This window comes from Talpa europaea (assembly GCF_964194135.1).
Source record: "Talpa europaea genome assembly, chromosome: 1".
Lineage (NCBI taxonomy): Eukaryota > Metazoa > Chordata > Mammalia > Eulipotyphla > Talpidae > Talpa > Talpa europaea.
The window spans coordinates 40,745,464-40,888,309 of NC_140073.1; the positions used below are offsets into that span (position 1 = coordinate 40,745,464).

At 48.4% G+C, this 142,846-nt stretch overlaps 5 protein-coding genes and 1 pseudogene across 6 annotated transcripts; 1 reads left to right on the forward strand and 5 right to left on the reverse strand.

Annotated features, from left to right (window-relative positions):
• Positions 1-298: 298 nt before the first annotated feature.
• TMEM86A (transmembrane protein 86A) lies at positions 299-4,649 on the forward strand (the record flags this gene model as incomplete). Its single annotated transcript, XM_084240626.1, has 5 exons — positions 299-306; positions 1,308-1,554; positions 2,385-2,468; positions 3,564-3,828; positions 4,213-4,649. 5 exons carry the CDS (start codon positions 299-301, stop codon positions 4,647-4,649), a joined length of 1,041 nt encoding a protein of 346 aa, XP_084096752.1.
• Positions 4,650-8,311: 3,662 nt separating this feature from the next.
• IGSF22 (immunoglobulin superfamily member 22) lies at positions 8,312-18,222 on the reverse strand (the record flags this gene model as incomplete). The annotated part of the gene is given in 29 exon segments (XM_084240752.1): positions 8,312-8,596; positions 8,599-8,650; positions 9,486-9,559; positions 9,563-9,783; positions 10,108-10,182; positions 10,377-10,463; positions 10,466-10,549; positions 11,319-11,501; positions 11,504-11,525; positions 11,528-11,622; positions 12,971-13,022; positions 13,026-13,075; positions 13,078-13,206; positions 13,209-13,265; positions 13,420-13,470; positions 13,473-13,524; positions 13,528-13,560; positions 13,638-13,666; positions 13,669-13,761; positions 14,537-14,718; positions 14,720-14,771; positions 14,845-14,895; positions 14,898-14,922; positions 14,926-14,949; positions 15,496-15,540; positions 15,544-15,609; positions 16,256-16,433; positions 16,642-16,681; positions 18,114-18,222. Coding segments are annotated over 29 exon segments (2,496 nt in total).
• Positions 18,223-24,574: 6,352 nt separating this feature from the next.
• On the reverse strand, positions 24,575-53,142 carry PTPN5 (protein tyrosine phosphatase non-receptor type 5; the record flags this gene model as incomplete). The annotated part of the gene is made up of 13 exons (XM_084255464.1): positions 24,575-24,668; positions 24,992-25,105; positions 25,197-25,357; positions 27,393-27,503; positions 28,029-28,166; positions 28,339-28,418; positions 31,876-31,960; positions 34,178-34,367; positions 35,386-35,627; positions 36,084-36,161; positions 36,377-36,484; positions 37,017-37,210; positions 53,118-53,142. 13 exons carry the CDS (start codon positions 53,140-53,142, stop codon positions 24,575-24,577), a joined length of 1,620 nt encoding a protein of 539 aa, XP_084111590.1.
• Positions 53,143-96,860: 43,718 nt separating this feature from the next.
• On the reverse strand, positions 96,861-102,730 carry LOC311175773 (mas-related G-protein coupled receptor member X2-like; annotated as a pseudogene). The gene is made up of 4 exons: positions 102,653-102,730; positions 101,440-101,519; positions 96,990-97,177; positions 96,861-96,869 (listed from the first exon to the last, which is right to left on the reverse strand). The product of its transcript is annotated as a mas-related G-protein coupled receptor member X2-like (transcript).
• Positions 102,731-106,907: 4,177 nt separating this feature from the next.
• On the reverse strand, positions 106,908-107,888 carry LOC311178588 (mas-related G-protein coupled receptor member X2-like; the record flags this gene model as incomplete). The annotated part of the gene is made up of 1 exon (XM_084245282.1): positions 106,908-107,888. The coding sequence occupies one exon, from the start codon at positions 107,886-107,888 to the stop codon at positions 106,908-106,910; it is 981 nt and encodes a 326-aa protein (XP_084101408.1).
• A 13,636-nt stretch (positions 107,889-121,524) lies between these two features.
• On the reverse strand, positions 121,525-122,202 carry LOC311175853 (mas-related G-protein coupled receptor member X2-like; the record flags this gene model as incomplete). The annotated part of the gene is made up of 1 exon (XM_084241010.1): positions 121,525-122,202. One exon carries the CDS (start codon positions 122,200-122,202, stop codon positions 121,525-121,527), a length of 678 nt encoding a protein of 225 aa, XP_084097136.1.
• Positions 122,203-142,846: the final 20,644 nt, after the last annotated feature.

Consider the following 142,846-nt stretch of genomic DNA (forward strand, 5'->3'; position numbering starts at 1 on the left):
TTTTTTTTTTAAATCAATGGGACTCGTGTGGAGACCCGCTATTTCTTTATTTATTTTTATTTATTTGTGGGACCCTCGCCGGCGGCCGGGGAACGAACCGGCGTCGCAGAGGCTGCGGCCAGCCTCGCAGCCCAGCGCTCAACCGCTGCGCCACCAGGGGAGGCCCTGACATATGTGTTCTTTTATTTTGAAAGCTGTGTCCACCTGTGGTTGTACATTTTGTGTGTATGTACTTGTTAGGTACCTACACAGCCACAGGGTGACTGATTCTGTACATCTTTGTGTATTTGTTAGGACTATGGGTCGGTGAGCTGCTAAGAACCTAGACATATGTCTCTTCCTGTTGCGGATTGTGCATTTGCTGACCACTGTGTATCCATTTTGGTCTGTGTTTGGACCTAGTACTGTTGTAGGTCTACCAGCGATTGTGTCTGTGTGGACTGCATGTTAAAAGGCTGTGGGGATAGAATGCAAACTGGTCCAACCACTATGGAAAGCTGTGTGGAGGTTCCTCAATCTGCTGAAAATGGAGCTTCCATATGATCCAGCAATTCCACTCTTAGGTATTTACCCAAAGGACACAGAAACATTAATTCAAGAGGGCACCCGCACCCCTATGTTTATAGCAGCACTATTTACAATAGCTAAGCTATGGAAACAACCCAATGCCCCAAAATAGATGACTGGATCATGAAGATGTGGTACCTATACACCATGGAATATTACTGAGCAATCAAAAAAGATAAACTCATGCAATTTGCAGCAACATGGATGGATCTGAAAGGGATCATGCTCAGTGAAATAAGCCAGAAAGAAAAAGAAAAATACCGGAAAGTCTCACTCATAGCAGGAATTTAGAAAACCTAAATAAGGGAGCAGGAAAAAGACTAATTATAACAAAGTAAAAATCAAAATCAACAAGCAACTGGAAACCAGAGACACACTGGGGTGGGGGGGAGAAGGGAGTAGAATCAAAACAAGGGGTGTGTGTGAATAGTATGGGGACTATAACCAAGATGAAAATGCATATATTGTGCAAAAATGAAAAATGATGTAAAAATATATATAAAATTAAAAAAAAAAAAAAGGCTGTGGGGTATAGGTTTTGGCTTCTTACCCCTGGGTTATGAGAAAATGTGTGTAGCCATGTGTCCAGGACAGGAATGCGGCTCTCTTTCAGCCAAACTCTGTCCTCACCCAGGAACTGGGGTCACGGTCACGTCCCGGGATGCCGGGGCCCAGAGACCCGGCGGGGCGTGGCCTCGGGGCCCCGCCCCCCCCCCTTGAAGCTTCTCTTCTCCCGGCAGAAGCCGGAGGTGCCTGGACGGCGAGGCCACCGAGGCCCCGCCCCCCGCCTCCCGCCCGCTCATTGGCCGAGTCCGCAGTGACGTCGTGGGGATCGCAGACAGAACCCCCGGAGCCGGGCGCGCGGGCCGCGTTGTCCGTCACTCCGGGCTTTGTCTGCTGCTCACCTGGCCGCGGGCGCGTCCTGGCCGCCCAGCCCGGAGCGGGGTGCCCGCCGTTGCAGCCGCCATGGTTTCCCCAGTCACCGTGGTGAGTGCGCGCGCGGCGAGCCCGCATCCGGCGCGGCCGGTCGGACCCCCCGGCCAGGGGACGGGGCTGCGGCAGGCCGGGCCGCGGGGGGCCGGGACCCGGCAGGGGGCCGTGTGCGGCCGGCCTCCCCCCACCCGGGCGGGAGGTGGGCGCTGTCAGGGTCCCGGCTCCCCAGACCCGCGGGGCTCCTCCTTCGCGCGCCCCCCGCCTCCCCGCGGGAGGGAGGGGAACAGTGGGCACGTGACTAGGAAGCGTGACTTTGTTGATCTCTGTCTGCGGCGGGTTGGCGGGGTCGGGCGGGGGAGCGGGGGGCGGCCGCGGGGTGCTGCGTGGGCAGACCGCAGGGAGGCGTGGGGGAGACGGGGGTGGGCCGCGGGGGTGGCTGGGTCCTCCTGGGAATCTTGTCCCAAATTTGTTTCTTCTCCTTCCTTTAGGAGGCTGGGGTGGGAGTGGGGGGGTGGGGGGTGGGGGACGCCCCTCGTCTAAGCGCATTGAAAAAGTATTGGCGGAAGAGAAGTCATTCTCTCTTGACACCTCCTCCTTTTCAGACTTTCTCAAGAACCGCTGTCTTTCCCCCGTGCTGCTGCTTGTAGTGCTGGGCTAGCGTCTCCCCAGCCACTAATGCCTTTTCTCCTTCTAGGAAATTTGGGATGAAGTAGATGTTGATGTTTCTGAGGGCTGGCAGGCGGATGCTGAGGAAACCTGGGGACTCTGGGACTTTGCATCTTCTCCAGTGTCCTCTGTCCAGGCCCCCGGCCTGACCCGCCGGGGGATGCAGGAATCTCCGTCCGAGGGAACTTAGTCGCCTGTTCTTCCTACTCTCACCCAAGGCAGTTGACAGGGCAGGCTTAGACCCAGGTTGCACCCATCTGGCTCTTCCCAGCCTCCCTCATCACAGTCTGATCATTCCCCGGGTATCTGGAGGTCTGGATGTCTGATTAGTCCCCCTGAGCCCCGTGCTTGACACCTCACCCACCACAGGCATTAGCACTCTGGGCAGAGACTGGGTGTACAGGGTACCCTGTACCAGAAACCCAAGGAAAGGAGCTTGGGGATCAGGAAGATGCCTGCTCTGACCTTTCTTTAACAGCCCCCCTCCCGAATCCAGCTGAGAACAAGTCAGCTGCTTGAACTTCTCTTTCTTAGTTCCCCATCTCCTCCCAGTCTGGCTTCAGATCAGAAGTTGGGAAGAGAACCCCTCCCCCTTTCCTGCTTCTCTCTCTGGTGTGCCTTGAAGTTGCCCTTGTTCTCTGGGAAACTAGACTAGCTGTTGCCTCGTGTTCCCCCCTCCCCGCCTTCCCTCCCTCCCCATCCTTGAAATCCCCTGTGTTTCAGGGACACTTTTCTTGCTTCCAACTCATGGGCCCATTTCTCTAGTCAGGATCCCCCCCCCCCACGTCCTTTATGGTGTCTTTAGGTACCTTTAGTGCTAGTTGAAGGGGAGGCTGAGGAGCAGATTGAAGGAGGTGGGAGCCTGTGGAGGCTGAGGTGTGGTTGGCAGTGCTTACCCACACACATTCCTGGCACTCACCTGGCGTTGCCAGGGCCCTAAGCCTGTGCCCTGGCCCCAGTGCAGAGGATCACGAGTTGCCAGTCATGGACTCTGTTGCTTCCCGCTGACTCCATTCTATTCCAGACAGCTGAGGGCAGATGCTGGAAGAGCTAAAGGGCCTTTGGGGAGGGGAAAAAGGGCAGGAAGGGAGAGGCATTGAGCTGCCTGAGGCTGCTCCATCCCAAGGTCTGTTTTCTGTCCCTGAGTGATGTTCTGGCCTGGGGAACAGTGGAGCCTTTCTCCTTCGTAATCAGTTATGCCTCAGGGTGGTGATAAGCTTGTTCACACCCTGCTGGCAAGTTGGAGTTGGCCAGACCTGGTTTCTCTATGTTCGTCCTCAGAGGAGTGGGGCCTGGCTCTGGGTTGGGTGTCTGGGCTGAGGATACTGGCCCTGAGTCCCCTAATCGGGTTCTAAGCTCCCAAGCACTGAGTGCTGCCCTTGTCCTGTGTCCTCCAGGTGAAGAGTGAGGGACCCAAGCTGGTGCCCTTCTTCAAGGCCACCTGCGTGTATTTTGTGCTCTGGCTGCCCTCGTCCAGCCCATCGTGGGTCAGCGCCCTCATCAAGTGCCTGCCCATTTTCTGCCTCTGGCTCTTCCTTCTGGCCCATGGCCTAGGATTCCTGCTCACCCACCCCAGTGCCACCCGCATCTTTGTGGGGCTCATCTTCTCTGCTGTAGGTGATGCCTTCCTCATCTGGCAGGACCAGGGCTACTTTGTGCACGGTTAGTGACCACTGTAGCTATCTGAGAGGGATCCTGAGGCTGGGGTCCAGAGGGGTCCTGGGTGGGGGACACAGATTTGGGAAAGGGACCTATCAATCATATGAGGGATCCGAGGGTTTCTGAGACCAAACACAATGAAACACTGGGGTCCCTCTTTGGGGTGATCTTGCAGGTGATCTGGTGATCAGTTCCGGAGTTCCCAGTGGTGGTGGTTGGGGGAGGGTGGTGGTTGGGGGAGATCTCTTTACCTTGGTGGAATTCTTCCCATTACTCCCCAAACAAAACTCCTGGGTTATCCCAAGCACTCCACTGATACCCCACCTCCCACACTTGTGTCTCACCTGAGCCTGCTTTCAACATCCCTTCCTCCCTTTTCACTCCCAGGTCTTCTGATGTTTGCAGTGACCCACATGCTCTACGCCTCAGCCTTTGGCATGCGGCCACTGGCTCTTCGGACAGGTCTGGTTATGGCAGTGCTGTCAGGCCTGTGCTATGCCCTCCTGTACCCCGGCCTCTCAGGTGCCTTCACCTACTTGGTGGGGATCTACGTGGCCCTTATCAGCTTCATGGGCTGGCGGGCTGTAGCAGGGCTAAGGCTGGTGGGGGCAGCCTGGCGTTGGACGGAGCTGGCGGCGGGAAGTGGTGCGCTGCTCTTTATCATCTCTGACCTGACCATCGCCCTCAACAAGTTCTGCTTCCCCGTGCCCTATTCACGGGCGCTCATCATGTCCACCTACTACGCTGCCCAGATGCTCATCGCCCTGTCAGCTGTTGAGAGCCGGGAGCCAGTGGAAGACTATAGACTGAGCAAGGCCAACTGAGGGGCCAGGATCTGGTCACTCCTCTCTCCTGGGGCTGGGGTCCCCTGAAACCTGGGAATCTGTAAGGGCTGGAGCAGGATGGCTATAGGGCATCCTAGGGCAGCAGGCTCTGTCTGGGAAATGAGTAAGTTCAAAGGGGTAAGCAGGATCTCCCCAGCAAGTCTAGGGTCCAAGACAATGCTGAGAGTTAAAAAGAGCCAGCTTAATACTCCTTGTTGGAGCAAGAAGTACACATCTCCCTACCCCTGCCCCATCAGGACTGTCCAAGCCCCTTTGAAGGGTGATGGTGCTCAGCCTGACCTCCCCCCACTTCTACTAAATGGAAGAGTCTGACTCACCCACTCCCACTCTTTCTGAGCTAAGCAGAGTTGAGGGAAGAGGGGAGAAATCTGTGTTGAGATGAGTCAGGTCTAAGGCTTGAAGCCCCTTTCACAGGCCCTTAGTTGGGAAGATTTGATGAGGGTGGAGTCTCCCTTTCCCTCATATCCTTGTTACTTGAACAATCTCAAATTCTCAGTGATGGGTGGGAAGGTGAAAGAGGGGTATCTTGTCCAGGTAGGTAAGAGAAGGGATTTCTTTGGCCTGGGAGCTTGGAGTACCAAGGATTCAAATTGGTCCCATCTCAAAGTCATCCCAGAGCTCAGGCCCCACACCACCACATCCTTAGACCCTATTGCCAGGGATAGGGTGAATTATGCCAAAGGAAGGGGCCAACTTGTGTGAGTGTGTGTGTGTACGTGTGTGTGTGTGTATGGTCTGTGTTCCAGCTTATCTATGTCTTTCTCTGCCATCTTGTCTCTGTCCTGCTGTTGTCAAAGTCTTATAGGGAGAGGGACTCAGGGAGCTGCTGAAGGGGGATGCTGAGCCTGGCTCAAGAGAGCTGTCCCCCCCACCTGCCCAGTGCTTTCCTCCCAGCCCCCTCCTGAACTGGGAGCAAGAGGAGGGAGCGCCAATGACACTCTAGGGTCATAAGACCCGAGGCACATTCAATGCAAGGGGATCCAGGATGGAACAACTCCATCCTCTACTTCTCATGAAAAAAAGAAATAAAAACTAAGGGCTATTGGTTGCCCCATTTGTCTGCCTGAGTAGCACGTGCCTGTTCTGGAGAGGAGAGGAGAGGGTGGGGGCACGGTGCCAGGGGCCCTGGATGTCCTCACAGTCTGGGTCACAGTCCTGGCCAGTGCATCTTGGCGCCAGGCTGGCTCCCTGGCTCTGGTGACGCTGTGCTGGTAGGAGTGGGTCTCACTTCCCCGGTCACGCGTGTGGGTAAGGATGTAGTTCTGGGTGAGGGATGGGGACCTTCTGAATTTGGTTCATACATTCCCTTATACTTGGGTACCCACCACCTTTGGTGATCTTAGCTACACAGTGTCCTCTCCTGATGCCCTCTCCCCACCCCCAATTCTGGGCTCAGTCTGGGATTGGCTGATTCATACTTCAGATGTGAAGCCCTGGCAGAATAAAGCCTCACCCCACTGCAGGGGCATTTGCATCTTAATGGGCAGTACTGTGATCCAGAAATATAAAGGGCAACCTTGGGTGGTGGTAAATATGCCCTTAGTAGCAGGGTTATTTACAGTTGTGGGACATGATAAGGGAGACTCGAGTCCCATGTGGATATCAGATAAATCAGAGATTTTCAAACTAGGATTTTTACAGCACTCCATGGTAAGAGATAGCTAATAAGTAGAGAAGGGAGGCTCAAAGACCCCTTATTCCTGTTTTAAGTCTAGTAGCTTCTTAAGACCTTTTTTAAAGGAAGGATGTCACTGCAAAACATTTAAGTTTGGAACCCAGTAAGCTGAATGACCAATCTTCCTAGCTCTGAGATGCTCTCATTCTCAAACAGTGGGACCCTTGGGTGCTAAAGAGGCAAGGTTCTGATCCCTCAAATCCTGGACTGTCAAGACAGACCAATCTGGGATGAAGAAATGGGAGGGAGAGGATGAAGTTGCAAAACTTATCCTCTATACCCGGATGGGAGGGGCACAGAGGGGAGGGAAAAGTGACTGCAGGGATGGGGAAGGGAAGTCCTGGACCAGTCAGAGGGGGCTGGGCACTTCCCATGTGGGTGGGTTTGAATTAGGCTCTAGGGGTCTGTGTTCTGCATCTCCCCATCCCATTCTTGCATCTATCTACTTGGTCCCTGCTGTACACCATCCTCAGGGACCAGCAAGGGTGAGCTCAGTCAGTTTATTGTCCCTCCAACCCTGATGTTTTATATCGACAAGCACCAGAGAGCAAACTGGGCTTCCCTCATTGGGGGCCATGCAGAGGACATTTCAAGAAGCCCCGTATCACAACATTTTCCTGATGCCTGGAGCTTGCATAAGGTACTTTGATTTTTTCTGCAGATTCTCAGTGACTGACACTAGAAATACTTACCATCTTTATCTGAAGGAACAAAATGTGTATTTGTTAGTGTTAATGGTGCTGGAGGCAGGTGAAACTCCAGATAACTGGACTTGTTACCGGGCAGAACCAGGGGTTCTGGCTGACACCCTCACCTTCTCCTCTGGGGTTAGACCCAATCTGTGTCCCAAGGTCTGTTGAGTGTAAGGGCGCAAAGCAGCCATTTATTCAGCACTTAATATTTGCCAGGCATTGTGCCAGGTACTTCCAAACATTCTCTCATTTAAGCCTTCACAATAGCCCTAGGAAGCAGAAAAAAAAGGCTTCAATGTGACTTGCCAAGGTCACAGGGCCTCAACCTCTTGTGCTCACAATTGGAGTTGTCAGAGTTCGCTCTAGCTGGGGAATGAAAGCTGGCTGTCTCTCACAGTGCCTGTCTTGGCCTAGTTCTGTTACACAGTTCAACAGTCACTCTGGAGGCATCATCTCAGTGCTAGACACTTTGAGCACTTGAGAGACAGAGCAACAGGACATGGTCCTTTCCCTAAGGGGAGGCATCTATAACAGGATGAAAGTGGTCTATAACCACGGAGACCATGGCAATGAAGTGTCATGGAGAGTTCAGGGAGTGGCAGAGGATAAAGCTGGATCAGGGCCGACTTTGGTTGGGACTTTATCAAGAGGATCATGGGAAATCTAGAAGGGAGTTTGAACAAGAGGGAGCAAAGCAGATCAGCTTTGCATTTGGAATTCATGCTGCTGTCAGTATAGCTATGAAGACAGAATTATAGAATAAGAAATAAAATTTCCCTCTTAAGTACACGAGCATAAAAGTGGTAGTGTGCAGAGGGAGGGCTTCTAGTAAGCTCCCTTCAGTTCTTCCATCTGCTTCATTCTAAACCAGCAGTTTTCAGTCTTGGCTGCACATCAGAATCATTTGCAAAATCTTGTAAACAGATTTCTTCTAGAGCCCTGCCAGAGAGGTTGTGATTGGTAAGTCTGGTTTAGGCCTGATCACCAGTATCTTTTTTTCCAGGAGGAATCTAAGCCCATCAAGGATTGCAAACTACAGTCTGCTGAAGGCTGGCAGACTCCCATGTCTGCAGGCACCAGGCACATAACAAATGATAACCAGAGGAAGGACAGTAGTGCAACTGTGACCATTTAAAGAATACTTCCATCTGATGGCAGATTAAATAAAAATGCAAAGAATGGATGGACTTACCCACGAGGCAGCCATTTTGCACTTCTGCCTCAGAGGGAACACAGCTGCACAGCCCCCACCTTAACCCCAGCCTGTGGCACTCTCACCTTAGACCATGAACTTGCAGTTGCTGCAGATCCTTGCCCAGCTCGTTCTCTGCCAGTACGCTGTAATGGCCACTGTCGTTGAGTGTGCAGGTGGGGATGACAATGGTGCACACACTGCTGGTGGAATTGTACCAGAACTTGGAGTTGGCCATGATGTCGATGTCACCTTTGTTGAGGGTCACCATGGGCCACGGGTTCCCAAGGAAGGCACAGGTCATGGTGCAGTCCTGGTTGCGCAGCACAGTGTGCGACTTGAGCAGTTTCACGAAGCGCAGTGGCGTGGGTGGCACCAGTCCTGTTGGTGCGGCTTCAATTTAGAGCTCAGGTCCTCGACTGTGAGGGACAGGACTCGGTGGCCGCGAGCGCTCCATGGCCCTGAACGCGCGGCCGCTGGCCCAGAGCCCTGAAGGCACCGGGGAGACCCTGGAGATCCTGGACACGCGGCCCAGAGGAGGACCTGGGCTAGATTTCCAGATGCAATCAAACTCTGGGGCCCGACTTTGTACTAAGTTCCTAAGATCCCACCCCCTTCCTCCCCTCCCTACTAACCCCTAGTTCCCCAACCCCCTACCTCTCCCACCCCCATGGCTCCAGGGTTCCAGGTCCTAAACCAGGGGTTTTTACGCTTTTGCAGACTGGTGAGTGCTCTACTTATTTATTTATTTTTTGACAGTATCTAGCTTCACGAACCCATAGCTGTTCCTCGGCTTTTAAGTCCCCACACAAGCTCTTCCCAATGTCACCCCAGTCTCTGCTCTCTCTGCTCTCGCCCATTTAGTCCTCATTTCAAGTTTTGCTAGGCTATTGCCACCTTTCACCCTGTCCCTCAGGCTTCCAGAGCTTTCTCCAAGCTTCCCTGTGTCCCTTCCATTCTCATCCTTGTCAGCCCCTCCCAGTCAGAGGGGGATGTCTCACTCTATCTCCCCCCATTCTCCTCCCCCCTCTTTTCTGGGCCCTCCACCATCATCCTGTTCCCAAGTGCATCTAACATATCTCCTCCCCTAGGCTTCAGTGACCACCACTTCCTTCCCCCAGGTCTCCAGCATTAACCTGTCCACTCTAGTGGGTCTCTGATTTTACCTCAAATCTTGGGTACACCTTGCAATCCTTATGTCATTCCCTCTATCACATATCCGGGACATAATCTGAACACCCAAGTCCTACTCGCACTTGTCCTTGTTGACCAGCCAGGTATCCTCGGAGTCTAGTGGGTCACTGTCACCAGTTTCATTCCGGGCCACCACTCAGAAGGAGTACTTCCTGCCAGGGAGCAAGCCGGTCACCTTGTACTTGTTGTTGAATACTTGGTGGGCGGCAGTGAACCAGGTGGCTGTGGTGGCTTCCCGCTTCATGATGACGCAGTGGGCCTCCCTGTCATTCTGCACATCAGGGCTGTGGTCCCAGATCAGAGTCACCGTAATTGGGACCTCCTCAAACACTTGTAGATTTGTGGGTGGCCAGCGAAAATCTAGAACAGTTGGAAGGCCCCTAAGCCACCCTGGGGCCCATAGTATTTGCCCTTACCCCAGCAACCTGGTGTGCCCTGTGGAGAATGGGATGGGGCACATCCTTTCATCCAGTCTCAGACAGCTAGTGTCTGAGAGTCAGAACAATGAATTCTGAAGTGAAACTTAGCCATTTACTAAGCTGGGGGCTGGGCAAGTTACTTATCTTTTCTGAGCTCCATTTCCTTGTTTGCAAATAAGGGCTAACAATAACTATCACCAGATGGTGGGGTAAAGTGCCTAACACATAGTAGCTGTTTAATAAAACAGTTATTTATGGCTAAAACCTGCCTTATTTATAGCTATTACTTGAAATTCATCTCCTGTGTCCAAAAGAAGACCATCCACGGTGCACTTGGTGTCTGAAATGGGAATTTGAGGGACCATGAGGCCAGGAGCTCCAAGGACAAGAGATCATAGACTAAAAGCACATGGAACAGGGAGTGCTATTAAAACCCATAAAGGAACTGTGGGAGGGAGTATGTTCAGAGGAGCAGGGGTAGATGAATCCACCCAGAAAACCCCCTTGGTCCATCCTGGGCCTCTGTCCATGAGAACTGGATGGGGTCCTTGTTGACTGGTACCCACAAGTTACTGCCTTTCTTCTTCCACTCCACCATGTAGCCGAGCACTGGGGCTCCCCATCCTGGCTGGGGGAATTCCATGTGATAGTCACATCCTCTTTCATCACATCAGTCACTTGAGGCTGGGAGGTAAGACAAGGGAGCTCTATGGGGATAAAGAGTGGGCAGAAGTTAGGAGGGGGAACATGGAGAGAGTTGTCCATGCTGACCTTTGGTTCCCCTCACAAAACCCTTAAACCAATGAATCTGAACTCTGGTTATATATTAACATCAAGTGGGGGGAAAAAAACAACCCAACAACAGTAGCTAATGTCTGGGTCCTACCTCCAGATATTCTAGTTTAATTGGATTGGGGTAGAGGTCAGGCATCAGCATTTTTTAAAGATCCCAAGTATAGCCAAGATTGACAATCACCAACTTAAAACTGCCAACCTGTGTTATCCCCAGTGCCATTTCTTAATGTACTGTCTTCACACATCAACACATGGAGATCAGTTGGGAGGTGCACAGCAAGTAACTAATTAGTTATCATCATTAAAATGGGATGTTAAGGTTTTTTCCTTTGAGAAAAGAAAAAAAAAAACTAGAATGGATTTAAAGTTATCCCTAAAGTGACATCACTTTCATTTGGATTTGGGATGAGTTCTAGAATAGGGAAACAAGAGGGGTCAGTTCCCTGGGGTCATGGATGGTTCTGGATATACATATCCAGGAGGGTGTTGTACATGTGATCTGAACGGGAAAAGTTGATAATTTCTGCCCCAAATGATGTTCTGCTCTTACGTTGGAATCCGTCTCCTGGGATAGCTAGAGAGATGACCCTGTGGAATTTCCCACACACCAGCTTTGCTCATTGGCTGACGGCCCCCTGCTGACCCCTGAGCTCCCCACTGATCACAGGCTATCTCACTGACCAATAAGATTTCCTGATAACACTTCATCTGTCTCCAATGGGTCGCTCACTCCTCCTGTATTGACTGACAGGATATGAAACTGGCAAGCTTTTCCTCCTTCTACCTTGTTGGTGGCGAATTGGGTGACTTTACTTTCCACCTCGCCTATCCTAACCCAAGATTTCTTGCCAGATGCCCTCGTGCCACTATGAACTGTGTGTCACAGGTCACTCACCATTGTCCTTTGGAGTCTTCCACTTCATGTGCACACAGCTACCCGAGAGCTCCAGGAATTCCACTTTGCCCTGCAGAGGCTTGGGATGATCTGGAGACACAAGATAGCTTCAGAATGGGGCGTTGGAGCCAAGATCACAAGGGTTTTAGCTCATTTGCTAGAGAGCCACTCAGACTGGGACACAGCTAGATCCCAAGTTTCTGGTTTCCTTGCTTTTCCCCCACTTGCCCAAAGAGCTTCATCCTGGCCCCAAGGGACTTTTGCCTGCCCATAAATGGGTAGACTGGAGATTTGAGAGACTCTACTGCTCCTGATCCCTACTAGTCACCTTCCAGACAAGATCTTTCCCTCTTCTGAGCTTCTAGAATGCCAATATGTACCAGTATTATAGTGGTGTACCTTATAATTACATGTCTACCTGTTTTCATCCCCTTGGGGTTGAAGGACTACAGGGAATACTTTGTCTCTGTATTCCCAGCTCTGAGAAAACAGAAGAGGGGCTCAGTAATGCTGCTGAATTGAATGGAAACCCAAAGCTCCTCACTGTGCAGCTTGATAGAGATACAGATGGAGGCGGTCATGATGGTGATGGTGTTGGGGGGGCATGCTGAATTAAGGCCAACTCCTCATCTCGTTTCTTATCTTATGTTCAGACCCGCCCCAAATCCCTTTCCCACCACAATACAACTTTTTCTCCGACCTCATTTTTTTTTTAAAGATTTATTTATTTATTTATACAAGCACTGGGTACAGTCAGAAGCGTGGAAGGGTGAGAGAATTCACCAGAGCCAGAATGGGAAACAAAACAAGCAGATGGACTGAAATACACTGCTGAGGGGAGCAGTGGGCGTGGCAGGAGAGGTCTGCGCGCCTTGTGGGACCCTCGCTGGTGGCCGGGGATGGAACCGGCGCTGCAGAGGCTGCGGGAAGCTTCGCAGCCCAGCGCTCAACCGCTGCGCCAGCAGGGGAGGCCCTCCAACCTCATTTTATCCTCAACCCTATCTCACCTCCCCTCACTTCATTTCTCTCCAATATCCATCCCAGCAAACCTCACTTCCATCCCACTTATATCCCACCACTCTTTCACCTTCCAACCAGTTCTCACCTCCCAGTTGATAACAAGACTGTAGGAACATCTGAAGGTTATTATGTGCTATATATTCTGCTATGTACTTTAAATTTGCTTGAAATAGATACTAATGAAACAAAACAAACACCTACCCTATTGCAGATGAGAAAATGAGATGTAGGAAGTTAATGGACTCGCCCAAGGCTAATTACTCAGGAAAGTAAGAGGTGGACTTCTGCTGCAAGACCAGAACTCCAGTCCCATTCTCACCTCCAACTCCATCCTTGGCCTCTTCCTCAGTCTGCCCCCCACCCTGACTGCTAGGCAGCAGGTGCCCGCATATTAGCCCATCCAGGGTCCTGCTCTCACCCAGCATGCTGAGATGCAGAGCGGCAATAGCTGAGCCATGGTCATTCTTGAGTTAGAGCAGGACAAGGCCATTGTCCTCATGCACACAGTTTGAAGTGGTGAGAGTGCCTGGTTTTCCCCTCGTTCTATGGACACGCGCTTCTCCTCTGTTGCCTCCACGCTGTCCTTGTACCGTGTCACTTTGGGCAGCGGCTTTGCCAGGAAAGGCACCTTGATGCTTGCTGTGTGGCCCACCTCACCATCACTGGATGCGCAGCTAGTGCCTTGAGTATGGAAGGATCAATAGCGGGAGGATCTGCAGGGAAGGCACCAGGGAAGGCGGTCCTTCCCAGATGGGAGAGGGGAGGGTGGGGATGGTGGGGGGGAGGGAGGAGCCTACAGGAATGGGCCGGAGCTGGGAGCATGTTAGGGGGCCAGGTCAGCTTTTTCTGTAGCGGGCAGGACCTTACCTGCAATGAATACCGATGCTTTACTCTCTGTGTCCTTGGCCCGGAAAGTGTCTTGCCCTTGTGCATGGGGCCCATTTTGGGAAAGATGAGCTTGTGCACCACACCCTACTTCACGATTTGCACCGCGGGTAAGTCTGTGATCTGGGGGATGGATGTGAATTCGAGTGTACCAGGTTGACCCCCCCTTCCTTTGTTCCCTTCCCAGCCCCGCCTCAGACCTCCTTACTGTCCTTCAGCCACAGGCCTCCACCGTCTTGTCATTCAGCACCATGCAGAACTCCGCTGGGTTCCTGGTGGCTGCGTGTACATCAGACATCCTGCTCTTCACAGTGGCCAGACGCTCTGGGTTAAAGGGGGTTGGGCTGGATCAGGGTGTCACCTGGGTTAAAATAGGGGGTTGGGCTGGATCAGGGTGTTACCATGACACCTTTGCCCTCAAGGGAAAAAGGCTGCTGGTGATGGCCTTGGGGAGAGGCAGGGCCCCACTGTATAGATCAAAATAATTTATGCAGGGGGGTTGGACAGGGTCAATGAGCCATAGGGGGAGTGCTGGTGGTAGGGGGAGGAGAGCCAGTAGGTTAGGGGCTGGTGAAGAGTCAGTTGTATTGGGAAATGGTGGCCAGGAAGACTGGGAGGTGGTTAATGGGGCCTGATCATTGAAGGGTGGTAGTCAGTGGGATTTAGAATACTCAGCTGAGGAAGGAACAGATGGTGGGCATGCAGTTGGTTAGTGGATGCTGGTCTGTGTTACTGTGATATGCCCAGAGTTAAGAGGAACTGAGGGTGGTCAGGGTTAGTGGAGAGTTGTGAGAGTTAGTGAGTAGGGCTGGGTCAGAATCAAGGATCACTGTCACTATCACAGGGTTTCTGCAGGGGTGAAATCAAGGGATTTCTGATAGCATTCCAGAGAAGGGGGATGATTTAGGTCCAGGAAATAGCGATGTTAGGGCCTGGGAAGTCATAGATGGTTAGAACTGGGGAGAAGGGGTGGTCAGAGTGGGGAGGTAGAAGTGGATCATGGTCTGAGCGAAGGTTGCAGTGAATAGGGGGAAGGTTGGTGATGGACTATTAGGGAGAGGGGGTGTGGTCAGAGGGGATTGATGGGGTGGGGCTGTACCTTCCACAGTGACCATGGCAGAACTGTAGTGTTCAGCGGGGTCCCCATCCTTCATGGCCACCACATGAAGTGGCTCGCCACTGTCACTTAGCTGAGCATCCTCAATGATGAGCTCTGCTCGCTTGCCCTTGTGGCTCATGCTATACTTGTTGCCACGTTCTAGCAGCCTCCCGCCCTTTCTAGCGCAGGGTCACATCCTTGGATGTCAGCTCACACTCCAGGCATGCACACTCCTCTCTTTCACACGAGATTGCTCACAAACTTGATGGGGATGCCTGTGGACAGAGAGAGAAACCAGGTGAAGGTGCCTGCATTGTGCATGTTCATGTTGGTAACAATCAGCATGTACTTGGTGCCAACTGCTTCACATTATACTTGCCCAGGGGTTACTGGATCCTCAGTGGCTCACCACCCTGCCTCGTGGAAAAGGTAGGAAAATTGACGAAGGAGTTTAGGAAGGAACCTTCAGAGGCCCCAATTCTCCAAGGCCATCCTGAGCTGGACAATGCCATGTCTACTTCTCTAGATCCCTCAAACACATCCAGAGGACCCTAACATCTCTCTAGCCTCATTATGTGGCTCAGTGGAATCCAGGGTCTCTGTTCTGTCCCAACCTCCACCCCCATGGATTGAACTCTTAATATATGTGAGTTTATTATATGCTTTCTCTTAGAGGCACAGATCTTCAGTGCCCTTCAGGACTACCAAATGCAGTCTTTTCCATTTAAAGATGGGTAGACTGAGACATAGTGAGAGGAAAATAACTGTGAACCCAAACAGTTAAGTGGCAGAATAGTTAAGAATAGAGTCTAGTTTCTAGCCAGTTTCAACATACTGGGAGGCATCCCTTTGATAAGGTCAAAGAGAGGCCGTGACTGATGGATAATGGACAGTCTATAAAGTGGGGGGGGTGTGTGAGGAGGAGAATTGATATTGCCAGGGTGGGTGCCCTCCATCACCTTGATCCATATCATCTTGATATTGGGGTCCTTCAGCTCCATGAATCAGTCAGAGGTCACTGTGGTGTCAATCTTGGTCTCTATGTCTTCCGGGGGCTTTAGAATCTGGATGGCCTGAGAGACTGTGATAACAAAAGGCAGGTGTCAGAGTCATCTGGAGCCTTCCCAGTCTTGTCCCCAATTCTGGAGGGGCCCCAACAGGTTGGGGAGAAATAAGTAGGTTGATTAGATAGCTGAGCTCCCCTGCTCCACACACAACACTGATATGGAAGATTTAGAGGGTGACAGATATGAGGGGGAATTAGAAATCACCACTTGAGGGACAGTCACTGTGGACCTGGGCCCATTATATATGTTCTCGAATTTCAGTATAGATGCTTACCAATGACAAGCAGGTCAAGTGAATGAATGAATGACAGTACTAATGTAAAACGAATGAAAGAGGAAAGCATAATTTTCATTTTGCAGATGAGGAAATTGAGGTTTGGTGTGACACCCAAGTTCACACAGCTAATAAAGCCATAGAGTTGAGATGTGAACCCAGGTCTGTCTGACTCCAAAGTCCATGAGGGATCGGTAAAGAGAAGAGAGATAGAAGGAAGGTTACCTGGGGTCCGGTCCCTTTCCTGCTCCTGTAGTAGAAAGGGTGCCTTTGAGTATGTGTGTGCAGGGAGACCTAGCTGCAGGGACACACACGCACTAGAACTTCTGATGAGGCCCAGCCTGGCCTGCACACCCCTGCCCCTTGATGGGCACGCACATCCATGTCCACTTTCTTCTTCATCTCTTTGAGACTTTTGAGTAGCCCTTGGAAGTCAGTGAAACCATATTCCATGCAGACCTTCTCGAAGTCCTTCTTGGGCACCTTGGACAGAATTTCCAGCATCTCTTTGTCATCTGTCACCTTTTGCTGCTGCTTCCTGAGAGCAGGGGGAGCCCTGGGAGGAAGAGGGTACCAAGCCTGCACTTACAGCTTCCTTCTGCAGACAGGAGGAGCCTTTCTTAGCTCTGAGATGCCCTTCCCCCCTTCATGGATAGTTGGAGCCTTGGCTATCAACTCAAGGCCCTGCTGAAGGGCTTTTGGGAACCTCTAACCTGGGTGGTGAAGGGAGAAACCCCATGGGCAGAGGAGACCCACAGCCTCACCTCTTCTTCAGCATCCTTTTGAAATCCATCTTATCTTGATCTGAGGACAGAGAGAGGGATCCATGCAGCACTTGCCTTGTGTCAGGAACTGTGCTAAGGACATTTCAGAGATTATTGTACCAGATTTTCACTACATCCCAATGAAGCAATTGCTTTTCTAATCCCCACCATTCAGAAGGACTGAGATGAGAAAAATGTGTTAGGAAGCCCTGTCCTGGCTTTTCGATAGTGACTAGAGGTCCCAACTAGAACTGTGCAGACTGCACAGGCCGGCAGATGTTTTATTTGACTTCTACAATGTTTAAACAAAAAGCAGTCCTGCATCTAACAGTTGAGAGTGATCACATGAAAATTCAGATTTTTGTATCCCAACATTGCACTGATATTCCCATATAACAGCTGTCATTGGGGGGATGAGGGGAGCAGCCACCCCTTTAGATAGAGCATGCCCTCTCCAGTTCAGCTCACTCTTTTTCCTGTATTTATGTTCCCTGCCTGGACCCTGTTGGCCAGTGGTTCTCAGTGCTGGCTGCACATTAGAATCCCTGGAGAGCAGTCAAAACAATAACCCAGCAGCACCTGATTTACCAGTCTGGGGTGAGACTCAGGCATCACTGTTTTTCACTCCCCTCCTGTCCCTTCCCTCCCTCCCCACCCACACATAATAAGAAGATTCCAATGTGTTGCAGGGCTGAAAATTACCACTATCATCACTTGAGTTTGCAACTTCTGGTTTTGAGCCCCAGGTGTTACACTTCCTCTGCTTTACTGAGTAGGAGGGATTGGGACAGAGTGTTTATCTGACCCTGACCTCTGTACAGAGGGAGGAACAATGATGGGAGGACTGGTATTCAACATCCTGGTCCCTGGCCATCTTTTAATCACTGTCCCCTAGAGACATGACCAAAACAATCTGCTCTGCTCTGAGACCATTTCTCAGCTTTCCCTAGGATCTGCCCTCCCTCCAAGTCTGCTCCCCAAGGACCCAAAGCCCTGAAGCTTAGGTCACTTGTTTACATCTTCATCCTCTCTCCCGCCACGGGCAGCTCATAGTCTCCCATTTCTTAAATGGAGCAAGGTCAGCATTACTCACATGTAGGTAAGGTCACGACCTCCCTAACTTCCAGGGGCCTGAATGGAGGAAGATATGTTCATTTGCCCATGACTGATCTCCTGAAGCAACCAAGAGTTCATCAGTACTCACACAGGTTCATGTGATTGATTTTTCCTAAGAAGTTTTCCTGGAGATGTGATCTGTGGGTGAACGAACATCTTGCCGGCTGAAGCTTTATCAAAGCACAGATTAGAGGCAGAGCTTAGGGGAGGGCTGATGTTACTTGGGCTCCTGAAGGGCCCAGTAGCAGCAAAGACTGAGGCCAAGCAAGTGGTAGCTGCAGAGGGAGAGAGGCTGCCCCTTCCTGATAATCTCCCTCCCCTTCCCCCCTCCCACCCTGCTCTCCCACTCTACTTGCCTCCCACGATCTTGGTTGTCTCGGAGAAGGTCTGCACGTGGGTGGCGGAGCTGGAAAACTCCATGGACATGTGCTCCTGCAACATCTGCTTGTGGTGAATGGTCGTCATGGTAACAGCAGGCGTGGGCTCTCACCTGGGAGGATCTGGGCGACAAAGAGGCCATGAAGAACAGAGAAGGGAGTAGAGGGGGGTTCAGTGTGTTCATGTGTGTGTGAGAGGGAGGGGCGGGACGAGGCAGGTGCACCCCAGGGAAGATGGTTGTGCACAGGAGAACCAGAGGCACAGGGGTGAGTTACCTTGCCTCTTCTCTCTGGCCTCCCTTTTCTTCCCTTCCTATCTCCCTTTCCCTGAACAGTTACCGGGACCAATGAGCCTGTCCCCCACTAAGAAACCCCAAACCATTCTGTTACTGGATTCTGGGTTCTTGAGTTCCCTGAGAAATAGAAATAATGGAGATTCCAGTCCTGCAGGTACCAAGCAAGATTTCTATTAAAGTTCATGCAATTCAGCGTAAGGAAGCCAGCATCAGGGACTGGGCCTGCAGGCTGCTCCCTGTGAAACAGGTGGAGGCTCCATTTAAGCAGTTTTAACCCAGCATAATTAAAGGAGAGAGTCCTTTTTCTGTTCTTCTTTCCATGAGATTATTCCATTTCATGATCTTCTTGTGCCTGTGACCTCTTCATGATGGAATCCATATCATTAGTCTAGAGGGTTGTTCGCCTAGAAGGTTTGTTGGTAAAATTTTTATTTCATTTAAAGTGTGCCTTGGGCCTCCCTGGTGGCGCAGCGGTTGAGCGCCGGGTTGCAAAGCTGCCCGCAGCCTCTGCAGGGCCGGTTTGATCCCCGGCTGCTCCCCGGCCACCGGCAGAGGGTCCCGCATGGCGCGCAGACCTCTCCTGCCGCCCGCTGCTCCCCTCAGCAGTGTCCTTCGGTCCTTCTGCCTGTTCTGCTCCCCGCTCTGGCTCTGGTGAATTCTCTCACCCTCCCGCGCTTCTGACTGTACCCAGTGCTTGTATGTATGTATGTATAAATCAATCAATCAATCAATCAATCAATCAATAAATCTTTAAAAAAAAAATGAAGTGTGCCTTGGGGCGGCATCCTTCTCAGAGACAGGCACAGTCACTATCAGAGAGAGGGTAGGTAGCCTTGCCCGAGTCTCCAGTGGAGAAATTTGGTTTTGTCATTAATTCAAAAGGGCACCTGCACCCCTATGTTTACAGCAGAACTATTTACAATAGCTAAGCTATGGATGCAACCCAAATGCCCAAAAATAGATGACTTGATCAAGAAGATGTCTGCTTGATAATGACTTGATTGGTCTCAGCCTGAGTTAATGTCCTGGAATTTCCTGAGACTGACAGGATCCTATTCACTGTCTAACACAATTCCAACTTCTTGGAGGGGGTAGATGTGGGGCTTAGAGTTACCCAGAGAAGCAAGGAGGGCCCTGAGGGAGTTGCTGGTACCTACGGATAGCTACTCGGGGCTAGGAAGGCAGTGCCGCCTGTTGCAGCAGGAGGGAATAAAGTCAGACCTAAGAAGGAACTTTCTGACTAAGCCATACTGCGACAGGCCTTAGAAGGAAGCCATGGGCCTTCTTCCTGGGCTCTGGAGACCCTGGCATGGGTGGAATGCCAAGACAGATGACAGCAGGTGGCTATAGCCCTGATTTTGTTTGTGACATGGTAAAGACAGAGGTTGAGTTTTTATTTCTTATATTTTTCTTTTCTTTTTTCTTTTTGAGTCAGTAACTCAAGCACACCATTAAAAAAAAAAAAAAGTAAAAATCTCTGAAGAGAGACTTCTGTTCCTGAACCCCTCCCTCTGTCTCCCAGAAGGAAACCAGTTGCTGTCTCTCAGTTCTTTCTGGAACTCCTTCATGCAAATAAAAATCTGGTTTTGTCATTAATTCAAAAGGGCACCTGCACCCCTACGTTTATAGCAGCACTATTTACAATAGCTAAGCTATGTAAACAACCCAAATGCCCAAAAATAGATGACTGGATCAAGAAGATGTGGTACATATACACCATGGAATATTACTCAGCAATCAAAAAGATAAACTCATGCAATTTGCAGCAACATGGATGGAGCTGGAAGGGATCATGCTCAGCGAAATAAGCCAGAAAGAAAAAGAAAAACACTGAATGGTCTCACTCATAGCAGGAATTTAGAAAACCTAAATAAGGGACAAGGAAAAAACCTAAATATAATAAAGTAAAAATCAAAATCAACAAACAGCTATAAACCAGAAACACACAGTAGGGGGGGAGTAGGGGGGAGGAGGGAGTAGGGTCAAAACAAGGGGGGGGTGGGGATTGTATGGGGACTATAACCAAGATGAAAATGCATACACTATGCAAAAATGAAAAATAATGTAAAAAATGTATAAAAGAAAAAAAAAGAAAACTTTTGTTAAAAAAATCTGGTTTTGTGCTCACCTCCTTTTTACATGTGAGGCAACCTAAGACACACTATTCGGTCTTCCTTTGTTTTTCACTGAATACATGTTGAAAATCTTTCCCTATCAATTCATAAAGAGTTTGAACTTTTTGGCTACCAGCTACACAGTATTTCTTTCTTTTTTTTTAAATAATAAATTTTATTTTTATATTCCCCATACAATTGCTACCCCCCAATTCTGACCCCAATCCCTCCCCTCCCGCCCCCCCACCCGCCAAAAAGTGTCTCTGGTTCATAGTTTTTTGTTGATTTTGATTTTCACTTTCTTATAGTTATTCATTTTCTTGGTCCCTTATTTAAGTTTTCTAGATTCCTGCTATGAGTGAGACCATCCGGTATTTTTCTTTTTCTTTCTGGCTTATTTCGCTGAGCATGATCCCTTCCAGCGCCATCCATGGTGCTGCAAATTGCATGTGTTTATCTTTTTTGAATGCTGAGTAATATTCCATGGTGCATATGTACCACATCTTCTTGATCCAGTCATCTATTTTTGGGCATTTGGGCTGTTTCCAAAGCTTAGCTATTGTAAATAATGCTGCTATAAACATAGGGGTGAAGGTGCTCTTTGGAATTGATGTTGCTGTGTCCTTTGGGTAAATACCTAGGAGTGGAATTGCTGGATCATATGGAAGCTCTATGTTTAGTAGGTCCAGAAATCTCCACACAGCTCTCCATAGTGGTTGGACCAGTTTGCACTCCCACCAACAGTGCAGAAGAGTTCCTTTTTCTCCACACCCTCGCCAACATTTGTTGTTGCTAGTTTTTTTAATATGTGCTATTCTCACTGGTGTGAGATGGTATCTCATGGTAGTTTTGATTTGCATTTCCCTGATTACAAGTGATGCTGAACATTTTTTCATATGCCTGTTGGCCATTTGCATTTCCTCTTCAGAGAAGTTTCTTTTTAGCTCTTCTGCCCATTTTTTGACTGGATTATTTTCTTTGTTGTTGTTGAGTCTCATCAGCTCTTTGCAGATTTTTGTGATCAGTCCTTTCCAGCTACACAGTATTTCAACGAATGGAAGTACCTGCCACTTCATATAACTAGCATGGCAGTTTGTGAACAAATTTGTATATGAGGAAACTGATGTCTGAGAGAAATAACCTGTCCAAGGTCACTCAGACTAGAATCCTGGGTTCATAATATCCAGGCCTGTACCCTTCAGGACACCCAAAAGCCTTGTTCTGATGCAGATGATTTGAGACCAAATTATCTCCCCTCATAGTTGCCTGGCCTGCTTTTACCTCTGGGATCTGAGACCACCCTTTACCCCAGTTCCTGCTCACCCCCTCTGGGTTCAGAAGATAGTAGACCCTGCGCCCTTTCTGAGGGGGGAGGGGAGCCTTACCTTGGGTGGTCAGTCCCTGGTAACCCTTGAACACTGCGTCTAGAGTTTTGGAGGAGCAGCTAGTGCCTGGACTGCAGACTGGCCAGTCTCCTTCCTTTGCTTCAGCAGAGGGGGCATGAGGAGTCACTAGTTCCTTAAATGTCTGGTCTCTGGGGGCTATCCCTTCCTCAGGCTCACAGCTGCCCAGCTAGATGGCACCCTGCCTTAGGGGGAGGGGAGCTGGGGGAAGGCGGAAGCGAGATTGGAGCCAGGGTTGGGGGAAATGCAAGCAATGTGGTGGGTAGGAGGCTGATGGTGGTGGTCCAGAGGTATTTCCCTGCTCTCTTGAGGCAGAGGTTTTGGTCTCACTGCTGGGTAGGAGCTCTCTGAGCTGAGGGGCTCAGGGTAGTGTGTGTGTGTGTGTGCGCGTGTACACGCGCCCACGTGCATGCATGTGCACATGTGCATGTATACACACGCACACATACATATGCACACACCATGCAACAAGGCTTAGGGAACAAAGCAACAGGTCTGTTTTCCCCTTGGAAGAGGGTAGGCTGGGAAGGTCACTGCACACACCCGGGGGGGCACCACTCATGTCTCAGGTGAGCTGAAAGTGTCTAGTGGATCTGCCATCTCATGTAAACCTGGGGGAACATTCATGTCCCTCTGTGTGTGGTGCCTGCACAGCCTGAGTGGCCTTGCAGGGCCACCCTGGGGGAGCAGAGGGAAATGTTAGCTCTCCTTCCCCTCCCCATGCCCATAGCCCAATCCCCCTAATCTGGGTAGGAAGACCATCCTCCTGGGGAGCCTGAGAGTGTGGCCCCCCTTTCCTGGGACCTTCATCCTGCTACACAAGCCATGCTCTATGCTTTCTTTACTGTCTACAGCACGTCTGCAGGCCAGGACCCTCGACAGCTCACCAAAGTTCTGGTATCAACCTGCTGCTTGGTCAGCAGCCCTTCCCTGGACCCCCTCCTGCCCTGGGGTGACCTCGCTTTCCAGCAGTGGCAACAGAGCTACTTTTGCTACATCCCTGAGGGCAGCGGTAAGAATAGAGCCAGAGTGTCGGGGATGGCTCGGAATCTGAGGCTATGGGCAGAGTCCCCAGTCCCCTTGGGAGGGACTACTCTCAGCCCAGGCCTTACAAGGGAAATTGCTGGGTTACAGCTGCCGTTGGGACGTGGGTTGGCTGACAGGGAGGGGCCTGAGTGTGGCCTGAATGTCCCCTTGTCCCAGGCTTGGTCTCTCTGACCCATCTGTGGGAATAGGTGACCTGCCAGCATTCTGCCTTCTCTGGAAGCCTCTCATACCTGTCTTTGGGGGTCCTGACTGGACTGGTGTGAAAGTGCGTGAGAATCCTGCCAAATGGACTTATTTTAATTTTTCAAATCTGGATTCATGCCATACCGACAATTGCCAATAGGGGGTGGTAGGGACCTTGAAGTGTGTGTGTGCTTGTGTGTATGTGTGTGTGTGTGTGTGTGTGTATACACACGTGTGTACAGGGAGGAGGGAGCGCAGGGGAGAGGCAAATCACACAGACTCAGGAGGCTTAGTTTTGCTCAAAATGCTCTGTTTATTGCTCTATTCAATGACCACGAGCAAATTATAAAAAGACACCCAATGTCTGTCTGCCGTGGAGTAAATATTTAAAGTCAGCAATAAAAACACGTGGCTCCAAGATTACACATGTTGCCAGAGTCATGCACGCCCTGCTCGTGGGCTTTCAACACACGCATGGACACAGGAACACGCAGAGCTACACGCAGCAGGACTTCGGGACGTTTTTTCCCACGGTGACGGATAAATGTTTCACACAGATCTGGGCCGAGTCCCTACCCCTCCCAGAGGCCCTCTCTCCCGCTCCCACAAGGGCCCAGGTCCTCTGGCTTCATCGCCCCATCTACCCCCTTCCTCCCCAGTGCCTCCCAGGCTGGCCCCTGCCTCCTGAGGGCCTCTGTACCCACAGGCCACCCCAGCTGTGATGCTCCAGTCATGCTTCTCCCACCCCCCACCCAGAAACACTCCCCCAGCTGAGTTCTCTCTGCCAACCCTTCAGGAGCTCCCCATGCTTGACCCTGGGTGCTCAGGCCCATCTCCCACCCTGGCTTGGATAACTGGGGGGAAATGCATCTGCCTGCTGGGAGAAGCAGGGTGAGGGCCGAGGCCAGCACCTCTGCCTGGAGGACTTAGGGGCTGGAGTTCATTACCCCTTTCCTGGGCTGAGGAGACACAGTGTCCGGTACAGACAGCAGAGATGGGTGGACAGACAGACAGAACACGCTGCAGCAGGACACTTGGGGTGCGGCACAGAAATGTTTGGATCAAGTAGCAACGGAACCATCATTAAAAACTGAGGCCTCAGGACTGCGTGATGTGGGTCAGGCCCCGGGGCCCCAGGCCTGGCCTGGCCCATCCTCCCCCCACCCTGCCCCACTCCCCAATATATACAGTAGGAAGAGCTATGTTGGGGGGCGGGGGAAGAGGCCAGGCCTAGGCTGACAGAGGAGGGAGGGAGCCGGCTGAAGAGAAGGAAGCAGGTGGGGTGGGGACAGGGTGCAGGCCGGGATGGAGCCAGGGCCAGGAATGGTGGCCCCAACTCCTGGGTGTGGTGGCCCAGCTGGGGGGGTTCCCCAGAGGACCTGGGGGTGGGACCACGGTCACTCCGGGGACTGGCGGGACAGCTGCTTCTCGTAGAGGCTCATAACATGGTGCACAAACTGATACTGCTCGCAGGTCTGGATCATGCCACCCCTGCCGGCAGAGGTGCACAGTCGGGATGGGGCCCAGCCCTCGGAGCACTGATTACCAGTCATTTGTGAGGCAGACTAGCGGCCTGTCTTTGTGCAGCTTGGGACAGGCAGTCCTTGCCAGCCACCCCTTCTGCCTCTTCTTGTCCCTCCCAGCTCTGGCAGAGACAGCAGGGACATATGTCCAGCTGCTCTCAGTCCTGTCCTTTGTCCACCAGCTCTATTTCTCTTCCCTCTTCATCAGTCACCATCCAGATCTGGAGCCCCCACCATCTTACTCCCTGTCCAACAGGCTCCCCATGTGCCCGCCCCCACCTGTGGGCTGACCTGTCCTGGCGGAGCTGGCACGTGGTCTTCAGGATGTCCACGATGCCCTCATGCTGCAGCTGCTGGCAGCAGATGCTGGTGGCAATGAAGCAGCCTGTCCTCCCGATCCCTGCACTGAGGGCCGATAGGAAGGGCGGGTGAGGGTATGGGCAGCCCAGGGCATGGGGAGGCTGCCTGACCCCTGCTGGTGGCTGGGAGGACGCACCTGCAGTGGACGATGATGGGGGCACAGTGGGGCCCCTCCTGCTGCGCTGCCTCCTCCACCTCCCGCACGAGATGCAGGAGTGGGGGGGCCCGGTCTGGGGTCTTCTGATCCGGCCAGGATGTGAACCAGTAATGCTTCAGGCCTCGCTCTTCGGTCCCGCTCTGTCCAGGAGACAGAGCCCCACCCCAGATACACGTGAACTCTGAGCCCACAGACCAGCCCAGAGACAGATGGGATGGGACGAGGAAGGCACGGAATGGCATGTCTGGCCTCTGCCCTCTATACCATATTGCCCAGAGGGGCCAGACAGACACCCCAAGCCAACTAGCACGGCATTGGTCTTCACGAGGTCTGCACCAGCAACTCCAGGATCATCCAAGATTGGCTGAGTCCTTTCTGCAATTCAATTCTGTCTCCCGGGGTCCTTATCTAAGCAAACTCTCCAGTCTGCCCTTAGTCACAGAAACGGAGTCCCTGGGACCTCTTGCCTCATTGTGCTTGATCAGCCCACCGGGAGTATCTCTGGCTTTCTCGCCTCTCCATGGCCCCTTCTCCAACTCCATTTTGGCCTTCAGGTCTGGACAGCGTGAGACCTCTCTCCTCCACCCCACCATTCCACAATTGACAACACAAATCGGAACATGCTGCTCTCTAGCTCAGAACCCTTCCATGGCTTTTGTTGCTCTCCAGATGAAACCCACTCTCTTTCAGCCAGGCAAGTGAAAAAGGCAGCACTAGGGCTACTCCACCAGGCCCATCTCCTGCCCCTGCATACCTGCATGTGATGCTCCCACACATGATTTACAGTCTCTCTCTCTCTCTCTCTCACACACACACACACACACACATACACACACCCTACCTTACTTTTTCTTTTTTCCTCTGGCTGTAATGTCCAACTCTTATTCACTCTTCAAAACCCCAATCAGCATCACCACTTCAAGGAGACCCTCCACGGGCAGCCTGACAGGCAGTGTCCTTCTGTGTTTTAAACTAACTTGGTACTTACTACGGGTGCTCCTTGAGGAGAGCGTTCAGGATTTGGATAGCTCTGTATTCCCAGTACCCACCCCAGAACCAGGGCCCAGGGCAAGTGCTTGTAAAGGTTTATGGATAGAAATACCCCTGAATCCCAAGCTGTCCTGATTCTTCCTTAACCACTCCTGTGGTGCAGAGATGAGGCAGGTCCATGTCAACCCAGCCTCTCTTTTTGGGGAAACTGGAAGATGGTCCTTTGGGTCCCAGGATTACCAGACTGTGAGAGCTACTACAGTCTCTATGGCTCCCCTCACCCCCACCTGCTGAACCTTTCTGCCTTCTAGCAAGGCCTGTATCTTGGAGCTGCTCAGGTGGGCACTGCTCTCTGGGGGCTGCCTGCTCCTTGACTCCCCATCTTGCACCCTCTCCCATGGGAGTGAGGCAACTCAGGACACATTCCAGGCCTTGAGCTGGTCGCTGTTGTTACAGCTTCAGTGGGCTTTTGGGTATTTCTGAACAGGGTGTCAGCTTCCTGGTGCCTGGCTCAGGGATTCCAGCTTTCGCGGTTATTACATGAGCTCTACCTTTCCCAAACATGGGTTTTATTCTCAAAAACACAACCCACAAATCCTTCTGGTTCCAAAGGAACAGTCTCCTCTATTATGCATATCCTGGAAGAAGAACAACTTCAGGGTAGGAGGATGCCCCCACTCTTCTGGGCTGTTTTGTATTGCTCATATTTTCTACATCTTCCTCCCCCCCACCCCCCCCCACCCGTTTTCTGTAACCACAACCGCCTTGTGCAATCCAAACCCAGTGAGGAGTGCCTGCTCTCTGGTGGACAGACTGAGCACTACAGGCTGTTTCTAGCGGCGATCCCAAAAGTCACAATGGACCTTCACGTATAAGGACAAGGCTGGAGCTTGCTGAAACTCCGTGTCCAGAGAGTCCTGGATTTGGGTGCATTTGAAGCAGATATGGAAGGCATTATGAATGACAGTGCGGACAGAGAGAGAACCCCACATGAAATAAAACTGAGGTTTGTTCCAGCTGATGGCCCCAAGTCCGTTCACTTGTTCCTATATCCCTGCTTATCACTAAATCCTGGAAATAACATAGGCCTTGATTTCAGCTATAGGGGACTCTGGGAACCCATTATCTCTGAAGTCCCCAATAAAGCTGCTCATCCTCCCAGCCCCACCGTGCCCCAGGTCTCACCCTGAGGGAGATGAGTCGCAGCCGGTAATCCTCAGTGTGGATGACTTTCTGCACAGTGATCTCCACGTCATCGTACACCACGTGCTCCTCCGGCCAGTACTCGGTGCACTTCTGTATGGACCCAGATCAGGCTGTGACCTACTCCCCATTCCCCAACCTTGATCTCTCCAACACCCCGCCAAGCCCGGTGGGGAGAGATATAAAATGACAACAGGTGCAGGGAATTCATATTGGGTTCAAACTTCAGCTTCATAACCTGTAAGTTCTTTCCCTTTTTGGAACCTCAGTTTCCTAACCTAGAAATGAGAGTGATATCTATTTTGAAGGGCTTTTTATAGGGATTCAATTTAGTGGGCCATTATGGGTATGGAAGTAGCAGCACCAGCCCGGGCAGGCTGGGAGGCAGCACAGCATCCTGTTTGAGATCATGGGCACTAGAGGGGTCCCTGACTACCTGTGTGGCTCTGAGTGAGTGAGCTGAGCTCCCTGAGCCTCACTTTGGCAGTGGAGAGAACATTACCAGCCTCCCAAAGTTGCAGCAAGGATTAACATGAAAACAAGATGCTTAGTGGAGGGGCACGGAGCAGTAGACACTGGATACCAGTGCAGGGGGATTGGGGGTTGCGGGGGCCCCACCTCGTTCATCTCCTCGATGTTGGTGATCATGACAATGATGGGCGTGCGCTCCTGCCACACCATGCGCCAGAAGTCGCCGACTGTGCTGACGATGGGTCCCTGAGTGGCGATGTACACCTTCTCTTCCCCACCATAGCCCTGTAGCCAGCCAAGTCCAGGCCGTCAGGGTCACACCAGTGCTCCCACGGCCCCAAGCCACACTCAGGTCTTCCTGGGGGGCCGCAGGAGCCATTCTGCTTAAGGACAAACCCAGAGGATGGATCCCAGCAGTTGGGCCTCCCTTTCAGGGACAGTCGATGGGGCTACATACCCGGATGTAGTTGGCGTTGATGTAGGAGCTCAGAGGGTCGTCAGGGTCTGGTGATGTCAGACACACTCTGCTGTGAGGGTCTGGGGTGGGGAGAGACAGGTGAGGCTGGGAGCTGTGGCCTCTGTGAAAGGCCCACTTCAGGGTACCCACATTTTTTTCTGGGACCCTTGAAATTGCCTCTTTCCTGGGTCCAGTAGAAAAACATGGACCAATCCCAGCAGCCCACGCTGGTGGTGAGGGCCTAGGTAAGAAGAGGGTAGAGAGAAAGGCCCTGGGTCTCTATCTCTGCAGGGCCAATGTCTGCCCCTTGCCTGTGTTCCTTCAGTCCCCATGGAAGCAAAGAGAGGAATTACCTACGGTGCATCCTGGATTGAAGGGGGACAAGAATTTGGAGCCTGCACTCAGCGATGTGTGTGTAGGCTTGTAAAACACATGGCCTTTCTAATCCCCTAAGGCCTTTCTAAGTTTCCTGTTTTGGTAAGATAAAAGAGAAAACTGTTGTGAAAGTGCCCTGTAGAGTGTAAAGAACTTTACAAAAACAGGGCTGTTAAGATTTAGGGGTTGAGGATGAGGGAGAATGCTGGGATGAAGGGGGGAGAGACATCCATGTGTGACCTTGGAAACACAGACACGTGTGCACCAAGTTGCTTTTCCTGCAATGTATTTACATGTCAAATCCCATAGTAACAGATCTCACAACATCTTGTTCTTCCTGGAGTAGAATCTGTTTTGTTCCAGCTGCTGCCTCCCTGCATTGCCTGCTCTGTCAGCTAGCAGAGGCTGGGCCTGAGACGAGAGGCTGGTGGGCCTGGAGCCCCTGTTCTGACCTAGCTTTGGGGCCAGCTCATTGTCTTGTCCCTGGGCCTCAGTTTCTCTCCTGCAGAAACTGAGAAATGGGCATTTCTAGCATGCACAGCGGGGGCCTCAGAGTCCCAGATCACCTGGGCAGCGCCTCCTCTGGCCAGATGCCAGGACCTTTGGTATTGAAGAACCTCCTTGGGGATTATGCTCAGTGAAATAAGTCAGAAGGAAAAAGAAAAATATCGGATGGTTTCACTTATAGGAGAAATACAGGGAAACTAAACAAAGGGTCAGAGAAAAAGACAAGACTTGCAGGCAAACTATAGATCTGAGGCATATAGCAGGGGAGGGGAGGGAGAGGGATCAAAACAGGGGAGGGAAGGGCACAAGGCACTGTGGTGATGGTTCACAGGTGATGTGGTGGTGAGAAAATTATGGGACTACACCTGAGGGGAGAAGTCAAATACTGTACAAAAATGAACAATTAAAAAAAAAAAAGCTCCTTGGAATGGAAACGGTTCCACTGACCCTCTGCACCTGTCCCTGTGCGGGGAGTAGGGGCTCCTCGGTAAACAAGGTTCCTGCCCCTGAGTGCTGGGCAGGCAGGCTGTGTGACCTGTGGGCACAGGGGCTGGGCGAGGGAACAGAGAGACCTGTGACTTGGCTGGGGCAGGGGAGGTGGCAATGGCTGGTTTGAGGGACTGGCAGGAGAAGGGGCAAGAAACCCTCTTTTGTGGGGTTCAAGTGCCCAAGGGAAGGTGGGTCTGGTGAGAGATGAGGCTGGAGGGCCACAGGTTCACAGAGGATCTTAGAAGCCATATTCTCAGAGCTGGGCCTAACCCTGAGGGTCACAGTGTGATGTCAGTGTCTAAGGGAGGAAAGTGACACCACTCGACTCTGTTCGGTATCATTTTGGGGGCAGTGATAGAAGGCCAGGGGGAGAGAACACAGAAGTCAGGATGTCAGATTGGAAGTGACTGCAGTGACCGCAGTAAGGAGGGCCACAGGCAGAGGGCCCCTGCCCCAGTGCCTGAGTGTTCAAACACGCCTCCAGGGCATCATGTCAGAGCAGCCTATATAAATGGTGGCCCCTGGAAATGAGCAACATGGAAGCCTTGACCCCGCCCCCCCCATCCTCCCAAATTGGATGAGGAGAGGGGGAGCAAGATTTGAGAGGTATTTACCCACCCACACAGGTGCACAATGTCTCCTGCGTGCCAGGTCGAGTTTTGGTGGTGGAGACAGGGTGGTGGAAAGGACAGAAACTGCTCCCCTGCCTCTTGTCCTCTGTGCTGTCTGCTGGGCTGCCACTCTCTGGCCATGAATATCCTCCCCCAGAGTGTGACTCTGTGTGGTCTGGGTCTCAGTCATGTCTGAATCCTCAGTCACTGGGGCAGAAGGGGCTCAGGAAATGTGCCGAAAGAACGAGAACAAGCCTCAGGGTGTCCTGGATCTGAGAGGGGGCAATCGCCAAGCCTGACCTGCCCTCCGCTCCCCTTGACCCTGAGGTCCATTCTTGCTGGACACAGTAGTCCTGTGTTGGGCTTGGGGAGGGAGGTGTGCTGGAGGCTCAGAGCCTGGTTGGAGGGGGCTCGAGGCCTCTGTGCCACTAGGAGAGATCAGGTGAGCAACGACCCCGTCACCCGCCCTTCCCCAGTGGCCATTCTGAGTGACCCACAAAGCCTTAGGTTCTGGGGTACCCAGTCTTCCTCCATGCGGGGCTGGAGGAGGGCTGAGATGAGGGACGAGGTGAGCAGCCCTGAATAATGCATCTTGGCCTTAAATGGTGCTTTGTTTAACCGGAACTACCTTGAGACTGTGTAACCATAGCAACCACAAGTCGATATTTTAAAAGTTAAAAATAAGTCATGACATCTTACATGTTGTTGGAGACGCTGATGGCAAAACTGCTCTTTGAAAGCCTTGTTACTCCATAAACTGAGCAAAGTAGGTTTGTGGGAATTTACTTTCAACCAGTCACCCCCAAGCTAGCCCTCAGGGGCTGAGGTCAGAACTTGCCAGGGGTGATAGCAGACAGGGGCTTAATGAAATTAAAGTGACACCCCAGTGCTGAAAGAGGAATATTAATTAGGCCACCTGATCTAAGCCACCTCCATAGGGGCGAGACCCCTATCAGATATGCTCATGCCTCCTTGCCTGATCCCCCTCCCCCGAGTGATGGGGTGCTTACTACCTGTCACGCAGCTCATTCCCTGGTGACTCTGCCTGAGAGAAGACTCACAATCTGATCAAACTGAACTCAAGAGAGACAAAAAACCAAATTCTGGGGTCACAGAGCTCAGGGTTGGAGACTCAGTTCTGTACTTCCTGGCTGAGTGACTGTGGGCGAGCCATTTAACCTCTTTGGGCCTGAAATTCCTTTCTTTCATATCTGCCCACTCTCAAGAGATAAAGACATGAAGAAGCTTTTCCATCACAATTCCGTGCATTTTCCAGGAGCTGCTGTTGTTGTCCTCTCTCTCTCTCTCTCTCTCTCTCCCTCCCCTGGAGCTTCCAGAGCCCAGTGCAACACCTGGCCAGGCTGGCGTCCCTGACCTGGGAGTGGCCTAGCTCTGCCCCCACTAGGGAGCTTCCCTGCACTGGGCACCCCCACCCCTTCTCCTTGTGATCCTGGAGCCCAGCTCTGGGTGAAAGTCTTCCTTGGGGTGAGGAGCCCTGGGGAGGGGAGTCTGCCTGCTCCCCCTCTCCCCCCTACCCCCAGCACTGAGTACTCACTGGGAAGGATGGTTTTGTATCGGTTCTTCCGCACCAGCCCAGGGATGTCATATTCTTTTGGATCCACAAAGTTCATGGGGATTTCCTGCAGGAGGGGGACAGCTGTGAGCTGGCCTTCATGAACATTCGAATCCAGGGACTGCTGTGTCCCCAACTTCTAGTGCAGGGGCTGGCTTGAGCGCATGCATTCATTCAACAGACACTATCAAGGAGTTAATGCACATAAAGAGCATTTGGGACAGTGCCTGGCACATGCTGAGTGCGTGATAAATATTATTTCTATTGTTTATACTGAGGGCTGGCCTGGCGTTGTAGTAGACACTCAATAAATGATGATGAGCAAAGAAGAATAAAGGAAAAGTGACCTGGCCAATCACTGCCTTTTTCACCCTACGCCTGCAACAGCCAGACTGGGTGGCTTTACTGACCAGAGTTCCAGCCCTGAGCATCCTCACTTCAGGACTTTGGTTTGTGCTGCCGGCTCATCCACCCCATCCTCATCTTCGTACATCCTTTTCATCTAAGATGTCACCTCCTCTGAGAAGCCTTCCCTGATTCACCAGCAGGAAAGGAGGCCCCTCCTGAGCTCCCAGGGCGGCATCTGCATCTCCTGACTACTTTCAAGACAGAATCTCTCTGCTTGGCATATAAGGTCTTCTAGGCTGCCTTTCTTTACTGCCAGCTGTTCTTAAGACACCCGCCTTCGAACTGTGCTGGTCTCTTTGCTGTGGCTAGTTTGCTCCACCTGCCTCCAGGCCTGAACTCCTGGCATTCTGCTCACAGCACTGCTGGTCTCACCTTTCTTCAGCCGTCCAAATAGTTTCCACCCTTGAAGTTTCACCTCGAGAGGGCCCTCCTATACCCTCTGGGATGATTCCCCAGTACCTCTGGCCTCTTGGCTCCCCTTCTGTCTATCCACGCAGTCTGGCCTGACTACATACCTTTTCATAGTGTTCACACACTAAGTATGAGCTTTGTCAAACAGGGTCGTAATACTCGCCTTCGAGGGTTGTGAGAATCAGAATGAGGCATGTGCACAAGCGACACAGAGTGGGGTGCAGGCTAGTTCCTTTCTCTAGGATTGGGTACAATCCACAACAATCTATTGCATAGACAATGACATTGAGGACAAGGGGAGGTGATGGCCTTGGGAACTCGGAGCTGAGGGGGCTTTTTAGAGGTATCCAGTGTGTGTGTGTGTGGGGGGGGTGATGTGAGTAAAGGCACAGGAAGGGGGGAGCTGGCCCAGCTTGAAGTGGACACTCCTTGCAAGGAGTGGGAGCAGAAGGCTGGAAAAGGAGACAGGGCTTCACGACTTGGGGGGCAGGGGATGATTGCTCACACATGTCAAGTTCTGTAGAATTTGGTGCAGGGGATAGAGGATGCTGGAGGTGTTCTCAGAGGGGAGAGATGTCTAGTCCAGGTGGGGGCAGGGCAGCCTGGGGTGAGAGGAGTTGTGAGGGAGGCACACTCCCCAAATCCTCATGGCTTCTCGCCCATTCCTGCCCACAGAGGTGGGAGGGTAACCTGACAAGTGAATTTGATTGGGGAACCAACCACTCTTTCTTCCTCCTCTTGAGGTCCTCTTGTCAAGAAAGAATTAGAGGGGTGCCCCCACAGGAGGGCCTATGATGTGCCAGCACTGCCTGGGGTGGGTGGAAAGTTTGTTAATTTGGGGAACTGGTATTGGGAAGCTGACTGTCACTACATACCAAAGTCACACTTCAAATCTATCCTTTATCCACCAAAACAAAGGTGATTTGGGGATCTCCATGTCCTAACTCGGTTCTAGTTGAGTGCTTAGGCATGTAGAATGGGGGTGCCATTTCTTAGGCCCCTTAAACACAGCTGTAGGCTGTTGCAGAAGTATAGGGAGGTGATTAGGACTCAAAGCTAGAGTCACAGGGGTAAAAAGGAGGTGACTGGAGAGATTGCAAAAGGGGACATATATGTGCATGGGATGTTGGGCAGGACGAGGGTGGGAAACAGCAGAATCAGCAAAGAAGGTTTTCCAAGCACAAGAAAGATTTGGAGATGCTGCGGTCCACCACTCACAGGGTGTGTGTGTGCGTGGGGTTCTTATCTATCTCTTTAATTCCTGGAACATCCCTATTACTTCCCCCCCCCCCCATTTTCCAAGTGAGGACATGGAAGCCCAGAGGGACAGCAGCTTGATAATGAAATGATGGTAGTCTGTTAGGGCTGGGTTCTGGGCACCCTGCTCCACCACCCTGCAGGGAGGACGATCTGTGTGCAGAGAAGGGTCCCCTCACCCTGGAGTTGTTGGCTCAGGGGGACTTACGAAGAATTCTGCCTGCAGCAGGAAGGGGTCCAGGGCCTTCTCGTGAAGCTCCTCAGCCTGGAGGACGCGGGAGGCGCTGAGCAGGTACTCGCGGGCCGACTCTTCCCGCGGGGACATGAGATAGCCGAAGCCCTCCTCGGTGCAGCCAGGGGTACACATGTCCAAGGTCAGGGAGACATTGGAGCCCCTCCTGGAAGGGCCAGGAGAGAGGGGGGGGGTTGAGTCTTGGGGCAAAGGGAGCATCAACTGGAGACCTTGGAGCAGGAAGATGAGGGAGGGTGAGCTCGGGGTGGGAATAAGGTGGGGTCTAGCAGGAGTCACCCCAGACTAGGAGAATGAGTCTTAGCCCCAGAACTGAGGGGTGTCTCCTACATCCTGCAGCAGAGTAGGTGAGTGGGGGCCTAGGGTCCCGGTTCCAAAGGTTGCATCCAGGGCAACCTCTGTGGTCCCCAGCGAATTCCCAGTGTGAGGGCATCGACCTAGAACAAAGCAGAGGGGCTTGCCCTTGGTGTCCTGGTCCTCGGCCTGGCAGTCTGGATTGTGCCTGCCAAAGAGGGGTACAGGGGTGGCATAGTGGTGGCAAGGATGTCTATCCTGGACAGAATCTAGTGTTTGGCTTTAAAGGTGCAGAACCAGAAGGGGCCTTGGTATACAGAAAGAGAAACTGAGTCCCTTGGGCCCTGGGAGTCAGAGCAGGGACAAGAATTGTCCAGCATCCACGTAAGGAAGTGTCAGAGCTGATTCCTCCTGCAGCCTTCCTGCATGACATCAGGTGGGTAACTCAAACCTGGCATGCTCTGGCTTCCCCAGCTAGGCTCTGAAAAGAGGGTGCTACCCCTCCCAGAGTGCTCTGTACAGTACTAAGAGACACTACAAAAGTAGGGTTCTGTGGTGAAGTGATTTTGAGGGATGCCACCTACTGCCCCCTTGTTATTTACAATGAACACAAGCTGTTAAAGGCCCTGACAAGTCCTGCAGTAGCCACCAACCCAAATGGACTTGAGCTCAAATGTGAGCATGCACATGTGCACAGCAGTACTGCTCAGCATTCACCTTGGGGCCTTCTGGCACCACATGTGTCTACACTGGCTAAGCTATGAGGCCAGCTCTGTCTTGGGCCCCGGGAGGCAGAGCCAGGCATCTGCCCTTCTGATGGCAGCTGAGAGCTCAAGGTCCCGCAGAGCCCGCCCCTCCTCTACCCTTCCCACCTCTCTTGCAGACCCATGGCTTTGACGGTCAGGGAGGTGGGGTCGGCCTCAGGCTTGATGTCCATCACGCAGTCAAACACAGGAGTCTCAGGGACGGGGTCCAGGTCCAGGAAGTCATCCTCGACCTTCTCCTCCATCCATTCTGAGTAGGTGAAGGAGGGCTGGCGGCTCACCGACTGGCGCCTGTCCTCAGGGGGTAGCGGAGTGGGTGGCTCCGGGGAAGCCCGCAGGAGGTGCCACACCTAGTTGGGGGTACACGGCATCACGGATCTGGAACCATGTTCCCTGGTGATGGGGGTGCCATGGGATTGGGTCCCCTGACCTTATTGTGTCTACAGCAGTCCCGCTTTCCTGGAACTGTCTGCTAGGCACAGCCCTACAGCCAGAGGGGAGGTGCCACCCCCGCCCTGTCCTCCCCCGACCCTCAGTTTCTTGTGGATTGAGGCCTGCTATGTGAGGCGTGGGGGTTCCTACACCAGTCTTCTCTCTTCCTCAGCCCCTTTCCCCTGCCTAGAACACTGCAGACTAGAAAAAGGGTGTCTCTCCCTCCAGGGAGGTCACACTGGTGGTGCAAGTTGCTGATCACCCATGCAGGCCCAATTCAGAAAGTCCAGCCTGCAGGTCAGATGGGAGCCTGTGAGGCCCAGGGCCTTGGGTAGAGGAGGAGAGCACTGAGGCTGGGTCAGGAGGTGCCTTACCAAGCTGGTAACGAGGACTACTGTCAGAGAGACCAGCAGCAGCTGGGAGACTTCCCAGGATCCCACGCCCAGCCAGGCCTGGGGACATCAGACAGACAGGTCAGGGCTTTGGTGGGGGCATGGTTCTCATCTGTTTCAACAGGGGTAGAACAGGTCTGGGGTGAGGAGCAGGCAGAGGAGCTTCAGGGGTATGGAAGTATCTACTGAATGCGAGAAGCCCCACCCAGGGGTTGGTGGGATGGGAAGCCCCCAGCCGCTCCCTCCTACCCTGGGGCTCCCTGGGGCTGACTTACCATGGGTCCCAGCTGTCTGGGGAGTGTAAGCAAGGAGGAGACGAGGTCTGTGGCATTCTGCGACCAGCTGGGGCCATAGCCGCTGAACCAGAGCACCCCGAAGGCAAGCTGGGGCAGCCAGGGGCAGGGACTGAGTTTGGAGTCTGGGCTCCTGGTTCCCATATTCCCCCTGTAGAGCTCACCTCCTACCTTGACCTGGTCCCCCAAGGTCAGAGTGCACAGCTGAGGGAAGGGCCCAGGTTCTGTGTGGCCAGACAAGGCCTCAGGACTCTCCCTGGAAAGAAGCTGACTGAAGGGAGCCAAGAGAAGGCCTTCCCAAAGGAGACCCCCATGTCCATACATAAAAAGGGAAGTCTCCTAGAAATGGCTTTACAGACAGGAACTTCTCAGAGAGACCCCTGCAGGGAGAGGGCGTTGGGGGACCCTGTGCTCTGTGCCTCATGTTAGGGAGGGCAGGGCATGAGAGGCTTAGCTATCCTTGCCCTCACACCAGTCTGAGGGGGTTAAGTCCCTGAGGGATGCCCAGGAGGACCCTCACACCTTTGTATCCCCTGGTGGCCATCTTGGGGAGGAAGTGGAGGGCTGTCCCTCAACCCACCCTCTCGCCAGGCCCTCGTGAGGCCCGTAATGATGTCCTTACCAGAAACTGAGAGGCAGCCAAGAGGCACAGGCTGCTCCTGACAGGGAGGGAGTGGCTCCTGGCGCCTTGAGGTGGTGGCTTCTGAGCTGGCTCTGAGGGCGGTGAAGGAGATGGGGGCAGTGGCATCTCTCTCTGAGAGTCCGCCTGCCCTTCAGCCTCATCCAGTGCCTCCATCACTACCGGCTGGGGGAGACCTGTGGAAGGCAGCACGAGGGCCGATGACGCGGGCCCTGCAGACCCACGGCCGCTGCTCCTTCTGGGGTTGCTGTGGCTTCCTCTCAATCCGGGACCAGTCAGCGTGGCTCCACTTCCAGCAGTCACCCTCGATTAGCAAAGCAATATTCACCTACCTTCGTCAGAAAGAGCTAAGTGTGGGTGGACAAATTATTTCTCTTTTATTTCTCCAGTAACAGAGTTAAAATGGCAGGAGGTTTTTCAGGGAGTTAACATCGTTGTGTTTACGCAGCTCCATTCTTTTCCATTTCTTAAGGAAACAAAAAATAACCACCTCAAACTCAATTAAAAGAGAGAGAGGGAAAAAAGGCATGGCATAACCAGGCCGTGACCCTGAGCAACCCACCCACGTCTGCCCCTCCAGATTTTTGTCTTTTGTACTCTGTATGCAGACAGGGGCTGGAGCCTGGACAAGATCAAAGCCACCTGCTTCCCCCCTACCTCAAGAGCCCACAGGAGCCACTCCCTCACTGGGCCTCAGTTTCCACACCTGGAAAATGGGAATTGGGCTCCACCCTTGGTTTTCTAACTGCTTTACAGAGCCCTAGCATTTTCTCAGGGGTAGCAGGTATTGCCAAGTGCTGGGTCCCTAAGCCTGCACCTCAACCTGGAAGCTCTTGGTTGTTCCCTTTCATATACTGGGTTTCCTTTAAGATTATTTCTTAAATAATTGATTCTATAATCCACAATCACAGGATTGTCTCCATTACAAAAAAGTGTCTGAACACCACACCACCGTTTAGACCCGAGTGCGGTCTTGGAGGTTGAGGAGTCTAGCAGCAGCCACCTGGAGTTCCCCATCCAAACCTGCAGGGCTCAGTCCAGTGCCAAGAAAAAAGAAGGCAGCAATGTGGACATGCAGAGCCTGACAGCGGTGATGGGGCTGTGCATGCATCACTGTGGATACCGGACAACGGCCTCCTTTTCTGGGTGGGTGACATGGGAACGAACACCCACAGTTAAGATCATGTTTGTCAACAGACTTGTCTACTTGCTGGCCATGCCCACATGACATTCCTGAGCATCTCCCATGGCCTGAGTCAACAGCGCTGCAGAGAGCCAGGTCTGGAGATAGCTGCACTTCTATGGCAGGCTCCTTCCCAGATGCTAACTGTGTTCTCCCTGCACCTCTCTCCCCTACCCCAGGTGCTCTGCACTTGCTATTCCCTCTGCTGGGAAGACCCCTCCAACACCCTGCTGTTCCCCTTGCCATTTTGCCAAGTTAACTCCTGTGCACCTTGCAGAACTCAATCAGAAGTCACCTGAAATAAGTTCTGCCTTGTTGCCTGGTACGAACCCCCTAACCTCTCCTTCATACCACCAGCAGCAACAGTACACCCGGAATATGCAAAGTCTGGTTTTGAGTGATTAACATATGTCAACTTATTCACTCTTCACAGTACCCCATGAAGTCGGCACTACTTGTTATTCTCATTTTACAGAAGAGGAAGGTGAGGTGCAGACAGATGAGGTGCCTACATCAGCTAGCTAGTAAGTGACTGAGGTGGGTTTGAACCCACCTGGGTGCTTGGCTGGGCTCTGGGCTCCATTACACTTAGTAGGGTTTGTAAAATTCCTTGTTGAATATCATCCCTCTCCCATGAGGCCAGGAGCAGTATCAGTTTGGTTCATCATAACTGTTCACGGCGTCTAGCACAAGCCCTGGCATGAGGTCTGCAATGAATATTTACTCAGCGAGTGAATGATGATGGGCAAGTGATAAACTTTCCCTCGTTTTCAGACAAATAGGGATAATCACACATACGTTGAAAAGCTGTGATTAAAGACTGTAGATACTACAGGTGAAATATCAGCATGGCGCCTGCATCTAGTAGGTGCTCAATAAATGCCAGATCATAATAATAACAACACATAACTGCCATCCTGATGGGGAAAACAGACCACGGATACCTGTTTACAAAACAGTGCAGCAAGTATAAAATCTAAGTGTGGCTGGAGTCTATGGGGGCGTGTGCCTTTGCCCACAGTACCAACCACAGGGGCAGAGCTCAGATCCCAGGCAGCGAGATAAGAAAGGAAAAGCTGCTGCTAAAGAGACAGACCATGCAGGAAGCTAAAAGCTTCCACTACCGAGAAGCAGAGGGCAAGGTCTCCACCTTCAACCTCAGAAAAAGCAGTTCCTGGGTGACGCGCGGGCCTGGAGTCTGCTGGCGTGGCTCTGCACTACACAAGCAGTGGGCCTCAGTTTCCTCATCTGTAAAAAGAGGGCCTTGAACTAGAGCTCAGTGTTTTTCAGATGTTTCTGCCACCCTCATTGCAGAGGGGACATGGGTCCCTGGGAAATAACAGCAAGCTCACACCATCTTGGATCTTGCTTTACAATTCCTAGGTGTGCTGTGTCTATGTGAAGGTGTATCTGTACTTATTTTGATATTAAATAATGGCTTTTTTTCCTCCCTCCTAAAGCTTCAAATCAAATTTATGCTTCAGGAAAATATGCTACATTTATCCCATGTCTTTGCCTTCAGGGGTACACCCACCCCAATCTGGGAAACATGGGACCTGCCTGCAATAGAACCACAGTGCTGCTGTTATGATTCTATAGATGAATATTTAATAACATGGAAAGAAATTTTGAATGTATGGCGTGAGAAAGGCAAGGTTACCAAACAATATGATCCCCTTGGCTTTAAAAACTAAGAAAGTGTAACTGTGTATATGAAACAGTGGGGAATACCTGATGTAGGATCAGAAGCTAACATGACATGGTAGTGTGAGTGTGCTGCATAGGGACTGCCAGGCACATAGTACGTGCTCAATAAATGCTTAGTACGTGGGAAGAATAGAATTCAGGTGACAACAACAGTTCTTTGGAGGAGGTGAGAGTGGAGGTAATTTTTTTCATTGTTTACCTATTCTGAATTTCCTCATTAAATGCATACATATGTATGTATGTACACCTGCGTATGTACACACACATACATGTAATTGTGGTGAGAAAAGTATTAAAAATAGAGATCACTTTTTTGTGTTTATATACTGTAAGATTTCGTTAATATTCTCTGGTTGAAGGCCCAACTCCCACCTGGCACAGCTACCTGGCACATCAAAAGGGAATGTGCAGGGCTGGGAGAGAACAGCCACCCAGCCCCCTGAAGAGGTGAATCGTCATTTTGTCTGAAAGACGCAGGCTGACCCACTTGCACTTTCTGGAGGTGGAAGAAAAAGAGCAGGCTGGTAGGGCCCTCCTTGTAAGCACATCTGAGAGACAAAGGTGGAGGCTGTCTTTTTTTAATTCATGGGGCACCTGTCACAGGGCATGTGGGGGAGGGTTGGTTAGGCACAAAGATGCAATTGACAGGCATTCCAGGAGCGACTGGTAGCTCTCTGCCCTTCACAGATCTTCTGGGCAGAAACTTAACATCCTTTACTTCAAACATACATTATATTTCACATCTAATTTTGGGGGGGATCCATGGACTTCAGATTAAGAGGGCCTAATTTTTGGAGTAGGGAGGTCTGTGATAAACGTGAACTTGGAGGTGGGGATGATGGGGCATTGGGCTGATCTGGGTCTCTGCTCATTCGTGTGTGATAGTCTAGCCCACATTTATTGAGCCCCAGGGATGTGATGTGCCTGGTGCCGGGCTAGGTTCTATGGGGACAGCAGTGAACATTGCCTGCCTGCACAGCCCACCATGGTCCTGCGCCCCTTTGTCCTTTGGCTGCCACAGCCCCCTCCTAGAGCTGATGTCGGCTCCTTGCCCTGCCCACCCTTCTGCTCACTCTCTTGTTCTAGGGCTGACAATGCCACCTCACTGGGCATGCTCTGCAAGGGTCCTCTGGCACTTCTGCACGCGCTCCCCTTGGCAGCCCTATGAGGTAGGGATTGTCATCATCAGCCTGTTTTGCCGGTGAGAGGCAGCTGCTTGTGTCAAAGGCTAGTTTCTCAATCGTTCACAGCAAGGTAGCTGCTCTGCCACGCATGAAACCCTGACTCACAGCAGCTTGCTGACAGGGATTTCACATCGGGCTCCTCACCAGCTTGCTTCTGGCGCAGGGTGAAGGGGATTTTCCAGGCCAGGAAATCCAAGCTGAGCCAGGTTAAGTGGCTTGCCCAAGTAAATGCAGACCTGAGATTTGAAGCCAGTCTTTGAGATTCCTAAAAGCCCTCTCCATTTTGCATATTGTTTCTCAGGAAAGGGTCACTGTAGCAATGGCAGGGAGATGGGGAGAGATGGGAAGAACTTGGGAAGGAGGAAGGAAGGGAGTCCCTGTGTATAGGGGAACCTTGAACCCTAAGCAGCACCTGGGGGTATTGGTGCAGCTTTTGTGCCTGATCTTTAGCTCTTGGCCCTTCAAAGGCTCTGTGGTATGCAGGGAAGGGAGGATAGTATACTGGAATGCAGGAGCCCAGTCCCCCAGGCCAAACCCGTAGGGACCCTGGGTAAGGCCTGCAGGCGAATGGCCTTCAGATTTTACCTAGAAACTCTGTGATCTCTCTCTTGTCATTAGCTCCCGAATCCCACCATTAAACTCTTCAGCTACCATGTGCCCTGGGGCGGATGCCTCCTGAGTTCCAGAACCCGTGGCTGCTCCTGTCAGTGACTCATCCTTGGAGCTCCCGGGCTGCCAGCCCACAGGAACTGGAGCGGAAGGCTGGCTCAGCCTGTTCCTGTTTATGAGAAGGGAGGTTCTGTCCCATTCAGCTTTTCTTCCCTTCCCTAAATGGCCAAGAGTGACCTCCCCATCATGCCCACACAGTCACAGGGGGCCCTGACTAATAGAACATCATTCGGCTGTTTGGGCTTCTAGAACTACTGGTTGTCAGAGCCTGATAGACCCTAAAGGGTATCTGTTCTAGACTGCTAATTTCCCAGATGGGAAAACTGAGGCACGAGAGGGGAAGCGGATTGCTGAGGGTCAGCAGTTAGCCATGGTGGAGACAGGACGGCAGCTGCCTCTGTGAGCACTATTAGCAAATATGCCAAGCACTATCCAATACCCACAGCCATGCTTGGGATGACACTGTCCACATTCTACAATCGAAGCCCCTTGCTAAGGGTCACACAGCCAGGAATTAGCAGAGATGGAATCTGAACTCAGGTCTGTGGGTCTCCACAATCCATAATCTTTCTGGTATTCCAAAGAAAGTTCTGGAAATGCACAAAGGGGTGGGGTGGTGCAGGCCAACCAGGCCTATGTTGAAATTTTGCTTGGTTAGGCCCTGAGTGCCGAACCAAGGGAGGTCTCCCAGTGGAAATGAGAAAGGTTAGAAGAGTCTAGAAGGAATAGATCCAACTGGCCTTTTCTGCCATCACAATCGTCATGTTCTCTGGCACTGCCCAGGACTCTTGAGAATGGGAGGCTGTCCTGGCTGCACATGGGCACCCTGAGGTCTCCATCCTCCCTGGAGAGGCCAGAGTGGTAGGCCCCATTTTCTGTTACCTTTAGTGGGTATGCAGCTGACAAACTAAAGGTAAGAGGGGATGTGTTGAGAGGAGAGATTTCCCAAACAGCATTTTTATTTGGCAAACATTTAGCAAGCACCTTTTCAATGCCCTTGGGCTGTATGTGCCTCAATCCTAATACTGACCAGCAGGTCTCCTCTGAAGAAAAAAATTCTAGCCTTTCTGGGCATCAGCAAACTGGTGGTAGGTATGGGGTTCTGGGAATGTGCACTGACATCCCCCTACCTGCAACTCATCAGTCCTGTTGATCAGGGAACAAGAAGACTGATAAATATAAGATGACAAGGACTTGGGCTGGTAGTGGTACATGCCTGCTTTCTGTTGGAGGGTAAGCAGGCCCAAGTCTTGTTCATCTCTGCATTTTGCAGGCAGGCAAGATAGTGTGGGAAAAGGAAAGCAATTTGCATAAGAGGATTCTGGCACCGAACATGGGCATTCACTTTTTTATGAGTTACATGGCTTGGACAAGCTGTTTAACCTCTCTGTAACCTAATTTCTGTGGTGGCCTTTCGGTGGTCTTCAAATGTGTTGTCTGTTACTTCTGCATTCTTTGCATCAATAGGTGGAGTCCATGCCTCCTCCCCTTGAACTGGCCAAATGCCTTAAAGATGGGGATGTGGGAGAAGGGATGTTTTATGACTGCTGAGGCTAGACTAGAAAAGTATGTGTGGCTTCTACTGGATCTCTCGGGACACTTGCTCGGGAAACCTTCAGGAACCAAATAAGTAACTTGGCCATACCAAGGCTGCTTTGTTGAGAGAGGACAGAGAGATGACGAGAGACAGAGAGAGACAGGAAGTGTAAGACTGAGCAAAAAGAGCAGAGAGAGGGGAGGGCTAAAGAGAAGAGAGCAAGGGTGAGCATTCCAACTCTTTACAACATCCAAGCTATGGAAACAATCTAAGTTCCAAATATCAGAGGAGTGGATGTTTAGTCCAGAGAGGCTGGGAGGGTGAGGGGCAGGAATGCCAAATACTGTTGGCTGGTGAAGGGGAGGTCAAGAAGCAAGAACAGGATTCTGTGTGGATGCTCTTGAAGGGCTGAGTTCCACATAACAGAACCTTCTCTAGGATCCTACAAGTCTGCCCTGCAACTCCGCTTGTCTGCACAAGGGCTCCCTTTCCAGGGAGGCAGCTTTTGGCCGTGGCCCCCAGCAGAATGTCTGGCATCACAGACTTAGGTTTGAAGCTTGACTTTGCCATCTTCTACCCATATGACCTTGGGGAGGTGACTTAATCTTTTCTCTGGACAATAGCGAAACTAGCTTGCCTCTTGGGTTCTGAGGAAACCAAAGGGTAAAACATGCAAAGTGCTTAGCCCATTGCCTGGCACATGATGACTGCTCAATGAGCAGCAGCAGAATTTAGAAAGGAGAGGAATGGGGGCCAGGGGAGAGGGGTGTGAGGGAGAGGCACTGGAAGGACTTGCCTTTCCTCTGCTAGCTGAGCTCCTGCCCCAGGATGGGCAATGGTGTTCTGCCCCTATGTGGGCAGGGCCTTTGAGGCTGTTGGCTCGCAACTGGGGTCGTGGATGGAGTGGGCATGGACTGGGGGTGGCGGAATTGGGGCAGCTTGGTCTCTGCCAGTTAATTAAATCCAGAATGCTAACAAGCTTTCAAAATAAAACGCAGCACAAGCACTCTTTGGATGGGCTATAATGAAATGGTATATGCAATGAACTTGCAAACAGCTTTGTTGCAGCAAACAAAGGCACAGTTCTCTGCCTCTTGGAGCAGAAGCCTAGGAGTACAAGGGTGAAAGGGGTTCATGAAACTCAGAGGGTGCAGCCCTCCCCACTTGCAGCTGCCCACGATGAGAACTAAAAGAACCCACAGCGAGACCCTGAGGTGATGGGTACAGAGGTCCCAAGGGCCTGAGACTTACACACAAATGCAAGAGTGAGGGACAGACTTGAAAGGGCATCTTGCTCCACCCTCCCATTTCATAGCTGAGGACATTGAGGTTTGGAGGGTAAGCACAGAGCCAGGATTGGTGCAGCTATTACCCCTCTGGTTTCTTTCTTGTTCAGCATGGAAGTTTCCTGTGGGTGGCTGAAGGGCTGAGACCTGAGTTCCCACGGCAGTGGAAGTTGGGTCCTAGCTTGGGTGTCTTTGATGGGTCTTGGTAAGTGTCCTCTGAGGTTAAGGGGAGCCCAGGTGCAGGGAAGGGAGCACCAGGGTAGTTATTCTGACAAGTCCCAAGCATGCAGAGACTGTCACTCCAGGATGGTCATGGATGGGGAGGCTCAACGGGGCAGCAAAGTGTTAAGAGGCCCAAGGGGCAGTGAGACCTTGGGCATCTCACTGCCTCTGTGGGCTCTGGAGACCTTCTGTAAATCCAAAGGGTGCAACCAGGGGTCTTGCAGGCCCACCCAGTGCTAAGGACCCACTACCACCTTTAAAATAACCTGAGGCCCTGCTTCAATTTAACGTGACAGCTTCCCGCTGCCCGCAGAACATGGCTACCTCTCCATGGCACTTGTTCCATGTGGTATGATGTCCCAAATTTAGAGATGTAAAGTGATTGTGCAAAAGTCCAAGGTCTACAGGAACAGAGCACACATTCATTCACATCCAGGGTTTCTGAATCCAACAATTAGAAACCAAAAAACCAAACCAAACCAAACCATGAATAAGACTTCATGAGAAGTCTTCTCATGAAGACTTATTCAAGCACCATGAGAAGACTGCGCTTCCTATTTTGCAGGTGAGATGTTCATGGGATCGTGCCCAGGGTAGGGGGCTGTAGGGCAGCAGAGAAGCATGGCCCAGCCCATCTATGAAAGGTGATGCCTAAGGCTGGACCCTTGAAACCCAATGCCCAGTACACGGGGCAATGCAGACACACTCAGTACTGTCCCCACACCCAGGGAACCCCTCCTCCCCACGGCTTCCCACTCTACAGAGGCCCTGACTCAGGCATTCTCCTCACAGGTGAGCGGTCCATGGAGCCAAAGGGACAGCTCCCTTTAGACCATGTACTGGGCACCCCAAATCCCACAATTCCCTGCCCAACTAGTCCTGAGCCTGGTTCCTGGATCTGTGTGGCCCTCTTTTCCTGACTGCTGTCTAGGGGTGTACTGAGTTGCTGTGCATATCCCATGGGCTGGCTGAGAAGGGACCCCAAGCAGATGCATTTGGAGCATGGATGCAGGCTCTAGGGTGCCCATCCATAAAAACGTGCATGAGGGCCCTTGTGAGGATGGTCAGAGCGGTGGGGGTCACGGAGCACAGACTGGCTTTCCTTAGGCTCCATGTTTTGAGAACTCTGATGACTAAGACTTCTAAATCTGAACCTCACTTTCAAACTCCTTACAAAGGAATGTTTGTCAAGGAAGAGGGACAGAATATATTTCATTTAAACATCTGATAGTTTGATTTCTACCTTTTAATTTTTTAGACACAGACAGTGTCTAACACATTTAGGTTCTACAACTGTTAGGGGTGGGCCTGCACACAGCTGTGCTCACTGAAGATTTAAACTACAAAGAGTGAGTAGCCAAAATCATGGAAAGTGAAGGGGTTGGGGAAGGAAGGGACATAGGTTAGAAGCCGAGGGAAGGAAGACTTAGGGGAAGCAGCAGCTAGTTTAGGAAGAATGTGACAACTTTTAAAAAGGATTTGGTAGAGTAGAGCTGACCACCCTTCTTGTACCCCTGCTATCAAAAAGTGGCATTTATTTTCCCATAAATCTTGGCTGATCCTGTGACTTGCTTTGAGCAATAAAATGTGATGTGGGTAAAGTGACACCACATAACCTCTAAGGCTATGACTTAAAAGACCTGAAACTTCCTTTTTTGCCTACTTGGAAATCTGTTGCTGTAAGTATTTTGGGCATCTCGAAACCAGATGTGGTGAGGAAGCCCAGTTTAGACCAGGCAAAGAAAGGCCAAATGGGGGAGCATCAAGGTGCCAGGCATATAAGAAAATCTTTCTTGATCTGCTATCCCAATCCAGCACCAGGCGAATACAACTGTGCCACAGGGAACAGAAGAACCATCCAGCTGAAGCCTGCATAACCCTTGGAATTACCAGCAAAATGGGAGTTGTTTTAGCCACTAAGTTTTGAGGTTGTTAGACAAAACAGAGACTGAGAATATAAAAAAAGGATGAAATTTTAAAAATTAAGTGGAAGGATAAGATTTTTATAATTTAGGGCCTTCCCGGTGGTGCAGCGGTTGAGCGCTGGGTTGCGAAGCTGCCCGCGGCCTCTGCGGCGCCGGTTCGATCCCCGGCTGCTCCCCGGCCACCGCAGGAGGGTCCCACATGGCGCGCAGACCTCTCCTGCCGCCCGCTGCTCCCCTCAGCAGTGTACTTCGGTCCTTCTGCCTGCTCTGCACCCCGCTCTGGCTCTGGTGAATTCTCTCACCCTCCCGCGCTTCTGACTGTACCCAGTGCATGTATAAACAAAACAAACAAACAAATAAATAAAAAACATGCCTCTATAAAAAAAATTAACTATGATGTAAAAATAATAAATAAAAATGAAAGATTAAAAAAAAAGATTTTTATAATTTAGGTATAAATAACTTTCTAAGCACTGGGGTGATGAGTGCCTGGGCCTGGTCAGAGAAAGATGACAGTAGCTGTCTCAGCATAGCTTAGGACTCCAGTGGATGCCTGTCTGTCTGAAAGGGTGGAGGCAGGGGACTGGACCAGTTGTAAAGCCTCTCTAGTCTCATCATATGTTCAGGTAGCTCCCAGAATGTTCGAGAACTGTTTCTACCCTGAAGGGAAATGGAGGATTGTCCTCTTGAGCAGCTTTCAGGTGCTGTGACTTATAGTGGGGCATGGGCACCAGAGATCAGCTGTTGCTACCTTATGGGCAATGGCCTATTCAGGCCTTTGGTGTCTACTCACAAGTTTGCATGGACCCAGGTAATCAGGAAGCCCCAGGGTGGTGGTGACTGGCATGAGTCCAGCCAGCTGCCAGCTGTAGGAGGGCTGTGCCAGCACTTGTTCCCAAGAGCAGTGTTATCCAAACACCGAGGCCCCGCACACCTGCTCCTCTGGCATGTCATTCCTCATGGGGCGAGAAGCACATGAGATCCAGAGGTGTGTCTGCACCCCCCTTACAGGCCATCCTATGGCTCCAGAGCTCTCAGGCCAAATGTTAAAGCCTGCACAGTATAGTACACCTTTCTGAGAGGGCACAGCCTCTGTTGGGGACCTCTAGGTTTGAGGGGTCGCCAGGGAGCAGCTATTAGGACAAACAGTGGACAGGACACAGACATGGAGTCTGATGTGCCCACGTGCGGCACACAGGGCTCCTGCAGTGCAGGACTGAGCAGGGGGGTGCAGTACCACCGGGGCCTTGCTTGCATTCTGGCCTTGGTCTCTGCAAATGCGAGGAGCAGGCCTGCTCCTTAGGGACACTGCGAGTAACATTTGGTGCTAGTGCATCTACTGGCACCTGCTTTTGCCTTATCTCCCTCCTTCCTCTGTCCTGTACCTGGAGGAAGCTGCTGGGCCCAGGCAGGCCTGCACCAGCAGTAGTTGGGGAAGTAGCGGGGGCCCCAGCGTCAGCAGGGTTGCCTGGTTTCTTGCAAATGTGAACACCTACACACCGAAGAGGCGGGAGTGTGAGGTTGAATGTATAAATGTGTTTGGGTGACTGTAAGCAAGTGAACGAGCAAGGGGAAAGGAGATAAGGGGGTGATGATGTGAAAAAGAGTGTGTGCATGAGGGAAAGAGAAAGTAAGTGTGCAAGTGCATGTGCAAGTGCATGTGCAGGTGCATGGAGTGCTGCAGCACCCGGTGCTGGCTCCAGTACCTGGGAACCAAGCCTGGGAATAGGCCAGGGAGGGGAGGAGTGTGCCTACCTGCGTGTGCGCGCGTGTGCGCGCATGTGTCACTTATGAGAAGGGGGCATGGTTTTGGAAAAGAAAGGAACCCAGAGCAGGCACAGAGAGCAGGCAGGTCTGTCTATCTTGAAGAAACATGTCTAGAGGGAGGGGTGGATGGAAGGAGCTAGGAGAGTCTGAGTACAAGAGGAAGATTTGTGGGCATGTGAGATTAAAGGTAGGTGTGTGCCCCGCAGGGCTGTGTGAGACAGACAGGGTGCGTGCCTGGATGACTGCATGTGGCTATGTGCACGTGTGTCCATGTGCAAGAGGCTATGACAAGTGAGACCACACACGTGTCAAGCACACGCATGGACAGCCTGGTGTGTGTGTGTGTTCTGTCCACAGGGCAGCTGTGGGCAGCCCGGGGGCGCTGGCAAAGCCAACACCTGCTGTATGACCTGCATGACCTGCTCAGTGCTGGCTGAGGTGACTGTGGTCTGGAGTATTGGTCTGGAGTGTGGAGGTGACTGAGTCACGGCTGGCCCTCACTCGGCTTGCCCCTCGTCTTGTCCGGGGGGAGATGGCTGGGAGGAGGAGAGGTTGCTGGAGGGCTGCAATCTCATTACGCAGTGTCTTTCAGTGCTCAGGAGCTCATTCCAAAGATCCAGCACCTCATTTCTCTTGGTCTGTATCCTTCCAACTCCTTTCACGTCCATGCTGCAGTTCAGGCCCGGGGTTTCACTGACAGATGTCTATACCTATTCAGGCTCTAGCATCGCCCTGTTTGTAATGTCACCTTCCTCCCTGATCTTTTCCCACTTCCCTCTTGGCTTTCATTTCCCCCAGAGCAGGCCAGTTCCTGCCATACTATATATCTTACTTGTGTATTTTGTTATTTTCTCTCTTTCCCTTAATAGCAATGCCTTATAGCACTTGCTACATGCAGGAACTGTTTTAAGGTCTTTCTCGATGAATCCATTCAATCCTCCAACAGCTCTACATGACCATGAATATTATTTTAACCACCATGTAAATAGGAGGCTCAGAGAGGTTAAGGAGTTTGCCCGGGATTGCCAATGATAAATGGAGTCCAAGCCTGGGTCCAGAGTCCCTGCTTTTCCCCAGTACATAATACTGGCCTGCGAAGGTGGGGGAGGAGCAACTTGTCTAATCTGGTTCCATGTTGAATCTCCAGTGCTCCCAAGAATCCCCAGCACATGTAGGAGTTCCATGAACAGCCAGTGATAAGATAGAGAGGTACTTGCTTTCCAAGAGCTCAGGGTCCCTCGGATGGGACAGGCAAAATAATTTTAATGCCATATCAGGGTGGCATCGAAAGTCTACAGGGCAGCTAACTTGCCTGGGCCCTGGCAGGCAGGGCTTTCCAGAGGAAGGACACAGAAGGGGACATGCACTGCGACATCGCCCAGATCCTTCAAACTCTTCCCTGGGGACAGACACATCTTAGCTCTTCCTGCCTCAGTGCACAGGGCAATGACGATGACTGCCTGGTGACAGTGGAGGCAGGGTTGGGTGGTGGCCAGGAGCACAGGCTGTGGAGGAAGGTTGCATGGAGTCCTTTTTCTACCAAACATGGGCTAAGTGGCCTTAGTCCCTAACCTTCCTGGGCCTCAGTCCTCTCCCCTATAAAACAGGGATAGCAAATGACAGGGACTTCCTGGGACAGTGGAGAGGATCACAGGAGATAAACGTGCAAAAGCACTTAGAGCAGGGCCTGACACAGGAGGGCAACGTGCCAGGTCCAGAGGCGATGTCCAGTGCTCCTCTTCCATTCTATGGGGGGTGGTTGACCTTTGGGGAGGAATGGGCTGGAGGGTGGAATTCAGCATATCAGGTTTATTTCTGTAACCTCTCTGCTGTGGCTTCATCCCATTTTCTAGAAGCAACTCAAAGCAGGGCAAGGACTATGTCTGTTACAGTCACCACTATATTTCTTGCTCTTAGCACAAAACTTGAAACATAGCAGGCACTCACTAAGTATTTGTTAAATGACTGCTTGCACGATTCTATTTGCTTAATCCATGTGAGGATAAATGTTCATATTGTTATGAGAATAACTATTCATATTGTTGTTTGTATTTACAAGTGAGGGCTAGAGGCCCAGCAAGGTTAAGTGATTTACCCATAAACACACAGCCAGTAAACAGAACAGCCAGACTCAAAGGTCAAACTCTGTGCTCTTTCTTCTATGCCACGCTACAATCTGGATTCCTATACATTATGTCCTATTTTCCACGGATATTTTCCTAGCCAGTGGTGCCATCCCTGGTTGTAGAATCATCTCTGAATTCTATGACTCATATCTGAATCACAGAACTGTTTAATAGTTGAAAGGGACTTTTGATGTCATCTCGACCTCCCACCATTGTGGAAATTTCCTCTCCAATGTCTGGCTAGACAATACTTGAATACCTCCAGTGATGGAACACTCATTTTCTTCCTCTTGAATGATAAACTTCTGACTGGACCACTTTTGCAGTTAGAAAGAAAGAAAGTTCTGCATCCTATAGGCCAACAAGTCTCTCCTTAGTTTCACTGGGTTTATGACATCCTCTTAAAAATACACATGGAATGAATCTGCTGCCCCTTCCGAAAGACAGCCCCCCAGATATTCATAGACAGCTGTCACACCCTTTTGGAGAATTCTTTCCTTCAAGTTAACTGTGTTGGGTGCCCACAAAGGTGTCTGTGAGATGACTTCCATCCCTGAGCTGCACAAGCCTTCCAGAGTCCTTTGGACAATGGCACCCCCTACTGGACAAGGCAGGAACTGCACCAATGGGCTCACCCCCTCACTGGGGGCCCAAGGTGCTTCATCTGGAGCCTGGGCACCTGCGCTTGGTGTGAATAAAATAAAGGCTATTTTAAAGAGTCATTTTGTTAGGGGGAAAGGATGTCCTGAGATAATCTCATACAGGCTTTGTGGACTCCACCCCCACTCCAGACTAAAGCCATCAGGACATTGGGAAAGACAAATCCCATCACCACCAAGGGGAGGGTGGCTGGGACCTGAGGGTGGAGTTGGGCAGCCAGGTTGGATATAAAAAACCAAACACGTGGGCCTTGCTCTCTCTCTGGCTCGCGATCGCTCGCCTCCTGGCTCCATCCTGCTTCTTTCCTCAGTCTCTTCTTCAGCTTCTCCTCTTCCTGCTCAGCTCCACCCTCCCTTGGGTGGGGCAGGGAACCTGGAACCTCCCCCTTTCCTGGGGACCACCCTGTTACAATTTCCTTAGCGTTATACCTAGTTGTTTTTTTATTTTGATGTTAATAGTGTCACTTAAGACTCTAAGACTCCTTAACAATCATGAGGTTTATGATAAACTACAGATTTGTAACTTCGTTAGAATTCTAAAGGCCCTTTTTTTTTTTTAAATAACAAAAAGGCTTGGAAGGAGAAATATAAAATGTATGCTGTATTGTAAGACTAGGGTGATTTTTCCTTTCTTTTTCTTTCACTTGTCTTTATTTTCTAACATTTCTGCAATGGGGTACTTGCTATAAGAAAGAATTAAAAACATTATAAAAAGAAGAAAATTAGGGTCTCCCTGGTGGCACAGCAGTTGAGCACTGGGTTGCAAAGTTGCCTGCAGCCTCTGCAGCACCGGTTGGATCCCCAGCCGCCAGTGAGGGTCCCACATGGCACGCAGACCTCTCCTGCCGCCTGCTGCTCCCCTCAGCAGTGTACTTCGGTCCTTCTGCCTGCTCTGCTCCCTGCTCTGGCTCTGGTGAATTCTCTCACCCTCCCGCGCTTCTGACTGTACCCAGTGCTTGTATAAATAAATAAATAAATCTTTAAAAAAAAAAGGTAGAAGAAAATTACTAAACACTTCTCCTCCCCTTTACTTCTTCCAATGCTGTATTTGATCTACACTGGGCATGCTGCCCCACTCCACAGGCAGCAGGGACATGGGCAGCAGGTGAGGTCTCTGTGGGGCCTGTGATGGCCGTGGTGCCCACAGCCAGGCTCCCGGGGGTGTGGTCAGCTGGACTCTGGCCTCTCACCAGGGAAGTAGGCAGCATCGCCTGCCCAGCCTAGGTTCATGCCACAGTCTAGTTTGTGTTTTTGGCAACACATTACTGCTCATGTCCCCACTGAGCTCAGACTCTTGAGGTTTTTATGTGTTTTTTTTTTTTTTTATTTGTAGAGGAGAACTGGGGTGAAGATGGTAGAGACAGTGGGGAGCAGAGCAGGAGGATTTACTGAAATACACTGCTTAGGAGAGCAGCGGGCAAGACAGAAGCAATCTGCTGTGCCATATGTGGGTTAGCTCCCTGGCCGGGGATCGAACTTAGGCTATAAGGATGACAGCGCTGAGAGTTAACCCCTATACCACCAGGGAGGCCCGACGCTCGAGTTCTTCACCCTTCTCTCTACCTTTCCTGCCCACCCTCGGCTGCCTGCTCTGCCCTCCATGTGAGCCGACAGCAGCTCTCACGATAGAAGGTCAGAAAGACCAGCAGGGGTTAGAAGAACTGTCCCTGTTTAAATGAGACCTGTAGATTAGCTGAGTCACTCCTCGCATGCGTGTTCACGGCTAGCTGGGCTTTACTCCAGCACCAGTGTCATTGGGGTTCTCTCCTATATTCGGAGCTCTGGGGCGGGGGGCACCTGGGTGCTGGGAAGACTCACCCGGCAGCCTCTCACTGCAGCACATGTCCAGGGCCCCTCCCTCGGCGTCATCAGCAGGGTGGTTCTCTCTCTCTCTCCTGCAGCAGGATGAAAAAGGGAGGTGATGCTGTTGAGCTGGGACTGAGACAAAACCCTGAGCAAAGATAAAAAGGCTTCATTTCTTGCACTATGTCCCTTTGCATAACTCCATCCCATCGGGGGACCTGAACAAAAAACCAACCTAGAGAGGGGTCAGGCTGCAGAAGCAGAAGCAGAATCCTGGAGGAGTCCTCCAGATAAAAGCAGCACCAGCAGCATGGCTACTGCCAGCATCGTCACCAGCACCGCTACTGTGGAAGGAAGGCTTGTTACATGCAAAGCACTTTACAAACTTTATCGCCCTGAGTCTTCACCATGGCCCTATGAATTAAAGCGGCTCAGAGAAGTTAAGTAACTTCCCCAAGGTCACAATTCATTAGGGAGGAGCTGGAGGTGAAATAAGAGTTTAGGATTCCAGGTTCATGCTCTCACCACTGTGCTGACTGGCCTCCTTGTTCCTGTCGTTTGAACCATGGGTGAACAAGAAGAGGGGGCCAGGTAACACACATTCTGTGTTCAGATCCTCCAAGGCCTGTAAGGGTCCTGTGCTTTGGGCAGTGGGAAATGGCGTGTAACACTCTCCTCCAGAAATAGCTAGAAAAAGTACACGTGCGTGCGCACACACACACACACACACACACACACACTTTAAATGTTCTATTTCCTTCTGAAGCCAGAATACCCTCTTTCTAGAGCATCAGGGCTCTTTCCAGGACTGCACTGGGGTCTAGCTCTTCTCCACCAGTAAACTGGAAAAAGGTTGCTAGAGATCAACCAGGCCCCCACGAGGTGTGTCCAGCTTCCACTCCTCTTGTCCCGCATTGGATACCCTCCAGGGTCAACTCCTATCCGACAAGAATCCAAATGGGGCCCTCATCAACTTCCTGGTCACTCTGAGCATATTGGAAGGCACTGCAGCTGACAGCAAAGCCAGCTGGGTGTTGCTATTGAGCTTTCAGAATGTCATGGATCTGGTCCTTGAGCCCATGACTTAACATTTCATCAGCTTCATGTAGTACAAACACCTCGATATACCTGGGAAACAGGTATTTCCATGAACATATTAAGCACATGACCAGGGGTATCAACTGCAGCTTTGGTATCTAAGCACAGGCACCTGTATACCCCCAATGCAGGTGAGGCAGGAGACACCTAGGTAATCTCCTACCACCATGACAACCTTCTCTATCAGCTGATCCAATTCCCTAGGGGGTGCCAGCACTGAGGCTTGGGCATCCTTTAGATCCAACTCAGTCTGCCGCAGAGCCTATATGGCAAAAGGGGCCCTTTTCCCAGTTCCATGTTGGGCTGAGTGATCACATCATAACCCTTGATATAATGGGAATGGCTCCCTGCTGGCTGGCAGAGGGCTTCTCAAAACTGCGGGTGTAGATGCCACGGAGGAGGGATTCTGAGAGATTCGCGTCATCAAAGCTGTCAACGATCTCATTCCAGTTACTCCTGATGATACCTCGGGCTCCCTTCCAGCAGGGCCACTGTCTCTGGATTTGGAATCCTAACTTGCAGACACGAGCCTTAGAAACTAGGCTGGGATGCCTACCTCTTGACCATTTATAAAGCTCCCTCTTCCTCTTGACCTTGCTTTCTTGCTGCACCGGACAGACTTTTGTTCATTGGGCTTTTGCTTGTGCTGTTCTCTCTGCCCAGAGAGCTCCCCCACCTCTACTTCTCAGAATTTTTACTCACAGCACTTGACACAGTTTGAAATTTCATTTTAATTTATGCCATTATTTGATTAACATCTATCTCAGTCATTAGCCTATCAGCTATAGGCAGGCAGGGACCACTATTTCTGCTTTATTTACTGTTGTAATTTCAAAGCCTCACACAGTATTTGGCTCATAGCAGGTGCTCAATAAATAAACTATTGGTGAATAAGTGATGTTGTCCCAACCTTGAAAAAACATCAGGAACCTCAAACATGACCATCACCTGAGCTGTGTTGGGGGCAGGTTTTTGTGAAGCCACTCAGAATCCTCCTCTACAGGTGGTTTCCAGAGCGCTCACAGAATCACAGATCCAGAAGGCCCCTCATTTTGCAGAGGAGGAAACTGAGGCACAGAATGGGGGTTCTGACTTGCCACAGGTGGTGAATTGTGGTCATGGGGACTGGGATTGGAACACATATCCCCAGCCTCTCAACCCTGAGTTTTCCTCTCTTTATCCTAAAGAGCAGCCCCACTGGAGGGCAGCCCATGAGGGCTGGTCCCTGGCTGGGTGCAGAAAGATAACCAAGGTATCCAGATAGCTCTAGAAGGGCACCCATGGGTGACTCACAGCTGCTTTCACACCTTAAGCCTCCCAGGCCCAAGCCATGTTCAGAATAGCTCAGTGCTGCATGAGTGCAGTGGACTCTATAAATAAGCTTCCTAGAAAATGACTAATTTCATAATCAGAAAAGCAGAAAGAGTAGCACCTCTCGTTTGTAGAGGAAAATGGAATAAGAGCCCACTGCTCGGCCCTGTAGTTGAAGGACTCTAGGCAACCTCAGCTAAAACCTGTGCATCTGTGCTCTTTTAATTAGATTTCCAAAGGGAAGAGATAGTCCATTCAGCCTGGATGAAGCCCAGTCTCTCTGGGCAGCGCCCTCCTGACTCCTGGCCAAGAGCAGAAATAGTTGCTTGCAGTTGATTGCTGCAGGCTCCTTCTTTCTCAGTCTCTGCTTCTGTTAGCTAGGCACCAGGAGCAGAAAACTGATATGGGATAACAGGTAGCAACCTGCTCATGTACATAAACACATGCACGTATGCACACACAAACACACAGGCACACACTCATGCACACACAGACATGCATACAGGCACGCAGCACAGAATCCCAGAGATCAAGGGACTTGAAGGTCACCAGTCTGCAAATGTCTGGGAGGGGAGAGAATCTTCCCAAAGCCATTGCCACATTCAATAAGCAATCTTCTCTGTGGGCAAGGCACCGGAGCTGCCCCAGAAACATAGTGACGAACAGGCCAGGTCCCCCCTCCCCCCACCCAGATACAGCTCCCAGAAGGCTTCCTGGGGGCACAGAAGCAAACCTGATTGCACCTATACCTGCTTTTATCAGTGTCTCCATGCAACACCTTGGGGAGCTCAGCTCAGTTTGTGGTGGAGGATGTCTGCAAGAGGAAGATAGCAGCTGGATCTTAAATGATGTTTCTAGGTGGGGGGGGGGGTCACAAGGAATGGACTTCCTGCCCTGTGCAGATAGCAAGAGCAAGGATCAAGAGGTAGGGAGCATCTGGAAGGGGAAGTGATGGGGCTAGGCCTCAGCCCAGGCACACGAGCAGGAAGCAGGCCTGGTCACCAGGAATCCTGCCCTCCTTGGCAATGGGGTTTCCCCTGTACCAAAAGGTGCTTCTAGTGTGGGGTGGGGACATCTGTCAGAAGGGGGCACAGTGACATGTGTCTGTGGAGTGGACTTCAGACCTTGCTGGTGGAGTCTGATCTGGTCCCAAACTGCTCTTTTTTTAATTATGGTAAAATTCATATAACATGAAATTTACTCTTTTAGCCATTTAAAAGGCAAAATTCACTGCATTGGTAGAGTCTCAGTGTTGTGTACCCACCGCCATTGTCTGGCCCCGCAGCATTTTCGTCATTCCCACGGGAACCCTGCACTTGTGAAGGAGCCACTGCCCAGGCCCCTGGCTGCCACCCATCTGCTTCCTACAGCTCTAGGTTTGCCAGTTTTGGCTATTTCACATGAAATAGGGTCTGGCTTCTTCCATTTGGCGGAATGTTTTCAAGGCTCACTCTGGTTGCAGCAGACACTGGTGCTTCACTTCCTTTGAAGGCGGGGCAGTATCTGATTGCACGGCCAGGCTAGTTTTGTCGATCTACTCATTGGGGATGGACACCTGACCGGATCCCAGGCAGACGAGCCCTCTACATTGGCCTTCACCCTCCTGGGTCTGCCAGGACCCTCTGGATACTCTTCACTGTAAACAGAGTTCTAACTACCCTCCCAAAGCTCCACCCCATCAAACATCAACACTCTCTCAAACTAGGCCTTTCTTAATACGGTTCCTATAGTTTGAACTGTTCTTTCCTCCTTGTGCCAAGTCTTACTCATTATTTTGATGCAACCTCTTCCATGGAGCACTCCCCAATCTCCCATGAAGAATTTAGCTCAGTGGGCTCTAATACACCCCTCCCCATCATCCCGACTCCGACTCACATTTCTTTCTGCCTCTTACTTTGCTCTGCTCTTACAGTTAGCTGCTTATACACCTAACCTCCCCCAAGGGGTTTCTGGTAACTCGGGAAGCAACCTCCCCACCCCCTGGCCACCTCCCCATCTCAGGTGTTCAGGGTCTAAGCCTGTCAATGTATATATGTGAAAGGTCAAATGGAGGGCATGACAGGTTTTGGGGATATTGGTTCTGGGGCCTTTGGGAAGGCGGAATCTTGCTAGGAGCTGTTCAACTTGGAGAAGGGCAGATCATGGCTGGAAAGGGGCCCATAATGCCATCCACATTTTCATCAGCACGGTCAGCATGTGGGGCAGCAGATATGCTGGTTCCAGGGAGCACAGGCTGATGACCTCATGGGAAGCACTCCTGTGGCCCAGAGCGCGCACATGGAGTGGGCATGCCCTTCTCAGTGGTGGGAGCCACAGGAGTGCACACACATACACACACACACTCCGTTATAATTCATTTGCAGGGTGTCTGCATGGGGAAAGGTACCATCTGGGGCCAGGGCAGGAAGTTTTCTCAGCAGCAATCACACTGAAGATGTGAATGAAAGAGGTCAGCTTTAGACTATCCAGATGGAGAAACTAAAGCACAGAGAGGTTAAGTGACTTGCCTCAGGTCACATAGTATGCAAACAGCTGTTTTCAGATAGTTAACCAAATCTGGAATCCTTTTGGGAGTTAGAACTCTCTTCCCTGGATGTTCTGCCTGTCCCTTGGCACAGAGAGGGTCCAAGACCAGAGGTCAGTTATATGGAACTCTATGTCATAACCCCAAGCCTTCTAACATGTGGCTTTTCTGCTTAAGTTCCTCAGAGTCAGTGTCTGTTGCTGGCAATCAAATCACCCAGACTGATGCATGAAGCAAACTCTGGAACAGACAGGCTCAAGCCCAGGACTCATTCACTGCTATTTCCATCCTGCTGGGCTGCCCACCCTCCCTGCCCAGCTGTCCACTGTCCAGCCATCTGTCTCCATGTCTGAGTAGACTGCAAACCTGGAGTGTTCTGGATCCCAACGCAGGGTCTGAGTGTTCTCTGTTTGGGATGTGCTGATCAATGATGACTACTACATCCTGTTCTATTGGTAGGAGCTGGAGGTGTGGCACGGCAGTGACCCAAGGGCAGGGAGATGGAAAGACACTGGAGGCGCCCAGCTTGTGGAGGGACTCTGGCTAGTTCCCCATCTTTCATGTGAGTCTGACTTAGGGAATGGACTATTCGCTTATTCAACTAGTGTTTACTAAACACCTACTGTGGGCAGGTCACAGTGGACTGGTAATGAATTCCAGGCTCTCGTGGCATGAAAGGGGAGTGCAGGCAAGCAAATGACAGCAGTAACACAGGTGGCACCTTTGGTGGGAGAAGTGCAGGCTGCACTGGGGGTGCTGTGGTGGTGCTGATCAGACCCCTAATGAGGCAGAAGGGCCAGGGAAAGATCCAGGAAGGATTTCTACGAGGAGCTATGAAGGAGTGGGGTCAGCAGCTATGGAATGGGAGAGCAGCGGGTGGGGTATTGCAGGCAGATGGAGGGCATGTGAAGGGGCCTGGAGTTACGAGAATGCATTCAAGGAACTGAAAGAAATTCAGTCTGACGAGAGAGATGTGAAAAGGGAGTAAGGCATGGGACAGGGTCAGGGTCATTTACCCAGATGCTCACTTGGGATTTCTTCATGTTTCCCTTCCCTCCCCTCGCCCCCCTCCCCTCCCCTCTCTTCCCTTTTCCTTCCCTTCTTTCCTGAGAGGTTAGACAGACGTCAATCCTTACAAGAGCCCTAGGAGGAACATCCTATCATTACTTGTGTTTTTTAGATGAGAAAATGGAGATTCAGAGAAGTGAAGCGCCCTGCCCCAGGTCACACAGCTAATGACGGCTGAACATCACCCCCTCCACCCCCACCCTGCCCACCTTCCTAAGCTCTACTCTCTTCTGGCTTTTAGCCTTTGTTGGAAACAATGCTCTGAAAATAGGAAGCAAGTTTACATTAAGTCAACAGATTGTAGCAGGTGCCATGTATATGTTCTTTAAAAAAATCTTCAACACAAACTTAAGGGGCAGTACCCCCAGTTTACAGATGAGGAAACCAGGGTGCAGTGAGTCTGCTAGGCTCACACACTGGGTTAGTGCAGGAGCCACAGAGACACCCAGTGCTTGTTCCCCTGCCCAGCGCCTGAAGGAGCTCACTATAAGTCATTAGCTTTGTGTGTCCTTCTCAGGAACAGAGCTTCCAGAAGGCCCACTCTGGACTATGACCTCAGGTTTCTACACCTGAGCAGCAGCCCAGGGAGCTCTCCTTGGGAGACTGGCTTGGGTGGTGAGCATGTATACGTGGCAGCTATGTTCCATTACTGGAGTGGCCAACGTACTCCCTGGTCAAGGATGCAGTGGCTCTAGTCCCAGGCGACTGGCTGAGCTAGGGCCAGTCATGTCCTTTAATTTCAGTCTCAGTAGCTTCAGATGAAAATCAAAGGGATTGAGTTGAATGACGTTTACATCATTACATTACTGTAACTCTAAGGAAGTGTCCTTCCTTAAGGACCAATTCCAGGGCTGTCAAGGTGGATGAGGTGGATGGTGAGAGTGGCTGGGTGCCAGCAGAGGGCGCTGCCAGCATCAGGGAAACAAGGCCTTGGTCCATAGAGCCTGGGCAAAGACTGTACAACCTTCAAGACTGGAGGGTGGATCCTGCTCCCACTTCCCCCCTCTCCCCAGTTACGGATGGTGGCCCTATTCAATGGACAGTTCTTCCTGTGTGGTGGACAGAAGCCCCAGCAGACATCAACTGAAGAGCAGGAATTCAGTTTTCAAAGGTCATCCGTTCTCTAAGTCTGAAAGCACATCATTTTCCTTTTTTCTGGCCCTTCCCCACCCCTGCAAGGTACACAGTTTAATTTACAAGGAGAAAACAGGCAATCACAATCGTGAAGGTGTGATCACACCTCAATGGGGGCGGGGGGGGGGTGGTGTCTGGTATTTCCGTTTAGTTAGAAGCTGTCTCCTACCTATAATGCCTTGGAACATACTCTTCCGTTCACTGGAAAGGCCCCATTTTCTCCTTTCTGCTTGGAAAAGTCTTATTTTCCATCTAAGATCCTGTTTGAATGTCACCTCCTTAGCAGAAACCTCCCTGACTCTCCTAGGAAGTCCTGGCTATCCCTCCTCAGTTCTCACCCCTCTGTTTGGCAATTATCGACTGAAGCCGGCATCCTCACCCCACACTGAGCCACCGGCACACAAACCTGTGGTTTTCTATCACCACAGGCTCCTTTTATTGAGGGCTTACTGTGTGCTGAATACTGTCCAAAAGCTTAAATGCATTACATCATTCATCTCTCACTGTAACTCTATGAGCTAAACACAGTTATCATCTCCCTCCTACACATGTGGAGATTAGGACTCAGACAGAATGAGTCATTGTTCAAGGTCATATACAGTTGGTAAGTGGCAGAACTAGGTTTCAGTTTGCCTCAAACCCAGGCCCAGGCTTTATTTAAACCACTAGCTTTAGAGTCTTGGAAACAGACTTCCCTGTTTTCCCATGCTTAGTACTCTGGCACCAGGCATAAATTCAAGGTAAAAATAAATGAAAAGTAGGTTAGGGTTTGAGCATGTATAATGGCTCCTTAAAAACACCACAAAGTACAGGCTTTGGAATTGGGTTGCCCGAGTGGTTTCTCCATAGACTGCCTGACCGCCTGAATTCAGATTTAATGAATATCAGCTGCTGACCTACTAGGTGCCATGGGCTTTCCTGCTCCTCATTTCATTGACCCTAAGACAACCTTGTGAAGATGTCACGAGCACACTTGGTACAGGAGCTTACAGGCACTCAGAGCAGCTCGAGCCTGGCATGTGAGCGGGAAAGTGGTCACTCTGGTCCTGCTCAGGGGGCCAGTGGAGAAGACAGGACGGAGCCCGGGATGGCTGATGCTCTCACTGCCATGGCCAGTGACCAGCTGGCAGCCAAGGCTGGTGGTCATCAGAGGTCCTCAGTCCTAGGTAGAATCTTTCACCTAAGACAGGCAACCATTCTGAGGGTGCACACCTTCAGGCAGCCACGGTCCTCTGGACAAAGACTGAACTTGGATGCAGAGGACCTGGCTGAAATGCTGCACTCTGCCACCTTCTCCCCGCGAGGCCCTGGGTCAGAGTCCAAAGCTTTCTGAGGTTCTGTTTCTCCCTCTGGGACAAAAAAATCAGCTGTCATAAGGCTGTGGTAAAGACCGAGGAAGTGACTGAAGTACAGAAAGTGCTAGGTGACCCGAGGCAGACAAGCTCCTTGTTACTGGTGCTGACCTGGCTCAAAGCTTCACTTCCCGGGTCCCTCTAAGTCAACCCAGCACCGGAGAGGCTCCTGCTCTTTGTACCAGGCAGTGCCATTAACTACAAAGCTCTGTTTCCTATTTCCTCGGGCTCTGCCAGGTGTTTCTGGAGCTAATGAGAGCAGTGTAGGGAAGCAGGTGGAGGATGAGGGGACCTCCTCTGCAGAACTGACTCCTCTCCCCTCTGGAGAGCCCCAGGCTGTTTCTAGGTCCCTGGAGTCAGACACGGTATCCTTGGGAAGGGTGGGCCAGAGAACTGGAAACCTACGTTTGTAGGATTCCCCAAAACCTCTCTGCCAAGAAAATTGCAACTCCTAGTCATGCCTCCTCTTAAGAGCATCTCAGCCTTTCTCGCTCCCATTTTCCTTGTTCCTAGACAGCCTTCCTGTTCCTCCCCTCCAAGCTGTGGCCTCCTGCCCTTTCAAGGCCTCCCTGGGCTCATGCCTCCTTTGGGCCCCTCTCCCCACAGGGAGTCAAGGGCATGCTGACCTCTCTTCTGGCTGAATGCTTCCCCAGCATCTTGATTTCTGACTTGGAACCTGGCCACGGACCACGCCCTACTCTTGCTCCCTTGCTCTCCCGTCCATGTCCTTGGCTTCTGTGAGCTGCCCGGGCTGAGAAGGGCAAGAGACACGTCTCCCTCTAGATACTCCATGACAGACAGCGAGTGCAGAGGAGGGATGGATGACAGGACAATGTGTATCCAGCTCCTTTCTGGACACCCAAGTTTGGAAGGAAAATACAGAGGAGAGACTAAGGTAGGGGAAAGAGAAGCAGAAAGACGTTGAAGAGAAGAGGAGGAGGAGGGAAGGGGGCAGCTGTGTGAGACTCAGGATGAGGGTCACAAGTGGACTGATCAGGTTGTCTTGGAAGCTTTAAGGCTTTTTATGGATTACTCCTGATTATGTCACTCAACAGAGTTCTTTTGAAAATCCTTGGAACTTGCCTCTTCCAGGCAGCCTTTCCTGATTTACTGTGATCTCTTCCCAGGGTCTCCTTGACTCTCTGACTACTCTGCACTTATAGATCACATTCCTCATGATGCCAGGACTTTGGGGAAGGGCTGGAGGTCTCTGCCTCACTGGGAGTGAGTTTCACTCCACATTTTGCATCTGTTGTCAGAGATTACACTGTCATTTTGGATCACCTTCTTTTATCAGTTTCAGAGGATGGTTTGGGATGTATTTTGCAGTTTTTAAAAATCCAGTTTATCTCCAAGACAACCTTGAGGCAAGGCCTACTATAATCTTACATCCCTTTCTTTCCTATCCTCGCGCATCTGGGGAATACACGGATGGCTAAGGCCGTGCTCCTGCCTTCAATCAGCTTCCAGTCTGTGAGCACAGACAGAAATGAGCTGAATGCCACCTGGGGTTGGCTCACAGGACTGCCCAGATGGGCGTAGCATGGTGAGGTGAGGCCCGAGCATCTCAAGGACAAGCCAGAGCTCAGCTGGCAAGGAGGGCAGAGGACTCGGCAGGGGCAAGGCTCAGAAAGTTGGAAGGTCCAGGTGTGCAGGAAGGAGGAGGGCACCTCAGGGTGGCTGGAGAGCAGGCCCAGGAGCTGACTCAGGTCTCCTGCAGGACTTTGTGCATCAGGCTAAGATGTGCTGACTTGAACTCACTGGCCATGGCTTCTCAAGGGCCCCAGGGCCCAGGGATGGACATTCTGGCTGCATTTAGAAAACTGTGTGCCAGGGACCTGGGGATGCAAGAGAACAACGGCTCTCAAAAAGGACGCCACCAAAGGCCTCATCCTGTAGGAATCCACTTATCAAAACTCATCTACAGTGACAGGAAAAATAGCAACCCTCTGAGGTGGGTACTGACTGGAAAGGAGAAAGAGAAAATCCTGGTGATGGTGAAAACTCACTGAACTGAACACTCACAGCTTGTACAAGTCCCTGTTTGTAAAATACACTTTGAAATGTGTGTGAGGGTTCTTGGTTATCACGATGGTTGAGGGGGCGCTGGTGGCAAATTATGAGGGGATGGGGCTCGGGATGCTTCCACAATAAAGAACTCTCCCCTCAGAGGACAAGAGGGTCACTGTTGCAAAACACTACTACAGGCTGCAGGGAGTTCCAGGGAGTTTAAAGAGCAGAAAGAAATGGCTGCACTGGGGTTAGGATAGGGCAGGGCTATGGCACTGATGGGAACCTACAAGTTGCAGGCATCTTGGGCAGCAAAGTCACACAGAAGGTGTACATATGACCTTCACTGCTGCCTCTGGGCTTGTATTTGGGCAACTCCAGAATGCTGGCCCACAGCTGCCCAGGCCCAGGAGGGGCCCTGGGATGTCCCTGTAAGGGGTTGGGAGCAGGCCTACAAGGGTAGTCAAGAGGCAGCAGCTGTGAGAGGGAACAGGAAACACCCACCTGACTTCCCTGCCTCACCACAAGCATCAGAGGATGAATAATCCTCATCCTCTGAACTGGGGTCTCCCTGAGGCAGGGAGCTTGGGGAGACTAGAGGGCTGGATGCTGCTACTGCTGCTACAGAAAACCATTTTCTGGAATCAGGGCCCACAGCAAAAACCCAGTAAACTGACACCATAGTGCTTGCGCGACCCCTTCCTCCAGGAAGACTTCATGAGCTCCATGCTGGGCAGAGGCCTTGGGTCTTCTTACAGCCTCAGCTCAGCACCACAGCACAGTTACTGCCTGAGTCTGAACTCTGCTACATACTTGCTGTGGGCTCTTGATGTGTTACTCAAGCTCTCTGAGTATGCTTCCTCACCAGGAAACTGAGCATAATAAAGACATCTGTATGGGACCTCCCTGGTGGTGCAAGGGGTTAAGTCTCAGCACTATGATGCAATCCACAGCCACTGCAGCATGAATTCAATCCCCAGCCAGGGAGCTGACCCACATGGTGCAGCAGACCTCTTCTGTCTCACCTGCTGCTCCCCTCAGCAGTGTATTTCAGTAGATCTACCTGTTCTGTTCCCCACTCGGTCTCTGCTGAATCCTCTCACCCTCCCCACACCTCTGGCCTTGTACACACTCCAGCTCTTGTATGCATAAATTAATAAACATTTTTTTTTAAAGACCCCTGTATGGACCTGTGATGAAGACTGGGTGAGAGCTTATAAGTTAGCTTATTATCATGGTAGTGTGTACCTGCAGCCAACAGACATAAGCCCCTTGTGGGCAGGCGCAGGGGTTGTGCTGATTTCCTGCACAGTACACACTTGCAGCATGAACGAATTCTATCCATTAAGATCTCTTTCAAGAGTTTCTTTTTTCAGCCCATGCTGCCTCTAAATCACAGTCACTTTTCAGAAATGGAGGCTGGATTCACTTGTATTCTGTTCCTCCAAGGCCAAGCAGAATCTATACAAAATTCACTTAAAAAATTAAGTTTTTTCCTGGACCCTCCAGTCGTAAGACTTTGTTCAGAGGCCTTTGTCATGCTGAGTACACAAAATACCATAAAAAAAGTTAAGTAAACACAATTACCATATGTGCTGGCAATTCCACTTCTAGGTATATACCCCAAATAATTGAAAGCAAGAGCTCAGATACTTTTATATCAATGTCCATAGCAGCATTATTCACAATAATCAAAAGACGGAAGTAACCCAATTTTCCACTGGTGGATGAGTGGATAAACAAAATGTGGCATGTACATGCATGGAATACTATTCAGCTTCAAAAAGGAAGAACATTCTGACACACACTTGACACATGCTAGATCATGCTAAGGATAAACCTTGAGAACATTACATGCAGTGAAATAAGTCAGACACAAAAGGGAAAATACTTAGAATGACTGAATTGATGAAGACAGAAAGTAGAATAGAAGTGGTCAGAGGCTGGTGGGGACAGGAGACAGAGGAATTATTATTCAGTTCTGCAAAGTGGAAAGAGTTCTGTGGATGATGGCTGTACAAGAGTGATTTAAATACAAAAGTACTTAATGCTACTAAACTGTGCCCTTAAAATAGTACATTGTATGAATTTCATCACTTTTTTTTTTTTTAAAAGCACCCAACCAAATGCACAAAAATGCTGGAAGGACTCTATCTGAAATCTGACAGAGTTGGGTGCCTCTCTGTCATACCCCCTGTGACTTTGGGCTCCTGGTTCAACTATTAAAAAACACACATCTAGAAAGAATAGGACAAGTATAATCCTGGTTCTCTTATATTTGTTAATGTACAGCTGCATTAATTTTACAATGTATGGTTGTATTATTTTCACAATGGAATTTATTTTTTGAAGGCTGGTGACCCTCTTAGGCAGATGATGAAATGCATAATCTTTGGAGGTGTCTCCAGACACCCACATGCCACTCACCAGTGAAGCCCATAAATTCCTCCTGAGATGCTGCCAGAGGGTTGGGGGAAGGGGAGAAGACAAGATGATGTTAGGGACGTATCTCTAATGGCTTCAACCAGTCACCTTGCTATGAAAAGGAAGGGTAATTCAGGGTCTTCTGCCATCACAGAAACCAGGAGATTTGGCCATGGGCAGTTCATCCTCAAGTTAGGAATTCTCACCAAGATGCTCACTCCCTGATCTAGCTCAAGGGATCCCTTTGCAACCTGACCCCGCACTGCAGGTATGGAGACTTGAGAGAAAGATGCTTCAAGAGCACAGGAAGGAGGGTCATTTTTGCTTCATGTGCTGCGGCTCAAGAGGGCAAAGCTTTCTTCCTTACAAGAGTCGGGGAATTTCCAAGTGTTGCTAGACACTGGTGCCAACGTGCTCTTTCCACATCTCATCAGACGCAGAGAAGATGGAGATGATGTGGCCAATTGGGGGAAAATCTTACTTTCCATGATGCCATAGTTTAAGGCAAAGAAGAGATTTTTTGGTGGTGACACTGCTTAAAAGCTAAGAGTTTTAGTTATTTGTTTTCTTAGGTTGACCTGAGTTTCCAGTTTCTAGAGGTGAGAAGACAAGCAGAAACAGATGGAATTTGGACCATGATGAGCCCCTGATTCTAGCACATCACCTTTCTCCCTCACAAGGTCCAGCCTAATATCTGGCTCTGTCTGCTGACCCATCCCACCCACCAAATCATCTTAGTGTCGCAGGGAGCCACACCCCAGTGTGTGACAATGATCACCGTCCTCCAGGAAGATAATGTTCATGGACCTACCAATATCAGAGTCACAGAGATGAAGCCTGCAGAGATGCTAGAAACCCAAACCCTACCTCCCAGAGCTGAGAGAGGAAAAGCATCTTGCTCCAGGTCACTTAATCACGAGGAAGCTTAGATCTGAACACTGGTAATTCCACCCAGACAGCTGTGCTGGTAAGAACACTGGCTCATCTATATTTCCTGGTGAGTTGGTTCAAGTCTTGGTAAAGGGTGCCATATATTTTGAAAGGTTTGCACATCCCCTGTGTCCCACTTAATGCAAACAAAAGCTTTAAATGATTAAGCCACCTTCTGGAGTTTATGCATCCCCACTTGCAGATCCATTTAAACAATTAATAGGGTGCTTGAAGAATTTATACTTCTATAAATAATTTCTCCCTCCCTACTACCCTCTCTGCCTTTTTGGAAATCTGTCAGTTTATGGAGAAGATAATCATTCCTTGTGCTGCAAATAAAGGCTTTTGTGCTAGAGATGAGCTTCTTTGAAATTTCAACCAGGAAAATGGCTGAGGGCACAAGGGAATCCCTGAAATGAAGCCAGAAGGCTGAGCATTTTATGCTGGAAGGGAGAAGAGGGAAGACCAGAAATGTAACCCATTTTAATTGTCTTACAGTCATTTCAGGTATGTTTTAGTATTTAGTCTTAGTCAATAGTCAATAGTGTTATAATAGCAAGCCATAGTGAATAAAATATGCAGATTTGACTCAAATATTCATACTCGAATGACAACACAGACATTCAAATCATCTGAGCTTTATCATTTCGATCATACTACAGCCTACTATGCCCTGACTATGCCATAATATCCTTACTGATAGGTTCATATAAGCCCAAGGTAGGAAGTTTTGTACATAAACGGTTGTTTTCTACATTCATTTAAGAACTATTTAGTGGGCCACTGCCGGATCTCAGCCTTGGTTTCCTAAACACAAAGAACACAAGCCTAGGATTCAGGTTTGCTTGGCCTCAACAGGGTGTGACTTGTTATTCCTCAGGCCTGTGAGCATCCACATGATCTGGCTCTAGTCCTCCCTCCTACTATTTTCCTTACCATTCTTCCTTGCCTAATTTTTACAGCCACACTTGCTGTTCCCTGAAAACACCAAGCTTATCCCAGGGCCTTTGCACTTGTGGTCTCTTTCCTAAAATGGTATCCCCCAGGTCTCCTCACTTCATTCAAGTCTTTATTCAAATGCCATTTCTTCAAAGAAAATTCTTTTAAAGGAAAAGCTCTTCTGCCACTCTTCCCTGCAGACACTCCTTACCCTGCTTCATTTTTCTCCAGAAAATGGCTCACCCCTTGACATGTTACATCTTTGCTTTTATGTTCTTTCCTGTGTCCCCTGGTAGAGCTTGGGTAAGTCTGTCTTTTACAGAAATGTATTCCACAGCCTAGAACAACCCTGTATGTTAACGGATACTTATATGTAATTGGAGAATGAATGGATGATGGATGGATGGATGGATTGGTGGATGGATGGATGGATGGCCGGCCAGACTGACTCTTGACAGTTTGGGCTGCTTTGTGAACAGCTTGCAGGAGTCATCATCATGGTTCCCTGTCAAATCCATGACTCCCACTCCTGAACCTCTCCACTTCCCCTCCTGTTGGGCTCTTTCTGTGAATGGCATCCTTGGCCACTCAAGTACAAAATCTTGCCATTGCTTCTCGTTCCTTCCTCCCTCCAGCGCCCACATCAATCAGCTGCCAATTTCTGTGACACTGTGGCCTCCCACATCAACTTCTTTCTCTCTTTATTTTTATATCCACCCGCAGTCCAGGCCTTCCTAATCTCTCACCGAGACCACACTGTCACTGTTTCCTCCTGGGGTGCCCTGGCAGCAAGGGCACCCTCCACGGGGCAGCCACGCAAGGTTCCTAATGGCCAGGTTTGATCATGTCTCTCTCCCACTCAAACACTAAAGACCAATCCCTTGACTTGGCATTCAGTGCCCCCGGGTACTGACTCCATCCTCCTACCCAGCATCTTTCTCAGCACTTTTCTTTCATCCTCTTCACTCCCTTTGGGATGAACTGCTTTCTAGTTGCTATACATGTCCTAGAAGTACCCACTCCCTGTTCTCTGCTCATGCTGTTTCCACTACTTGAAATATTTCCCCCTTTTCTTCTATGATACAAATCATTTAGGCAGCTCAACTGGGGCTACCGAGCTTCTAGCTACCTAGTTTCTCCCAGAAGTCATTTCTAATCTTCCAGAAGAATAAGGCCCTTCTCAGGGAGTTCTCTCTCTTGCTTTGAGGACATGTCTTGTAAAGGACCAGCAATGTGAGGCAGAAAAGTTCAGAATCTGGAGAGAAATGACGTCAGCGGCAAGCTCTCTGGTTCTGAGACTTTTAGGGTACACATCTTTAGATAAGTTCAGCTGTGAGTCTGAGCTTCCCCATCTGCGAAATGAGAATGATAGTCCTGACAAAGTGCAGGAAAAGCTTTGACACTATATAAATTATTAAATTCATTCATGCTTATGCAAAATAATGGATAAATAAAAGTATCAATTCTCGCAGGGAGGTTTCATGGATATCTTAGGCTGGTTGAGCCCTAATTCCATCAATCAGTAAGTGGGGGGGGGGGATATTTTGAGGTAGGGTCTTTGAAACTAAAATTCCTAGTCCTTGGGCAATTTGAAAGACGGTTTATTCATAAAGCTGGTGCCCTAATGGTATTAATAACTACCAATTCCTGAGTATTTTCTGTGCCCCAGGCACTGTGCTAAACACCCTACATAAATGATCTCATCTCATCTTGTTCCTTTACAGAGTAACAGAAGAGGAAAAGCAGGCCCACAGTTATATAAATAAATGCATCTCCCACCCCACCCCCCACAATAGTTCAGACCTGAAAGATATTCTGAAAATGTCCAGGCCAATGATCTTACTTTCTGGATGGAGAAACTGAGACCCAGAGCAGTTATAAGCATTTACTGAAACTGTTGAGCTGGTGAGGAGAAGACCAGGCATGGAACCCAGATCTTCAGACTCTCAGGGTGGGGTCACTGTTTTGTAAAAACCGAGCAAATGCCACTCATTATGAAGTCTGAAGCCCAGTGCCATTTATGCCAACAACAATGTGAATGGTGGCCCTGGAGTCATGGCATTTGGTCACCTTGGGCCACTCCATGCCAAGATGCTCATCTTACTCAAAAGGAAGCTCATAAGAGTCTCAGGCTCCTAGAGATTGAACATTGCCCCCCACCCCTGCCCCAGCTTGCCACTATCCCATGCAAGCAGTCTCCACAAAGGTGACTGACTTCATTCACTACGATCCAGCTTGCGCTCCTCTGACGTACCTCTCAGGCGCCTGCTCTGCTCCAGGCATCAGGCTCAGTTCTGGGGACACCCAGCTGCCCTTGAGGCAGCCCTGCCCTGAACCACCACCTGAGCCTTGTGTTGTCTGTAACTCAAGATTGCCCAGCAGCTTTGTCAGAGACAGCAAGAGGCCACGCTCATCGGACATCAAGGAGGAAGAGGTGGCCGGAAATGAAGGAGTGGGGACTTCTACAAAGGGTTGAAGAAAGGAGCCCAGCTGAACTAGAGGGCCTAGGCACACAAGGAGGAGGTGAGGGTGGCTAGGAGGGCAAGCAGTTTGGTCAGAGAGGGCAACAGTGAATGCCATGTCCCCTGGTCCAAAGGAGGATACAGGCTAGTAACTCTGGGGAACACCAGATGAAATCCCTGAAATCTATTTTCCTGCCTAGGGCTGCTTCAGTCTCCCAAACTAAATCTCAAACCTGGAATGCCTGCATAAGAGGGCTCTCCTTGGAGACCAAAAAGAGGTATATTGAAGGCCAACCTTCTTCCTCCTTTTGTTACAGTCAGGATTTGAGCAAAAGACTGGCACCTGCTGCTCCTGGAGGGGCATGGCTGGAAGCACAAAGACTTTCCTGGTACACTCAATGAATTTTTTGGGTTCTGGGGCTTCAATGGGAATAGGATCAAATTACATGTATAGGGAAATGAGTCTGGAAGCCTGGGATCCTAATTCTAATGCAGGCTTTGCCACGAACTCTCGGGTGACCTAGGTCAAGCCATCTCATTGAGCCTCAGTTTCTCCACCTGTAAAATGAGGGTGTTAAAGGAGTTCCCAAGGTTTATCTGGTCCTGACACTCTAAGCCACCTGATCCTTGGTAAGATAAGCCCCTCAGAGATCTGACCAGGGCAGTGTGGAGGTTTTGCAGGGGCCTGGGCCTCAGCTGGGGGGGGGGGGGGAAGGGGCTTGCAGAGGGAAGGGAACACGCTGGGTTTTTATTTGGGAGTTGGATGGGAAGCGGGTGGTTTAAGCTACACGCTAGGGGGTGGTGAAGCTAAGGGAAGGCTGGCAGTCTGGGCCAGCAGTCTGGAGGCCATCGCCAACCTCCCCGCGGGGCTTCAGCTCCCGAGAGGCGAGAGGCCACGGAATCCAGAGCCACGCACCAGTCTCGCCCGCAGGGGCTTGCACCGAGGCGACTCTCCCGACCCCTCCTCAGCCCCACTCGCGAGCTTCGTGGGGAGTGGCAGCGGCGGCCACCCAGCGCCGAGCCCACTGCCCTGCGAGAGGAACCCCTCCCCCAGCCCGGGGGCGCCGGCAGCCCCACGGGGGCGTGGCGGGGGCGGGCGCTGGCTTCTGGGCCCCGGGGGGCTGGAGGTCTCCGTGGCGGGGCTGCCCGGGAGGGACCCCGCGCCCTCGGCGTGCCGGCTCCCCACACAAAGGCGCGACGAGGCGCCCCACTTACCGGCCAGAGCGGGCTCCGGGCGCCGGCGAGCGGGCTGGCAGGCTGGCGGGAGGATGTGCGCGCGCGAGTCTGCGTGTGCCTGCGCGTGTGCCGGTGTGTGTCTGAGCGAGTGTGTGTGCGTGCGCGCCAGTGTGTGTGTGTGTGTGTGTGTGTGGCGGGGGCCGCGCCGAGCTCTGTGCGTCTGCGTGTGCGGGGGCGTCCGTCTGTCGGTCCGTCCGTCCCGCGCTCCGCGCGCGCCCCCCTCGCTCCACCAAATGTGCTTCAGCCGCGGAGTCGCGGGGGCGCCGTCGCCGGGTGGGTTCGGCCGCCCGGGCCCCGGCTCCGCCCCTCCCCCGGGCGCGCCCGTCCGCGGGCTGGGGCCGCTCCCCGGGGATTGCGCAGGGCCCGCGGGGCGGCAGGCGGGGCGCGGGGACCTCCGGCGGCGCCCAGCGTCCGAAAGGGGCCGGATCGCAGACCCGTGATCCCCGACCCTGATCTCAGGACCCCTCCTCCCCCGGCGGCTCGGCTCGGAGTCCCCCAGGCTCCCCCGCAGCGCAGAGGTTGCCTGCGCCGGGAGGGCGGGGGAGAGGGAGCTTCGCAACCGTTTCATTCATGATTTTCTTCTCCCCGGAGCCCCGAACCCGGGCTGCGCCTCTCTCGCGACCGCCAGAGGGACCCCGGAGGGCCCTCGCGCGCTGAGCCCGCTGGGGGGAAGGCCTGGCAGGCAGAAGGGGGTACAGCACGCGATGCAAAGGAGTCAGAGCTGGGGGCGAGGGTGAGAGTTGCATGGAGGGGGTGCTCTGGCGCTCCCCGCATGATGCCCGCCAGACGCCCACACCGCACAAGCGTAGTGGCCGCAAAGCCGGGTGCACACAGTGCCGCATGCTCCAGGGCTCTCGGAGGAGCAGATGCCTCCTTGCCTTTCCCCAGTTCAGTCTCTGGGGAGCAAGACCTCCTTCCGCCAGGTCTCACCCTCATGACGCATGTCGCAGGGAGCGCCCGGTCTGGGCTTTCTTGTGGGCACCAGGGACTGGACACCCACGCGCCACACAATCCCACACTCCCTAGGCTGGCCACTGGCTGGAGGTAACAGACATTCCATCCCCGTGGGGCTTTTTGAAGCGTTGCTCTGTACACGGGGCAGGTTTCCTAAACTCCATTTTTTTGGGGGGACCGAGGTACACCACCACACCTCGGTCTGGTTCCAGCCATCATACTCTTTCCTTGGATTTCTGCAATAGCCTTCTTACTGGTCTCTCTGCTTCCACCCTCTGCCCCCTGCAGTTGATTCTCTACACAGCACTCAGAGGGATCCTTTTAAAATGTAAGGCAGATCAGGCTGCTCCTGTCCTGGAAATCCTACAGTGGTTCTCCTTTTTATCCATCCAAGCACAAGCTAAATGGCCTATGAACCCTGCAAGATTATCATGGGCTGCCTGCCTTTGAACTCTCTAACCTCACCACCTACCACTCCAGTCATACTGGCCTTTCTTGTGAATTACCAAAATGGGGGCCACTCTGTGGCCTCAGGACCTTTGCACTGCTGATTTTGTTGTTGTTTTTGTTTGGAAATTCTTCCCCTAGGTAGTCACTTGGCCTATTTTTTCACCTCTTAAATATCTCCCCCTCAGAGGGGCCTTCTGTGCCATCCTATTGAAATAGGATTGTAGGCCCACTGTCCCCATTTTCTCTATTGCTGCTTTTATTTTGTGTTTCCTGACCATGATGCTCACTGAGCCTTCTCTGCCAGCTCTTACTTCTATCCTCTGGCATCTCAGTTCTACAGTCTCACCAGACCACTCTGTTCTGTAAACAAACTCTATTTCTCTACCTCTAGCCTTTTGTTTATGCCGTGATTTCAACTTGGAATTCTGGTCCTCCCCCTCCCCCCATCTTACCTAATTTAAATATATATATATATGTATGTATATATGTATGTCTGTGTGTGTGTCTCTCTCTATATACATATACATATATATGTTTTTACATCGTTGTTAATATTTTGTACAATGTTTGCTTTCTCCTTTCAGGGGTGCCCATAAAATTCCCACCTCCAAGTCACTGGTGAACCATGATTATAGTCTCTTGCAGGCTTCCCTACCCTGTTTTGACCCCTCTCCCTCTCTCTCCCCTGCTGAATGTCTCTGATTTATAGTTTGCCTGCTAGTTTGTATTTCCCCTCCCCCTGCCCCACCATCCCTTGTTTGGTTCTCCTATATTTCTCCTATGAGTGAAACCATCTGATTTTTTCTTTTTCCTTCTGACTTATTTCACTGAGCATGATCCCTTCCAGCTCCATCCATGTTGCTGCAAATGGCATGAGTTTATCTTTCTTTGATAGCTAAATACTCACCTAATTTTTAAAAAAGATTTATGTATTTATTTATACAACATTGATTGATTCATTGATTGATTTATACAAGCACTGGGTACAGTCAGAAGCGCAGGAGGGTGAGAGAATCCACCAGAGCCAGAGCGGGGAGCAGAGCAGGCAGAAGGACCGAAGTACACTGCTGAGGGGAACAGCGGGCGGCAGGAGAGGTCTGCACGCCATGCGGGACCCTCCTCCGGTGGCCGGGGAGCAGCCGGGGATCGAACCGGCGCCGCAGAGGCCGCGGGCAGCTTCGCAACCCAGCGCTCAACCTCTGCGCCACCGGGGAGGCCCTCACCTAATTTTTAAGGTCCAGCGCAAATACCTCCTTCACGGAGCCTTCCCTCATATTCCCAGGGACACTCCACCCTCTTTCTTTTCTCTCCACTGTGACATTGATTCCTTGTCCTTTTCCCCAAGGGCATAATGAATTCCTGGGCCAGGACGGGGTTTCTTCTCTCAGTTCCCAGCACAGAAGGGACTGTCAGTACATGTTTGTGGATGAAGGGCACTTATTTCAGGCCCTGCACTGGGCCTTGATTAGTCTTTTTTTTTTTTTTTTTTTTTCCTGCTTAGGAAGGACATAGAACCCAGCTAGGTCTTCTTGTATCACAAGTAGTTTCCTATGGGAAGAGGGGAAGGATCAAATGTAACCAAGCAGGCCATGATGCTTGGTCTGGATGGCCGCGGGGTAAACATGGCAGCCAGTGCTCCAGGCAGATTCTAACCAACACCTGACTCTGTGCACTGAACCAGCACCCCTCTCTCCTAACCCCAACCCCATGGAAATAGATCCCATTAATTTCTTTTCTCCTCATGTTGGGAAAGATGAGTTCTATGAGGCACATGACAATGAAGCAGCTGTGAGGTCGGGAGGACTTAAGCATACTGGGCCATTTGTGTGACTCATGTATCCTCTTGATGGAGGGAGGGAGGGTGGTTTGGGGAAGAGGAGGTGGGGGTGGTGAAAGATGATCTGAGGAAACAGAGTGTCTTGCTGGTGATTTTTGATAGATGGTTAGAGGTGAGAGTCAGTATTTCAATATTTCATGCTTTTGGCCTCACTTACACTTCCCTCTAATGAAATGTTTTGCTTCAGTGAAACTGTTTCCCATCCAGATTTTTATTTATTTATTTACTTATTTATAACCCACGCCAATCCACAGAGGATTTGAGGTAGCTTACCACAGGAACAGAAACCATAAAACAATGTTAAAATATCGATAAAAGTAGAGTATTAGGATGAAGGAAAATGTAAATAAACGTTGAGAGACAAGACCAAGGCTTAATAATTCAGCCAGGTTTTATTGAGTTCTTCCTGCAAATAAAGGAATTTGTGCACATTATGTCACCTGATCCTTAAAAGAAGCCCTTGAAGTAGGTGCCGTCATTCTTTTAATTTTGTGGTCTAGGGAACTGAGGCTCACAGAGACTAAATATGACGCCCAAAGTCACACAGCTATTAAGTGGCAGAGTCAGAATTTGATCTACCCGATTCTGGAACTCATGCCCATAACCACTGCCCTCTCCTGCCTCTTCAAGGACAGAGGCCACAGATTTGCAGACCATAGAGGCCTCTAGGGTACTGGACTTGTGCCTTAAATTTGGTTCTGATCTTTTTGAAGGCCAAGAGGAAGGGGAAATAGTCAATTACATAGAACTGATGCCCTCACATCCTCTGAGTCTTTGCGAGTGTCTCTTTCTTAGGGAGACCCAGTCTCACCTCTCTCTTTCATTAACCCTTTCATTAACCCTCTCTTTCATTAACTCTTCCCTCCCACTCTGCTGTCCCCATAATCTTTTCTTTTGTGAAGGCACATTTTACCTTCTGGTTAATACTGGCTAATTTATTTATGAATATATACTATATATAAGAAATTCCATACATTATATAATACAGAAGATAATCTATAATCTATTCTATATATTCTATACTTACACAATACATAAGATATATTCTATCTATTGATATATTGTTCTCTAACATGTATAGTATGTATGCTCTATAATAGTATATTCTGTATTTTATACAACATATAAGATTATTATAATATGTCCTATTGTAGATTATGACATAATCTATAATAAATTCTACATTAACAAATTTATGAATTATAAATTAGTAACTTAAGTGCTTAAAATTTTCACTATTTACGTGTCTGTCTTCTGCCATTAGAATATAAAGTCCACACAGGCAGATATCACTGTGTGGTTGGGTCACTGATATATCTCAAGTGTCATAATGCTTGGTCTATAGTAGGCACTCAATACATTTTTTTTTCACACTTCAATGATTATTTCAGTGAGAAAGAAACAGAACAATATATCTAAGGTGGCAATGCAGGTCGTTTTTTAAAAAAATGCTAGCTCAGGGGCCTTCCTGGTGGCACAAGGGGTTAAGTCTCAGCACTACGAAGCTGTCTGCAGCTACTGCGGCATGAGTTCAATCCCTGGCCAGGGAGCTGACCCACACAGCAAAGCAGACCTCTCCTGTCTCCCCTGCTGCTCCCCTCATCAATGTATTTCAGTCGATCTGCCTGTTCTGCTCCCCACTCTGTCTCTGGTGAATCCTCTCACCCCTCGCACCTCTGGCCTGTACCGTAGGTCTTGTATGCATAAATAAAGCTTTTAAAAAAATGTTGGCTCATCTTTTCTTTCCCTTCCCTCCTCTGTTCTCTTCTTTCAGCCCCTCTATCCTCCCCCACCCCCACTTCCATGAAGAATTCGAAGCCGGTCTAGCATTTAGCTCTCAGAACTAGCAGACCCTTAGGGTCCGTGTGACCAGAGACCTTAGTGTCATTGTTACAGCAGATGCAGAAATGGGATTCATGGAGCTGATTTTGGCAAGGTCTCTTAATGACATTTGAACATTACTCCCACATCTAAATCAGCACAGGCAATCCTTTCAGGGGCCTAGGAATAGTGCCCAAATACCATTCCTAAGGATTTAGGATTTGGAATATCTGATATTGAGATGGAGAAGGGAAAAATAAAAAGTAGAGCTTTTGTGTAAAACAATTGATTTAAAGAGAGAGCGCTCATCCTTTGTTCCTAAGAGCTCACCTCCAGTAGGTATTGTATTTCCTGGCTACAAGCCTGAAGAGTGAAAAGTCAAGGACATTAGCAAGGTTTGTCAGAGGAGAACCTAACCGGAGCTGAGAAGCTTGGGGTGTTTGCGGGTGTGATGTGATCTTCCTGTAGGAGCTGGCCACAAATCCGGCCCAACCCTCTGAGAGCCACAGACACCAGCCTGTTATCTCAAGGTGAAGGCCAAGGACACTGGCTGGCGATCCTAGGAAGAAACATCACAGACACTTGTCTCAGGAAGAGTGGGAATCGGAACTTTGTCTCTCTGGTGGTCACAGCGCTGGGCTCCTACAAAGCAGATTCATTCAACAAACATTTGATTGAGAGCATATTCTGAGAGAGACTCTGTTTCAGAAACTGGGTACATGTTAGAGAACAAGACAGCTTCCTGTGCACATGGGATTTGCATTCTGGTGGGGACACTGAATGAAGCAGGTTAAAATCATGACTAAAAGGATCATTCTCCACCATTTGCTAAGTGCAATGAAGAACAGAAGGGTGATGGAAAGTGAAGGTGGGGAGTGCCCACTTTCCGCTGGGCATTCATTAGAGGCATCAGAGGAGAGAGACAACATTTGAGCAGGCCCTTGAGATACAAGAAGGAATCAGCCAGGCAGAGTAGGGGAGAAACTGCCCAGGTAGAACCTTCTCTGCATACCGGGAAGCCAGCATGAGGAATGAGGTGGGAGATGGGGGGACAGCCAGACTGCAGGGGCCTTGAAGGCCATGGGGGGTGGGGGTGGGTGAGGTGGGGGGTGTGGGGGGTGGAAGCGCCGGGGGAGTCCGAGTTTAATTCTTTAGTGCTGGGCAAGCTCAGAGAGGTTTCTAAGGTTGGGGGTGGGTGAGACATGGACTTGAGCCTCAGGTGTCCTAGGAAGGAGTGGTGCCTAGAAGCACCCTATTACCCTTTTCTTCATTTTCTCCACTGGGTTTAGGATTGTAAGGGGAAGGGGATTGAGGGAAAGGGTTCTAGTCACTAGAACCATGGTGGAGGGTGAGGAAGCACGTGTAATGTCGAGGGGTGAAGCTGTTCCCCAAATGATATAGTTTTGGACACAAACAGCAAATCAATATGATTTGATTAAACATTGGAAGACTGGTTTTACAAAACTGGCCACGGAAGCAGAAATATATCATAGTTAATGAGGTTGTTTGGGTTTTCTCTATTGTATTTGTTACATATAAATATGGAAAAATCTATGGAAATTATATCAGAATAACTCTGACTGGAACATAGTTTCTTAATAGAATAAAATACAGATCATTCATAAGAAACAAAGTAAAACAAAAGTAAGGGCCTGGTGTCAAGGAGTGGGGACTTCATCTTGAGGGCAACTGCAGAAGAATGTTAAGTTGGGAACTTGTGTTTTATGAAGACAGTTGACTGCAGTGTGGTGAGTGGATTGGAGGGGCTAAGAATGAAGGCAGGGAGACAGGAGGCGAATGCAGCGATCCTGCTGAAAGATCCTGGTTGCTAGCATTAGGATGATGGTGTTGGAGATGGGAGGAAGTGAACGCAGTCCGGAGATAAGAAGTGGGATTGACCTGACTTTGTGGACTGGATGAGGGTGGAGGGAGCAGGATGAACTGAGGATAAGGGCAAGGCTTTTGACTGGGCAGCTAGGATGGTGCCACATGGTAGGGAAAGGCTAGCTGGGGAGCCATTTGTGTTGGGGAGATGATAAGGTGGGTTTTGGACATATGGGGTTCAAGGTTCAAGTGGGTGAGGGACCTGGAGAGAAGGAGGTATTTGCGGACCTTTTGCTTTCAGGTTCTGAGGTTTACCCACAATGCCTTGCTAATTTGGAGACTCCATGTGCAAGGAAAACTCAGAAACCCAGAGAATGTCAGATCACACCTTAGGATCCCTTCATCTTTTCATAAGTCAGAGGAGGAAACAGGCCATTGGAAAGTGGTTTATGGAAGCAAGTGGATGATTGAGTTAAAATCAGTGCACCAGGCAGCAGACCTCTCCTGTCTTGCCTGCTGCTACCCTTAGAAGTGTATTTTAGTACGTCCACCTGTTTTGCTCTTCACACTCTGTCTCTGTTGAGTCCTCTCCCCCACCACCTCTGGCCAACACCCCAGTTCTTCTATGCAAAAAAAGAGTTAACAAACAAATAAACAAACAAACAAACAAAAAAACAGAACACTAGGCTTCCTTGAAGGCCCTTCCCACCCACCCTATAGAACCTTGGTCCAGAGGATGCACAGCAAAAACTTGTGGAGGAGTCCAGATTCCAGTAGGGATCTGTTTGGCCTTCAACCAATTCAAATTATTTGCCATCATTAAAAATTAAGGCATGTCAAGTACAAATCCACATTTAAAAAAATGACAGATGATCTGGCAACTACAGACTCACATGCATTTGAAACAGTGGCCATTGGAGTCACCAGTGGCTCCTGGAGGCAGGGCATATCCAGTGTGTCATAGTCCCTACTTTTTTCCCACCACCCAGGGCCTGTGTTAGTGTCAAGTGTCAACAGTCTCCCTCTGTTGTTTTTCCTAAAGGGTAAAGCCATATATTTCCTGTAACACATCTCTGGCATCTCTTATCTGACCCTGGCTTGCTTCTTTCTCTGGCTTCCGTAAGCATTTGTGTTGGGATTGCCATCCCTCCCCTCCAGGAACGGCACATTCTTCATTTATAAAGACATTCCAAGGCTCCTTCTGGTTCTGGGTTCCAAGGCTCTCCATCTGCACCGGGAGATGAGTTGTGCCATTGACAATGCTTAATTGTTCTGCAGATGTTTTTTGCAGGATGCTCACCCTTGACTGTTTTGTCCTTGAATTATGATTTCTCTGAGCCCTTGGAAGGAAAATGCCTTTTGTTTTAGGAGCTTTTCCTTCATCTTTCGATTTTCAAAAAAATGAGTACTTCAAACAATGCAGCCTAGCTGCAGTTGCTAGGAAGGGAGAGCAGCAGCAGCCAGGCTGCAGACAAGGCCAGCTGTCAGGAAACTCCCCCCTCTCTCTTTGCCTCCCTCCCCCTGTCCCTCTTTCTTTTTTCTCTCTCATCCTACCTCCCCCCCTCTTCTCTCTCTCTCTTTTGAGCAAGCATAACACCAATCTATGAACTGTATCTATAATCCCTTCTAAAAAGACCAATCTTATTTTTTAAAATTGAGGAATCATTGACAGATTAGTTTCAGGTGCACAACACAATGATCCAGTATTTGCATGTATTACAAAATAATTACCACAGAAATCTAGTTAACAATCATCACCACACCACACATAAGTAAAAAATCTTTTTTCTTCTGATGAGGAGTTTTAAGATGGACTCAGTAACTTTCAAATACGCAACATGATATTAACTATAGTTTCCATGCTGTATACTATATAGCTCATGACTTATTTACTTTATCACTGGAAGTTTGTACCTTCTGGTTCATTTCCCTTCATCTCACCCCCACTTCTTGCAACCACTGATCGATGAACTATATCTATATAAGCTTTTTATTTTTTTAAGATTTATTTATTTATACAAGCACTGGGTACAGTCAGAAGCACGGGAGGGTAAGAGGATTCACCAGAGACAGAGCGGGGAGCAGAGCAGGCAGACTGATGAACTACACTGCTGAGGGGAGCAGCAGGCTGCAGGAGAGGTCTGCAGGCCATGTGGGACCCTTGCCTGGTGGCCGGGGATCGAACCGGCGCTGCAGAGGCTGCGGGCAGCTTCTCAACCCAGCGCTCAACCGCTGCGCCACTGGGGAGGCCCTAAGCTTTTCATTTTTTAAAGATCAATCCTAATTACCAATAGAGTTTAGGTTGTCCAAAATCCAAAGGGTTGTTTCTATTAGCCAAACAGTTAAATACTCACTTTCTGGGTTTTAATTCTGGCTCTTGTACTAGACAGTCATTTGGCCCTGGAAAAGAGAATAATTTTTCCCTGGGCCTCAGTTTCCATATCTGTAAAATAAAACAAGGGAGGAATATCTGGATGCTCTTATTGCCCCTTCTGACCCTAATATTTTAGGAGACAGCCATATATTTAGAGCATAAGGTAGCACTCACAGGTAACTTCTCTAAGACTCTCCCATGTCAGTGAGCCCTAGGAACCCCTCACCACGAAGCTGTAATATTTAGTCCTAGGTTTTTCATTTTCTCTCTTCTGGCTGTCTTTTGACTATTTAATCAGTGGTGAAGCAGTGTCAGCCTTGCTAGGTAAGTTTACTGTTAGCATTGTTCCTTTGTAAAAGGAAGGGCCAATACCTAAATGGCTCTGATTATTTGTTCTATTTTTTCCAGTAGTTTTTTTTTATTGAGGTAACAACGGCTTACAACACTATATATGATTCAGAGATATGTTACCATACCACACCCTGATTGTATATTCTTTTAAGTCCAGTGTCTCCCTCTGACTGCTGGTTCCCCGCTCCAGGGATGCTTGTGAGGATTTAAACAAGCGCGCCCTCTGGTGTTATTTGTGAAAATTGCAGAAAGGCTCAGCCTCTCGATGAATGCCGGACTCAAATCCTACCTTTTCCTAACTAACCCTCAGGGTAGGATCAAGAAAACAGGTACAAAAATATTGTAAAGTAAAACACTGCTTACAGAGTGGGAGGGGGGAAGGTCATTGTTTCTGAAGCTTGTATTCCCACTCTCAGTTCTTGCAGGGAGTTCTGAAGTGTAAATTGCAAGACAGTGTGTGTCCTACTTTGAGTCAAGAAACTAGACTTCTCTCCCATCTCCCCCCGCCCCCCCACACCCTCCTCACCTGGATTGGAGTAATAATGGGAACTGTGATGTGACTCCAATCGCCCATAGGAAACCTGAAGGACTAGAGAGTCCAGAGTGAAGCATCAGGAGGAAAGCAAAGGGGAAAAGAAGAGAGAACATGGGTTTACTAGAGGCAAGTGAGCAGAAACCACAGGAAGAAAACCTACCTCAAACCTTAAAGATGCTTTGAGGTTTATGTATCTGGTCATTAAATTTTACTCCATGCTTACAAGAGATGAAAATGGTGAAAACAATAAATTAAAGATATGATTCACATAGGATAAATAGTACAGGAGATTTAGTACAGGTCTGACTTAAAAATATATCATTTTATTTATTCATCATTAAACCTCCCCCCCCCCCATAAAACATTAAACTGGGGGATATTCTGAGATCTCAAAATTCAAAGGAAACTGATCTTTGGGGCTAGCTTGAACTTTACCCCTTTGCTTTTCATTGAGCCAGATTGTAAGAAAAGACAGTTAAATACTCACTTTCTGGGTTTTAATTTGTGGGAATCTCCCTGGCCAGCTGGGAATCGAACCCGTGCCACAAGGCTGCAGACAGCTTCACAGCGCTACACTCAACCCACTGCGCCTCCACCACCGGGGAGGCCCTCCAGAAAATTCTTTATGCCCATGCAAATAGCTAATGGTGCCCAGTCTGAGGACTCCAACCCAGGAGGGGTCAGTAGATACCTTGAGTGAGCACCTAGAAGTGCTCCACAGTTTAGGGAGAGGATTTAGGGTTTATGTGAATTTTTCAGTGTTTTGGAATAGAAGCGGGTAGGTTGGAAAAGGAGAGAGGAAGCAGTGGGGGAAGAGGCGTGGGCATTTATAAGGGATATTTGTGAGAGATTTGTCATGAGATATGTAGAATAGACCACCCATCCTCTCCGCCTCATGATTTGGCGGGTGATCTGCTGATGGCGCATTCGTGAAGGAGAATCTTTGGGAAAAGGGGTAGGAAATAGAAAAAGTGCCCATTTCTATGTTATGGAGACTGGGGGTGAAAAGAAAGATGTCCATTTGAATTCCAACTTGGGAAGGTGGACTGACTCTCATCTGGGTGAGCAAGGGCAGCTGGTCCAGGCTTTTCAGGTATAACCTCTTTTAATTCTCTTTAGAGCTCAACGAGGGAAGTACTTTTCTTCCCATTTACAGGGAAGGACAATGCAGCACCTAGAGGAGAGGACATGTGCCAGGTCTCATGCAAACAGGCGTGGAGCCTGGCTCTGGACCACAGGTCTGTGTGGGGGTCCTGGTCCTCAGCCAGCCCTGCAGCCCCACTGCCCGGGTGGAGAGTCAGCTGCTTACGCAGAGTGGGGAGAGAAGGCAGCCAGTCACGCTCCTACAAATCCCAAGAGGAACATCAAAACCATGAGACTTTATTCCAGGTGAAGCAAATTTTACCCAGCAAGGAAGACAAGACTAGCAAATCAGGAGAAAGGGGATAGGATTAGAAGTCAACCAGGAGAGGGGCTGCCCTGGTGCCTCAAGGGCTTAGGATGCAGCCTATGAAGCTGTCCGCAGCCTTTGCTGCATGAGTTTGATCCCTGGGCAGCCAGGGAGCAACCCACATGGAGCAGCAGACCTCTCCTGATTTGCCTGCTGCTCCCCTCAGTAGTGTTCCTCGGTGCATCTGCCTGTTCTGTTCCCCACTCTGTCTCTGGTGAATCCTCTCACCCCCTGCACCTCTGGCCTGTACCCCAGCTCTTGTATGCGTAAATAAATAGATCTTTAAAAAAGGAAAAAAGTCAACCAGGAGCAAGACTCAAAGCACAAGTCCTCCCTTTCCTGCTCAGAAAAGACAGTTGTCGCTCCAGACCACAGCAGACTCACATGGTAGGAGGCCTCCAAGTGTGAAGAGGACGTGTCCTCCCAGGGCAGAGAGGCAAGGGCAGTGTCATGTGTCACATGTGCTCTTAGTTCCTGCAGTCCTGGTGGCCTGGTGGCCACGGAGGAGAAGCACAGTCTCTGTTGCTCTGTGTGAGGGGATCTTGAACTTTTTATTCATGGAATGAACACACTTTGCAGCTCTAATCTTTGTTGTTTTTTTTTTTTTTTGGTCGTTGATTCTTTTGTTTCCCATATTTAATAGGAAGCTCAATATTACCTACACCTGCCTGTGCCTATTTGGTTCTTGCTGTTCAATAATATATGCTCAGAGACCATCTGTTCTAACATCCTCATTTAACACAGGAAGAGATTAGGCTTTAAGAGAACAAGAGGTTTTCTTGAGATCTTGCTGTGAAGAGCAGGCCCCATAATAGCCCTGGCTCCTGAAAGCCTGGCCAAGGTTTCCCAAGATTTTCTGCTGCATCATTGGTTGCGTGTGAGGAGGCTCCCAGAAAATCTTGACGTGAACACAGATTACAAGGGAGAACAAAGGGTGGTAGAGAACGTCAGTTCTCCCCAGCATCCATTCTCCTCTTCTCAAAATATAATGATTTTGGAAGTTTTGGGGTGGAAAATGGACCTCATTTTCCAGTCTCCCTTCATTCTGGTTGGCACCATTAAACTAGGCTGCACCAGTGGAGGTGAGCAGAGACGGGGCCCTGGCTCCTGTGACCTTCCTTTCTGCCTCTCTCTCTGGGCAGCCCATGCCTGAGGCACAGAGATGTCACCCCCGAGATTCAGGAGGATGGACATGATGCAGATGAGACCTGATATGCCAGGATATGCAAATGAGGATGCTGATATGTCAGGCCCCCACGTGGGAACACAAGATGAAGTCACCTCTCTGAAGTAGAGGATAGAAAGTTGGGAGTCCCTGGTGACTGATGTTTTGGGGTCACCAGTTTAGTCCTAGTAACTGCTCTCTTAAGTCACAGTTATAATGGATTTCTTTCTAGAGCCGCTGCCATCACAAAACACTTCTAAATACGTGTATCCCCCAGCTTAAAAAACGATATTCCATTCTCAAGGCATTTATAATAATGTGACTATTACTCCAAAGAGGTGACACTAGGGAGTGGTGAGAAAGAAGTGAAACAAACAAGCAGAATGAGAATGAGACAGAATAAGAAACTGACCCTATCACAAGGACAAAGTCCAGCAAATACCAACTATGAGAAGATTATAGGAAGACATGGACCTTCTCTATTTGCCCTCAGGCCTCATTTGCATCCCGTCCATCCTCCTGAATCTCTAGGGTGATATCTCTGTGCCTCAGGGATGGGCTCCTTCTCCCTCTGCCTCCTGGGTGCTCTCAGTGAAAGGGAGACACTGTTTTAACTTCCTGGCTCTCTCCCTGCCAGGCTGTGAGCCAGCAGTGACTGTGTTACTCTATCCAGCCCCTGTCTGAGGGGCCCCTCCTACAGCCACAGCTGCAACTACAACTACAATCACAGCCTTTCCTGAGTTCTGGTAACTTCTTCCCCTTATCTTTAAACCTATGATGCCGAAGCTTCATGCTATTACTATCTTCAGATTATTGGTCAATATGTCATGTAACATTCCCTGAACCTGTCCATGTTGGTAAATTTTCCTTAAGTAAACCCTTCCCAATTGTCCCATAAAAGGTTATTTATTTTGTTGCAATCCTAAGAGAAACAGAAATGAAAATAACTTTCAAAAGCCAGAAAAAGAGAGGAGGGGGTTATTTGCAGGAAGAATGTAGGTTCCTTTAGCCCTTTAACTTTGAGATACTTGTATGAATCCTATCTTTCTTCCTAAATGAACAAAGCAATACATTTCTCACAATGACAGCAAATTTGGTTACAATGCGGGGGTAAAGGAGACAGTTCCAATGAGGGGGAACAATATTGACTTACCAATTCAGAGCACCCACAGTTGAGGCTGCCAGCACCTAACATTGTAGGAGGGGCCTCATGTCTTTTCTCAAAGACATCCTCAAGGATTGCAATCAATTTCTTCCAAACTCCTATTAATGTCGATATTTTGATTTTCTCTCATGAGTCATGAACATTCTCAATGGCATTTAGAATAGTGTACCCAGCCCATAAGGTTTTCTATGTATTTTGCCCAAATGTATCAGAGGAATCATTATCTCTGGCAGCTTTATCTTGTGAAATGTATTCCTTAAATAATAAGACTTGATGTTGCAATGACATTTGATCCCTGGGTTACAGGAAGCATTTGTGTTGGCAAGTAGGGAAACAACATTAAACTCTTTGTACTCCACCATCAGCTCTTTCAGGTGAGTAGGTCCAGTGTGAGTGAAAAAGAAACTGTTTCTGAGCAGAAGGTCTCAAATATTCAATAGTTCAAATATTCAGCAGACCATGTTGTAAAACCACAATGTTCCACTTAAATAGCACAAGAAGAGTAGATTTCACATTATTCTTAAAAGGTTCTAGCATTTTCAGATAGTAAAAGAGCTTTAGCTTTAATTTAGTCACCATGCTTTGACCCTTAACAAATGGGTTAAGAGTTTGAAGCTTTGAAGCCAGGCTTTGAATTCTCTCTGGCTATGAAAGTTATAAATGACATCTTCTAATAGAAGGATGTTTTGTCTACATTGAAAAGTACTGTTTAATATGGCCATCTTTATCACTAATCTTAGTTAGATTTTTCTGGATAACTTACTGCAGTTTTTATATCAGCTTTTACTGCTTCCCCTTGCACTTTGCTGTTATGGTGACAGCTTCTTTGCTTAAACCTCATATACCACCTATGCTAGCTTCATACTTTTCTTTTGCAGCTTCCTTATATCTCTCAACCTTCATGGAATTGAAGAGAGTTGGGGCCTTTCTCTGGATTAGGCTTTGGCTTGAGGGACTATTTTTTTTAAAGATTTATTTATGCATACAAGAGCTGGGGTACAGGCCAGAAGTGTGGGGGGTGAGAGGATTCACCAGAGACAGAGTGGGGAACAGAACAGGCAGATTGACTGAAGTACACTGCTGAGGGGAGCAGCGGGTGAGACAGGAGAGGTCTGCTGCACCCTGTGGGTTGCTCCCTGGCTGGGGATCGAACTCGTGCTGCAGTGGCTACGGACAGCTTCATAGATTGCGCCTTAAACCCTTGTGCCACCAGGGAGTCCTTGAGGGACTATTGTGACTTGTTTGATTTTCTATCCAGATCACTAAACTTTCTCTATATCAGCCATGGGACTGTTTTTTTTTTTTTTCTTTCATATCACTCATGTATTCACTGGAATGGTATTTTTAATTTCCTTCATATCTTTTCCTTGGCTTTCATATCTTGCCTAATTGGTATGAGACCTAGCTTCTGGTTATCTTGGCTTTTGACATGACTTCCTCACAAAGCGTAATCATTTCTAGTTTTTGATTTAAACTGAGAGACATGCAGGTCTTCTTGACTTCAACACTTGGAGGCCATTGTAGGGTTATTAAATGGTCTAATTTCAATATTGTTGTGTGTCAAGGAATAGGGAGGCCTGAAGAGAGGGTGAGAGACATGAAACAAGTAGTGGAACACTCAGAGCACACACATTTATCTGTTAGGTTTCCCACTTTATAAGGACCCAATTCATGGCACCCCCAAATAATTACAATAACAACATCAGAGATTACTGATCACAGATCACTATGACAGATAAATAATAATAATGATAATAATTGACTTAATTGATTTCTTCTTTTGCTTATTTGCTATCAATTCCATTGATTTAATAATAATAATAATGGAAGAGTTTGAAATGTGAGAATGACCAAATGTAACACAGAGTCATGAAGTCAGTAAATCCAATAAAGAGAGACTTAGAAACCTCCTCTACTCTCTACCCGCAGGTCCAATAACATCAGAGCCCCTGGCCAGCACCTTCTTTCTTGCTACCTGTGATCTTAGTATGGCCCAAGTGTGTTGTATAATTTCCAGCTTCTTGTCAGTAACACACCTCTACTCTTTTAAAGTCTTCTGATGGCTACTGCTGAAGGGCATCAAAATAAAGCATGCCATGGACCAGTTCAGTTGTAATATCAGCTAAAAGGGAAAATGCCTATGGGATTCTCATCAGGACCCAGGCCTTTCTAGGTAATAACATTATTATCAATAGGCTGGGCCAATACAAACCCTCCCTATTGGTTGTGCTATATCATCCTTTTTATTAATGCTAATTTGTTTATAAGGATTTTTGTACCACTTTTCACAAGGGTCTTCATTCATGATGTTGGTAAGTTGTGTCTTATTTTTCTATGATCATCTAATTGTTTCTTTACCAATTGTATTGATCTTTTTAAAGAAACCATTTTTGACTTAGTTCATTTTTTATGATTGCTTCGTTGCTTTCATTTCCATTGATTTAAATCTCTCTCTGAGTGTGACAATTGTGGACAGAGTGAAGATACTGGGCTTGCCTTCTCTAGACATTCACAACTAGGTTGCAGTAAAACAAAGTCAAAAATCCCCTGAGGGAAAAATGAAGGACCACAGCACACACTGGGAGCAATGGTTTGGCAGAAAGGGGTAGGGAAAACTCTAGGTGAACTCTGTCTATAGTGATAATGGGGCTGCATAGCCCACAAAAGACAGATTCAGCTGCTGCACAGAATCCCCTATAGCTGTTGACCTAGGCACCAGCCAGCCAACAATAGGGACTCCTGAGACCCAGCACTACACTGGGTAAGGGGGTGGGGGAGGTGTATGAATTGGTACCCAGGAGAAAGGTGCAATATTGGAGAGCCAATATCCAGCCAAACAGGGGTGCAGAGTGAGGTGACTGGCTGGAGCCTAAACCTTTTAATATAGAACAGTTGGAGTCTGAATTGGCAGGTAGAAACAGGTGAGAACACCTGAGTATTCTCATGGAAGAGGCTACTACTTAAAGCCCAAGACTGAGATAATGAAAACAACTGCTACCCCGCTGCCCCAGGGCTAAAACCAAAACAAAGGCAGACTTGAACAGTCTAGCGCTTAAGCACCTGTGAATACCAAGAAACAAAGATTCCAGAATAAAGCTCCCTGCTAGAAAAGAAAACACATTTGTGACAACCTAGATGGACCTGGAGGGAGTTATGACAAGTGACATAAGTCAGGAGAAAGACAAATACCAGATGATTTCACTCATATATGGAATACAGAGAAACAAAGTAACTGACAAAACTAAACCAAAACAACCCCTAGAAAGGTGAGACCAGAATTGAGGCTGCTAGGGGGGAAGGTGTGTTGGGATGGGAACCAAGGATGGAGGGGCCCAATGGCCCAGGGTAAGGACTATGTATGTTTTTGTTGCAGGGCACCCCAGAACTCCCAAACCTCCTGCTCTAGATAGGTTCTGCTATCCACCACATCAAGACAAAACATATTCTAATGTGTAAGACCTTTAATGGAAAGGAACTTTAATACAATTAATGTGCAACTAAGGGAAGACAAACAATCTTTTCCAAATCAAGCACCCAAAGTTACCCATCCCCTTGTGGGTAAATGTCCAGCCAGACAGGGTTGGCCCAAAGCTGGGCCACTGATGCCCAAAAGCCTGCCACAAATCTAAAGCACTTCCTGGTAGGGACCCATAGTAAAGGGTCAGAAACAGCTAAGCAAGTCTGGAAGGAAAAAAGCAAAATCAAAATAAATGCTGCCATTGCTAACCTCCTCACAGTTCTCTCACCCACGTCTGTTTCAACGAGTTCAGGACCAAGAATCAAGCACAGCTTCTTCATATGTCTCTCTCTGCTCCATGTGCCTCCTCCAGGTCTCCTGGTTGCTCCCCATCTTCAATCCTTCTCCAGTCTCCTCTCCAGCTTCTCCTCCTCCCTGCTCAGCTCCACCCTTTCTTGGGTGGGGCAGGGAACCTGGAAACTCCCCCTTCCCTGGGGGAGTGGTGTGTTTGTTAGGGGGAAAGGATGTCCTAAAGCTACTTCCATACAGGCTTTGTGGACTCCACCCCCACTCCAGATCAAAGCCATCAGGACTTTGGGAAAGACAAATCCCATCACCACTACAGGGAAGGTTGCTAGAATCTGAGGGTGAGGTTAAGCAGCCAGGTTTGAGGTTTGGTATAAAACCAGACACGTGGGCTTTGGGATTTTGCCCTTTTTTGGCTCTCTGCCAGCTCTCGGGGTGCCTTTGGGTTTCCAGGTGTTGGATCGGGTAGGATGCATTAAAGACTTTATTTCCCTATTTTCTCCCTGAGTTGTACATTTCCTCATTTCCCTTTCCCTTGTAAATAAACCTTTTATTAACCTTTTGTGTGTGCCTGTAGTGGAGTATAAATAAGTCCCTTTTAAGCGTGCGGGTGAGGACCCACAGCCAGGAACCCGTTTTTATATTGGGGCTGCTCTGTAACTTGTTGACATACATCTGAGGGGTGTGAAAACTATTGGCCTAAACCTAAATCACCTACAGTGTTGCAAATCAATGTTACCCCAATTCAAACAAACAAACAACAAAAAGAAAAGAGAACAATTCCTGGCCTGTGACCCCATGTAAATACAGCCAATGCTCAGTGCTGCATCTGGTGCTTACAAGTAGCCTAGAGTGGAAGTGGACACTAGATTACAAAAGACACTGAGACCCAGGAGCTGACCCAGAGGAAGGGATCCCCGTGAATCCCCACCACACAACTCTGATACCCACAGCACTGTAGGAAGCTTGAGCTCCTGGGATTACTAGAGGTGATCCTCAGTGCCCCACTGCCCTGCTCCTCTTTCATACCCACTACCCGTCACCAGTACCAGTTCTCAGATTACTTCAACAGCTGCGAAGGCAATGTTGCAGAAATAAATTCTAGGCTTTTCCTAAGCAAGGGAAGAACAAGCGGTACTTCAGGAATGGTGAGGTCAGGAGAATTTTTATTACTCATGCATGAGGTCTCAGACCTGGGTAGGGTCTGAGCACCAGTCTAGGGACAAAGGGTTTCTTTTATACATAACCATCTTATATTGATAACATCGGTCAGTAAGCACAAAAGTTTGTGACAAAAGACAGATATTCAAAGATGTCCTGGGAGATCAATCAACCTGATGACTGTATGGCCTTGTTAAAATATAACAAGGCCTCAGGTAATCTCATCTAGATAGGCTTTAGAGAAGCAAAACTTGTTGTTTACATTTACTTTGCATTAAGTTTACATTTACTTTACTGCACCAGACTCTTTTAGCAGAAACAGGAAAGATTTCATTTGCTTAGCGGTTCCCTTTCAGCAACAGTATAAAACCTATCCCTATTGCAAACCATAAAAAATTAAAAATGGGGCCTCCCCGGTGGTGCAGTGGTTGAGCGCTGGGTTGCGAAGCTGCCCGTAGCCTTTGCAGCACCGGTTCGGTCCCCAGCTGCTCCCTGGCCACCAGAGGAGGGTCCCACATGGTGTGCAGACCTCTCCTGCTGCCCGCTGCTCCCCTCAGCAGTGTACTTTGGTCCTTCTGCCTGCTCTGCTCCCCGCTTTGGCTCTGGTGAATTCTCTCACCCTCCCGCGCTTCTGACTGTACCCAGTGCTTGTATAAATAAATAAATAAATCTTTAAAAAAAATTAAAAATGAGGAGACAAAGGAACACATCATAGATGTCAGAATAAGAACACCTTGAGCAGAGCCCCAATCAGGCAGAAATGCAGAAGGTGGCAGGAGTTCAAGTAACAGTTCTAACCGAGCTTATGGAACTAACAACAAGAACAATAAAACCCCCCAAAACAAAGGAGGATCTAAAACAACAACAGAATATAGATTAAGAAAATATGAGGCAGCTATAATTAAAAATAAGGGAGTTAAGAAACACTATAGGTGATTTTAAAAATGCAATTGAGGCCTCAACTACAGAAAAGCAGAAGCAAACTTCAAACTTTACTATAAAGCAACAGTACTGAAAACATTTGTTATTGGCATGAAAATGGATACATGGATTAATGGAATAGCAGTGAAAGCTCAGAAATAAATCCAGCATCTAATCTTAGTAGAAAAAAAAAAGATAAACATCGCACTAAGCACGTCTTTTTCTGGATACAATTTTGATGAATGGTTTTCATTTTCATCTAGTTCAATATATTCTCTAATTTCCTTAGTTTTGCTTCTTTGATGATGGCTTATTTAGAACCATGTTATTTAAAACCATGTTTCTGGGAGTATTTTCCAATTTTTTTGGTTATTGATCTTTAATTATTTTCTCTTCAATCCCTTTAAATTGGTTGGGATTTTAAGTAACATGGACCTGAATATGGTCTAGGAATGAAAACTATAAACAGTGATTCCTTCTGGGGAACAGGAAGAGGAACATTCATATTTATTTATGCATTTCTGGCTATTTGAAGAAAATATTTAAAAACTGTGTTATTACTTCTATGATTAAAGAGAGAACATTAAAAACAAAACAAAATGAACTAAACAAAAAAATGTTGGGGGCCTCCCTGGTGGCGCAGCGGTTGAGCGCTGGGTTGCGAAGCTGCCCGCAGCCTCTGCAGCGCCGGTTCGATCCCCGGCTGCTCCCCGGCCACCAGAGGAGGGTCCCACATTGTGCGCAGACCTCTCCTACCGCCCGCTGCTCCCCTCAGCAGTGTACTTTGGTCCTTCTGCCTGCTCTGCTCCCCGCTCTGGCTCTGGTGAATTCTTTCACCCTCCCGCGCTTCTGACTGTACCCAGTGCTTGTATGTATAAATATATAAATAAATCTTTAAAAAAAAAAATGTTGGGCCAGGTTACAAAGGGTCTCAAATGTCAAGCAATGGAGGATATATTTTCCAGAGCCTCTAGGTGCAGCCTCTGTTGCTATGAAGTACTGCCCAGACTACCCACTGCCTGTGAAGGTTCTAGAACAGTGATCCTCTATAAGAAGGGCACTGGATGGGTGGGGATAAGTAGAGGTTGTGGCTGATTAATATCTACTGAGGTTTTGTGTGTCCAACGAATCTGTGGCTAGAGGGGCCCTGGGAAGGAAGTCACAGGACCTGTCCCTCATCTTGATAAGACTTCCTGCAGCTCCTGTGCAAACTCCCCAGAAAACAAAGAGATAAGCTGGCTTCTGCCAACCTCAGAGCAGTTCTTTCTCTTGAGCAAGATCTGCTCACCTATTTAGTAAAAGAAATAGAGGGAAGGTAATGATTTGCCTAAAAATGAACTTGCAAAGCCAATGATAATTTTTCCAATTAGTTCAGACTTCTCTGGCTCCATTTGTATAGTTAGCTAGTGGGTGGGGTATATGTGGGACCTGGTGCACCTCACAAAGAGGCAGGAGATGGGAAGCTTCTTTCCAACAGCTTTCAGTGCTGAACCTCGACTATGTGAGATCTTTTAGGGTAACGGCAACATTACTCTCTCCATGGTCAGCCTTTCTGCATTGGAGGGAACATTGCTGTACTCCCTCCAAAAAGCCAGTCTGTGAAATAATGATGGACATTGTTTTATATAGCATATGGAACCACAAAAGTAATTCTGAGAAATAAAAAGGAGTGAAATGAAGGTATCACAGTACCTGACTTCAAGCTTTACTTTAAAGCAAAAACAGTACCAAAAAAAAAACCAGTATTGGCATTAAGATAGATACATGGATCAATGGAATAGAAGTGAAATTGAAAGTTCAGAAACAAATTCACATACATACCATCACCTAATCTATCATAAATCATCCATGACCATAAAGTGGGGAAAGGAAAATTTCTTTAAATAATGGTGCTGGAAAAATTGGAAAGTCACACATTAAAGAATGAAGTTATATCCCATACAAAAATAAACTCCAAATGGATTAAAGATTTACATATAAGACCTATAAGAATATAATACATAGAAGAAAACATTGTTGCTATGTACCATTATATCAATTATAAAGATATTTTTGGTGACAACAACTCTGGCAAGGGAATTAAAAACAAAAATAAACAATTGGGATTACCTCAAGTTAAAAATTTTTTATGCAATGAAAGAAAATGCAAGATGATTACAAGGACACCTTTTTGAATGAGAGAAAATATCTATACAATATATAGCTAATAAGAGATTAATATCCAAGATTTATAAAAATTCATACAAGACACAAGAGGATGAAAGGGATAGTGTGGATGAAAAAAAAGAATTATCTCTGTAAAGCACAGAGATAATTTTTTCATGCGAAAAAATTACAACATTGTCAAGTTTATGTATGTACTTACAGATCTAGTGGTTTAAGCTGTATAGTTAGCTATTGACTTTTATTTAAATATTCAGTAACCTTTAACCAACTAAAAGTCATGTAAAAAAATATTTGAAACGCACCCAGTAGGAGGTTAATCAAGGCAATATAATCGGACAGTTGGCAAGTTATTCTGACCCTCTCTAATTTTTCCTTTCACAGCTTCATAATGTCCTCTGATTAGAAAAGGGTAAGATAGAAACCTCAAATCTTTCCTTCGCTCTTTTACCCAACATGTATTTAGTGTTTGCATGTGTGCAACTCCAAAATAGGTGTTGGGTACAGGTAGGAGGTGAAAAATGAATAAAACAATTCTCCAAGTTATGGAAACAACCTAAGGTGCTCAGGTGGCAGGTGTGAGTGGCAATATACATCTGAGGAGGTATGGACTTATTCCCCTAAAAATCATACATAGTGTTATAAATCAATGTGACCTAAAAAAAAAGGCCTCAGTTTATAATAATGTATTCATTCATCAATTTTAATAACTGTGCTATGCTAATAAAGGAGGTTAGTAATAGGAGAAGCTATTTGCAGGAATGAGGCTGAGGAGGGAACTTTTGTATGTTCTGTACAATTTTTTTTATGAATCAAAAAGTGCTTTAAAATATAAAATCTGTTAAATTGAATAGATAAAGCACAACTGGATTAATATTTATAATACATATAACTGACAGTAGACTCATGTTCAGCATATGTGCTATCTCCTACAAAGAAATAATAAAAAATGGAAACATAATAAATATGGGCAAAACTCAAGACACTGATAAATTGGTGAAAAAATACAAGTAGTCAATAAGCACATGAAAGGATGAACAATTTCCTAAGTTGTTTGAACATGCTAAATGAAAGGACAATGATATTAACTAGAGCTATTGCGAGCCTCGTGCAATGTATACAAATACCAGACCATTGTGAACCTGAACTTGTATGCTATATATCAATCTGACCTCATATATAAGTAAATAAAAGGGGAAAATCAATGATATCCCACTTCATGTTCATTACATTGACTGGTATATGCCATGCAAAATGACATGGGGAAATCCTTAAAGTATTATGCTCATGATTGGAAGTAGCAACAGAAAAGTACAGTATGATCCTAAACATACGAACTGAAAAACTCAGGTAAAACTAATCTTTGGTGACAGATATGGGAAAAATACTTTCCTCTGGGGCAGGAAGAATGACTGGGAGGGAAATGCGGAAACTTCCAGAGGTGATGAAAATGCTTTTATATATATATATATATATATATATATATATATATATATATATATATATATTTAAAGATTTATTTATTTCTTTATACAAGCACTGGGTACAGTCAGAAGCGCAGGAGGGTGAGAGAATTCACCAGAGCCAGAGCGTGGAGCAGAACAGGCAGACTGACGAAGTGCACTGCTGAGGGGAGCAGCGGGCAGCAGGAGAGGTCTGCGCGCCATGTGGGACCCTCGACTGGTGGCCGGGGATCAAACCGGCGCTGCAGAGGCTGCTGGCAGCTTCGCAACCCAGCACTCTACCGCTGCGCCACCGGGAAGGCCCGGTGATGAAAATGCTTTACGTCTTCATGGACATTTGAGTTACATGGTTATATTCTTGCCCAGACTCACCAACTGTATGATCTGTGCATATAATCTTAATTACAACTCAAATGAGTCATCAAACATTATCAGAGATGTAGCACTTAAATTTAGTATTTAGAGTATATGTAAATTAATATATTTTGTGTAATTAGATTAATGAAATAAATGTTGAGAGCTCTTTGGAATACACGATCTGTCTGGTGAAAATTCTGTTTTCAAAGATGTTGACCAAGACCACCGGAAACGTGCCACAAAGGATTAGACAGCACAGAGTGAAGAATCAAGACAAAAGCGAAGGGACAGAGAAGGTGCACAGGGAATTCACTAGAGGCAAGTGAGTGGAAACGAAAGGACCAACATCTTATCTGACCTTAAATATGCTTTGAGGTTGATTGAGGCGGTCATAAAACTATTTCATGCTTGCAAAAGATAAAAATAGTGCAAGCAATGAACTGAAAAAATCATCTGATTTACATCAACTAAATAACAATTTGGGCCTCCCCTGGTGGCGCAGGTGGCTGAGCGCTGCTTTGTGAGGCTGCCCACAGCCTCTGCAGCGCCGGTTCCATCCCCGGTGGCCGTCGAGGGTACCACATGGCGCGGCAGACTTCTCCTGTCACGCTTGCTGCTCCCCTCAGCAGTGTATTTCGTCAGTCTGCCTGTTCTGTTCCCTGCTCTGTCTCTGGTGAATCCTCTCACTCTCCAGCGAATCTGGCCTGTACCCTGGTTCTTGTATAAACAAACAAACAAACAAACAAATAAATAAATAAATAAATCTTAACAATTAAAAAAAATAAATAAACAACAATTTACTCAGGCTTTACATAAAATTCACCAATTTATTCATTCGTTAAGTCATTCATTCAATGCAAATTTAGTGAGCTAAGGAGATATTCCAAGTCCTTCCCAAATCAAAGAAGAGTGCTCTAGGCCTACATTCAGTTTTAATCCTTTTAATTTTATTGAAACAGGTTGTAGGAAAATGACAAGAAAACTTGTCAAATATGTAAGTTGTCTAAGTTCCTATCAAGGGCAGTGATCTCAGAAATTTAGAATTTTTTTTTTCAGCCTCTGCTGAAGGAAGATTCTTCACAAGTGGGAACAGTCTGGGGCCCAGAGGGGACAAAGCTCAGCAGGGGATGCAGTGCAGGGGTCTTCACTGTTTTCTTGACAGACTATCTCAGTATTTGTTTAACAGTTACTGTCTCACTCCATCCTCATCAAGAGCAGGACTGTCTTATCTGTGTTAAGATAATGGGACCTGAGGCTGAGACAAGGTAAGAAAACCTCCCAAACTGAGGGACAAGTTGACTCTCAAAGCCACATCTGTGTGACCTAAGCCTTGCTCTGAATCAGGACACCTGACTGGCTCCAGACGCCACCAGGGTCTCCTGAGGAAGGCGACCTTCTCTTCACCCAGCTGAGGAACGTCTTGCAAAGCCCCCTGGAGAACCAGCCTGAGGGCCTTCCGCTGCAGCCCCGCCCCCTCCACCACCTAAAGGATATGACGAAGAAATAAATGAAGGGGCTAGTGAAGCTATTGACACAGGACAGGAAAATTGCAGCCTGTGGTCGGCGTACATATCAAAATCCTCCTGAATCCAGATTAAGAGGAACCAATGGATGCTATAGGGCAGGCCAGCACTGTGAACCCCACCGTCACACTCAACCTGGTCAGCTGTATCTGCTGGGAGCCACACAACAATCTGGTCAGCACGGCCAGGCTGGACGCAGAATGAAGCACACATGAAAATCAGCCACCCCGCAGTGATGAAATCAAATGCCTGGCACCAAACATGGTCAAAATCCCCAAACAGCAAGGCACAGAACTTCCCCTCTGGGAGGCTCAGCAGCAGGGACAAGGCCCAGAATGTTATAGGACAGGGAGAGGGGCAGCCCAAACCCCGCAAACCTGCCCATTCTAAATGGGTTCTGCCATCCGCCGCATCAACACAAAACACATGAGACTTTAATGGGAAGGAACTTTAATAAAACTAGGAAACAATACAGGTAAGGCAAAGAGTCTAGTTTCTAAATGAAGCACCCAAAGTTACCTGTCCTCTCGTGGGTAAAACTCCATCCATATGGGATCGGCCCAGAACAAGGCCCCAAAGCCTGCTACAAGTCTAAAGCATCTTCCAGTGGGGACCCACAGAAAAGGGTCACAAACAACCGGACAAGCCCGGAAGGAAAAGAGCAAAATCAACATCAAGATAAAAGCTGCCATTGTCACCTCCCCACGGGTCTCACCCACATCTGTGTCACCCAGTCCGACCAAAAGACAAGCGCAGTTTCTTCACATGTTTCTAGGCTCCATGCGCCTCCTCCAGGTCTCCTGGCTCCATCCTGCTTCCTTCCTCAGTCTCTTCTGCAGCTTCAACTCTTCCTGTTCAGCTCCACCCTCCCTTGGGTGGGGCAGGGAACCTCCCCTTTTCCTGGGGACCACCCTGTTACAATCCCCCCTTTTAATTTTTATTCCACCATATCTATGGTGGCACAGATCTCATGGTGTAATCTTAGGAGACAGTCTTTTTTTTTTTAGGGTTACAATGTGTGTAAGAGAAGCAACAATTAGTCAGCAGCATTGTCCATGAATGTCCAGTATGAGTTTCATTACTTAAAAATAGTCCATTATCCAAGCCAAAAGAAAAAAAATTTGGAGCATTGGCTAAAACAAGATAGCAAATATATCAAAATCACAGGGAAAAAATGTTAAAATGGTTTAACTTATGAAAAAACGAATTCTCTCAACCTTGATCCCAAACTTTTTTACAGCATAGCAAAAGTTTGCAAACTAAATCTACTTTTAAACCATTTTTCCTATCTTTGCATAAAATCACAGGGTAGAAATAACTAACAGCAATTTTAGCTGGCTTTGTTGAAATATTCCATACAGGATCAGAGCGAACCGGTGGCATCCAGTCGATGTATGCTTCAGGTATAAAGTTGGTCTCATCAGACTCCACCTGGGCTTTCCTCTTCTCGAGGGTACCAGGGCATTTTCGTTGGCCGGGTTGTCCAGTCCTGCCAATGGAGGCAAGCTTCCTCACCTTCTTTGGAGGTCTCTGGAACCCTACAAACAAGGCAAACAGGTTCTCCTCTTCTTGGTTCAGCTCTTTTTCAACTTTTTGGAAGAACTCCACACAAAGCCACACAATCAAACTCACGTCCAATTTTTGTTAAAACCGACAAAATCCCTATGGAAGTTATGCAAAAACAGATTCTGAAATCAGTAGCAAAAATTTACTACCACTATTTGTATGCTGTGTTGGTATCAAGGGGAGAGAAAATGTGACAAGTTAGTTTTGCTGGAAAAAAAAATTACAACCTTTCTGCAGATCCTGGTTACTCAAAACAAAACAAAACAAAACAAAAACTTTGTGGATTCAGGACACAATGCATAAAAAATTTCCAGTATTATGTCAAAGAAACCTTAGTAAATGTCAGGTGTATTTCCAGGTCTATTCAGTCCTTTGTAGGAAAGTTTTACTCTCAACAGTTCCATCAATAGGAATCTTTTGAGACCTTTTCTCCCTATATTTTCAGAAACAATTCCTGTAGATATGAAACAATTGAATTATACAATATTACAAGGTGACAATCATCATTGACAATTTACATACATACCAGATACTGAGGTTTTTTTCATACACATTATAGAAAACTACTGTTAACATTTTGTACATACCAAAGTTTTACCATTTTCCCAAGTGGCAATGCTTCCCTTCCAGTTTTACTTCATTAGGTAAAAGCCAAATAGAACAAATTCATGTAATGCTTTCCCAGGAGGAAAAGGAGAAACTTCGTGGAGTGTCTCAGGAGCTCTACTGAGGTTCCACAAAATTTCCTTGCATCAGTCAAATGACAGGTCACCAAATTTGTACTTGAATTTAGATTTCTGGGAAGCTTTGCCATAAATATCAGAAAAGTAACAGAAACAACAATATTCAATCTCTATGAAGGCACCGGCTTAGTTCAGTAGCACAATGTTGACAATCAAACCATAACTTTTAGTTTTTCTCATAACTGGAGACTTTTTTTTTTTTCAATGTCTATGGGCACCATGTATACCAATTTGTCAATCACTGGAGGTCAAGACAGTTAGACACAAGGACATACAGACATACAACATATAGACAAAAACAGATTTTTTTTTTTAGTTATGCCACGTAGAATGTTATATAACTGCAGTTTTACTCCATAGGCTCAGAAAAAAATATGTCAAAGTCCAAAAAAAATGTGGAGTATTGCTGGCAGAAAAATTTCCAGTTGTCATCCTACAAACCTAAGACTTTGGAAATAGGAAGGAAAAGTTTTATTAATCACAAGAGTTACATGACCTTGTTTATCACCTTAGGGTTTTCAGTGTTGAAGACTTTTTATTAGAAGTCAATCCTGGGGTGTTCTGTACAGCAACTGAAAGAATAAAAGTTAACTTTTAAGCAAAAGGAGTCATCTCTTGTTAGCCACCAAGCAGGCTCTCCTTGGGTTTCCTGGAATAGAACCTGAAAAAGCAAAATCAAAATACCAGTAATTAACTTTCAATTAAAAGGAGTCATCTCCTTACTTCTGTTAGCCACTCTGGGACAGAAGCTGAAAGAGCAGATTAAACATCTAAGCACAAATTACACCTCCCCCACACTAGGGAGGGACAACAACAACACAGGTATGAAAACCTGGTACAGTTATATGATGCACCCTAAAGAGTGCTTTCCATAACAGACCTTCCTCAGTAGGAAGCAGAAACTTAGAATCTTGTCTTACACCAGCAATTGAACAAATCCAGGATTCAAAATGGCAAACATGCCCAAAACAAATTGTGTAGACAAAATTCACAGTAGCAAATCCTTTCAGACTCAGACAAAATCTTGTTAATTTTTCTGATCCAGACTTTGCAAAAATTCAAGTTATCTCCAAGAATCCATCAAGGATACCAGCGATTACCAGTTACTGCTTAAGGCTACTCTTTCCTTAACACCCAGGCATACATTTGCTAATTAAAACACCACTGCTCCACAGTTGGCTTGCAAAACCCGTCAGGCAAGAGAGCAGGAAGTAGCCAAAGACAAAGCTACATACCACTGAAGAACCATTATTGCCTTTAGAAATGCTAATGAGACAGCAGAGATTACAAAAAGAAAGAAAAAAAAGTTCCAAAGTCCTAGCAACAAGAAACTCTGAATTTTACAAGAGCACTCCAAGTGGCCTCAGACGCCATCTTTGATCTGGCCACATGGTCCAATGTACTGCCTAATCTTTTGAGTAAAACTGGCGCAGAACAATTTCCACAAATTAAAATCTCTTAGCAAGTCACTACAAACAAATTACACACAAACACACAGAATCTTCACAAAGCCCAAGCCAGTTTTTCAACAGCAAATCGACATATGAAACAAACACACTAGAGAAACCAAAAATCACATTTGCGCTTATGGTAGCCAGTGCCATAGGGAAGCCCAATTTCCCCATGGGGCTGACTAACCACGGATGGCTCTGTCCTAAATCACGTTGGGCGCCAAATCTGTTATAGGACAGGGAGAGGGGCAGCCCAAACCCCACAAACCTGCCCATTCTAAATGGGTTCTGCCATCCGCCGCATCAACACAAAACACATGAGACTTTAATGGGAAGGAACTTTAATAAAACTAGGAAACAATACAGGTAAGGCAAAGAGTCTAGTTTCTAAATGAAGCACCCAAAGTTACCTGTCCTCTCGTGGGTAAAACTCCATCCATATGGGATCGGCCCAGAACAAGGCCCCAAAGCCTGCTACAAGTCTAAAGCATCTTCCAGTGGGGACCCACAGAAAAGGGTCACAAACAACCGGACAAGCCCGGAAGGAAAAGAGCAAAATCAACATCAAGATAAAAGCTGCCATTGTCACCTCCCCACGGGTCTCACCCACATCTGTGTCACCCAGTCCACGACCAAAAGACAAGCGCAGTTTCTTCACATGTTTCTAGGCTCCATGCGCCTCCTCCAGGTCTCCTGGCTCCATCCTGCTTCCTTCCTCAGTCTCTTCTGCAGCTTCTCCTCTTCCTGCTCAGCTCCACCCTCCCTTGGGTGGGGCAGGGAACCTCCCCCTTTCCTGGGGACCACCCTGTTACAAGAACAGGGCACACATGACAGCTGACATGTATCTTGGGTGGTGGCAGTGGTACCAAATGGGACACAAGACAGACAGGTACTGGCAGGCCAGGGAGCAACCCACATGGTGCAGCAGACCTCTCCTGCCTCTCCCGATGCTCAGTCAATCTGTCTGTTCTGCTTCCCACTCTGTCTCTGGTGAATCCTCTCATCCCCCACACCTCTGGCCTGTACCCCAGTTTAAATAGGGGCACCTCACACCTGCTCTAGTCTGTTATTTCTATGACTAAAGAAAGAACAGCCAGAAACAAACAAAACAAACAAGGATAGGCCAGGCCACTGAGCACTTACAACACCCAGCAAAAGAGGATGTACTTTATTCTTTAGCTCTAGGACCTCCAGGTGCAGAATACATTACTATACAGTGCTGCCCAGACTATTTGCCTCTGAAGGTTCTAGAACAATGATTCTCTATAAGAAGAACACTGGCTGGGTGAGGGTAGGCAGAGGTTGTGGTTGATCATCTTGTGAGTTTTTGTGTATTTAGTGAATCTGGCCTCTAGTGATTATCAGGTCATTGGGAAGGAAGTCTCAGGACTATACAACATCTTGATAAGCCTTCCTCAGACACCAGTCTCCCCTGAAACTCATGCAGCCCCGCCTCCACCAACAAGACAAAGAGTTAAACTCTTGCCTGTGTCACTTTGGAAGACATTCTTTTCTATCAGCCTGGGCTGCTTACCAACTCTGGTAAAAAATAATAGAGGAAAGATAGGGATATGCTAAAGAATTACTTTCTTTCAAAGTCAGTGGTAGTTTTTTCAATTAGCCCAGGTCTACATGGCACCATCTGTGGGTAGGGAATGTGAGGGACCTGGTGTACCCTCAGGAAGAGGCAGGAGACAGGAAGTTTCCTCCTGACAGCTTTCGTCACTGGAACATTGACTGTGGAAGATCTGATTAGGATAAAGAACCTTTTACTTTTTTGATATGCCTTTCTGTTGTGCTTCATTTCCTTCAAGTAGTCACATCTGTGAAATGGGAAGAATCATGGACACTAATTCACATAGCAGATGACCATTGTTTGTGCTCACAGGGACATCAGAATATTTCGAACATGCATACAGTCCTCTCAGGTCAGATTATTGAAGTCGAAGTACGGAGGTCAGTGAGCAGGCCAGTCCTCCAGGCATGACTCTAGCTCCTAATTTTAGACCTTCTGGGGACCATCACCATTGCCTGGGTGGGCTGCTGGTCTCTGCGATCATCCTCTGGTTCTGGGTTTCTACATGTGGAGAACATCTTCTCCATCTACGTCCTCAACTTGGCCAAGGTCAGTAACCTCCTAATTTGCATGATTATGCATTTGATACTGCCATAAATGCACCTTTTCTTATTATGATGACGGCAATTTTAGCTTCCTGACTCCTGTGAAGTTCTTTTCCTGCACCATTGAATCCACTCAACACCATAAGCTCTGAGTACTGCCTGTCTATCCTTGATCCATCTGATATTGTTGCCACCAACTGAGTTCACAGTGGTCATCATGTATGCCTAGCTGGGTGTTCTTGAAGGAATGAATATATTGTGTCTCACCATTTATCAAAGGTGACTTTGAACTGTGTCAATGTCTTGACTTTATCAATATCCCACAACTGGTTCTTCTGTTTGTGTTTCTATGTGGGTCCATTTTGTCCTTGTTTGTCATGGTCCAGGTGTCTTATGGCAGAAATGGTTTTCCAGGCTGTGTGTATGGTCATCCTCCTCAGGTCCTAATTTTTCTTTTCTGCTTCCTGCCACTTGGCATCCTTATTCATATGACTCTGGAGAGAGGACAACACATCTTGCCTTGTTTGGCTGGGCATTTACCCATGAGGGGATGGGTAATTTTAGGTGCTTGATTTGGAAACTATATTCTTTCTCTTCTCTTTATTGCACACTAATTGTATGAAAGTTTTTTCTATTGAAGGTCTTACACACTAGAGTATGTTTTGTCTTGATATGGTGGATGGCAGAAACTATTTAAAGCATACAGGCTTAGGGGTTCCTGGAGTGACATTCACCCTGCCCTGTAACATGTGTACTATGCATGGAGAGTGGTGGAGGATGGAAGCAAGTAACTCTCAGAGATATCTGAAATGCTCATTCACGTGTGGATTTTATTAACGAGGATAGTTTTATTCACTAGAATGGCATGGAACTGAAGCCCATCAAATCTGGAACAAAGAACACAATTCAGGACAGACCAAAGCCAAAAGGTCACTTCTTGAAAAGGTCCAATCACTCCAGATCACAGGGTTCACACAGGGCAGGAATGTCAGAGGTGGAGGCAGACAGGACCACAGCGTAGTGAGTTAGCTGCGAGGACTGAATTACCCCTACATATTCTCCTCATTCCTGCAGTCCCGGTGTACCTGTTGAGGCTGAAGAAAAGCACAGACTGTTTTTTTCTACTAGGGTAACTTGTGCTTTTTATTCATGAAACCGAATAGTTCGAAGCTCTGTTTTTTAGGTGCATGTCTTTTTTGGTTGTCTTGTCTCACTTATTAAACCCAAAGCTTAATAATGCCTAGACTTGTCTGGTTTTTGTTGTTGTTGCTCACTATTGTGTACTCAGCATCTAGTGCAAGTCCCGTAGAGACATGACTATTGGAATATCCCATAGAGACATGACTACTGGAGACATGACTATTGGAATATCCTCACGTAACACAGGCAGAAGCTGAGGCTTGAAGAGTCAAAAGGATTTTCCTGAGATCACATCACCAGTACCAGCCCTGGCTCCGGAAACCTGCTGAGACCTCCCCACTGCTCTTGCCACATCTCCCATTATGGGAGGAACTCCCATGAAAAGTCTTCATGTGTACACAGGTAGTGAGAGAGATTCAGGGTAACAGAACCTGCTAGTTGCTCCACATATATATTTCCTTCCTCTCTTCCATAATAATTCTGATCCCAGGCTCTCTTCATGCTGGATATCACCTGTGACTAGATGCTGGGTAATGGGAGGTGAGCAGAATGATTACTAGCTCTTAAGCTGGACCTTCCCTGGATTCTTTTCCTTTCAATGGAATGTTGATGTACTGGGGAGCCGGGTAGGACCCTCCCTCCCCAAGATGAAGTCACCTCTCTGTGGAAGGGTAACAGCAAGTTCGAACTTCCTTGATGTCTGATTCTTGGACTCACCAGTTCAGTCCCAGGAACTTCTCTCTTGTTTAAGTTACTGTGATAAAGAATTTCATTCCAGAGCATCCCAAATCATGAAATTTGAGTATATATAAATACCTGTGTATTCTTTCCTTTAAATATACACTCCATATTCAAGACATTGGTGATAATTGTGAGGGATTGGCCAAAGAGGTGGCACTCGATAGAGGAGTAGAAACAAATAAAAGTGAAATTGAGGAGATACAAAGAGAAATTGATCCATCACATGGAGATAGAAAAAGTCCCAGGAAATATCAACTGAGAGCAGGTTATAAGATGTGATGGATCTTCTCTGTTTGGCTTCAGATCTCCTCTCCATTTTCTCCATACTTTTGTATTCTGGGAGGAGACATTTCTGTGCTTCCCACATGGGGCTCCCTCTTCCTCTGGTTCCTGGTGCTTTCACTGAAAGGGAGACAATGACAGCAAGTGGAGGCAGGAGAAAGGGGACTTGGAGTCCTTGCTTCCTGGTTCTCTGCTGGTCAGGCTATGAGTTGGCAGGGGCTGAAGACACAGTCCTTGTCTGGTGGTCTTCCTCTATAGCTGCAGCTACAACTACAACTACAGCCACAATATCCTTCCCTTTGTCTTTCGAGCTCAGTAATGTTAAGCCTCCCTGCTATTACTTTCCTTAGAGGACAGTAGCCACCACCCCATGTGACGTTTCTTCAAACCTGGTCATTTTGGTAAATTGTCCCTTAATTAAACTCTTCTCATCAATCACTCTTTTAGAAGTCTTTTGTTTATTGCTGGGATCCTGAGATATAGAAATGAAGAGAACTTCCAAAAAGCAAATAAAACAGATGACTGCGTAATTTATAGCACTTTAATACTGTTATACACACGTAACTTATCTTGCCCCCAAATCAGGAAATCAACATATTAGTAATGATGGCAGCAAATTTGAATGCTCGAGATTGAAGACAACTAGGGAAAAGGTCCAATAAAGAGGAACAATTTCTTTACTGGAGTGAAGGAGTTTTCCTTTATTCTTTCAGATCTCCATGGATGAGGCTGCCAACCTCCAAAGCACCAAGAGGAAACATCCTTTTTTTTCAGACTTTCTCTGTTGGAGCTCCTGTCCCAGTGGAGTGAATGTGGATGTGTGCTGAGAGGATAAACTCAACTGTGGCTTTGGAAATAAATAATTGATAAATATGCTTTTCATCTATTCTTCCTGTTGAAGGTGACAGGCTTATCTGTATTGAAGGGAAGAAGCTTCTGGGATTTACAGTCATTTGGGACATCTTGTGCCCTGGAGAGGAACCTGCAGGAGCAGGAGTAGATCTGGTGCTGGAGGGAGGCTGGAGGTCAGCTCCTGTGATTTTCATACTGGGGCCTGCTGTAAGTGAACCTGTGCAGTTTTTAGTCATGAGCCCTCTCGTGATGTTTCTAATATTAGATTTGATTCTTTTATTTCTTAATTTGCCCATGCCCACCCTGTCTGGCATACTTCCTACAAGTTGTAGAGTCTTTTACTGTCAATTTAGTGTATGGGCAGTAATACCAAGCAATATGAACCTTTTGCCCTCCAATGGGAGGTTTTTTAACTAAGAATAAAGCGAGTCATTTTTGCTGGTCATTCACTCCCTCCATTTCTGGCCCAATTGTTTTCTTTTTGTGTAGTATAGCATGCAGGTTAGTTTCTTTCCATGTGACACAGAAGTATATTATGTAAATGGCAAAAGACTTTCTGGATCCTATTCTCCAGAGCAGCAACTTATTTTAATTCTTCTAAATTTTTTTTAACTTATGATTATAGTTTTGATAGTGAAGATATATTTCTACTTTTTAATTTTTCACCATTAACAATAGGATCAACTGATCCTTCTATAAGAAGTAAAAAATTTAGTATATGACAGAAAATTTGGTATGGTCAGACTAGAAAATTAAAATAACTGATAATATGCTAGTAATTTTAATGAAAAAAAATGGATAATGTACAAGCAGATGAAAAATATAAGAAACAACTGGAAACTCTAAGAAAAAGGTAATGTAGAAATAAAAACATTTAACAAAAATGAAGAAAGCTTTTGATGGGCTTATCAGTAGACGAGAGAAAGCCTTTGAAAGAATCAGTGAACCTGAAAATATGTCAATATAAACTTCCCAATAGAAAAGTGAAGAGAAAAAAAAAAAGACTGGAAAAAATGTATCAGAGTGTTCAAGAGCTTGTGAGTTAAAATTGTAACATCACTAAATGAGGATATCAGAAGGGGGAAGAGAAAAGAAGGAGCTGGCCCTCAAAGTCACTTCTGTACGACTGAAGCCGAGCTCTGAATCAGGATACCTGGCTGCCTCCTGACATCTCCAGGGTCTCCTGGGGAAGGCTGACTTCACTTTCATCTCCCTCGGGAATGTCCTGGAAAGCTCTCTGGAGGACTAATTTGAGGGTCTGCCGCCTACGCTGTCGATGCCTAAAGTTGCCAACGAAGAAGTAAATGAAGGGATTGGCACAGCTGTTGACACAGTACAAGACAATTACAACTGTAGAGAAGTGTCTGGAGTACGCATTAATCCAGATTAAGAGGAAATAGTTAATGCCAAAGGGCAGGCCACAGAGGAGGAAGGCCAGCACTGTGAGGATGACCGTGACATACAGCCTGGTCAGCTGAATCCGCTGGGAGCCACACAGCAATCTGGACAGCAGGGCCAGGCTGGACCCAGAAAGAAGCACAAATAAGAAAATCAGCCACCCTGCAGTGATGAAATCAAACACTTGGCACCAAATGACATCAAAATTCCCGAACAGCAAGGTGCAGAATTTCCCTTCCACGACACTCAGCAGCAGGGACAGGCCCCAGAGCAGGGCACACATGACAGCTGACAGGTGTCTTGGGCGGTGGCAGCGGTACCAGATGGGGCACAGGACTGACAGGCAGCGCTCAGTGCTGATGGCGCTGAGAATGCTCAGGCTTCCAATATAAGTAAAGATTGATGCTATTATAAAAAAATCAGGAATGGCGATTTTGATGGGCTGATAATACTCTATGATTACCTTCAGGATGTCCATAACCGCTAAGGAGAGAAAGAGGAAGTCGGCAACTGCCAGGTTGAGGACGTAGATGGAGAAGGCGTTCTTCTTCATGCAGAAGCCCAGGAGCCAGAGCACAACAGCATTTCCTGCCAGCCCAGCCAGGGTGATGAAGAAATCCAGAAAGACAAGGACCAGGGTTACTATATCAGTGGCTTCAGGAAAGGCCTGGTCACTCGAATTTAATGGTGTCAGGTCGGTTTTCCAGGCTGGGACAGTTGGATCCATGTTCAGAAATGCTCCACTGGTGCCCCTGGGAACATAGACAAGATTTGATCATCTGCTGTCTGATCACTGATCTCGGCCACGCTACTGGTGGAAAAAATTGTCCCTGTTATGGAGGAGGGCAATGGAGACTTGCCTAGATTAACATACTTCCCGAAGGCCATGTAACCTTGGCATGTTGTAACCTTCACTCCAATCCAGTTCAAACTGACTCTAAGAACTGGACTATCTCCACTGCAACAAGGACCTTCTACTGTCATGAGATTATTCTGTGATCCAAACATCTGCTCTCACCATCCTAGGTCATCCCTTGTTCCCTAAAGGCAGGAGCAGAAAAGTCTGGGTAGGCTGTGTGATATTGCTACTGGACTCTGACCTCAGCATTTCTTCTACTCTGGGACTGAGGTTTCCTCTTAGGGGCAGGAAGTCAGAAGCTCTAGACATGACCTATAGGCTGTGAATTGTCCACCCACCAGGGAGAAAGGAGATTATGATTTAGGGCCATGGAGTAGATATGACCTCGGGTTATTATAGATGTGACTATGGCTGGTCTCATCAGGCTAGAAATGGCCCAGTGTGTTAGCTTTATGGGGACAGGATATGCTCCTATACTGTCCATTAGAGTGTCCATTGCGAGGCTCTGCTTGAGGGACAGAGTAGGGAGTCAAGAAATTTTTAATCAGAAAATGAATGAATGAATGAATGAATGAGAGCCTAAATGTAGTAGAAATTTGGGTTCAATGGAATAAAGATTTCAAATGTTAGTCACCAGAAAAAAACACCTACAAAAAATAAGATAAAGTCATTCCTCATTATTTCCTTTGTGGAAATGCTACACGAGAGAAGTCATTATGCATGAATAACTGGTGACGGTTCCTGTGAATCTGCACGTGTGGAGGGCCAGCGTGTGGCTCAAGGGAGTCCTTCAGGGGTTTAATTACACAATTTGGTGAGAGGATTCGGTGCTTTTCTAAAGTTCTCAGCATGTTAGAGGAGAAGTCAGAAAAGGAGAGAAAGAAGTGGCAAAGGGGCTGAATGGAGAGACATATGACGTGGGAATAGCTAAGGGAGATGAGTGACTGATTAGAAATGAGCTGTAAAATAGAAAGTCACCACCCTCTCTCCCCACATTATATGGAGTGGCATTTGCTTTGTTGTTAAGCGTTTGTGATGTGGTTTCTTTGAATTAGGGGTGGGGAATAGAAAAACTGCCTGTTTCTACACTGTGCAGAGCTTGGGATGAATACATAGATGCTCATGTGAATTCCAATCTGGAGAAGGACTGACGCATCTGTGTGAGACCAGTAGCTGGTTCAGAGGTCTTTAGGTGTAACCTCAACCCCCTTAAGACCCCAACGAGGGAAGTACTTTTCTTCCCATTTACAGGGAAGGACAATGCAGCACCTAGAGGAGAGGACACGTGCCAGGTCTCATGCAAACAGGCGTGGAGCCTGGCTCTGGACCACAGGTCTGTGTGGGGGTCCTGGTCCTCGGCCAGCCCTGCAGCCCCACTGCCTGGGTGGAGCGTCAGCTGCTCACTCAGAGTGGGGAGAGAAGGCAGCCAGTCACGCTCCTACAAATCCCAAGGGGAACATCAAAATCATGGGATTTTATTCTAGATGAAGCAAATTTCACCCAGCAAGAAAGACAAGACTAGCAAATCAGGAGAAAAGGGGATAGATTTAGAAGTCAACCAGGAGCAAGACTCAAAAGCACGAGCCCTTTCTTTCCTTTGTCTGAAAAGACAGTTTTTGCTCCAGACCACAGTGGACTCATGTGGTAGGAGGCCTCCAAGTGGGAAGAGGATACTCCCGGGGCAGAGAGGCAAGGGCAGACTCATCCACCGTGTGTCTTCTAGTTCCTGCAGTCCTCGTTGTCTTCCACCAGGCACCTGTGCTTCTCACTCATGGAACAATCACAGTTTGCAACTCTGATTTTCAAGTATTTCCTTTTGTTTCTTTGCTTGTCCCTTACTAAACTCCAAGCTCAATGATGACCAGAATTGCCTGGATTCATTGGTTGTTGTTGTTCACTATATGTCCATTATATGTCCTTTACCACATACATGTCTTGAGCCAATCTATTATAATATCCTCATTTAACAGAGGAGGAAACTGAGGATTAAAGAGTCAAAGACACTTTCCTGGCAGCCCATTGGCTATAGAAATTCCAGCATCAGGGCCTTCCCGATGGCGCAGTGGTTGAGCGCTGGGTTGTGAAGCTGCCCGCTGCCTCTGCAGCACCGGTTCGATTCCCAGCCACCGGATGAGGGTCCCACGTGGCACACAGACCTCTCCTGCTGCCCGCTCCTCCCCTCAGCAGTGTATTTCGTCGATCTGCCTGTTCTGTTCCCTGCTCTGACTCTGGTGAATTCTCTCACCCTCCTGCGCTTCTGACTGTACCCAGTGCTTGTATAAATAAATAAAAATAAAAATAAATAATAAAGAAATTCCAGCATCAGCCCCATCCCCTGGGCCTTGCCTCATCATTCATTATGACAGGGGCTTCTTTAAAAATTTCCATGTGAGCACAGACTCTGAGAGTCAAGGACTGAAGAGACTGTTTGTTGCCCCTTTATCCGTTCTCTTCCTCTCAGAACTTCAGCCAGAGACTTCGGAGAAAATGACCCCACTTTCCAGTGTTCTATGTTTATGCTGTAGGTCACCATGAAGTCGGCCCAACCAATGGGAGACAAGCAGATGTGAGGCACTTTCTTCTTGCGCTCCACCTGTCTCTCTCTGCCCCTGCCAGGCAAGCTGATGCGTGGGGGGCTATGTAGGAGGGTGAAGTCACCTTTCTGGGTAAGGAGAACAGCAGGTTGGAAGAACTCTGTTATCTGATCTTTGGGGTCACAAGTCCAGTCCTGTTTAAATCATTGTTATAATGGATTTCTTTCTAGATTAACAAAAATTATAGACTTAAAATATTTATATAAACCTTTGTATCTCCCACCATTAAAAACAAAATCCACATTCCATTCTCAAGGCATTTATGATTTATGACTGAGGGACTGAAGTGACTAGATTAAGATGTGCTAACAAATATATTCAAACAAACAATATAGGAGGATTATTTTATAGGACAATGAGGAGATGCGAGGTGATCCAATTGCATGGAGAAAGAGAAAGTCCCAAGAAATTCCAACGTGGAAGAAGCTATGAGAAGAGATGGATCTTTTGCATTTGCCATCAGGTCACATTTCTATCTTCTCTACCCTCCTGCATCTAGGTGGAGATGTCTCTGTGCCTTGTGGACAGGCTCCCTCTTCCTCTGGCCCCTAGGTGCTTTCAGTGAAAGGAGACGCTGACAGGAGCTGGAGGTAGGAGGAGAGGGATTGGGGATTTTAATTTCCTGGCTCTCTCCCTGCCAGGTTGTGAGTTGCAGTGACTGTTACTCTACCTAAGGACATGGCCCCCGTCACCTGGTCCTCTCCTACAGCCACAGCGGCAACTATAGCTACAGCCCCAGTCCTCTTGAGTTCTGCAATTTTTTGCCTCTTGTCTTTCAAGCTCAGATACTTTAAGGCTCCTTGCTATTGATTTCCTTGGGAAGTAGTGGTCACCATCCCCATGTAAGAATTCTTAATCCTGCCCACATTGGTAAATGTCCTGTAAGCAAACTGCAAATCATTCTTTTTAGGCCATTTGCTTTCTGCTAAGATCCTGAATGACACACAAAGGAAAGAAGTTTCAAAAGGTGAGTAAAACAGATGACTGGATGAATCTCAGCACCTAATTTCAGGATACTTGGATGTATCCTCTCTTTCTCCTGAAATCAGGAAATTAATATATTTCACCACCACAGCAAATTTGATTGTTGGGATGAAGAGGAGAATGGAGAGAGATTCAACATGGGTAACTCTGTTGTCTTACAATTCAGATCTCCCACCAGTGAGGCTGCCAACATCTAAAGTGCCAGGAGGGAGCTGGTCTCTATTCTCTGCTCTTTTCTTGCTGGAGCTCCCGTGGCTCCCTGAATACTCCATCCCCAGATGGAATTATATGATGTGCACTAGGAGGAAAAATCCAATAGAGCTTCAAAAAGAAATAATTCATAAATGTACCTTTCTTCCATTTCTTTTTCTGGAGATGAGAAGATAACCCTCGCTGAAGGGAAGAGCCTCCTTGGATTGATAGTCACGGGAGGACACTTCTCTTCCTCAGAGCAGATCCTGTTGGAACAGGAACAGACCTAGTGCTGGAGGGAGGCTTATTGAGATCTGCTCAGCCCCTGTGATTTCCTGTTTAGGGAGCTGCTGGCAAATGGGAGCGTGGAGTCATTTGAGTCATGTCCCCTCACAAGATATTTCTTAACTTTTGGTCCATCTCTAACCCTATCTCTCAATCTGCCCCTCCCTATTCCATCCGGTCCCCTTCCTGCTAGTGAAATTGTGGCGCCTTAGCTGGCAACTGTGTGCCTGGGCAAAAATGCCAAGCATGTCCTTAAATCTTAAGAACAGAATTATGTAATTTATAAATCACTTCTCAATAACTGTCTGCATATGTGTCCAGCTTATTAGGAGGTGTTAACATTCTATTACTCAGAGGTCATGAGCACCTGCTGCTAGCAGTATAGATCATACACTATGACAAGGAAAGAATAGGAAGTATCCCAATTATGATTCCTTTCTGTTTCCTTCCAAGATCCAGAACACATGGGTTGTAATTTTGTTAGAAAAGAAAAATGCTAAGTATGTGATCCTGCACTGAAAGGCATCATAATAAAGAATAAATACACTCTCCTCACTTGTCATTCAAGGTCCCCCATGACCTTTTCCTTTCTTTATCATGGGGGTAACACATTCAGGTGTCCATTTTCTTTCCTATTGACATACACATTTATCAAGGAAATGGTAAATGTCTTCCTGAATCCTATTTCTCAGAAGCTACAACTTGCTTTAGTTTTTCTCTGAAATTCTTTTTTTTATTATTACAGATTTGAAGAAAAAGGTACATATTCATTTTTTAATTTGTCTGTATTACCCCCAGGATCAATAGACTCTCCATATAATATGTAAAGAATTTAAGATAGGGCAGAGATTTTAGATTTATCAGATGGGGAATTACAGTGTGATTAATATGCTAGGGTTCGAATTTAAAAAAAAAAGAAAAAGAAGAAATATTTGAAGGAATGTTAGCTGAGATTTTTCCAAATCTTTGACAGGCACCAAACCACAGATCCTGATAGCTCAGGTATTACCAAGCAGGATTAAAAACAAAACAAAGCAAAACCAGCATATACCACCATTTTCATTTTTTTATACTTTATTTTTTTATTTGTATCTTTTACATCATTGTGAATTCACCATAAAATTCCCACCGCCAGTTCACCCATGAGCCATCACCATAGTCCCTTGTGCTCTTTTCTCCCCTGTTTTGATCCCTTTTCCTCCCCTTCCCTCACAGAATGTCTCTTATTTATGGTTGCATGCTAGTTTTGTGATTTTATTTTTATTATTGTTATTTTTTCCCTGATCCCTTATTTGGTTCCCCTATATTCCTCCTATAAGTGAAACCATTTGATATTTTTCTTTTTCCTCCTGTCTTATTTCACTGAGCATGATCCCTTTAAATCTCTGTCCATGTTGCTGTGAATGGCATGAGTTTATCTTTTTTGATTGCTGAATAGTATTCCATTGTGTGTGTGTGTGTGTGTGTGCGCGCGCACGCATGTATCACATCCTCTTGATCCAGACATCTGTTTTTGGGCATTTGGTTTGTTTCCATATCTCACTTATTGTGAATAGTGCTGCAATAAACATAGGGATACAGATATCTGTTTGAATTCGTGTCTTTGTGTCCTTTGGGTAGATTCCTCAGAGTGGAATTGCTGGGTCATATGGTAGCTCCATTTTTAGTAGTCTGAGGAAACTCTACACAGCTTTCCATAGTGGTTGGGCCAGTTTGCATTCCCACCAGCAGTGTAGTAGAGTTCCTTTTGCTCCACATCCTTGCCAACACTTGTTATTGCCTGCTTTTTTAATGTGTGCCATTCTCACTGGTGTAAGGTCTATAACCACCATTTTCAATTCACTTTTAGTGTCTTATACTGTCTTATACTACAATGGTAGAAAAGTGATATTCTGCACTGTCAAACTCATTGAACCAAAAACAAAGAGTGAACCTTATTGTAAGCTGTGAACATCTGCTTATAATGATATATCAGTATTCTTTTATTGATTTTAATAAGGGCCAGACTAATGGAAGATAATAATGACAGAAGAAACTGATGGGAAGTGGGCCTAGGGAGAAGGAATATATGGGAACCCTCTATACTTTGTTACTCTTTTATGAACCTAAAGATGTACCATGTTACAAACCAATGTTACCACAATAAAAATTTATTTAAAAAGTGCTATTAAGATATAAAATCTATTAACAACAAATAGACAAACCAGAAACTGGATTCATATATCTAATAGATATAACTAACATAGAACTCATATTGAACATATATAAAAACTCTTGCAGGGCCTCCCCGTGGCGCAACGGTTGAGCGCTGGGTTGCGAAGCTGCCCGCAGCCTCTGCAGTGCCGGTTCGATCCCCAGCTGCTCCCCGGCCACCAGAGGAGGGTCCCACATGGCGCGCAGACCTCTCCTGCCGCCTGCTGCTCCCCTCAGCAGTACACTTCGGTCCTTCTGCCTGCTCTGCTCCCCGCTCTGGCTCTGGTGAATTCTTTCACCCTCCCGCTCTTCTGACTGTACCCAGTGCTTGTATAAATAAATAAATAAATCTTAAAAATAGAAGAGTTAAAAAAAAAACTCTTGCAAATAAAATATAGGCTAACTTGGAAATATTGCCAGTTCAGTTACAGACCACCACACACACAAATGATGCAATATGGCATGTTACATGTATTTTTTGGTTTCCTAGTGCACATGGAAGTTATATTTACAATACACTGTGGTTCCTTAAGTATGAAATAGCATCATGTCTAAAAAACAATATGCCTTGCACTTTTCTGTTACAGAGACCTTCCTTAAACCTTATGTAATGATCTCTGTTAAACATTTTCCCCCTAGATCTTCTTCACCTCTCTCAACTTTCATGGAATTGACTAGAGTTCGGGCTTTGTTCTGCATAAGGCTTTGGCTTAAGGGAATATGTGACTGATCTGATCTATCTAGGGAGTTGGGAGGAAGATGGAGGAGGGGTCAATATGATAGTGGTGAATGGTAGAACATTGCTGGTGTTATGGTGTGGTATACACATTTATTAGGGTGTGAGCAATATTCTTAAAACTTATATGGAACTGTAAATCAATAGTATATCAATAAAACCGTTTTATCATGGTATAACTCCACATTTCTAATTTTATTATATCTAATTTTATTTCTCTTGCTATTTCTGCCACATTTGCAGTTATTTCTTCCACTGAAATCTTGAACCCTTCAAATTCATCTATGGGGTTGAAATCAATCTCTTCCAAACTGCTGTTAACTTTTTGACCTCTTAATATTTTGACCTCTCATGAGCCATACATGTTCTTCTTAATGGTGAGATCTTTCCAGAAGTTTTCAAAGTGCTCTGTCCAGATCCATCAGAGGAATCACTATCGATGGCAGCTATCTAGTCAAAAGGCACATTCCTTAAATAACAAGATTTGAAAGTTGAAATGACTCCTTAATCCATTGGCTGCAGAATGGATGTTGCGCTAGCCAGCATGAAAACATCAATTTCCCTGCACATCTCCATCAGCGCTCTTGGCTAACCAGATGCATTGTCATTGATTTATAATATTTTTCAAGAAATCTGGCTCCTCCCCAAGCATGAGGTCTCAGCAGTGGATTTCAAATATCATTAAACCAAGTTGCAAACAGATATGCTGTCACCCACCTTTGTTGTTCCATTTATAGAGCACAGGCAGAATAGATTTAGCTGTATTCTCAAGGGTTTTTGGATGTTTGGAATCGTAAATGAACATTGGCTTCAAGCTAAAATCAGCAGCTGTATTTGCCCCTGACGTAATAGTCAACCTGTGCTTTGAAGTTTTGAGGTCAGGCATTGACTTCTCTCTAGCAACGAAAGTCCCAGGTGGTATCTTCCTCCAAGGTAAAATGGTTTCATCTACACAGAAAATGTGTTGTCCAGTGCAGCCACCTTCATCTCTAGATAACTTCCTGCAGCTCCTATACCAGAGCTGCTACATCTTGCACTTTTCTGTTATGGAGACAGCTACCTTCCTTAAACCTTATATAACAATTTCTACTAGCTTTCAACTTCTTCGCCTAGAGCTTCTTCACTTCTCTCAACTTTCATGGAATTGACTAGAGTCAGGACCTTGTTCTGCATAAAGCCTCAGCTCAAGGGAATATATGACTGATCTATCTAGAATACTACAACTTTCTCTACACCAACAATAAGGCCATTTTGCTTTCTTATCCATGTGTTCACTGAGTAGCACTTTTAATTTCCTTCAAGAACTTTTCCTTTAAACTTACAACATGGCTAAGTGTTTGGTGCAAGAGGCCAAGCTTTTGGCCTATCTTGGTGTTCAATACAATGTCCTCACTAAGCTTGATCATTTCTGGCTTTGATTTAAAGTGAGTATCAAGTGGGCCTCCCTGGTGGCGCAAGGATTAAGACACAACCTGTGAAGCTGTCTGCAGCCACTGCAGCACAAGTTCGATTCTCAGCCAGCCAGGGAGCAACCCACATGACACAGCAGACCTCTCCTGTCTTGCCCGCTGCTCCCCTCAGCAGTGTATTTCACTCAGTCTGCCTGTTCTGCTCCCCATTCTGTCTCCGGTGAATCCTCTCACCCCCCACATCTCTGGCCTGTACCCCAGCTCTTGTATGCATAAATAAATAAATCTTAAAAAAAAATAAAGTGAGTGCCAAGAGGGAAGGTGGGGGAGGAAGAGGAAGAGGTAGTAGGGGAGCGAGGCAGATAGCATATGGGCATGAGTGATTTGGTGAAGTGGCACATGTGCCCATATAGAAGAACAAAACTTCCTTTGACTTAAGCACTTAGGGACATTACAGGATTACTCCCCCATCCCTTGATCCTTTCTTCCTCCTGCCTCCCTCTTAAACTCAGAATCCTCTTTTCATTTTTAATGTCTGCTACTTTTGGTAAGTGTATTACTTCATCAAATAATTTACTATACAAATGTTCAGTATTTGTTTTGTCATCTAGACTTGCTTTCCTATAAAAAAGTAATTTCCTCTAACTCCTTCCATTTTGCTGTAAATGGCAGTATTTCATCCCTGTTTATGGCTGAATGGTATTCCATTGTATGGTTATACCACATCTTCTTGATCCAATTACCTAGCTATTATAAATAATCATTACAGGTTGATTAATTGACCTAATTTAAATACTGTATCTCAAGGAATAGGGATGCCCAAGGAGGGAGATAGAGACTGTGAATGGCTGGTCAATGGAGCAATCAGTCCACAAGTTTATTAATTAAGTACATAGTCTTATAGGGGCATGGTTCATGGATTCTCAGAAGCAATTCTAATAGTAATATCATGATCACTCACCATAGAGATGGTGACATAAGATAGTCTTTGCTTTGTTCTCCCTCACAAGAGGAACAACTGACAACTATTCAGTAAAGGGTCACCACTGCAAGCATCTGTGTGATGGAAGGTGCATGGAAGCAGACACAGAGGTGGTATCTGGGGGAGACAGAGATGGAAGATCCTAGGGAGAGACCCTGGGGAGGAGAGTGATGGCAGCCGGTAGGTGCATGGCCTTGTCTTGGATGAAGCTGAAAGAGGAACAGAGGTGCTGAGCCAGGCTGGGCCACAGCAACAGAGAAAGCACTCTGTACTCTACTCTGCTGTTCTGAGTCCTTGGCATCTGCAGTGGGGCTGTGAGGTGTCAATAATAGATATTAGAAGGCTGAGTCTCAAATGTAAACCCTCAAAGAGGAGGGATCATAACAGGGCAGGCCATCCCACGGACCAGCCACATTCGTTCATCCAAGGCAGCGGGAGGCACTGTCTGAGCCCTTCTCCTGCTTCACCAATACAGCAGTAGCTTGTCCACCACACCCTGCTTTCCTGCAGCTAATGCAGCTGCCAGCAGTAATCTAAATAAAATAGATGGATAGATAAGTAACTAATAAATAACTAAACAAATATATTAATAAAACCAGAGCACCACCTGCTGGAATAGAAAAAGTTCAACATCTCAGTTCTAAATTTGTGATCTTTGTGGTTCTTACTTATTATGAAGGGATATTTTCTTTTACTAGCTTTTTTAAAAAAATTTTGACACCAAATTATGGTTATTGAAATAAAGTGGTTTACATCTTTGTATCTATTCCAGGGGCCATAGGTTCAAACCTCTACAAATGTATACTTTTATACCCTGCCCACCACCAGCACCCCAACAATCATCTACCATGTTCCATTAAGCCCCGTCCCTTCTCCTGCTATCCTCTGGTTGCCCAGTTTTGCAGTATGATGTTAAGAGTTTATTATCTGGAAATTGGACATGTGTCCAGATGACTCACTGCAGGAAACCCAGATGATCAGTGACTCTGTAGAGAGACAGGACTGCATCATCCCCAGGGACCACCGAGCCCCTGTTTCCAGGCCCTGCAACCAGAGGGGGTGCCATGGAGAGGGCAGACTGGAGACCAAGGCTGGCAGGAGGGAGCAAGATGGCTCCTCCCTCCTCCGCAAACTGAGGGTGCCAGGAAGCTTCTACCAACGTCCAGCAGGCAAGGCAGCACCCCCCTGCTTAAATGGCAGCACCTCACACCTACCTGCTCCTGCTGCCCGTGATCCCAATGGGCCTCAGCTGCTCCTGTTGGCTATTGTCCCTGCCTGGGCTCTACCTGTTTCTATGACTAACATCTCTGCCTAGGCCTCACCTGAATGTATCGGGCTATGATCTCCTCTCATTCTAAAGCGAGCAGGGTGTCAGGTACTCCGTGGCCAGTGTTCTCAGAGAAATAACCCCAATATCTCAGGCCTCACCTGCTCCTGCTGCCCTCCATCCCACCTGGGCCCTCTGGGATCTTCAGAGAACAAACAAGTGTGGTTCTATGGACAGCGCCCTAGTTCAGATTCCAGAGTGGACAGCACCCTGCGGCCAGTGGGGTTGGTTTGCACTCACTCTTTCACACTTCCACTTGAAGCCCACCTTCCCAGCCTGGGGACATTTTTTTTTTTTTTATAATGAGATGAGAGCTGAGTGTGGAACAAGAAACCTAACTAGAGGCTCAGCTGAGCTGGGGAGCCCCGTACAGGCCCAAGGCTGGCCGCCACTGGCCCCGAAGGTTCCCGCAGCTGTACCAGGAATTACTTTGGATTTTAGGCCCCTAAAACAAGCAATAACAACAACAAAAAATATGCAGGTAATAGACATCACCAACATCATAAGCTTCCGTGCAGCCACCAACAAGAAAGCCACATACTCAATGAAATGCTGCGAGTCACCATCTGACAGGCCCTTGCATCCAGAACCTGTGACTCAAGTTAACAAGAAAAGGACCAATAACCACCTGGAAACATCACTCAATTGTCTTCTTAGGGGCCGAATTTGAAGTTGGTAAATTGAAGAATATTCACACTCAGAGGCAGTCCACACCCACCCTTGGGACCCGGAGGTGAGGCAGCCATGTACACACTTGACCACCCACTGCAGGTAATGGCCCACTGTGGGGTGGACAGAGAGGGTCCAGAGGCTGCAGGGGCATTTTCTTGATTTGTAGGACTTTGATTTTATGAACAAGTCCTTGATACACTTGATTTAACCTGGATTAAGGAGGGGGCGACAGTCAGCTGACTGTTTCCCAGAGTCATCAACCCCCAAGCCACTTACATAATAACAATTGTTTTATCCCAGCTGCACTGGGTCTGCAGGTAGTAATGTTGCATGTATATTTGGGACCATGTTCATTACTGCAGCCAGACTGTCACTTGTATTCACATTCTGCACACTGGGTGCGCGTCCCTCCTGTGACTCTCTGCAGACTTCTAGATATGTTTGGGTATTTGTCCCCACAATGTTTAGAATCAGCTCTTGTGGACCCCACAGTCACTTCTATGACATCTCCAGGTGCTCCTGGGCAGGGGGCGTGAACTCAGTGACAGGGGACATATTCAGGGTGTGGACATTCATCAGGGCACCTGCACTGTGGGTTATGTGGAGTGGCAGAGAGTAGGAACAAAAAAGTACACTGTACAGCCCTATGTATATGAAGTTGAAAGTCAGGTGACTCTGATCTTAATGACAGAGGTGACACATGTGGCTCCTCTGCAACAGGAGGGGTGACTAGAAGGGACATATGGGGCTCTCAGAGGGGATGAAAATACCTTATATCTTGGTTGCTTGACTGAGATTTGAGTCATGGATGTATTCATTGCCAAAACATGAAATTGCAAACTTACGAACAATGCAAATCACCATCTCTTGTTGATACTATCAATGATAACATAATACCATTAAAGATGCAACATGTAAACTATAATTTTTTAGCAAATGTGAAGTTAATTTTGTATGTAATCAGATGAATGAAATGCATGTTTTTAGCTCTTAAGAATAAATGATAGACCTCATATAGATCCTGTCCTCAAAGAACACAGAATGTAGGAAAAACCATTGGAAACCTGCTGTGAAGGACTAGAAAGCCCCAGAGGGAAGAACAAAAAAGGTGCACATGGGATCCCCTAGAGGCATGTGAACAGAAACCACAAAGAGACAATATTCTTTTTAGATGTTAGCTCTGCCTTAGTATTGGCGGATCTGGTTGTAATACACATGCTTGCAAGAGTTGAAGATGGGGAAGTGTTAACTGAAAGGTGGTGTTCAAATCTGGTACCTAGCAAATGAGCCCTGGCCTGACCTAAACATTCCTGAAGTTATTTGTTCATTTCACTGTGTCATTTGTTCAATATAAATTTTAAGCTAGGGCGATATTCTGAGGTCTATCAAAATCAAAGATTACTCTTTGGAGCTAGCCTGAATTTCAACTCTTTGAATGTTATTCAGCAAAGTGTAGGAATATGACCAAAGGACTTGTCATTATGTAACGTTCCTTTAGTTTTGTCTGTCTCAGTGAACACAGAAATTTGGACTTTTCACTGCTCAGCATTCCGTGTCTGCTGAAGGGGATCCTTCAGAAGTGGGAAGAGTCTTGGATTCAGAGGTGGCAAAACTCACCTGGGGACACAGTGCAGACCCCTGGGTCAGGCTGTCTGAGAGGCTGGCTCTGTGCTTGTTTAGCAGGTGTTGGGTTGTCACAGTCTGTCCTCATGAGGAGGAGAATTATCTCACCTGTTTTAATGCAAGGGGCCCAGAGCTGAAAAAAGTTATGAAAATGTCCCACACTCATAGGGACAAGTTGGCTCTTAAAGCCACCTGTGTGTGACCGAAGCTGAGCTTTGAATCAGGATATCTCCCTGCCTCCTGACATCTACGGGCTCTCCTGGGGAAGGCTGCCTTCATGAGTGTCCACCTCAGGGATGTCCAGTACAGTCATCTGGAGAGCCAACTTGAGGTTCTTCCACCAGCTCCCCCGTGTCCTTCCACCTCTGCCTGCAGGAGCTGACCAAAAAGTAAATGATGGGATTGGCACAGCTTCTGACACAGGACAGGACACATGCAAGCAGGTCGAGGTGATAGGGGAGCAGGTCAATATCATCCTGAATCCAGAATAAAAGGAAAAAAAGGATGTCAGAGGGCAGTCCAAAGAGGAGGCAGCACAGTGAGGCCGAAGGTCACACACTGCTTGCTCAGCTGTGTCCACTGGGCTCCACACACAAGTCTGGTCAGTAGGACCAGGTAGGATCCTGAGAAAAGCCCAAATAAGAAAATCAGCCATATGCTAGTGATGAACTGAACAATTTGACACAAACCATCGTCAGTGTCTTCCTCCAGGATGTCACAGTAGAACCCTTCCAGGATGCTCAGCAGCAGGGACAGGGCCCAGAGCAAGGCACACATAACAGCTGACATGTGTCTTGGGTGGCAGCTACGATACCAGGTGGGGCACAGGACAGACAGGCAGCGCTCAGTGCTGATGGCGCTGAGAATGCTCAGGTTTGCGATGCAGGCAAGGGTCGTCACAGTGCTGAGAAAGTTGGCGATGGAGGAGGAGCTGAATTGAGAGGAGGTGATGAGTCCCTGCAGGGAGAATATGATCTGGAGGATGAGATAGAGGACGTCAGCTGCCGCCAGGTTGAGGATGTAGATGGAGAAGGCGTTTCTCTGCGTGCAGAAGCACAGCTGCCAGAGCACAGCAGCATTTCCTGCCAGCCCAATCACGGCGATGATTAAATAGAGCAAGTCCATGATCAGACTCTCGAAGTCAAAATTTCCAGAAAGGTCCAAGTCAGTTCCATTCCTTGTCATGGTTGGATCTATGCTCAGAAAACTTCCACTTGTGTCCCTGGGAATACAAAGCAGAAGTGAACGTTTGCTGAGCCATCAGTGATTCATGGTCAGTCTGTTACCTGGGAATCGCTGTATAGATGTCTTAGAGAAAGGAAGGCCTGTGGAGACCACAGAGTCCTTGGAGTCCTGGATGCTGGATTCAAACCAAGTATTCTCTTATTCTAAAGGCTGCGCTATCTCTACCTCTTCTGACATGGGAATACCCTATGGTGCCTATGGTCCTACCACCCCTACTCACTACTTAAGCCATGTCATACTTGTAGGAAGAAGAGAGACATCTGGCAGTTTTTGTGAGACAGAGACAGAACTGTGACCAGCATTTCTTCTACTGTGGGAGTGAGCTTTCCTCCTAAGGGCAGAGTGTCTTAAGCCCCAGGCCTGGCTTACCAATCATCACAGTGCCAGAGTGGTTCACGTGCCAGGGAGAGAGGACTTCCTGAGTGTCAGGAGGGAATACGACCTCCTTCTATGACAGTTGTGAGTACGCCAGGTTTATTGAACTAGAAGTGACCCAGTGTGCGGGCTATTTGAACAGAAAGATTTTTTCTTATCCATTGTCATGTCTTCAGTTCCCCGCTGTGTGTGGGTGACACAGTGGTTCTCAAAATATTTGTGATCAAATGAAGGAGTGAATTCATAAGGAGCCCAAGGGTCGTAGAGACCTTGGGTTTAATGTCAAACTAAATTTTCCAAATGAAACAAGTCACCAGGAAACATGAATAGGTGTGAACCTTCCTCTGGTCATATACAGTGTTGTAAACGAATGCCTCAATTAAAAAAATGAAAAAAAAAAGAGATAAAGAAATGTAGGAAATTTAATACTCATTATTCTGTCTTGGAAAGTCCTGCTGTGTTTGGAAACATTCACTATGTCTGCCCACTTAACTCCACATTCCACCGTGAGTTCTTCCACCTAGGGAGGGCCAGTAAATGCTTTGGTGAGGTACCTGGAGAATTAAAGTACATAGTTTAGTGCGAGGAATCAAAATTTTTCTGAATTTCAATGCATTGTAGAGCAGAAAGGGGCAAGCTGGAAAAGGGAGAGGTGGCATGGGGCTAACCAGAGAGAAGTGAAGCGTGGATGTAGCTCAGTGATTTGCCATGAACTGTGCAGTACAAGTCTGCCTGTTCTGTTCCGCTGTGGAATGGTGAGGCATTTGCTTTGCTGAGAAAAGCATTTGCGAAATATTTCTTTGGCAAAGAGCTGGGAAATAGAACAAGTGTTTGTCTCCATACTGTGCACGGCTTTGAATGAAAAGACACATCTTATGTAAGGCCCAACTTGGAAGGAGTGCTGTCTCAAATCTGGGGGAGTCACGGCAGCTGATCCAGTGCTTTTCCAGGACAACCTCTTTTAATCCTCTTCAGAAATCAGTGAGGTAAATATTTTATCCCACTTACACATCAGGATTGGAGCATGAAGCAGGAGAAGGATATATGGCAGGTCTCATGCAAACAGTGGTGCAGCCCAGAGCAGAACCCACAGGTTTTATATCAGGGTTCTGTTCTTAACCAGCCTTGAAGCCCCGCAGCCAGGGTAGGGGGGGTCATTTATTCATGGAGGGAGTGGAGGACAAAAAGTAAAGTAGCAATGCTCATACAAATACCAGAATAACAAAACTGTGGGGTTTGTAGCTTGGATTTAGCAAATTTCCAACAGTGAGCCCGAGGAAGCAATCCAGTAAGGAGAGACATGGATGTGAGTGGAAACCCACTAGGAGCAAAACTCAAGAGCTTGAGTTCTTTCTGCTTCAGAAAAAATAGCCGCTGTTCCACTCAGCAGAGGACGCACGTGGCAGGAGGCCCTGAGTAGAAAGAGGACATGTCCTCCTGGGGCAGAGAGGCAAGGACTGAGCCCTCACATGCCCTCTTAGTTTCCGCAGTCCTGGTGATCTGGCGAGGAGATGAAGGAACAGCACAACTTCTTATTCTCTTTCAGAATGCCTTGCACTTTTAGTTTATGGGACTGAACACAGCCTGCACCTTTGCTCTCAGGTGGGTGTCCATAGCTGTCTCCCCCAGTGAACTAGAGATCAAGAGGCCTACCCCTGCCAGGACAGTGTTGTGGTCTTCAAGTCCCAGCATTAAATGCCCATTTTGAGAGAACATCCACCGCTGCATCCTCATGGACACAGAGAAAGTGAGTTTAAAGAGAACAATTTTTTTTTTAAGATTTATTTATGCATACAAGAAGTGGGGTACAGGCCAGAGGTATGTATGTGTGGGAGGTTTGAGAGGATTCACCAGAGACAGAGCAGGGAACAGAACAGGCAGATTGATGGAAATACACTGCTGAGGGGAGCAGCAGGCAAGACAGGAGAGGTCTGCTGCACCATGTGGGTATCTCCTTGGCCTGCCAGGAATCGAACTTTCTGCAGAGGCTGCGGACAGCTTCACAGTGCTGTGGTTAACCCTTTGAGCCACCAAAGAGGCCCAAGGACAAAACGTTTTGTGATAATTAGGACCAAGACTGATGTGGGGTCTTGGGTCCCCACCTGTAGGTGTTCCCTCTGTTCTTGTCCCATCATTTGCGTGTGTGTGTCTCTCCCAAAGGACCCTGTGAGCACAGACACTCAGGAGACCCAAGTATAGAGACTGCTAGTTGCTCCCTCTATCCTTTCTCTTCTTCCCAAGTATTATCATTCTAAGAGTTAGGGACAAGCACAAGGACCCCGTTTTCCAGCCTCCCCTCATTCTGGACAGCATGAGCGGTTGGCTGCTGGCAACAGAGGTGAGAAGTAAGCTTGAGCTCCTGTGACCTTGCTTCTCTCCCGGGGGCCGGGATGCTGTGCTTCCTGAGGCGCAGGCCCGCAGGCTGCAGCCCCTTCTCTGGCTGAGGAGAGCAGCGGCTCCGAAGGGTCTGCTCTGTGGCCCCGCCAGTGCTGTCGTGGTCACCCCCTCTTTCCTCCAAGTCTCTGTGATAGGGGTTTCAACGAGAATTGTGAAAATCATAAACTTCAAATATTGATAAATATCTTGCACTGCTGTCTTTTAAAATAAAAACTACATTCCAAATTAAGGCATGGTGGAAATAGAGGTTTTTCAGAGAAGTGGCGCTCGAGAGGTGCGGACAATTAAACAACTAACTAACCGACAAATCGAGAAGATAGAGTGAGAAATTTTCTATTTTCCTTGAGAAAGTGAAAGGCCTTTGGAAATACGTCTGGGGAGGCTATAAGCAGAGGTTGACCGTCTCCACTTGCCATCAACCCCCATTTACATCTGGCCCACCCTCCTGAATCCCGGGGGTGACATCTGACTCAGGGATGGGCTCCCTCTCCCTCTGGCTCCTGCTTTCAGTGAAAGGGAGACACTGACAGGAGAGCGATTTGGCGTTTTACATCCTGGCTCCCTCCCTGTCAGGCTGAGTTGCAGGACTGTGTTACTGTACCTAAGGGCCTGGCCCCCACAGCTACAGTTGCCACTACAGCTAGAACACAGAGATCCATGAGAGTCTGGTACCTACCATATCTTGGAAATAAATAATTGATAAACGTATCTTTCCTCCATCTCCTTCACGAAAGTGACAAGCTGCGCTAAAGAGAAGAGGCTCCTGGGATCGACAACCACTTAGGACACTTCTGTGCTCTGGAGAGGAGCCTGGTGCTGGAGGGACACTTGTCACGACTCTGGACAGCCTCTGTGGTTTCCTGGACAGGGACTTGCTGGCGAATGTGAGCCTGAGTCGTAAATGACACAGGACCCCTCACAAGGCATTTCTCAGCATTGGATCCCGCTCTGCTCCTGTGTTTCCCCTTGGCCCACTTCTACCCGGCCCTTCCCTTCCTGCAGAATTGTTGCTGTGGGGTCTTTTGCTGTCAACTCTGTGCCTGGGCAGCAGTGTCAGCCTGGGAGGGTTTAGAGCCAAGAATCAAAGACCCTCATTATTTGCCAAGCATGCCCTTCCCAGTCTGTCCTAATTTTTTTCTTCATTGTAACAATATACAATGAAATATTACTCATTGTAAAGGGGGCCAAGTACCTAGCTACTGCTGACTAAGGTCAGCTGCATCTGCTGGGAACCACAGAGCAATCTGACCAGCAGGGTGGACACAGATGAGCAAAAATCAGAAAAGCAGCCACCACGCAGTGAACTCAAATATCCCATCCCGAAATTGGTCATGACCCCTAAACAGACATTCACAGTACTTCCATTCCAAGATCCTCAGCAGCCAGGTCAGGGTCTAGAGCAGGGCCCGTGTGGCAACTGACAGTGTCGTGGGCTCTGGTGGTGTGACCAGCCTGGCACAGGAGGACAGGGCAGTGCTTGGTGCTGGTGGTGCTGAGAATGCTCAGACCCATGAGGTAGGTAAAGTTCTACACACTAAAGAAAAAGGTGGGGTGGAGAGTGAAATGGAATAGAAGGAGCAGGTACATTCCTCCAGGGAATGTGCCACATAAGCACAACCCATTTTGTCTCTCATGAGAGCCTTAGTAGTGTGTGTGTGTGTGTGTGTGTGTGTGTGTGTGTGTGTATGAGAGAGAGAGAGAGAGAGAGACAGACAGACAGACAGAAGCATTTTGGATGATGATGGGTCATTGTTCTGCAAACAGGAGAAAAAATAACTAATGGAGCTTAGATCGGAAATGACTCAATGACACTGAGACAAAACGGGAAGTAAAAAACTGTGGGGCAGTTAGGCAGATGATAGAGATAGTTCCCATTTGCCCTCGCGACCACTTTTCCAGCCTTTTCTACTCTTTGTGCATGCCAAGGGGCTTCTTTGAATCTCCTCGGTTGGATCCTTTCTCCAGGTTCCTGGTGGAATGAGCCACTGTGAGACACCCCCAGGAGATGGGAGGGCAGGGGGACACTTGGGCTTTTCACCGCCCAGTCCTCTGCCTGCGAGGCTGTGCTGGCAATGACACGCTTCTCCGCCGGTCTGCAGTTCCTCTCCCACTGCTGCGGCTACTTCCTTCTGGGTGAATGTTGCTTTAAGCCTAGTCTCTTTAAGCCTAAAGGCAGAAACAGTCTCACCATTGTTTGCTGAGGATGCTTTACCAAGCATTGGTACTTCTGAATCCTGTCCGCGTTTGCAAATAATTCCCTCATGAAACACCTCTCGGTTACCCCAGGTTGGGCTTTTTTCTCCTGGGACTTAAGAGAACTTTGTAAGTCATTTGAACAAGTCTGGCTTAATGGCACTTTAGATCTAAGAGAAATGCCTGCATTTACTTTGATCCTTAAATTAATATGAGAAGCAAATTTCCCTCTGTGACAGAAGATTTGAGAGATTGGGATCAAAAATAGAATATGGGGCCTCCCCTGGTGGTGCAGGTGTTTGAGCGCTGCGCTGTGAGGCTGTCCACAGCCTCTGCAGCGCTGGTTTGATCCCAGCTGGCCAGCGAGGGTGCCACATGGCGTGGCAGACCTCTCCTGTCTCGCCTGCTGCTCCCTTCAGCAGTGTATTTCGTCAGTCTGCCTGTTCTGTTCCCCACTGTCTCTGGTGAATTCTCTCACCCTCCTGCGCATCTGGCCTGTACCCCTATTCTTTTATAAATTAAAAAAAAGAATAGAACATGGGGAGATGGTTCGGAGGGAAGAAAGTTGCTGGGTCTCCCTGTTACAGGGCAGGGAGAGGGGCACCCCAGACCCCACAAACCTGCCTGCTCTAAATAGTTTCTGCCATCCGCTGCATCAACACAAAACATGAGACTTTAATGAAAAGGAACTTCAACACAATTAGTAAACAGTACAGGAAAGACAAAGAATCTAGTTTCTAAATCAAGCACCCGGAGTTACCCATCCCCTCATGGGTGAAAGTCCACCCAAGTAGGATTGGCCCAGAGCAAGGCCCCAGAGCCTGCCACAAGTCTAAAGCATCTTCCAGTGGGGACCCACAGAAAAGGATCAGAAACCACCAGACAAGTCTGGAGGGATAAGAGCAAAATCAAAGTCAAGACAAAAACTGCCATTGTCACCTCCCCACGGGTCTCTCACCCACATCTGTGTCACCCAGTCCACGACCAAAAAGCAAGGGCAGTTTCTTCACGTGTCTCTCGGCTCCATGCACCTCCTCCAGGTCTCCTTCTGGTTCCATCCTGCTTCCTCCCTTCCTCAGTCTCTTCTGCAGCTTCTTCTTCTCCCTGCTTAGCTCCACCCTCCTTTTGGGTTGGGCAGGAAACCTGGAACCTCCCCCTTTCCTGGGGACCACCCTGTTACAGCCCTATTCAGATCTCCCACAACTGGAGCCTCTGGTACCCAAAGTTTTGTGAAAAGAACTTCCTATCTCTTACCTCATACTGAGGAAACACCGTGATCCTGGGATAGAGCACCCCAAATGAATAACAAAGAGGGTGGAATCTTAGAGCAAAACTGTAAGTGGCTCTAGATAGAATAGCTTTTTTTTTTTTATAGAAGCATGTTTTATTTTATTTGTTTTTTGTTTTATACATGCACTGGGTGCAGTCAGAAGCACGGGAGGGTGAGAGAATTCACAGAGCCAGAGTGGGAGCAGAGCAGGCAGAAGGACCAAAGTACACTGCTGAGGGGAGCAGCGGGCGGCAGGAGAGGTCTGTGCGCCATGTGGGACCCTCCTCTGGTGGCCGGGGAGCAGCCGGGGATCGAACCGGCACTGCAAGAGGCTGAGGGCAGCTTCGCAACCCAGCGCTCAACCGCTGCGCCACCGGGGAGGCCCGATAGAATAGCTTTTGATGTATCATCTTCCCCTTCTCCCATTCTTTGGGTTAGAGGGGAGGCTTGATCTGTGGTCTTTCTGCAATCAAGTGATACCAGAGGGCATTTCTCTGTCTCTAAAATGGGAGATGTGCACAGGAACTGGAGAGGGAGCTGGTCGCTAGCAAAGTTTATCAAGATGCTGGGCAGGACTTGTGTGTGGGCATCTCAGGAGCTCTTTGTGACATGATCCTTCACCCATATATTTCTCTTTTCACACATAGGACTGTCTGAACATACCATATGCTCCCTTCTTCCAGAAAGGTGCTATTTTGAAGCTAATGTGGACAAATGCTTTTTATTCATGGAATTAAAGTTTGCAGCTCTAAGGGTTAAACATGTGCCTTTTATTTATTTTGTCTGCCTTACTAAACTCAAAGCTCAATACTGTCCACACCTGTGTGAGTTTATTTTGTGAATGTTGCTTCCTGTTGTATCTCCAGCATCTACCTTAGAGACCACCTATTATAATATCCTCAGATAACAGCAATTCCTTGATCCAATCATCAACTGAGTTATTCAATCAACAGATATTAAGCTCAGGAGATATTTTAAGTCTTGCCTAAAGATGACTGCTCTTTGGGTATTGATTTAAAATTAATCTGTTAATCTAGGGCCTCCCTGGTGGTGCAGCGGTTGAGCGCTGGGTTTCGAAGCTGCCCGCGGCCTCTGCGGCTCCGGTTCGATCCCCGGCTGCTCCCCGGCCCCCGGAGGAGGGTCCCACATGGCGCGCAGACCTCTCCTGCCGCCCGCTGCTCCCCTCAGCAGTGTACTTCGGTCCTTCTGCCTGCTCTGCTCCCCGCTCTGGCTCTGGTGAATTCTCTCACCCTCCCGCGCTTCTGACTGTACCCAGTGCATGTATAAACAAACCATCAAACAAACAAATAAATAAATAAAAAAAACATGCCTCTATAAAAAAAAATAATAAAATTAATCTGTTAATCTAAACAGATTAGTTAACATTAACATTAGTTAACATTAGTTAATCTGTTAATGTTATTGAGACAGACTGACCAAAAAAGGTAAAATGTAAAGTTCTTTTAGTATAGTAACCAGAGAATTTCCTTCACCTAGCTAAAGGAAGAGTCTTCAAATGTGGGACTATTTCTGGACCCAGAGTTGGCAAAGTTGGGACTAGGGTGAAGATCCTGGATCAGATCACTCTTGAGAGGCTGTCTCAGAGTTTTTTTTTTTTTTTTTTTTGAAGAGGTGCTATCTCACTCCATCCTCAACAGGAACAGGAATATCTTAAGAGAAGCTAAGAAAACCTTCCCAACTAGTAAGGACAAGCTGGTTCTCACAGCCACATCTGTGTGACTGAAGCTGAGCCATGAATGAGGACACCTGGCTACCTCCCGACATCTCCGCGCCCACTGCCAGGAAAAGAAAATCATCCCACCCAGACACCCCACCCCGCGAAAGCCACTGTCAACCAGCATCCCAGAGGGGGAAAACCCCCCACCTGACGGGGCAGAGCTGAGATGCCCCCAGGGGGCGCCGCAGCCGCAAGCCCCGCCCACCCAACTGCGCAGGCGCGGGCAGAAACAAAAATTAACGGCGCGAAGGCGTCGCTAGGGGGCGCCAGATCACACGAAGGAGAAGGCGGGCCGACAGGGGTACCCCTGGATCCCTGGACGGTGCAGGTGCCTCTTTTCACCAACTCTCTCCCTCCGCAGGGCAGCAGCACCTGCCTGCCCGTGCCTCTGGCCTGCCCCATTGAATCGGACGCCGGCCTCAGTTTCCCTCCCCGGTGGCGCAGCGGGTTGAGCGCCGCGCTGTGAAGCTGTCCGCAGCCTCTGTAGCGCGAGTTCGATTCCCGGCCGGTCACGGAGAAACCAACATGGCGCGCAGACCTCTCCTGCCGCCCGCTGCTCCCCTCAGCAGTGTACTTTGGTCCTTCTGCCTGCTCTGCTCCCCGCTCTGGCTCTGGTGAATTCTCTCACCCTCCCGCGCTTCTGACTGTATCCCAGTGCTTGTACAAATAAATGAAATCTAAGAAGAAAAAAAAAGGAAACCGAGTGGAAAATGGTTAAATTTGTGGACAAACCTCACTGCGGCAGACTCATGTCTGACTGACCCCGTCCTGCTCTGGGCAGGGGACAGGGGCTTTATGCAAAGGGGAAAGAGGGGAAGCTGAGGGAGGGTCTGCAAAGGGGAGGGGGAAGGGGTGGGCCCAGATGGGCGAGCTCCAGGCTGCTTTCCTCAGCTCCTGGGAAGGGGAGAAGACACACCTATCACACGAGGGGGGAGCTGCCAGAGATGGGGAGACCAACTTGCGCATTCCTCCCTGAGGGACCCGTCACTTGCAGCTGCATCAGATGCGCCCCAGGAGCTCAGACCAAACCTCACATTCGTAATAAACGCTGCTTTAGCTACACGCTTCCTCCTTTATTTTTGTAGATTTATTTCTTTATGCACACAAGAGCTGGGGTACAGGCCAGAGGTGGGGGGGGGTGAGAGGAGTCACGAGAGAGAGTGGGGAGCAGAACTGGCGGATGGACTGAAATCCACGGCTGATAAGGGCAGCGGGGAGAGGGGGAGGTCTGCTGTGCACAGTGGGCTGCTCCTGGTCCGCGGCGGGAGGGGGGGCGGGGAAACTCGTCCTGCAGGGGTTGGCCAGAGCTGGGATGTCCATCTGCACCCCCTGCCCCCCCGGGAACTGAACTGCTTACGGGGAATTGAACTGCTCAGCTCGGCTGAGCACGACCTGAGCTGCAGGAGAGAAGGCGCCGCCGTGGGGATCACGATGGAGAGACCGAGCTCAGGACCGACCCGCCTCTAGCCACAGGCAGACAGTGACCGCGCCCCCTGCCAGAAAACGAAAATAGGCCCCCCAAGACTCCCCACCGTGCGCACAAGCCCCGGGCAACCCGCACCCCTGATGGTGAAAAGCCGGCACCTGCCCCAGCAGAGCTGAGAAGCCCCAGGCGCTGCCCCAGGTGAGCCAGACCCCGCCCCCCCCCACTGCGCAGGCGCCTGAAGCCCCCTGGACCCTCGACCCCCTGGGCCCCGTACCTTATTTTCAGCTGCATCGCTCCTTTTCGTCCTCTTCTGCTCCTTGCTCTCTGCAGCAACCTTTATTTCGCAGCCCCCAGTCTCAGGTGTGCCGAGTAAGCATGCCCACCCCTTCCGACAGGTGCCCACCCCTTCCGACAGGTGCCCACCCCTTCCGACAGGTGCCCACCCCTTCCGACAGGTGCCCACCCCTTCCGACAGGTGCCCACCCCTTCCGACAGGTGCCCACCCCTTCCGACAGGTGCCCACCCCTTCCGACAGGTGCCCACCCCTTCCGACAGGTGCCCACCCCTTCCGACAGGTGCCCACCCCTTCCGACAGGTGCCCACCCCTTCCGACAGGTGCCCACCCCTTCCGACAGGTGCCCACCCCTTCCGACAGGTGCCCACCCCTTCCGACAGGTGCCCACCCTGAGGCTGCCGACGCGAAGCATGCACTCCCAAACGCCCCTTTTTTCACTACCCCAGGTTTGCCACAAAGGCATTTGGCGCAAACCCGGAAAGGAAGCAGTCTTCCCTTACCCCTCAGTCCATCTAGCCGCTTGCTGTCTCGCCACCATCCCCACCTGGTTTCTCCTGGCCAGTGAGCCCTGCAGCCATGAGCCACACAGGTGGACGGCGCAACTGAGCGCAATCACGACAGACATAGCAGAAACCCGCTCCTTCCAGCCAGGGCACCCCGAAGGGCTGAATGAGCCGCTCCTTTGCACGCCCCTCCTCGCCATGATCCCTCTGGACTGCCCCCCACAGCCCCGCTTACTCCAGGGGGAACCACTGCTCAGTCTCCGCGGACTCCGCCGTCCCAGGCAGGGGCGTCGGGCTCTGCTCGCAGGCCTTCTCTGGGCTGCGGATTCAGCACAAGACACACCCCACACCCCCACCCCAGCTGTGCGCACTGAGGTCTGAGACGCTCAGCTCTCTTGGGGGGAACAGCCCAGCCCCAGGGGTACTCACTGCCGTCCCCGCCGCACCAGGTCTCACCACCGGTGCCACGCGGGCCCTGCGCTCAGGGCAGCCTTTTGCCCGTGGGCACGGCCCGGCCAGGGAGACCGCGCTCCCCGCGGGGCCGCTCCGGGCCCCTCTCCGCCGTGGGTTCCCCTACAGGCCACGTCCCCGTCTGCCCCCTGAGGTTCCTCCGCCCTCACCCTCATTCCGAAGCCAACGGGGCTCGCCCACAGGTGCCGCGAGGAGACTCCGCTGCTCGGGGAGCATCCGCGGCCGCGTCCCACTTGTTCGGGGCTCCCCACCTCAGCGCGTCTGAGAAGCTCTTTGAGTCTCTCCAGCCTGCTGCGGAGAAGCGCCCCAGACCGCTGACGGCCGCCCTGACTCTCCTCTCCGGGGGGCGCACAGAGGATCCCCTCGCTCCCCCACCCCCGGGCACCACAGGGAAGGCGCCGCCCGCGCCAGTCCCCAGCGTGCTCGGGAGTCCCCGCCGGCCGTGGCGGGTGCCCGGTAGCGCCCGCAGCGGATGGGGCGTCGGGCTCCTGCTCCCCCGCAGCTGCGTCAGCGGCTCTGGGTCCTCCGGCAGCCCGGGGCCGCGTCCGCCTTCTGGGGTCCGCGGCGCCTCCAGGGTCGTCCCCTCCCCTGCCACAGGCAGAGCTTCGAGGGGCGCTCACCCCAGACCCGCTCTGAGCTGGGCCCACGTTAGTCCGCGGCGCCCCCGCCGGGTGCACAGTCCTCCCGCCACCAGCGCCGGGTCCGGGGGCCGCAGGGAGGAGCCGCGCCCCTCGCTCCTGCCCGGGCCTTCGGGGGCCACGTCCCTGTCGGCTCCGGGTCCTGACTCCCGGGCCGGGCGTGGCGGCGGCTGCGGGGCCGGCTCCGGGGGCTCCGGGCACACGGGCAGAGGGTCCTGGGGCTCCCGGGGGCTGGCGTGGGCCTTTCGCGTTCTCCCCGACGGCGCAGCTGGGAGACCCCGGGGGCAGGGCGGGCGGCCGGCCCGGGCCCGGGGGAGGCTCCCGGCCCCTGCGAAGCCAGACTCTCCGGCTCTCTGGGCCAGCGCGGGCGGGCGGACCGGGGCTGAGGGGCCGGTTTCCGGGCTGGGGGGGGAGCGGACTGAAGGGCGGGCAGGCCCCCCGAGCCCCTGGGGGATCTTGACTCTCTCGGGGCTCTCTCCAGCGTTCCCGCGGGGTCGCCTCCGGTCCCGGCCGTTGCGCGTCCTCTCTCGCTGGGGGCCCAGAGCCCGCCGGGCCGCGGAGACGCCGCCTTATATGCGCCACCCGCGCGCCCCAGGTGTGCGCCCGCGCCCGCCCCCGCGCCTCCGCGCCTCCCGCGCGCAGGGCCCAGGTGATGCCCTGGAGCCCCTGGCGCCCGAGCCCGAGCGGCGGCCTCTCCCGCACAGACCCCCCGCTCTGGCCCTGAGCGCCCCCACCGCGCGTGCCCTGGATCTGCTCGGGGCCGCCCCGCAAAGGGTCGCAGTGTCTTGTGTGTTTCGGGAGGGACGTTGGGAAAGGAACTGACCCTGCGGTGGCTGCAAACGCGCGGGGACTTTCCCGGCAGCGCAGGTGCTCCCGATCCACTCTCAGAGCCCCTCACCGCGGAGCTCACCTCACGCGCAGCCCTCCGCGTGTTCTCATCACAGTCCTCCATTTCGCATTTAACCAGAATATTCCAGGGACCCAGCACATCGCCTCCCCCCCCAAATTAATCGTCCCGGTTCCCATGTGGAATCCTCTCCCCCGCCCATTTCAACCCTCAACACCTGCTCCCACTAGGTGGCGCATCTTCCTCCATCTGATCCACTTTTTCCTTTGGCAGCTCTTCCTGACAAGCTCCTCATTTCCACAACCAGGATGCATGTAGTGTGTGCCCCTGCCTGCACTGTGTGTGTGTGTGGGGGGAGGCTTTTCTTTTTCCCCCAAGAGTTACTAATTGTGTACACAAGCACTGGGGTGTAGCCCAGAGGTGGGGGCGGAGGGTAGAGGGTGCACCAGAGAGAGGCGGTCAGAGCAGGCGGATCTACTGAAATACCCTGGTGAGGGGGCCAGCGGGGAGTCGGGAGGGTCTGCTGCGCCTTGTGCGCTGCTCCTGGCCGGCGGGGATCCCTCTCTTGCCGCAGTGGCTGGCAACAGCTTGACTGCGCTTTCTTTGACCCCTGCACCCCCAGGGAAGCCCTGGGGGGGGGGTGTCTTTTCTCTTGACTCTTACGCTTTGGGTTTCATGTCTGTGCATTTATTTATTTATTTATTTATTTATTTATTTATTTATTTATTTATTTATTTATTTCCCTCATGGCTGCTGATCAGTTTGTTTCCCCAGACTCAGGGCTGACTTCCCAGGTGGTGTCCACCAAGGGGAAAATCAAATTACCATTTCTATGGCGGGTTATCAATCACCATGACTAAAACAGGGCGGTATTTCAGCTTTCCTTCCACTCTCCGGCCCTCCCACCCCCCCATACACACAGAGGCTGCAGCTCACAAGATGGCGGCCGAGCAGGCTGCTCCGGGTTCGCAGACCCCAGGCCACCGGCCTGTGTTACAGGGCAGGGAGAGGGTCCAGGGGGTCCAGGGGCCAGGGGGTTTCTGGCGCCCCCTACCGACGGATCTGACAGTGTCACTTTTGCGCCTGCGCAGTCGGGTGGGCGGGGTCTGGCTTACCTGGGGCTGCGCCTCGGGCTCCTCAGCTCAGCTGGGGCAGGTGCGGGCTTTTCCCCTTCAGGGATGCGGGTTGCCCGGGGCTTGCGCTGGCGGTGGCGCCCTGGCGGTGGCGTGTCTGGGGGGGTTGCCTATCTGCATTTTCTGGCCGTTGTCGCGGTCACTGCCTGTGGCTAGATTGCGGTGGCCTCCCTGACAAGTGACCTCGCCCCTCCGCCCAGGGTGCTCCGGGCACAGGCTGTTCCTGAGGGTGTGAGTGCGAGCGGAGGGTGCAGGTGTCCCTCTAGACCCCGGCGAGTGTCGGCCAGGGCCAGGGGGTGCTCAGTGGGTTCGGGGAGTCCTGGGGATGCAGCAGCTGGAGATGGGGGGCGGGGTGCGTGCGCCCCTGCTCTGCTTGGAGCCCCCCCTGGCGTCTCAGGGTGGGGGGGGTGCGGGCGGGGCCTTGAGTGGCGCGGCCTCTCCTGAGGGTGGGCGGGGAGAGAGGCCCTGGCCTGGGTGGCACCAGGACGGGCCGGCAGCCGCTGCCTGCGCCGGGGGGAGCTGGGGTCAGGAGCCCCCGCACCGTCCCGGGGCAGGAGGACACTGCCCTGAGCTCAGTCTCTCCATCAGGATCGGAATGGCCGCGCCGTCTCTCCTACAGCTCAGATGGTGCTCAGCTTCACCATGAGAACTGGGGACCATTTCAGGTTATGTTCATGGGCTTCCCGGGCAGCAGGGAGGGTACAGATGGAGATCCCCAGCTCTGGCCAGCCCCTGCAGGACGAGTCCATCCCCGCGGGCCCGGAGCAGCCCACAGGGCGCAGCAGACCTCCCTGTCCCTCCGCTGCCCCCCTCAGCCCTGGATTTCAGTCCATCCGCCAGTTCTGTTCCCCACTCTGGTCTCTGGTGAATCCTATCACCCCCGCACCTCTGGCCTGTACCCCGGTTCTTGTATAAATAAATAAATCTTTAAAAATAAAAATAGCCTTTTTCTAATTATTCCCACAGAGCAGGCTTAAGTGCTGCACCGGCCAGAGACAATTCCTGGAGATCTAGAATGACTGATAGGGAGGGGATGCCTCTGCAGTGCCTTCAGCATTGCTCAGGTTGTTACGAGGCAGCCCCGATACAAAAACGGGGTGCCTGACTGTGGGTCCTCACCTGCGCGCTTAAAAGGACTTATCAATACTCTACTGCAGGCACACGTGAAAGGTTAATAAAAAAAAGGTTTATTTACAAGGGAAGGGGAAATGAGGAAATGTACAGCTCAGGGAGAAAAGTGGGAGACAAAGTCTTAAATGCGTCCTACCCGATCCGCCGATCTGGAATCTCAAATGGCACTCTGAGAGCTGGCCACGAGCCAGGAGGCCACCGAGAGAGCGAGCCCCCCCCCCCCAAGGCCCACGTATTTGGTGATTTTTTTTCCCTTTTTATTTATTTATTTTTAAAGAAATTTTATTTTTATATTCCCCATACAATTGCAACCCCCTTATTTTGACCCCAATCCCTCCCCTCCCCACCCCCCACCCCCATAGACTGCTGAGTAATATTCCATTGTGTATATGTACCACATCTTCTTGATCCAGTCATCTATTTTTGGGCATGTGGGTTGTTTCCAAAGCTTAGCTATTGTAAACAGTACTGCTATAAACATAGGGGTGCAGGTGCTCTTTGGAATTGATGTTTCTGTGTCCTTTGGGTAAATGCCTAGGAGTGGAATTGCTGGATCATATGGAAGCTCTATGTTTAGTAGGTCCAGAAATCTCCACACAGCTCTCCATAGTGGTTGGACCAGTTTGCACTCCCACCAGCAGAGCAGGAGAGCTCCTTTTTCTCCACAACCTCACCAACATTTGTTGTTGCTAGTTTTTTTAATATGTGCCATTCTCACTGGTGTAAGATGGTATCTCATGGTAGTTTTGATTGGCATTTCCCTGATTACAAGTGATGGTGAACATTTTTTCATATGCCTGTTGGCCATTTGCATTTCCTCTTCAGAGAAGTTTCTTTTTAGCTCTTCTGCCCATTTTTTGACAGGATTATTTTCTTTGTTGTTGAGTCTCATCAGCTCTTTGCAGATTTTTGTGATCAGTCCTTTATCATTAGTGTTGGGTGCAAAAATGTTCTCCCAGTCAGTGGGGTTTCTCTTTGTTTTTGTTATTGTCTCTTTTGCTGTGCAGAAGCTCTTTAATTTGATGTAGTCCCAGCTGTTTATCTTTGCCTTCACTATCACTGCTTTGGGTGATGTGTCTGTAAAGATGTCTTTGATGTGCAAATCATGTAGTGTTTCGCCTATATTTCCTCTATGTATTTTATGGTTTCAGGTCTTATATCTAGTTCTTTAATCCATTTTGAGTTGATTTTTGTGTATGGTGTGAGGTAGTGGTCAAGCTTCATTCTTTTGCATGTAGCGACCCAGTTTTCCCAGCACCATTTATTGAACAAACTTTCTTTGCTCCAATGCATAGTCTTTGCTCCTTTGTCAAAGATTAGTTGACCATAAATCTGTGGGTTTATTTCTGGATTTTCTATTCGATTCCATTGGTCTGTGTGTCTGTTCTTGTTCCAATACCATGCAGTTTTGATGATTATGGCTTTGTAGTATAGTTTGAAGTGTGGGCGTGTGATGCCTCCATTCCCTTCTCTTTTTTTCAGGAGAGCTTTGGCTATTCGGGGTTTTTGGTGATTCCATATGAATTTCATCAATAATTGTTCTATTTCTTTGAAGAATGACATTGAAATTTTGATTGGAATAGCATTGAATCTGTATATTGCTTTTGGTAGGATGGCCATTTTAATAATGTTTATCCTTCCAATCCATGAGAAGGGGCTGTCTTTCCATTTCTTTGTGTCTTCTATTTCTTTTAACAGTGCTTTATAGTTTTCTTTGTATAGGTCCTTTACCTCTTTTGTTAGATTTATTCCCAAGTACATGATTTTTTTTTGTTTTGATAATAAAAGGGATGGTTTTTTTGATTTCTTCTTCTTCAGATTTATTGTTTGCGTATAGAAAGACTACTGAATTTTGCGTGTTGATTTTGTATTCTGCCACTTTACTGAACTGATTGATGAGTTGAATTAGTTTTTCTGTGGAGTGTTTGGGGTTCTCTATGTATATTATCATATCATCTGCAAATAGTGATAGTTTGACTTCTTCTTTTCCTATTTGGATTCCTTGGATGTCTTTCTCTTGTCTTATTGCTCTGGCTAGGACTTCCAGTATTATATTGAAAAGCAGTGGTGAGAGTGGACATCCTTGTTTTGTTCCAGATCTTAATGGAAATGCTTTCAGCTTTTCACCATTGAGAATGATACTGGCTGTTGGCTTGTCATAGATGGCCTTTATGATGTTGAGGTATGTTCCTTGTATCCCAAGAATTTCAAGGGCTTTTATCATGAATGGGTGTTGCACTTTGTCAAAAGCTTTCTCAGCATCTATTGATATTATCATATGGTTTTTATATTTCTTTTTGTTGATGTGTTGGATAACGTTGATTGATTTTCAGATGTTGAACCATCCTTGTGTCCCTGGAATGAATCCTACTTGGTCATGGTGAATTATCTTATGGATACATTGTTGGATTTTGGTAGCTAAAATTTTATTGAGGATTTTTGCATCAGTGTTCATTAGGGAGATTGGCATGTAGTTTTCCTTTTTTGTGTTGTCCTTGTTCGATTTTGGTATTAGTGTAATGTTGGCTTCATAGAACGTGTTTGGTATTGTCCCTTCCTTCTCAATTTTTTGGAAGAATTTGTGAAGGATAGGCACTATTTCGTCTCTGAATGTTTGGTAGAATTCATTTGTAAATCCATCAGGTCCTGGGCTTTTGTTTTTGGGGAGGTTTTTGATTACCATTTCAATTTCGCTGCTTGTAATTGGTCTGTTTAGGTGTTCTATTTCTTCTTTATCTAGCTTTGGGTGATTGTAGAGTTGTAGGAATTTGCCCATCTCCTCTAGATTGTGGAACTTGTTTCCATATAATTGTTCATAGTAGTTACTGATTATTCTTTTGATTTCTGCTGTGTCTGTTGTGATTTCTCCTCTTTCATTTATGATCCTGTTTATTTGTGCTTTCTCCCTTTTTTCCCTTGTGAGCCTGGCTAGGGGTTTGTCTATTTTATTTATTTTTTTCGAAGAACCAGCTCTTGGTTTCATTGATCCTTTGGATTGTTTTTTTAGTTTCGATTTCATTTATTTCTGCTTTGGTTTTTATTATTTCTTTTCTTCTACTGGTTTTGGGTTTTTTTCGTTGTTGTTCTTTTTCTAGATCTTTGAGCTTCGAGATTAGGTTGTTTCTTTGAGTTCTTTCTTGTTTCTTGATGTGGGCCTCTTTTGCTATATATTTTCCTCTTATTACTGCTTTTGCTGCATCCCATACATTTAGGAAATTGGTGTCCTCCTTGTCATTCAATTCAAAGAATTTTTTAATTTCTTCTTTGATCTCCTCATTAGTCCAGTGGTCTTCCAGAAGTGTGGTTTTCAATCTCCATGAGGTCGGAGAGTTCCTTGCCTTCTTTTTACGGTTTATTTCTAGTTTGATGCCTTCATGGTCAGAAAAGATGGTTGGTATGATTTCAATCTTGGTGTATCTATTGATGTTTGTCTTGTGCACCAGTATGTGATCGATCCTGGAGAATGATCCGTGTGCGCTTAAGAAAAATGTGTACTCTTTTTTTTGGGGTTTAGTGTTCTATAGATGTCTGTTAAGCCCAAGCTCTCTAGGTCCTTATTTAGAGCTTTAGTGTCTTTACTTATTTTTTGTCTCGTTGATCTATCCATTGTTGATAGTGGCATGTTGAAGTCTCCCACTACATATGTATTTTCTCTGATGTCTGTTTTCAGAGATGACAACAGTTGTCTGATATATTTTGGTGCTCCTTCATTTGGTGAATATATGTTAATGAGTGTTATTTCTTCTTGAGGTGTTGTACCCTTGATCATAATGTAGTGACAGTTGGGGTCTCTTTTTATCTTTTTGAGTTTGAAATCTGTTTTATCTGATATAAGTATAGCTGTCCTGCTTTATTTTTTGGTCCATTTGCTTGTAGGATTGTTTTCCATCCTTTAACTTTGAGTCTATTTTTATGTTTTGTAGCTAAATGTGTTTCCTGGAGACAGCAAAAGGTTGGGTTTGGTTTCTTAATCCAGCCTGCGACTCTGTGTCTTTTTATTGAAGAGTTTAGCTCATTTACATTTAGAGTTAATATTGATATGTTAGCATCTGTATTTGCCATTGTGTTTGTCTTTCCTTTTATTTTATTTATTTATTCTTTTAATAACTTTTTTTTTGGTCTTCTTTCATTGTTATTCGTCCCTCTGAGGTTCTGGCTTTAGGACTCTTTGTAGTATTTTTTGGAGTGGGGGTTTAGTCATATGAAATTCCAGAGTTTCTGTTTGTCTGGAAAGGTCCTTATTCTTTCTTCATAGAGGAAGGAGAGCTTTGCGGGATAGAGTATTCTTGGTTGGCATCTGTTTTCTTGGAGTCTGTTGACTATGTCCCTCCACTCTCTCCTTGCCCGTAGTGTTTCTTCGGAGAAGTCTGATGTCAGCCTGATTGGTTTCCCTTTGAATGTTATCTGTTTCCTCCCTCTTGTCAGCTTCATTATGTTTTCCTCGTCCTGGGTTCTTGGAAACTTTACTATTATGTGTCTTGCTGTATTTTTCCTTTCGTCGTGGAAGTTTGGTGGTGTTCTTGCTTCTTGTATATAAATTTTCAGCTCCTTCTTCACGTTTGGGAAGTTCTCTTCAATTATTTCCTTGAATATTTTCTCTGTTGCTAGGTCTCTCTCCTCTCCTTCTGGTATTCCTATAACTCTTATATTTCCTTTCCTCATGGAGTCAGATAGTTCCCGAAGTCTTTCTTCGGTCTTTTTCCTTCATACTTCTCTTTCCTTTTCTGTTTTGATTCCTTTTATTTCTGTGTCTTCAAGAGTACTTATTCATTCTTCCATTTCATCTATTCTGCTTCCATTGCTTTTCCCAGAATTCTTTAGCTCCTCCATTAATTCTTTGATCTGCTGCATTTCTTTTACTTCCCTATTTAGGGACTCAATTTCATTCTTCTGATCTTGATTATTTTTCCCTTATCATTGTTTTCCTTTATGACTTCTGTCAGTTTTTTAATCATGGCAATTTTAAATTCTCGTTCTGGAAGGCTCAGAAGTTCTTCCGAGTTACTCTCGTTGCAATCTAGGGGGTGGTTTTCTTTTTGTGGTGTGCTTTTTTCCTGAGGAGTTGCTAGGTTGTGTGTGGTTCTTCTACTCCCTACTGTCTGTTTTCTATTTTGCCATATGCATTGGGACACTATGTTGCCGGGACTGGCTGGCATTTTGGGTGCACTTCTCCACTCCCCTCTGGCTCCTCCAGGAGCCATCTGTCGGTTTCAAGCAGTCTTTACTGAAGAAAGGTCCCTGTTCTAAAATGCTGATGTGGGGACACGCTCCCCTGCATGCCTGGTCTGCCCCGGTGGTGGGTTCCCTCTCCCCCTCTGGGCTCGGACTGCAGGCCCGAAGGGGCCTGGCGTGGGCAAACTTCCCTGCTCACCTCTGGCTCCTCCGGGAGCCTTCTGCTGGTTTCAGGCAGTCTTTACTGGAGAAATGTCCCTGTTCTAAAATGGCAATGCAGGACACACTCCCTGTGCGCCTGGTCTCTCTCTGCCCTTTTCCGTATTTGGTTTTTATACTAAACCTGGCTGCTTAACTCCACCCTCAGGTCCCAGCAACCTTCCCTTTGGTTTGGAGTGGGGGTAGAGTCCACAAAGCCTGTATGGAATTAGCTCAGGACATCCTTTCCCCGTACCAATTCCCCCCTTTCACTTTTTGCCACCATTTCCATGGTGATAAAGATCAAATATATGGATGCTGGGATATAGTCTCAGATGAAAATTTTCCAGGGTTCCAGTATGAAAGAAAACCAGTCCCTCTAGGTATTGTTCATTGTGGAAAGCAAAAGTCCTCCATTCCTGGAAAAACAGTTCATCAGTCCAAGCCAAAAAAAAAAAAAAAAAAAAAAAACATCTGGAGTCATTAGCCAATACAAGACAGCAAATACGTCAAAATTACAGGAAAAAAAATCTTAAAATGGTTCAACTTGTGTAAAAACAAATTCAACCTTGATCCCAAATTTGTGAACTGCATAGCAAAAGTTTGCAAACTAAATGTACTTTTAAACCATATTACCTATTTTTGCATAAAATCACAGGGCAGAATAACTAAACAGCAATCTTAGCTGGCTTTGTTGGAATACTCCATATAGGATCAGAGTGAACTGTTGACATCCGGTCCATGTAGGCTTTAGGAACAAAGTTGGTCTCATCAGACTCCACCTGGGTTTTCCTCTT